The 121,896-nt window shown below is 41.5% G+C and overlaps 1 protein-coding gene and 1 long non-coding RNA gene across 10 annotated transcripts; one reads left to right on the top strand and one right to left on the bottom strand.

The window, feature by feature from the left end:
• Window positions 1-3,757: 3,757 nt before the first annotated feature.
• Window positions 3,758-102,741, bottom strand: C1qtnf7 (C1q and TNF related 7). Of its 7 annotated transcripts, XM_040747034.1 has the most exons (4): window positions 102,018-102,318; window positions 68,825-69,686; window positions 10,375-10,620; window positions 3,758-5,047 (listed from the first exon to the last, which is right to left on the bottom strand). In XM_040747034.1, the coding sequence occupies exons 3-4, from the start codon at window positions 10,610-10,612 to the stop codon at window positions 4,416-4,418; spliced, it is 870 nt and encodes a 289-aa protein (XP_040602968.1). In that variant the 5' UTR covers window positions 10,613-10,620; window positions 68,825-69,686; window positions 102,018-102,318; the 3' UTR covers window positions 3,758-4,415. The 7 variants fall into 7 exon arrangements, with proteins under 7 accessions (XP_040602968.1, XP_040602969.1, XP_005068869.1 ...); XM_040747035.1 differs by lacking the exons at window positions 68,825-69,686; window positions 102,018-102,318 and adding an exon at window positions 102,327-102,741; XM_005068812.4 differs by lacking the exon at window positions 68,825-69,686 and having other exon boundaries at window positions 102,018-102,317.
• On the top strand, window positions 18,881-73,035 carry LOC121140808. 3 transcript variants are annotated; one of them, XR_005877730.1, is made up of 4 exons: window positions 18,905-18,981; window positions 19,541-19,629; window positions 66,523-66,909; window positions 71,721-73,035. It is a non-coding gene; the product is annotated as an uncharacterized LOC121140808 (long non-coding RNA). The 3 variants fall into 3 exon arrangements; XR_005877731.1 differs by lacking the exon at window positions 19,541-19,629 and having other exon boundaries at window positions 18,881-18,981; window positions 71,721-73,034; XR_005877732.1 differs by lacking the exons at window positions 18,905-18,981; window positions 19,541-19,629 and adding an exon at window positions 59,740-60,082.
• Window positions 102,742-121,896: the final 19,155 nt, after the last annotated feature.

The following is a 121,896-nucleotide window of genomic DNA, read 5'->3' as shown; positions in this document are numbered from 1 at the left end:
GATGTGGATCTGGGTGGTGACTGAGCTGGTCACTCCAGGACACTGGGACCATCCTCTATAGGCAAGGGGCAGAACAGGAGTCATGCACATCAACTTAGACCCTGACTAGTGCTGGGCCACTGACATACACATGGCCCTAGGCATCAGCGGGGACCCAGATGACACCATGGCGTCATGTGGCAGCTGTAGGCCACCCAGATCAATATGGCCCCAGTGCGGCATGGCTCTCAGACACCTACATGACCACAGGATGCTGTCTAGATCCTGAGCATCTGTGTGGCGTTTGATGGCACCATGGGCTATGGACATCAACACAGACTCTGGCTTTGTTAGGAACACAGACCTAGATTATCGTCTTCATCAGCATCCTGGGTTCAAATGTTACCATACCCCCAGGTGGCAGAACAAGCCATTCAGATCAGCATGGCTTCAGCAACAGGGTGGCCCTCATACAGCAACATGGCCCCAGGTAATGGCCCTGGGCATCCCCATGGCCTTGGAGGCAACATGGGTTATAGATGTCAACAGAGACACAGCCTGCAGTAGAACCATGGACCCAGACTTGACCCTAAGCAGAAGCCCAGGCCCAGAGGTCACCTTGGGCCTGGGAGAAAGAGATTGATCTTAAAAATGTCTCCCTAACATTCTCTCTTTTAAAAAATCAGCATTAAAGAGAATTGTTGAATCTTCCCAGTAACTGAGGTGGGGTAAGTGTCGGAGAAGAAGGAAGCTTGTGGAGAGTAAGATCATTTCATTTTAAGTATCAGTGGAGGCCAGGACTCTGGTTGACAGTAGAACTGAGTCAGCACAGATGCCAGGGCATACTATGTGAAGGGTCCAGTCAATTCTAACTAAATGTTACAGAGTCTTGTGTTCTGGTGACACAAATTTGCATCACATAGACAAAAAGGAGGTTTGACTGAGCATTGAAACAGCTAATTGCTGATTAACCAATAATTCTTCTTTTAGACTCGATACCTTTATTTTCTATTGAGAAATTCTATTGTTCCCAGCCTGGGCCCAGGAACTTTAAGCAGGACTCCTTCCAGCTCCAAGGGTGGATGTGATGCAGTCATGACTGATGGGAAATGTGCATCTCTTTGGTCAGTTCCTGGCTGAGGGATAGACTCAGGACCAGTTGTAGTCAGGCAGCTTTCATAACTGAGCCTTCTGGAATTGCAAATTGGAACTGCGTCCCTAGTCCTACCTAACAAGAAACAAACAGATCACAAAGCAATGCTGACCTTGGCTGTTGGTGGCAATCTTTGTTACAGAATAAGAACCTGCCAAAGTTGAAGCGAATCCTTGCAGTGGGAAAAATACAATCTTGGTGCCAATGCCTGTGTAACCAGATCTGTCTCAGAATTTCTCTTTGTCTGGTTCTGTCTTTCTTGAATTAGTGTATATTGGATTCTGGAAGCTGCAGTCCACAGTTCTGGGTTAATTCACAGGGTGATTGTGGGGCTTTTTGGCTCTGATGCCCCTCTCTTTCTCTCCTTCCCTCTCTCTGCCCCCTTCTCCTTCTCTTTCTCTCCCTCTGCATGTGTGAAGACTATACTTCAGAAGAACTTTTCATTGATTAATTTAGCATGATTTTCTTGAGTGCATATTATGGCAGGTAGAATTTTTATGTACAGAGATGGACAGGGATACTTCTCTATCAGACAGACAAACGGAAACACGTGTGAAGAGTGTACCATGTCACTCTTGGAAGCCAGTGTGGAGGTGGCATTCCACAGCTGTGATTACAAAGATGAACTTTGTTCCTGATCCGTGCTAAACTGCCCAGGCCTACTTTGCACTTAGGACCTACTTCATACATATCTGATCCTTTCTGTTCCCATTTCTCCATTTGTAACATGAGGGCATAATTACTGTCAGGACTGTCTTAGTCTATGACAAAAATACTCCAAACTAAGGGTCTATAAATAACTTGGATTTATTTCTTATACTTCTGAAGGCTGGGATGTCCAAGGTCAGTTACTGGCAGATACAGTGTCTGCTGAGGGCTCATGACATTCTAGGATGAGGAAGTATATAAAAGTAGAAATATGACTTGATACATATTCATTACAAGGTAGTCCTTATGAAGAATGACAGGAATGAGACTTGGATTGTTTTTAGAAACAAGCCAGGCTTCTCCTTCTTTACAAGAATACCCACAGATGTAGAAAAATGATGCCTGAGAACTTTTTTAGGGATGAAAAGACACAAGCATTTCCTGAAAGTTTTTTATTTTATCATTTTAATATGAAACCTGCTTTTCATTTCCCACAGCAGATGTCTAACCCTCATCTTCACCCTGATATTAATTTAAAAATAAATTCATTTTGGGCATAAGACCAATGAAGGAAAAATTTATTTTAAATATCTGCTTAAAATAGATTTTGTAATCAAGAATCATTTAAAAGATAATGTTGAAACAATAACATGCTTGTTAGGATGGGGTTGTGCTCAGCGGGTAGAGAGCTTTTTGGGCACACACAAAACCCTGGGTTTCATCTCCAGCACCATGTACACTGGGCATGGTGGTTCACGCCTGGATCCATAACACTTGGGAGGTAGTGGATCAAGTGTTGAGCCTCATCTTCAGCTATTTAACTAGGCCTTGTTTAAAATTGCATCAGAAGGTTCACAGAGTAAAGTTTTAATTATATAACAACCTTGTGGGTCAACACAGTCTGCATATTTTCTGGATTTCAATTTCATCAGTAAATTCATCTGCTTTCAAGTGAGCTTTATTTTATTGCCTATTTCTGTTGACTGTCTTGTATACTATATTGCCTGGGATTCTTGCAGTGGCTGTTTTCAATAGATGGTGACTATCTCTTTTTCTTTTTTTTCTCTTTTTCTTTTTTCTGTACTTCATGCAGTTGGTCCCTGGGCCTGTGGGTTGACTTGGGAGAGCAAGAAGTAGACAGAGGCTGGGAGGTTGGTAGTGCACGTCTTTAATCCCAGCACTTGGGAGGCAGAGGCGGGCAGATAGATCTCTGTGAGTTCGAGACCAGCCTGGTCTACAGGAGCTAGTTCCAGGACAGCCTCCAAAGCCACAGAGAAACCCTGTCTCACAAAACCAAAACAAAAAACAAAACAACAACAACAACCCCCCCCACAAAAAACAAACAAACAAACCAAAAACAAGAAGTAGACAGAGTTCAGCAGGCAGAGTACAGTGGACTCAAGGTAGGAGTTGAAAACACTGACTTCGTATACACAGGCTGTGGGATCACTGCAAGTGTCACCTTTGATGAAGGTAGTGCCCCACCTTGAGACCTAGTCTCATAAATTTAGTATCCCTCCTGGAACTGACCCACCGATCCCTCTGTCTGGTCTCAGTTCTTGTTTCATCCATCCACACTGTCACGTCTGTGTGCTCTTTGCCCACTCGGACCACTCCAAATCCTTTGGCATTTAAGATCTGGTAGGCAGAAATTTCTTTGGTCTGCTTCTATCACCTCAGAATTTAGAAGTAAACATTTAACACTATGTATATTTTAGCAGGCCCCTTTTCAGAGTGTGTGTGTGCGCGTGCGCAATTTCTTATCATCTTAGGAATCTGATGCTTGGGACTAGCCTATATTCATCTTGGGATTCCCTCATTGTCACAGAATCCAGTATGGTGTTTCATGCGTAGCAGACATTAAAATCCTTAATAAGCAAACACACACACACACACACACACACACACACACACACACACACACACACAGAAGTTGTTGAGTGTACATCTAAAACTATAAAGGAATAAATAAAGAAATGTATCAGTCTTTTTTAATTCGTTAGAAAATTCTTAGTATCTTGGCTGGGCAGTGGGGAAGCACGCCTTTAATCCCAGTACTCAGGAGGCAGAGACAGGTGGATCTATGTGAGTTCAAGGCCAGCCTGGTTTACAGAGTGAGTGCCAGGGCAGGCTCCAAAGCTACACAGAGAAACCCTAAAAAAACAAAAAACAAAAAACAAAAAACAAAAAAAAAAGAAGGAAGAAAAGAAAATTTTTAGCATCTCTTACTTTTCTTTGAATCTTGAGAATTGTCAAAGAATTTGTCTATAATGTTATGATTATCCTAAATAACAGACAAAACTGGAGTTTTATGAATATTTAATGAGGCAGTGTCACTGCCAGCTGGTTGTATCACCAAGGGCATTCAAATTTGTCAACATTACTTTTAATTTGCTTAAATATTTATCATCATTACTTTTGAGGGGTTCATGTCTGGAGTTATTTTATGTCGTTCATTTTGTTGTGACTTCAACTGGTTGGTGGTTTGTCTTATTATGATAAATTCTGCCAGAGCTGTCTGTAAAGGGAGTTTCTGAATCCTTTTCTCACTTACTCCACTTTCTAGCACCCCAGATCAAATCAAAGTGTAAGCCATGTGGTATTTATGTTGCAACATTCAGGCCTCCAGTCCAGATCACAGTTCATCGTCTTCTGATATAGAATCTAGGTAATCTGTGTCAACGTAGAGGAGAAACCCAGAAAATAGGCTGTCTGCCCAGCCTGGGTCTGAGAAGAGGCCATTCTGGTCATTGAAGAAGATCTCCAGCCAGACTTCATCTTCTGGCTGCAGGTAGATGACTGTGGACCCTGAAGCCACATCATGGTTCCCTGTGTTGGCGTCAAAGGTCCTTATTCGGTACTGCCCATTGTGTACCAGCCCAATTGCTAGGTGTTTATTGGCCAATGTGATATCATAAGAAAAGTAATAGATCCCTGGGAAAGCACAAATGAACTTCCCTGTGGCGGGGTTGTAGTGTTCCCCCTCATTGAAGAGGACCTTGTTAAATATGATGGGTAGCCTTTCTTCTGGGTAGCTGGTTGTGATGCCAACTGAAAAGGCAGATTTGAGCACAATGCTTCCACATCTGCACACTCCAGGCAGCCCTGGGTCCCCTTGATCTCCTCGGTCTCCCTTTGGCCCAGGAGGCCCAGCTGGGCCGACTTCGCCTTTCTCACCCTCTGGTCCCATAGGTCCTTTCTTCCCAGTCTCTCCTTGGTCTCCTTTTTCACCAACAAGTCCCAGGGGTCCAGTCTTACCTTTTAGACCTTCAAAAACAATTAATGGCTAAGTCAATAGTTCTTCTAGAGAGTCACAAACAACATACCTCCACACTGCTAACACACCCTAATCATGTCTTTTCAGTCAACTATCAACAGCTTTGGAAATCATGATATACTAAAAATGAGAATAGAAAACTTTCATTTACATTTTCTGCAATATTTGAGACTTCAATTAGACCCCGATTAATTAAACTAATAAGCTGTTATTTTGAAGACCTATCACCCAAGTGCATATTAGTTATAACCAGGTACTTGTCACCACAGAAAGGTTTCAGAGAGCATGCTGGTCATTTTCCCAGGGTGAGTCCTGAGGGGAGACAGAACCAGGTAATTCTTTGGAGGAAGCTTAGTCTTTCTCTCATTCTATTCTTGTTAATAATAATTAATCGAAATCAAACTCCATGCTTATCGACTATTTACTCTATACCAGGACCAAGGTTAAATGTTTCATTTGCATGCATTATCTTGTTTAAATCTCACAACAACTTTAAAAGCTAAGAATTAGTATCTTCATTGCAGACGAAGAAACTGAATCAAGAGAATGGAGCTACTGAGTGATGGAGCTGCGATCTGAACACATGCCTGCACAAGTCTGGGTACCATCCTCTGAGAAATGTGTTGGGTTGATCCTGTAAACTGTAGGTAACCCTGGAATGTTGGGGGCATCATCTGCTACTTTAACTAAAAAATGATGACTGCTTTCACCATTCTACAGTCTTTCCTTTGGAGGAAAAAACTGAGTCCTGAGGAGGCAATGGGACTTGACTATATATCAGGATTAGAAGGATCCTAAGCCTTCCCAGCCTCATGGTGTCTTTCTTCCTCCATGGAAATGCCTCTTAACTTGTAGCTGGCTCTGCCACTAAATGTGTCACTTTAGACTTGTCTCCTAACCTTTCTGGGTCCCCTTACATAAAGAAAACTGGATGCTAAAGATTTTCAACCAATTTTAAGCAACTGTATAGGATCATTTTCTGTATGTCCAAATCTTTACATCTGCAGGTTAACTAGAGGCTAACTATAGAGAAAAATGTGATCTTGATTGAAAGGCATCAGCAAAATTGACTTTTTCTTTTATAAAACAACAATAATTAGTATAATAAAAGGTTTTGGTTTTGTGACCAAATCCATGTCACAAATAGTAGTTGGATAATAGTATTTCTACACAATGTATCCAGATTGCTGGTCTTCAGTTGTTTATTTTTTTTGTCATTCAGGAAAATGTATTGTTAATGCATGGTTTCTCTTGTAACCATGGTTTTCTTCTCAGGTACTCTGATTCAGCTAAGCCCTTTATCTTGTGGTGCTTTGATATCAATTTTGGAGTGCCGTACATAGTTCAGTGCATGCATGTGATAACTTGGTTCTTTTTTCCTGTTAATTGGCAAAATTAACAAGGAAGTATCTTGGCAATGTAAAGTTTAGGAGAATTAAAGCTTTACCCTCAAAATGTCAAGCATGGTGCTTTAATCCTTATGAAAGTGGCTGTTTAACAATTTATGATGCCTGGAGGTTATTTTCAATGAATGTCACCACTGTTGGTGAGACAAGATCAGCATTCTTATCAACTACAGCTGCATCCCCTTAATGCAGATAGACTGGTTAAATTGAAGCTCTACTGTTTCAAGCAGAATACACGAGACAGATGTTTCTGATATTCATCAGGGCTTGATTCTCTGGGACAGAAACATATAAACTTTCTTTTATCGTTCACAAATCAAAGACTGCAAAATCCGGAATTTGTATTTAAGTTCAACGGTAGCTTCACCTTTTCTGCCTTTGTCATTGATCTTCAGTACAATAATAAAACCATTCATGTCTCAGTAACAATTTTAATCATAGGAGTTCGTTACAAGCTCAAATCACACTGCTTATAAGATTTTCCTGCTCAAGGGTTCCATTTGCAATACAGAGACACTGCATGTAAGATTACTTCAACTTAGTGGGTGATGACACAGTCAACAATGACTCAGCCTGTTTGCCATAGAACCCACTTCCCCTGTGGATCAAGTAGTAAATATGAAGAAGGGCTAAGTCTACTGGCCTAGGCTTCCCAGTCTCTGAAATAAAAGTTAGCAGTTGGTTGCTTGAGGTCGCTCTTGAAATTTTATTGAAAACAGCTCATAAATATTGAAATGAAAATTATAAATATGAGGAACTCTTTATGATCTCAGTATTTAAATTTTCTATTGTAATATATATTTAATACCCTAAACTGTCAGATATACCTAATCATGGCGTAAATGTAATGATAATATATAGAACTTATTCTTATTTATATGGAGAATTTCCCCATGGACCAGGAGACTATATAAGGATAAAGACTATATAAGGATGATGCATTAAGGGTTAAACTGTGTATATGTACTGAAGCTTAGCCATATATTTTTCTTTCTAGTTCTCCATCAAGCGGTCTACCTAGATTTTCTCTTTAGAATCATTTTATCCTTTTTTTTTCATCCATGGATCAGCTATGTCCTCCTTCCCTCCCTCCCTCCCTCCCTCCCTGCCTGCCTGCCTGCCTGCCTTCCTTCCTTCCTTCCATCGATGGATTTATGCACCCATCCACATGTCTAGCTTGAATTTAGAACCATGTAATATTGTCTGAACACTCACCATATGTGACAGGGACTCAGTGTGATAGGCTTAATACTAAATCTTTATATTAAACTGGAATGAAGAAAGCTTCATGAGAACTTTAGAGATGGCTCAGCTGTTAGAGGCTTCATGAGATAGTTCTAGTGATATTTGTGTAAGCATGAATTCTGATTTAATTGAATTGGATTAATATATTATGGTGATTTCTACAGACCAGTGAGATATGTGTTTGCAGGTGTAATAATCTCTTCATTTCTAGTTTAGGGTAGCAAAGTAAGAAAAAGAATACAATGAGTTCTGTCTGGACTTGCTTGAGGTGAAGGCAACCTGGTACCCAAGAAGGTTGCACAAATGAAAAGGCCCTGTACTGTCATTGGAGAGGAATCATTGGCTAGCACTTCCCAGCCTTGGACCCATTTTCCAGTCACTTTGCAAATGTGGTTTTGGGGCGATGTGTGCATCTCTTCACAATTACAGTCAGCCCTCTCTTTCCTCTCTGTGTCTGTTGGATTTACATATTCTTGGAAAAGTCACTTTGTGTTTGAATCTTAACAGTTTCATTTGTAGCACTATTTTATTGCATGTTATAGTTACTGCAGATTGTAATGGTGAAAGCTAACATAAATAAGTTCCCAACACATGAGTTCTTAATAAATAGACAGTATTTGGAACTACTGCAATGATGTGCTTAGATAGTTCTTTCCCTTCTCTCCCTAACAGATGTCTGTGTTCCCATCGACTAGAACAGTTTCTCAATCAGCTGTGTCCCTGGGGACAGTTTGCAATGTCCAAATCTCCCTAATGCTCTGACCCTTTGATACAGTTCCTCATGTTATGGTGACCCTAAACCATGAAATTACTTGTTTGCAACTTTGTAATTGTAATTTTGCCACTGTTATGAATCATAATGCAAATATCTGATATGCATGATATCTGATATGTGATTCCTGTGACAGGATACTTTGTCTCTCAAAGAGATCACAATCCACAGGTTGAGAACCACTGGTCTAGATTCATATTTGGTTGCTTCGGGTGGGAGAGGTGTGCCACTGATATCTAGGCACATGCTGTCAAGCACCTCACCCTGCCATAACAATTATTCAGCACTAAATTGGTGTGGAGGCTAAAAAACATTCTCCAGAAATAGAAGTTAGTAGTTAGAGATACACAAAATATTTCTGAGTAAATAATGCATGGATACATAGAGGGATGTATACGAGGCTAAAGCTGTAGCACGTAAAGATATCAAATTCTATCTGAAATAACAATAGAACTACCTTATGGATATATTAATCATTTTTGTTTGCTCTGTGGCTTTGGGTGGCCACAGATTTATCTTGGACCTGTGGATCAAAATGTAATAATTAACAATATGTAACATTTACCAAATACTTAGTACATGGCAATTATTCTATAGGACATTCTGCATATATGACTACCCTCAAACTTCATAATTGATCTTACTATTGCCAATTTACAAATGAGGACCAAAGAGGCTATTTGCCCAATGATGCTAGGTAAAGAACTGAAAGAGTCAAGGTTTGAGTGTGTTTTCTGGTGCCAATGCTTGTGTGATTAGCCAGTACATTCTTCCTTCAAGACACAGCAAGCTGAAAGGGTTGTTCATATATAGAACTATACTCTGTGTGTTATAGAATTTTAAGGGTATTTACAATCATGGCTCAGTTATAATTTGCATTCACATGAGCTACCTTATAGACAGCTGCCTTTGAATAACTACATCTAAGTTCCAAATTCAAGGTTGGATCTGACATTGGATCTTTACATAAGGTTCTTTAATATTGAACAATGCTCACACATCTGACAGATATTGACTTGCCCCATGTGTTTTGCATGGAGTATTTGGAAATGACACATTATCCAATAATCTGGATGTATGCCTTAGCACTGTCTCATAGAACCCCAGTAAATCAGGTGCCGTGATTGGGTAGAGGCATATTTTTTCGATCTATGTATTTTTTCATTCTTTTGTCTAACTTGTACACTCAGAAGCACGTTTTCAAAGATTGATTCCAAATTCTTTGCTCTTGTAGAGTTAACACAACCTCTGGAGAATTTCAATTTGGTTTCTTCTGAAGGACTGTGGAGTCTGGCAAGCTTCCCGGGCTAACTTATCTGTAGGAGGAAAAGCCTGAAAATTATCGAAGACTTGAGGACAATTATACTAACACAGAGAGCTATGTGATAGGATGGGTGGGACAGTGCTGAGCGAGGAAAGGTCAGCTATATGACACTATTGTCCTTCTAGCTGTATACATGGAAAAATCTAGAAGACCTTGTGGAATATTTGTTTAGAACATTAGCTCTGAGCAGAGTGGTAAACAAGAGTTTCTGAATCCCAATTCTTCCCCTGCTCTGGCCCATTTGTTTGTCTATTCAAACTTCCACGCATCCAACTGCTGTCTGATCATTCCAGGCATCAGTGGTTGAAAGTCCAGCTCCAGCAGTCGCGCACAGTGTATGCCGGTCTATGCTCATCTCCTGCAGTGCCTTTCACCAGGCTCAGGCTTCCCGATGGTACCTTGTCCACCCGACAAAGTTGTCACTGTAGCCAATAAGGCTGGAAAGAGTTGAAGCAGCATTTGAAGCAAAGTAAATTGTCATGATTAATGAAGCCATTGAAGGAGCAGTTTCCACTGAGCAGAGACAACGAAGGGAGGAGGGGGTATTCATAGAACCTCATCATTCCTTACCTGCGGTGCCTTTTTCTCCTTTCTCTCCTTTCCTGCCATCTCTACCATCCCTTCCAGGAAGGCCAATGCGACCATGGGGCCCAGGGGAGCCATTTGCTCCAGGAGGACCTGGGGGACCAGGTAAGCCAGGAATGCTGCAGATGTACCTTGGAGAGTAGCTCTCTCCCTTGGCCTGATTGCCCCGAGGTTGTCCACTTGCACAGATGGCAAGACTTGTCACGTAGAGCAGGACAATCATCTTGGGCTCTAGAAGAGAGGACAGACATTAGTGCACTATCTAGAGGGGGGCTTTGGCACAATGGAGTTGGTGTGAACTGCAGAATGGGCATGTGCAGCAGCATCCTCCAGCATTTGATTTTCCTCATGTGTAGAACCCTGCTTCCTCTCATGATTTAAGAAGCTGTCAGTCCATTATTCACACAGAATCCTCAGTGCCTAATACAGGGACTGGCATGCATGAAGGATGAAAGCATTCTATGGGGCTGGAGAGATGGCTCAGAAGCAGTTAATAGCACTGACTGCTCTTCCCAGAGGACTTGGGTTCAAATCTCAGTACCCACATACAGTTCAACACTGTAATTCCAAGATCTGACACTCTCACACAAATGTGCTTGCAGGCGAAACACTAATGCATATAAAATGAAAGTAAACAAATATTAAAGAAAACATTCTAAACACACCTCTCTGCTGCATTTATTCTGCAAGAATGAGTGGATTTAGCAAAACAACCTTTCCTTTTGCATTATAAAAGGAAAATGACACATTCAAATGACTCAGATAAACACCATCACAATTGACATTACTCAGAAATAACTAATTCCTCTTTATAGTTTAGTATATATATATTTCCAGTCTTCTTGTATGTGTGTCTATGATGTGGAGAAAAGTGACTTTGTGCCAGTCCTGTGATTGAGAGCTTTTGTTTTTCACTTAACGTTGATTTAAACTCTTATAGGGCTAGTTGTCTGTAACATTAAGTTCTGTCTTTCTTTATTCTCTCTTGCATGTATAGAAGCTGTCTACAGAGCTGTGCCAATGTAACAGACACTGGGTATCATCCTACTCATCTTTGCATGCATTCATCAGCTTCTTAGAATTCATGGGAGAAAAGAAGCATTTTCAGAAAAAAAAAACCCATGTTTTTCACTTGTTAATCATGTGTAATGCCAATTAGTGTTAATTGCGGTACTGTGCATGTCCTGGGGGAGTCTGAAACTTTAATTTAAAATCTGCAGAATATAATGCCACAGTGTCCCATTAAGCCGTTAGCACTGGGGGTCAATTAACGAGCTGTGTGAACTTGAACCATGCCCAGCGCCACATGCACTGTGTGAAGTAGATGTAGGCCTCTTTAAGTAACCTAATAGGACTTGGCATCCTGCTTCACAGAGCCTGGATGCAGACTAATGGATGAGTTATTTGTATAACTTCCTGGCCTACAGGCTTAAGACAGGGGAGGGCAGCATAAGCTGGGGAGACTTGAGTTTTCAGACTTCGTCATCCTATGGATAAGCAGTCTCTTCAATGGGAGGATGACATAGGTGTTGTAGTGGGTTGTGAACATGAGTAGATTTTGAATGGCTGGGTCTATGTTTTCATATAGAATCTTCATAGTGTTTCACCTGGACAACACTCTCTGAAGGGAATAACGATAAAATGTGGGAAAAGTGATCAAATTATATTTTTGGCAGACACCCCAGAAAATTTAAAAGGCACACTACTTTTATAGTGCCCATAGAAAGACTAACATTTTGGAATTATACCCCCAAAATTCGCCTCAGTTCAGGATTAACAATCTAAGAAATGTACATGAGATTATGGAATAATCTCAAGCATTAGAGATCTTATCATCAAAAAATGCTTAGACAATGTATCCAGTGTTACCAGACCCTACTATCAAAGGATTAAAACACTTTTGTCATGTTCTATGTATTGGTCCTGCTATACAATATTATATCAGTCTATGTTCTGCTACTGTAATGAAATACGTGAGGCTGTGTTCACAAGGGAAAGAGGTTTATTTAGTTATCAGTCTGGAGGCTGAAGTCTGAAGACTGAAAATGCCACATGGCACAGGCTTTCTCAACGGTCATCATGGCTGCATCTCACTATTGCATATGGTATCAAGGTGGGAGGGATGAGAAGACAGGAAGCCAGACAATGGAGAGTGCCTATTTTATGACTTTGCTCTGGGCTTCACTACTTAGAGCTCCTATTGCCTCTCGCAACCACCATAGTGGGATCAAGCTTCTAACACCCCAAACAGGGCAAGTACCAACCTCAAACCACGGATCCTAGTGTTCCACTTTCTGACAAACTCTGTGGTTCTGATAGCAATATGAGCACTTCAGGGAACTCCATGAAGAGGTACCAGAACGATGGTAAGAATAAGAGAACCTTGAGGACTGCAAAAGAGTTTCAGTTGGACATGGCAGGGGTGTTGTTCCCACAAACTCTCAACATCTATGACTGCCTGCCAAGACCTCCATAAGAGCACACAAGTCAGCATCCTAATGGGGTAAGGCTACGGTGTTCCCCATCCCATCTCCATTTGGGGAGCTATAGGCGGTCTACAGCTGTCAAGGGAGAGAGTTATTTTTCTGAAGAGATAAGCCCTATGATGTGTTGTCTAAGCATTAATGGTCAGCCCTAAGCTCACACATGTGGACAACACTAATTTATTCATATATATGTATATATATCACATTTGTATATCTATCTATAATATGTAATTATCTCTTTCATATATATTTATAAATGGCATATATAAATATATGAGACAGAGACAGAGATATGACATGAATTGAAAAAGGAGACATGGGGGAGCATGGCAGGACTTGGAATGGCTATGGTCAAAATGCATTGTACTTGTATATGATTTTTTTTTAGAAAAGAAGATATGAGCTGTTTTTCAGAAGACTCAGATAAAAATAATGTAAGAAGAATCCTATGCTCAATCTTTGCTAGTGTTAAAACAGGATGTATTGATTGCAATCCCAGTTCTTCTTTGGAGAACACACTTACGGAGAATGCTCAGGAGGAGGCTTTTAACAATATACATACAGAGCCCTGAAGGCTGTAGACCAAGGCCAAGAGGTATTTTTAAGATTTCTAAGAAAGACTTGAGAATATTGGGAGAAAAAGGTACTTTGGGAAGCCCAGGCACCGGTGGTGGTGTGAAAGTTTTCAATGTGAACATTATGGAAGTGAAGTGAACTGGGATCTGGGTAGTGGTAGACAAGGAAGCAGGTAGTTTAGAATGTGCTTGGAAGAAAGAATACTTCATGATAGCAGCAGCATATGCTCAGAGGAAGAATTAATTAAAGCAACTGAAACAGTTTGTCATTGAACGAATGAATGGACTGCTTCTCATTGACAAAAGCACTAGAGAGCTGTCTGTTACAGGAGTCTAAATGCTTGCTTTGAGAACCTTTGACCATCACTCAATCTAATTATGTACTAATAGTCACTAGCAGGGGGAGCAAGATGCTGCGGTACTCACTGCATGACTGGGATGATTGTGAGTAATCTTGGAAATCTCAGGACTCAGTTCATGCATGAAGGGGAGAGAGCGTGGATTACTATGAGAAACTACAGTGACTTCTCAACACGACAGCTCTTAGTTCCCTCTAAGAGTCAACATTGCCATGTCTACAAGTTCTACTTGATCCTCACAGTCCTTAAATTCTGTGACTTCATCTTTGATTTTACTCCTCAGTCCTATGCTTAGTTGCAAAGGATTCCTTGGTGTTCCTTAAAGGTACCTGGTATAATACTCTTTAGGATCGTTTCTGTCTCCTTCTGAGTAAAACCCCTGCACAAAAATGTCCACATGGTTTAACTCCTCACCTCTTTCTTGAGATCTTTTTCATATGCCATGTTTTTTTTTCAGTAAAACCATTCTCATCTTACTTAATATTGCAAAGTGCTATGTTGTGTCCCCCAATCCTCCCTCTTCCTGCTCCATTATTTTTTGTTTTCCATTGCATTTATCATCTCAACCCACTAGATTATTTCTATCTTTATTTTGTGAAATTTCTTTCAGATAGGACCCATATTCCACAAGGGCAGTGATCTTTTTCTTATTGGTTGATGGGTCCTGTTGCAGAATATGAGTTGATGATGTGCTACATTTGTTTATTCTGTGGAACATTTGTTTAATGATGCAAAGATGTGTTGAGTTTTTTGATGTTGTATTTGTTTAATTGTGTGAATCTGTGTTACTTTGCTTGCCTAAAACACCTGATTGGTCTAATAAAGATCTGAAAGGTCAATTGCTGGGCAGGAGGAAGGATAGGTGGGACCGGCATGCAGAGAGAATAAATAACGAAAAAGAGAAGAGGGAGGAGCAAGCAAAGGAGGAGAGGAGAATGCTGGGGGCCAGCCATTCAGCCATCAGCTAGACACAGAATAAGGAAAGAAAAGATACAAAGAAATAGAGAAAGGTAAATGCCTATAGGCAAAAGATAGGAGGAATAATTTAAGGAAAGCTGGCTAAAAATAAGCCAAGCCAAGGCCAGGAATTCATAAATAATAATAACCCTCTGTGTATTTATTTGGGAGCTGTGTGGTAGGCCCCAAAAGAGCGAAGAGTAAAACCAATCAACTACAGGGTCCCACCACCAAAACAGCATTTAACACAATCATCCAAGTTGGGAGAAGAGACGTCTGGAGGATGAGTCATGAGTTCCGTGGGGAGAAAAACTAATGAGAAATTATGAGAATATTATAAAACAAAGAAGGTTGAAATGTTTTTCCTGAAATACTGTTATCAGTATTTAAGACTGCATGTGAAGAGCTTAAGTGATATAACCTATAGTGCTTAAACATATTAATCTATTTGCATATATAGATAATGTTTTTCGTAAAATCAAAAGGAAAGGGGTACACAATCTAATGTAATCTAATGTTGTTTTCTGTCTCCTAAATACTAGTTTCTTCCCTGGAGAAGAAACTCCTGTTTCTTACTTCTTGTGTGTCCATCCCCAAGGTAGCTTTCTGTACACAGTATTCTCATTTTGCTCTCACAGTGAAGACAGAGGATTCTGTTCTGTCTGGTCCTGCAGCCCTTTAGCCCTAAATAAACACACAGAGGCTTACATTAATTATAAACTGTTTGACTGATGGCTCAGGCTTCTTATTGACTAGCTCTCCATTATTAACCCATTTCTATTAAACTATGCATTGGCATGAAGATGTGGCTTACCCGTAATGCTCCAGCTGTTACTCCTTTAGCGACTACATGGCATGTCTCTGGCAATTCTCTGTGTTTCTCCTCCCAACATTCTCCTAGTCTGGTAACCACACCTATACCTCCTGCCTGGCTAATGGTCAATCAGCATTTATTCACCAATCAATAAGAGAAACATATATTTACAGCATTCAGAAGTACATCCCCCATCATCACATGAGTCATGTTTGTGGGAAATTTGTTCCAAGACCATCACCCCACTATAGGTACCAAGAGCCAAGGAGGCTCAAGACCCTGATATAAATTGGTGTGGGGTTTGCATATAACTCATGTACACTTTCCTATATATTTGAGTCACTTACCATTAGTTTACTTACAATATCTAACATAATGGGAATGTTTGTAAATAATTATACTGCTTATAGAATAATAAGAAAAAGTCTGCACATATGCAGCAGAAAATTAATAAACAATTATTACTTACTGTTCTGTGATTCACTGAATTCAGGCATGTGGAACATTTGGATAGAGGACCCAGTGTATCTGTGTATATTGACATTTCTTCACATAGATACACCACACTTTTTGTTTCAGAGACTCTAGGATGTCTGTCATATGCATGTTTTATATTTAATTAATGTTCTGCCAATGGACATTTGGGATAGTTTCATTATTTTGCTATTATAAATGTTAGTATAATGAACATTTATATTTCCCTATCTCATATGCATCAAGACAAATGCAGAAAATTTATTTAGAAGATTTATTTTATTTTTAATTATGTGTCTCAGTGTATTGGCACATATATGTGAATGCAAGTACCTGAACAGGTCAGAGATGTTGGATCCCCTGGAGTTGAAGTTATAGGTACTTGTAAGTTTGACATGGGTGCTATAAACCAAATCCAGGTCCTCTGGAAGAGCAGCAAGCACTCTTAAGCACTGAGCCATCTCTCCAGTTCCTGTTTTTACATACATTTAAAGTATTTCGATATTAAATTCTAAAGTATACTTTATTATGTTTAGAAGATTCCCCCCACTTCAAGATACTAAACATAATTTTATATTTATTTCAATTCTCACATTTTATTTTATCACATATAAAAATTTGGTTCACCAGGCTTTTCCTGATGAAAAACTTCAAGGCAGCAATACAATTGCACATTTCCATCACCATTTCCTGAGCAACCCATTTTCATCTACTGCCCAAAATTTAAAGCATCACAAAGAATTTGGTTGTTTTGACTGAGAATAAGCCGCATGAGTCAAAATTTTACATTATAATGATTTTGGACAGCTTGAAAAGACATAATTTGCACAGCATAAAATTAATCAAAGCATACGACTCAATACACATTACAATCCAACCTTAGAATATGTTTTAAATCCTCAGGAGAAAACATCTCCATTAGCAGTCCCCTCTCTTGCAATATGCTTTCAAGCATTGGCTTGAATTATGCAAATTTATGTAGAATATGTACTGGCATGTATTTTCCCCCCGCTTTTATGCTTCTTTGGACTTAGAAAATCAAAGCTCTGGATATAATGCTAATCTCAGACAGGCCCTGAATGCTAAATGTAAATGGCTTTCTACCCAAACTTTTTCTTTAGGAATAACAAAGAGACAGGTTTTTAGATTTTAAAACATACACTTAAAAACATATGTATACACCAGACCTTTCACATAAATATGTATTCTGAGTCTTTAAGGGAGGATGTAGTATGTAGTAGCATGAAATTTTATTTTTTTTAGTAACAGGATCATTTCTTGCCAAACTAGCCACAAGAAACATTGGGAGAGGCCTTGATTAAATCAACGTAAAGACTGAGCCTCCAGAAAAAAAAAAAAAATATATATATATATATATATTGAGATTTCTTTGTAAACAGTGTGATTTTGGTTCTAAAATAGAAGATGTTATTCAGGAGAACACAAATTTTGGAAAATACTTCAAGGACTCAAATATGGCCAAATAGTACCACTGCTGAGAATATTCCACAAAGAATTAAACACAGGGACTCAAATTGATATCTGCATACTCATATTCATGGCAGCAGCATTCACAACTGCTAAAAAGAGTAACTGAAGTGTTAACTAGCAGATAAATAAACTGTGACACAAATATGCAACAGCTTTAAAATTACAAGACATTTTGATGAACGCCACAACATGGATGGACTTTCAAGGCATTATGCTCATAAAACACTCAAGTCAGAAAAAGAAAAGATACTGTAAGATTCTTTTTATTCATCTTTCCTAAACAAAGACAAAACTTTTATAATTCACAAAATGGCACAGCTAGGATTTGAACTGATATCCTGTTGGAAACACCAAGGTTTCATCTGTTACCTCATGACAGAAGACTGGATTTGATTAATTCAAGTTCAAAATACACTTTGCCTGGAAATCATTAGGAAGAGGAGAGATTATTGAGAAGGGCCAAAACAAAACCTCTCTTTGGCCTCTGAAGTAAGCATTGCTCAATATCAGGATCTGTTCTTCTAGCTTCACTAGGAGGGGCTATGAGCTTGGGACAGGAAGGAGAGCTGAGCTTTCTAAACCTCAGTTCCTTCTCTGATGAGCCCATTAGTCCCTTGAAGTCCTCATTTTCCTGTGCAGAACCAATTTTCACATTTAAATGAGGGCTCTTCTCCTGGACCTCTGCAGGTCCCTTCAAGGCCACACAACTGGTTTTATAGGTATTTGCTTGCTCATTTCCCTATTAAAAATAAACTCCCATCCCTAACTAAGCAACAGTAGAAATTCAACAATTTGAATGAAAAAAAACCATATTCATTAGGATTTTTTTTACAACAGCTCATGATTTATAGTTTTGGCTGCTTTGTGTAAAGTACTGTGATGAAAGAACAGTGAAAAAGGAAACTTGGACATTTGCAAAAATTTTTATAGTCTACAGACTAACCCCTAGGCTGTATCACCCACTCAAGGACCCCTTTGTGATAAGCTGCAGGAGAGCCAAGGACTAAAGACCATTGTCTATGGCCAAGAGGCTAGGTCTTCATTTCCTGGATTCTTCCTAAAAAGTTACCTGCTTATTGAGCTAAAGACTCCATCAAAAAGAAGATGGGCCATGATCTCTACATTTGCCAAAGTTCTGAAGAAGAGAATAAACACCATACCGTGCTCTGGGAGGGTGGGTTGCTGCAGGATTCCCAGTGTACAAAAGTCAGGATCTCTCCTGAGAGCTCAGTGAGGAACTTGCTTTGGTACCAGACAGAATAGCGGGTCTAAGTTCTCAAAGATTTCCAAATAGTTGTGCTAAAAATAATCTTCTCGCTTAGTCCCAAAGAGCCAGAGGCCCTGGAAGTCATTCATCCAGCGAGGCTCAACTCAGGGGTCAGTTAAAATTACGGTTTTGTTTGGGACAAGCTGGAAGTGCCGGCTTTTCTTGACTGGTAAGTTTGGAAACTAACAATTCCTCTTGCTGTGGCTTCTTTTAAAGATTTGCTTATTTAATTTTTTCCTCTTTTCATTGATTTTCCAATAAGATGGTTCCGGGAAAAAAATTACTCACTGACTGGAAATCGGTTGTTTGCTTAGAGAAAAGCAGTATTTACTATGTGGAAGTTTTTAGATGGGGACCAAGAAGCATCATCCCTACTCTTGGCAAATATGACAGGAAGCAGGCCTTTTATTCTATATACTGCCAAAGAGAGGGATATGAGAACTGTGTTGATGTTTTCTTTGTTCTTTGCTGAATAGACAAAGGATTGCGTGTTTTAGGAGATGGATATAGACTCCATTGTTGCTTGAATAGACAACATTTTCTAACAAATCCAAGGGCAGAGTGTATTTCTGAAGCCTGGCTAGTTCAATGTTACTGCAATCAATGTTCTTGCTTCCATCTGATATGTATTTCTTATATCTCCTTGGCAACAGTAATCTGTAATACATGATGTCATTTGTGGAAATTATGTTATTAAAAACTCATTTTTATCTTGTTTTCCTCCTAAGTCTTCTCAACAGTAAGAATCTAATTGAAAGAGTTGCCCCACTGCCCTGAGTTTTGGAATTAAACACTGATTTCAGATTTGAACCAAAACGTGAGTGGACAATCATTCTGATGAGATTTATGCTACCTCTAAATATTCATCCTCCAAGCTGGAATGTAGGTCCTTTAAATTTGTTGACTTTCAAAACCTGAACACCATCATGGCATGTGCAAAAGAAGTCTTAAACATCAGCCAGATACATTATTTTCTAAATCAGTGTAGATTCCTAGTCACAGAGAGTCTCTAGGTTTACTTCTCAGACTCAAATAAAATTGTGCTTAATTATTTCTAAGTTTCTAGACATGTATTAATAACATACTTCAAGTTTCAGCCATAGACAAGCTTAATTTTAGTTGGTCGAGCCTTTTAATTAATTTATTATTAGCTGTTTTTGTTCATGTGATGACTTCTTTAATGGGTTTTTCTAATTGTCTGGAATAGAATAATTAATCTCTGCGGGGGAACTTGAACTAGTTTGTTGACCAGCATAGTATTCTTCTTCTTTTGTCTTTTTCTTTTCCAAGACAGGGCCTCGCCATGTCTGGCTGTCCTGGAACTCAGTCTGTAGACCAGGCTGGCCTTGAACTCACAGATATCCACTTGTCTCTGCCTCTCCAGTTCTGGGATTAAAGATGCCTGTGTGTGTGTGTTGGTATAATTTATTGATACTTATATTTGCTCTCGGTGCCATTCACCACTTGTAGTGTTGCAGTAAGATCTTATGTTTGGTTAACACATAGTAATTGTACACATTAATGATGTTCAGTGGTATTTCCAAATGTGTCTACATTATCATCTGACCAATCCCAGTCGTTGCTTTTCCATGTTCCCAATTCTATGGACCTCAGCCTCTAGTAATTGCTACTCTACACTTGTGTCTACCTTATTTTTCTTTCCTGAGTCAGGGTGTTACCATGTAACTTGTTGGTCCTGAAACTCACTCGGTAGACCAACCTGGCCTTGAACTTACAAGGACTGGCCTGTCTCTGCCTCCCAAGTGCTGGGATTAAAGGCATGTACCACTCACTGTACTTGTCTAGTGTTTACCACATTTTATGTGCAAATATTTCTCATATGTTTAAAGGACCATAGTATTTTTGTGCCATTCAATATTTGATTTTTGCCCATTCTAAGATCACTTTTCATTTTTCAGATAACAAGATCTCTAGATTCCATGAACTTTTCTCTCCAGAGAGAATGAACCTTTGAAATATCCGCTTAGTGTGTTCAGAACTCAGATGTAGACAATATTTTTAGGTCTATCTCATGCAGTTATTTTTACATTTATTTCAGAAGCACTGGTAAGAAGTTATGGGTAGGAAACAGGCTGAAGAGAGCCTTGGCTTAGAATAACACTTCAGATTCCATTTTTACTGGCTACTTGCCTCAAGGGCAACATCTTAACTCTATTTTTTTCCTAAGCATATAATTTTCTATCTAGCTCATACTACTACTTAAAGTTTTTACTTCCTTTTCAATTTAACTCAGTTTAACTCATTCAAATCCATGCAATGCTTCCAGAACAACCTACGACATTCTGATAATTCAAGCTCTCAAAAAAGAGAAAAATGAAGTCTATAACTATAGTTGCTACAATTTCCTTCATGTGCACACTTCACTATAGCCAATTAGAAGGTACCAATATGACATTCACAAAATACAAAATTAGTAGCTGTGTTTGAATTGGCCTCCAATGGTGGGTCTAAGATAATTCATTATATCACTGGACATGTTCGTGCACACATACACACACATTTTGTTAGTAACCAAACATTGCTTTAAAAAGATGGTTCCAACTGATAAGCATTATGTTCTTCAATTCTCACTACATTTTCTTGTCTTCCTCTAAGTACTATAGTTATTTCATCCATTGTTAACATGCCCCACGGTGATACATGTTTTCTTCCTAGAATGTTACTCACTATACAAGACCAAGTTTCTGCACTCAACAGTTTGCAGTCTGGTGGGCTTCACAGATTTGTCCTTTTACTCTATCCACAAGTGCACTGAGCTATCTTATAAATCATATCTTGTCATCCTAGCCTCAGAGTCTTGCTGATGATATTCCATGTGGCTTTAGGTCCTGATGACCCAACTCCTCTCCGCCCTATTTCTCCATCTGTGTATCTTCATCTTCCTCATCACTGTTACTCTAGAATCTTTCCATGATGCTTTCAAACACTTATGAGACCCTCTCTTGAACTCTCCTAACATGTTATTTAGACCATTCTATCAACCCTAGTTCTGTGGTTCTAAACCAAATCTACTAAACTAGCACACCAATGGATAAGAATAAGCTTTATATATTTTTCAAAGCTCCCTATGATTCAGATGGTAGGCTGGCTTTCACCTGTCTAGGATGATATAATTTTTTATGATAAATAAAGCTTGCAAAAATCAGTGGCTTTATTAGATCAGTAACAATATATCACCACATTTCCCCTTTTTATCTGATACAAAATGGAAGTATGCAACTAACATAAGAAAAACCATATACAATAAGTACAGTAAGTACATAAAATATATACAGGCAACAATATATACCTCAACAATATATACATCAACAATGTCTAGTCTATTAGCTTTTGACAAATTCATAGAAAATACTACATTATCTATTATATCTTGGTGAGTTCAAAGTCTTGTACCTAATTCACTTTATGTTCTAATTTGCATTATCAAATTATCTCTTAATGTCTCTCAACCTTTTACACTTTACTGGATGATACTGAGCAGTGACTGAGTCTGACAGGTGTCTGCTCAGAGACTGCAGGAGTTCGACTCCTAGCCTGGGTGTCTTCCTTGGTTCCAGACACTAAGCATTTGGAATACAAAGCATGACTTGAGAATAGAGAGCAGAGCAGGTCCAGCTATGGAGAAACAAGTATTCCAGGACATGAACGCACTGGGAAGCTAGGTGGAAGTAGGTTAGCTACACCAGGCCTTTGGCTGCAACAGGGAGTTCCCCCAGAATACAAGGTACTGAGCTGGTCTGGGGGCCTCATTGGACATCAGCTTGGAAGTGAATTGTCTGTACCAGCATGCTGTAAAGCATGGAGTTCCAAGAATATCTCTGGTGACCTGCTAATGTACTTTACTTGACTGAGTCAACATTTGAATACTTGGGGCCATGTAGCAGGCACTGACAGCCAGGAAGTGTGTGTATAAGCACGATTTCTGTAATTTGATCATTTTCTTCTAAGTCTCTTACGTTCTGAGATGACTGTAGAGATGCCAAAAGTGGAAGAGAGTTGTGGTGGCAGGAACTAGGTTGTGAAAGAGCTGAAACCATTAAAAAGGAGCAGGTTTTGTATTAGATGTGAAATAGATGTTTTTCCAATTTTGTTTTTTAGTATTTAAGATGAATCATACAGGCTGACTGAAGTGTTCATGTGTCTACTATTACCAGAAAGCTGAAGAGTTTGCTTGATAGGTCATGAAAAGGCAGAGAAGAATCAAACAACAAGTAGGAGAAAGATGAACTTGTTTCTTATTTTGCCTAAAGAACAGAACTTTAATCAACTCAATAAACATTGGAGAATGTTCTGCAAGCACAGAGAAGGGATTATTGGGTGTTTATAGGTAATGCAGTTGAGTGTATGGTCCAGAGGATATCTGTCTAAAGGAATGGTATGATCTAAACAGGAAACAGGGGTAAGTACCACCAAACAGAGGAGTGGGAAAACACTGTCAGACTGAAAGAACACTACATCAGAGAGCCTGATGCAGAAGAGGAAGAATGGAGGCCACTGGGAAGGACCAATGAGCATGGTGGTGCTCTGCTCATCATGGAAGGGTCTTATCTTTACCTTGGGTTAGGTAGAAGCTCCTGAAGGGCAATGAGCAGGCACTGGGTACAGATTGTTGACTTTCCCTCCATGCTACTGCTGAAGAAGGAAGAGTCAGTGGCTGCTGCCACTTTATGGCTTTACAAAGTGACCTAAACAGTGAAAGGTTTCAACCTGGCTTTTGACCTGGACCTACTTTCATTGTAGAGAAAAGTAGGTTCAGCCGATAAAAAAAGACTTTGAAAATGGCAATACACTTGTTCATTGACAGAACACATGTAATTGACCCCTCCTGTGTGCCAGGTGCTGCCCCAGGCCCTGGGTATATAGTCTTGAGAAGAGAAAGCAAAGACCAAGTTTGAGTCCAGTGAGGGTTTTACCTTGTTTCCCAGGAAAGGGCCTTAGAAGAGAGCTGTCTGATTTTCTCAGTTCATAGACAAGAAACAACTTAACAAAGAAGGAACTTTTATACACTTTCAAAATGTTTTTATGCAAAGCCCATACTAGAGCTTGGGTCCCTGCATGATAGTCAAGCTTCTTCCCACTAAGCACAACTTCACCAAGACCCCACTCCTAATTTCCCCTATAGAGTACACTAACATTTTAAATATATGTATATAAATATTCATTATTGTGAATATAGTATCTATCTAAGGTTATAATGTTTATCTTTGTATAGAATATTACTTTTTCATATTTAAAATATAAGGATTTTGTAAAAACAATTACAGAGAAATTCAAGCACACTCAAAGAAGGAAGAAGGGTCAAGCAGTGAGTTCATGTCCCCACTGTCCACCTTCATTGGTGACTAAGCCTGATACTGTTGGCTTGATACCCTCATGCTCTTAATTGCCTTTACCCTTCCAGTGTTTTAATTATTTTCAGGCAAATGTCTGACATTGTCTTATTTTGCCTATAATTATTCACATGATGCCCAGAAACATTCATCTTCTTGCATATTAATAGTGTGGTTGACATCAAATAGCTCTCTGGCTCTTGAGACTCTATGACCAAAACTGAGCATGTCCTAGTAAGGTTCAAAACATCTTAAAAGCACTTTTCTTATAAACCACTATTTTTGTGCACTAAAAATTCAGACGTGTGATTTTTATGTGCCTGTCAAGATTTTTTTCCACGAACGTTCCTGTGTGCTGGAAGGAAAAACTCTCTGAGGACTTATTACAGAAATTTCAGGAAAACTTGGGTTCACTGCAGGCCTAAATGTGGATCATGAATTCTGGGAGGAAACGTGGTCCCAAGCTTATCTGCAGGGCCCTGACATGCTGAGGACTGGTGAGGCTTCTAGCAAGTGTCCAAGCTTATATGTTATTGACAAAACCTGTCATACAGTTTCAAGAGAGTTTGGGAATTACTGGAGAACAGATTCCTAGAATCTTGGAATGTAAAAGCTAATAGGGCAAACAGCATCACTCTGAGGGCCGTAGGTGTGGCTAACTATAGACTTGTCAACTTTGGAGTGTCTTTGAGTGCATGCATGCACTATATATAAATATATGTGAGTGCAGGTGCATATGTGTGTACATGTGTGTGAATACCAGAGGGATAGCCTTAGCTGTTGTCCAACAGGCATCGTCAAACTTGTTTGGGCAGTCAGGACTTCTCATTGACCTTGAGTTTACAAGTAATGTGGGTTGGGTGGCAAGGCAAACCTCAGGGTGGATAAGCCAAGTGATACAATCACACAATGGAACACCATTCAGTCACAGAGTGACAGAACACACCCTCCAATGGCACTCGAGAGCAATGCCATGTGAAGGAAGGTAGTTCCAAAGACACTGGGGTGGTGTCAACCTGCCACCAATCCACTGAGGTCTGGAAGAGGACACATTATTACACCCAAATATCAATGCATTGCTCATCCCTCATCAGAGACGTTTCTTCTTGAAGTAGATGGTAATTTATACAGAAACCTATTACTACAAAATGTGCAGAAAGTGAAGCTCAGTCTTAAATCGGGTATCTTTACCAATCCCCTTCCTTCAAAGCTCCAGAAGAGGGGGCAGAAAGATCGAAAGAGCCAGAGGTGGTGGATGACCTCTAAGAAACATCATCTTCCAGACACAATAGGGCCAATGCTTATATGAATACACAGAGATTGTGACAGCATGCTTAAGACCTGCACAGATTCAAGTCAGACAAAGTCCCATCACAGGGAAAGGGAAAGAGACACAAAGTCCCACCTCTAACCAAGAAGCTATTTGCAACTGATACCTTCTAAGGAGAGAACTAGTAAGTTTTCTCCTGTGTAGTGACTCTGGGTATATCAACCACACTCCAGGGCAGGAACTACACTCAGAAGTAGAAGACCAACACAAAATTAGCTCAATGATTTTTTCTGTATTGTTGTTATTATGGTTTGGTGTGTATACATATATATATACATATATGTAACATAAATACACACACGCATATATGTATTTGAGAGATAAAAAGAAATGAAGTCAGATGATAGGGAGTTGGGAAGGATCTGGGTGGTGTTGGGGGAGGGGAAGATATGATCAAAATATATATTGCATGAAAACTTTAAAAACATAATAAACTATTAAAACAATGAATAAAGATATTTGCATAAATTAAAAAATCCGGAATTCTGACCCACAGTCTTCTCAGGATCCCACCTCCTCATCTATCCAACCTAGAATGCTAGCTTGCATTCCATCAGGTCTGCCTTTCTGACCATCACACACTCTTCACAGCTGTCCACATCAGCAGCCTTCCATCAGAAAGTCCTTGAAGCCTCTTCTTTTTATGACACCTTCCCTCTATTCTGTCTCCTTTGAGAAGACACAGGTAACACTGAGCTATCTGTGTACAGTTCCGAAGAAGGAGCCTTCACTCTTCATCATTTGGTTGTTCATTCATCTTTACATCATGATGTCAACCTGTCCTCTATTTCATCTCCTAGTTTGTGTGTAAATCTTTGGCAGGGATGTGGAAACTATTTATCGAGAGCCTCAGTACAAGTGAGAAAAACCAACCTCTACTTTGAAAGGATTTACAGGCCAGTATGGGAAGCCAGATTTTTGTGGGTAAGTTTTATCAGCTATAGATCCAGGTAAAACATCTACACCTCACAAAGGGGGAGTCTTTTGAAAAATCTCTCTCTGTCTCTCTGTCTCTGTCTCTCAGTGTGTGTGTGCGCGTGTGAGGGTGCACAAGGCGGCCAGAATACTGCATTGGATCCCCTTGAGCTGGAATTACATGTGATTAAGAGCCACCTAGACACGGGTGTTATGAATTGAACTCTGGTTTTCTGCAAGAGCGCCAAGTACTCTTAATCACTGAGCCATCTTTCCAGCCCCTTCAAGAGCACCTTTGAACAATAATCCTGATTAATTCATTCTTACATCACCCATATGCAGCCAAGGACTGGAGTTCAGAAATTCGCAATACGTATTGACTGAGTTAACAACTAATTCTAATCAAATGTGATAATAAAAGCAGAAAAACTAGTCTTTGATGCAGGTTGGGTTTTATAGGAAACCACTGATGAGCATGGATCCATAATCAAGGAAATAACTTTACTTCCTATAGCAACTACCTATTATCTCTTACCTGATACTTCTGACCTGTGTTCTCCATCTTGGCAAGAGTTTTCCTTCCAGTCTGTAGCTGAAGTGAAGTCAAATAGCAGACTTAACAACATCGCTTGCCTATTTAAAAACTGTTATAATGATTAAATATACTCCATCCTTTTTGACCCAAAGAAAATACAAATCAATGATGACAAAGAACACAGTGAACAAAGGTGTTGGGTATACAGTGTTGTAATTATAAAAAGCAGCTCAAGAGAGAAAAATACCATGTGACAGACTTCAAGTAGAGGGTTTTTTATTAAGGGAAAAGGATCGTAAAAAGGAGAAAAAGGAGGGTGGGGGAGACCAGCCTCTGGGGACAGGAGCAGTAGAAGAGAAGAAAGAGATGGGGGAGGAGAAAGAGAAGGATGGGAGGGTCATTTTAAAAGGGAACCTAATTAGTAGGCACAGGTGGTGTTCTTAGTGGCAGCAGCTGAGGGCATATCCTGTCAGAACTCCAAAAGCAGGCCAGTACAAGTGCCTAAATACTAACATACAGTATCTGGTAGACATCTACATACTTTATTAATGGGTTTAGAATTCACTAGACAGTGGCTGTGTTGAAGTGCTGGTTTAACCTAGGTACCTTGATTTGAAAACATTTTGACTGAAACCTCAGTTACATTCTAAGGGGATAAAGCCATTCAGAATGAGACTGATAGTAGTAATGGATTGGTAACAGGTTGATAATGAAGGTGATGGCTCTCTTGCATTTAGTGCTTACTGTGTGCAAGGCACTGTATCCAGGACATGATCCTTGTCTTCCTAAAAGCTGGATAGGCCGGTGTACCCCATTTCAACCTTCACAAGGACAAGGAAAGGGGATTTGTTTCCTAGCTGCACAGATGACAGGAAGCTGCTCAAGAGAAACCCACAAGTGAGTATTATTACTCCCATAGCACTTCCACGTAGGCTGCAGTTTCATTGGGGTAAGTGCTGGAGCCAAGATGAAGAATTGGGCTTCAAGTGAAACATCTTATGGTCCAAAGTTTCCATCATAATCACCTCTCCTAAATGTCCAGCTAGATGGTGGGTGGGACACAGGCAGCCAAGAAATGCTTCTGGGATTTTCATTCTGGCCATGGCTCAGTGGGCAGACTCTAAGTGAGGTAAAGAGGAGGCATGCTGGGCAAATCTAGATTCAGAATGACACCTGGAGCCAATGTCCCCAGTGTAGGAAAAGAGAGAAGCCAGAAGGGATGAGGGACCTGAGATCTCACCTCAAACTGAGCCAGGAAACTGGCAGCTTCCTGGAAGCCAGCTAACAAAAACCTTTAGCTTGTTAAGAGTAAAAATGAATTGGTTTCAGAGCTTCTCATTATGCAAACCTGGCCATGGGGCCAAGGTAAAGAGAAGGAACTAAAAGTGTTGCTTTCCAGCATGTAGGTGGTATTGGATGCAAGGTGAGACCCACCTTGCTCTCGGTCCCCCAGAATACACTGGCAGTCATAAGTCTGCTTACGCTTCGAGTTGGAGAGAGGAACAACTCCTCTACTTGTGGACAGGCATAATAAGTGCTTTGCCCATTGGTGGCTTCCAGAGAAATATGTGGCGTGGGCCGGAGTAGAATGCATCTAACAGGCTTCTACCACAACCCAGAAGAAATTTTCAATGAGATGGCTGTATACTTATTGGGATTCCCCATTTGAAGACATCTTGTAACACCCACTCATGCAGCACTTCCTTTATCTCCATCACAGTCAATCCTGACCTCTTAGAGAAGCAAGAAACAGGTTTTATTTTATTTTACTGCCAGTGTAGAAACTGAGGATTTCAAGTGAGAGAACAGCCCAAAGCCTTGCAGCTGTGCAGAGATAAACATGGCCTTGAAACCCAGACTTTTCAGACCCCTCCCTTTAGTTTAAAATGGGGGTAGTGATGACTTGAGACATTTCATAAAAAGTGAATCACATTATGCACAGCGCATAGTGGGTGCTCAGTAAACTTTAGATGGGTTACTATTGCACTACAGTTTTGGCTACTGACCTTGGCTAACTGCTATTATATGTCTGTGTTTCTTCTGTGCCCCCTTTCTGAAAATCATTCAGAGGCCCTTCCTCATTTGCAGGAGAGACACTCAATGGTCACACCTAGACACTGAGAATTTTATGACAGTATACATGAGGACAGTAACAATATTAGTGATGCTTTATATTTATTGTTTAATAATAATATTAATAAAATCTATTAAACTTATTTCTTTCCATAAATTTCAGGTCTATTCAAATGTTTTGGTATTTCTAAATGTCTGTTCCAAGAGTGGGAGACACATGGTCCCTGCTTGGCTTCTTGCTAAAAACATGTGAGGCCTCTTGGCATATGGGCCTGTGAGTGGCAGCCAAGGGTAGTGTAAAGACCCAACAAAGGCACATTTAGAAATATGTGGTATCTCTTGTATGAACAACCCTTTCAGCCAAAACAATGTCCTCACAGACTATGTCATTGTGGGGAGAGCTGGGAAACCTAGCAAGCACTCCCAGTATGCCAACGAGGATTGGGTATCACAGATAAACAGACAAAGCCAGTAGAATAGTCTCTTGGAGTCTAGGGTTAGCATACTCTCCAGGCCTTCTCTCTGCTCATGGACAATTCATTGAGGCAATGGGTAGAGTGAGATGCTTGGCTTTAGGCCAAAGTCATTATCATCAGCCTAGGGATCTTGAGCAAAGGATTCAGGTTATGGCTCTATCTTCTGGGAACAGTATGTTTTACTATAAATGGAATTTTTTAAAATGCCCAAGCCATTGTGTGTGTGTGATTTTCAGCCATACAAAAGACTAAAATTACATGGTTTGTAGGAAAATTGACACAACTGAGATAATCATATTAGTTGAATTGAGCTAGTCTCTGAAAGACAAATACATTTTCTCTCTTTTGTGACCCTGTATCTTATATAGATACATAAAATCATGTGTGTATCTGTGACATGCAAGCAGAAGTGAAACTGTCTCAGGGGACAAAGGGGACTCATATTGATAGAGAGAAAAAGGAGTTACTGGTCGCCTGTGAGCCAGAAGATGTGGATGCTGGAAACTGAACTCTAACTCTTTGAAAGAGCAGTATATGTTCCTAACCACTGAACTATTTAACCCCTATTTAAAAAATTTAATTCACAATAGGGATCTAACCCAGGCTAGGCAAGCACTCCACCACCTACCACTGAGCAACATACTGCTCAAGCTTACGTCAAAGGCATCCCTCTAGGTCCTTGCTAGGGATAGGGGATGTGTGGCTTTGGTGCACTCTGCCTGGGACCTATATGTGGGCTTTCATCTCTGTGGTCAGTAAAACTTCAAAAGAGATACTTCTCAATTTCTTGAGACCTGAAGGATTGCTGTGAGGTGTTTAAGAAGATGGGGTTTGGATGGGGTGAGACGGCCTTTCCAGGTAAAACTTGAATAAGAGCCTGGCCCTAAGAGAAGGCAGCCAGGCACTTTGGCAAGAGTGAGTGGAAACTGGAGAGCCTGGAAGAGATTAGATACATGTAGGGAGATATTGCGTGCATGGACACCATGGCTGGAGCAGAATCTGTGTGTACTGAAAGGCTGTAGTGGGTAATGAGTTTGGTCTTAGGGACAATAAGAAACCAGCAAGGGGCATTCTTGGAGGAAAGGAGACCACAGGTATATATTAGAGCCATTTCTTGGGCTGATAACTGGTGTAGGAATTGAAAGAAGCAGGGGTGAAGGCAACAGAACTCTTGGTAGGCAGCACTCCTGGGCAAGGACTGGCAACAAAACTATGAAGCTACCAGCTGTGCTTCTATAGTAACAGGATCGTCACAGGCCACTTGCAGACTTTGTTCATTTAATGTGTGTGTGTGTGTGTGTGTGTGTGTGTGTGTGTTATCTTCTATGCTTTGCAGACCCTGAATAATTGCCATAGGAAATTGATCAATTTTATTTTAATGACATTCCCCTTAAAGAAAATTTATAAAAGGGATAAGGTACAAAAATATAAATAAAACTACTTATAGTTCTATTTTTCAGATAACCACAATTGTCATTCATACTTCTTTTGTCTGTGTGTGTGTGTGTGCTTATTCAAAAACTTTTACTATTACTTATACAGTGTGTTCACTTGCTTTTGAACCTAATGGTACATCACAAGGGTTCTTTCCTGTTAGTTTTTGGAGCCAAACGATATCCATAAAGTCATCATTTTACAATTTATTTAATATTCTTTTCTATGTACAATGAAGCTGTTTCCATGTTTTTTTTCTATCCTGAATGAGATTGCAGTTAGTGTTTTTGTGCACAAGCCTTCATCCATATTTAGGATTATTTCTTTGGGATAGTTTCCCAGAAGTGGAATTACTGGGTCGAAAGGTTTGCATGTTTTATGTCTGTCTTGGTACATGCTGCCAAATGGCATTGCAAATGGCTGTGTGAATTTACACTGCCCAATTCCTGCAGAAAACAAACCCAGGGAATTGAAAGCCACTCCACATCAGGCATCCTTCACTGACAGAGCTATAGCATAATTTAGAAATCACTATCATGGTGGCACTAATCCCTACTGTGGGGACATCCAAGCTTGTTCCACAGTACTTCTGGCAATTGTACCACGTCTGGATTAGCATCTCATAAGTCATTTCTCTTGAATGTCCCAAATGCCACACAACCTCAGTAGAGGCCAGGCCCTGTTCATTTCTAACCTCACACAGCTCTCACCATCTCTGGCTCATGGCAGGTTTGTAGGCACTCTATATCCCTTGTACAGATGGATAAACATAGCATAACACAACACAACATAATATAACAAGGGCAGCTGTCTTCAGTGCACTCATGTGACTATATAATGTACAGCCGTGGCTCAGATTCATGTGTGTCAGTGATGACCTTGTGTCTGAGCATCTGTACCTCCCTCTAGGCTTGAACCCTGTGGAAGCCAGGTCCTTGCTTGTGGTCTTACAGAACTGAAACCAAATCATGAGGCAATAGGCAGCAAGTAAGTCCATAGTGAGAGAGCTGATTGACAGTTGTTTGTAGTGGAGCACAGGGTTGCTTGCTGTTCAATAGGTGAGAGTCTTGTGCTGGGAAGGTAAGCATGTGTTAATGGAGATGTTGCATAGGAATGAAGCACTCCAGCTTCAGGTTAAAGGTTTCCCAAGGGTCAGGGAAAGGGTACAATGTAGACCATTTTCAACTAAACCTGTAACTGTCAGTCTCTCCTTTCCCCTCCTCTCTTTTCCTGCCCTCTTTCCTTCCCTTCCTCTCCCTGCCTCCTCTTTCGTCTTTTCTTTTCCTCATTCCTCCCCACTACTCTCCCTTCCTATTCTCTCTCCACTTCCTGTCCCTCTTTTTTTGGCTTCTATCTTATTTGTTCCTTTTTTTTTTTGAGACAAGTTCTTTGTATGGAGTGCAGGGTAACCTTAACCTTGTGCTTTAGCTTCCTGAACAGTATAATTATAGGTATATGCCTCAATTCCTGGCTCAAAATGAACTGATTTTAGCAACCTATTACTTTGGCAAAGACCACGAGTCTGAAAATTATACAAGCCTTTTGTCTTGATATTTATACTCCTAGAGTTTCATCTTAAGAACACAATAAAAGAGACATGATAAAAGCTGTATGTACAAATGTGTTGATGGCAGTGAAACCCTTTTATTTTTTTCACTGTTGTAAATTATTTCTGCTGCAGTAAGAGATTAAGTCAATGGGAACACCAACAAAAGAACTATTTTGTAGCTATCAAAACTATATTGTTAGGACATTTAATGACAAAAGAAAGTAATTATAATAAGCAATTTAAGGGAAAACATTGGTTACCAAGGAGTTTGGAGCATTCATCCTGCTCTAAAAATAATATGTGTATGAGACATAAAGAAGAGAAAGGCCAATGACAGAATGTTAATGTGTCTCTATTGCCATCTGACGGGTGGTGTCTATTTTCCACTTTCTCTTCAATTGTGCTTTTAAAGTTTCTGCAAGGGACAATAAACACACTCTTTTTAGTCTTAGAAGCACATCCATAAATGTTACATAAAACTAGGACCAACTGTACCTACTTGGTAGACAATATCCTGAAGGAATGAAAAGAACTAAAATACCATGAAAGACCTCAGGGTATTTTATCTAGCCCTTTTCCTCTTCTTCATTTACCCATAACCTCTCTCCCTGCTTTGATTCTTAAATGCACAATTTTATTGCCTTTTCTGGTTGGTGCCAGATTTAGGCATTTGGTTCAAGTCCAAATTCCCTCCTCCTATACTTTCTCATTGAGGAATTTGAAAGCATGGAGTCTTAGATCATAGGCATCTTGGAAAAGCCAAGAGTTCAGACTTGTTTTGTGAAAAGATGTATTTGTTCAGTTGAGCAAGTGTGAAACAATGCTTTCAGCATGTCAATTCATCTTAGTGGCCTGAGTGATGTAAGGCTCCTCTTGTTCATGTTTTATTATGTTTGGTTTCATAAAAATATGTTTGGTTTCAAGGCATTGGCCTCTGCTCTCTGTCAACTAGGAATGAATCTGGAGTATGGAAAGCATGTTGAATTTTATCCCAAGCCCAGTTTGTTTTCTAATTATCAACTGGAACTCCTTGATGGCTAAGGCTAAACTATTTTGTGAGTCCATAAAAGTACTTATGTTAGAAGAAAAAATGGAACACTAGACAAAGTGGCTGACATCTTGTTTTCTTAAAGAAGTCTTGGTAGAGAAGTTTAATGGTGGCTGTAAGACTGTCACTGCCCATCACAATGGGGAGAGGCAGGGGTTCTAAATTAGGGCACAGGTACAAAATCTAAAGGAGGCAAAATGAAAGGATTTTCTAGTTGAGTTGGGGAACTTCAGGCTGATTTATAACAGCTGGGATGTGGGCAGAGCTCTCTTCTGAAGTTAATACTACACTCAGTGAAGGCACATTAGGACATTCTTGGGATTTAATCTAGCTTTGGGACTATGAGATGTTATAGGCCAAAATTTATGTTATAATGTTCAGCACAAAACTAAACACATGCACTCATACACACACACACACACACACACACACACACACACACACACACACACCAAGAACACATGCATGCAATTTTATAAGGGAAAAAACTAAAAACAAAATAGCTTTGCATACAGAAGGCAAAATGCAGGGCAGAAAGATATAATACAATATTACTTGTGTTGTTTTGTTATGATTCTGGAAGTTTGCTGTGACTCAATGCTGAAATGTTTTTGAGTGTTCTTTTTTTATTTTAAAGGATTCACTTACCCATTCAACACACAGGTGACAAATGGCTAAATTTAGAGATTGAAAATATGGCTAGACCATTTGCCTGCCTTGAAAATCTTACACCACTCTTCTAGTAGTCTTCTAGTAGAGACGAAGAGGGCAGAAGTGAATTGGTGCTGTAAGGGAGCTATATTTGAGATCCAAATGCAATGGCAATGATGATTATCCTTGTGGACTGAGAGTCAAAACTAAACACCAAGTAAATGCCCATATAGCAGTACCTGTCCATGAACATACTGTATCGTTCTGACTCTATGCCATTTTTGTTAGCTACATGTATATTTGAGAGAATAGGACCAACACAGAGACACTCACTGTGATTAATTTCAACTGTCAATTTGGCAAGATATGGAGTTACCTGGGAGATGGGTCTCTGGACTTGATTACTGGGGATTATCTTAACTGTGTAAATTGAGGAGGGTGGGCCTTCCTATCATGGCACCATGCTTTTGTTGAGGAATTTTATAACAGCAACAGGAAAGGAAACTGAGACGCCCACTTTATAGTGGCTAAGTAGAGAGCATATAATATTAGGATTGTGGCTTTGCAGCTTGTCACAATGAGAAGAGTAGCCAATCCTCTCTGCATCCTTATCTCTATCCACAGAGCATGCAACTAGGTGCATCTTTTGAATTCTGCTAAGATGATGCAGTGTTACACTATTCCACCATTTTCAATAATTTCTTCCAGTCTTTTTCTGAAGTGTTTCCATCAGATACTAGTGGAGCAGTTAAAAGCTAGCACACAGGTTAGAAACCAGCTTTAAAAAAGGGAATGCAGGCTCTAGATTAGGTCTGGTGGGATTTTCCAAAGAAATTATGCATGCACTTGGCTGTGTTGCTGTTTGTTTTGGCTGTTGATGAGTTTTTTTTCCCTGAGCATTTGTCCATTTTTAGCAACCATCCACCCCATGATGCAATGGTTGTGTTTGTTTGCATAGGTTATTTCTGGTTCAAAGGAGTGTTTCTGATTTCTTACATAAACATTTACTTAGTGTCTATTTTATGCCTCTCCTACACTCATAGTTGGTGTAGCAAGAGATGAAATCCTTTCCTTTGTAGGGAGGGCAATGACAGACAAGAGAGGTAGTCTGGAGGTGATTGACAAGCTGACACTTGCAGTATTGTAAACACTATAGACCTGTTCCCTTGACTTTGTGTATTTTCCATGAACCTCCTGTCTCCACCTTCTGAGTGCCAAGACAACAGGCTTATGCCACCCTACCCAGTTCTTTGATATTTTTGAAAAGCATTATTATTATTTTTTTATCAAATTTGGTGTCTGTTTTCCTGGCATGGTGGACAATGCCTGGGCTTTGGCATTAAAGCTGTGTGTGTCCTAGTCACAGGCCTGATGCAATCTCAGGAGAGTCACTAAATGAATCAGCGCTCAGGATTTCTCATACCTGTTTTGGGATCAAGGATGCTGCAAACTTGTTTGGGTTGTCATGACAATAACATAACAAGTTAAGGTAAATGATGCTCGTGGAACCATCAAGGGCTTAAATGCTGAGACAGTTAATTCATGGCCATGAAATGTATTCTTTGTCCCCTGCTTCTGGCTCTGGTGGAAGGGTTAGAATTCTAACTGTGGTTGTTTCCCTCACCCACAGACTCTTCAGGAAAGTGATCCTATAAGGATGCTATGTCTTCTCGGCTTGCTCTTTTTTTTTTCTTTTGGTTTTACGAGACAGGGTTTCTCTGTATTGTTTTGGAGGCTATCGGTCCAGCCCAGCCTCGAACTCACAGAGATCCGCCTGCCTCTGCCTCCCGAGTGCTGGGATTAAAGGCGTGCGCCACCACCGCCCGGCTCGGCTTGTTCTTTTAGCTATATTTGTCCCCAAACTCTGAGAAGCCAAATAACAACCCCTCAAAGCTCTCTGTGCAAAATTGTCTTCATCCTAGCACACAGCCCTTGTGAATACGTGATCTTATGGCAAAGTGGTCCTCTTCACACATGTGGCTGTGGAAAGGATCACAGGAAGGGAGGTCGTCTTGGATTGTCTGAGTGGGCTGAGTGATGTAGACATAGGGATCCTGCTAAAAGGGAGGATGGATTCAAGGAAGACAAGACAGTGCTAATGCTGCATTATCACCTTTTCAGACGTGGGGGGAGGGAGGAGCAATAAACAAAAGAGTGCAGCAGCCTCTGGAGCACAGAGCAGGTAAGACATTACCTTCTTCCCTTGAGCTTCCAGCAGGAACACAGTCCTGCGAACCCATCAAGCATTGCACAATGACTATACTGCTTTAAGCGACTACATTTGTAGATTGTTTCTGGAGATAGCTAGGGTTAAGGTTGGACTTAACCCAGAGCCCAGGGTGGCACTGAACTTGCTTATAATGATCTTTCCCCAGTCTCTCAAGTACTGGTATTACTTAACTTGTTATAGCAGTAATCAAAAACTGATACACCAGGTGAAACCTAGAAACCAGGAAACTTTGCCTGAGCTATAGGCAGCAACAGGAATATATTCTAGAGGGCTCATTAAGATTTTTTTGTGCATGTGCAGTGCTAGAGATCCAACTTAGGTCCTCAAGAGTTTTAGAACTGCACCGTTGGCGAAGGTACTCAACAAACACCAATAATCATCAGTGCAAGGGAGTTCTTATTGAAATGGAGCTGCTATTTTCCTGGAAAAATGGAAAAGGAATGAGGATAATTTTAGATGTGTGCATATGCATTGTGGAGAGTTTCTTTCAATGGGGTCCAATGACTGTGTTGTCCTTCCTGTTCACACAAGGAATGAGAGGGAGAGATGGCTTCCCAAACTCTGCTTTGTGGGTTGGTAATAATTATCCATTGGTAGAGAAGTTTTAGCAGCCAGATAAAGTGCTGACCTTTGAACCTTTGCAGTTCTGTGTGTCTGGTAGATCTGAGATTGCCTTGTGACTGCTTTATGTAACTTACTGGTCTGGTAGTTCTGAAGATCAAGGAGGAAGCACATCATTCACATGAAATATTTGCAGTGAATATTGCTCCTTAGTGTAATTTTTTTAATCTCCAAAAGACTTATCTCTTATGCAACTTTAGACTTAGGGGTTAATTCTTTTTTTTTTTTTTTTTTTGGTTTTTACAAGACAGGGTTTCTCTGTATTGTTTTGGAGGCTATCGGTCCAGCCAGGCCTCGAACTCACAGCGATCCGCCTGCCTCTGCCTCCCGAGTGCTGGGATTAAAGGCGTGCACCACCACCGCCCGGCTAGGGGGGGTTAATTCTTAATTACCTATACACACAAATGTTTATTTTAGCATTATTGAAAATAACATAAACATAAGCATCGAAATAAACACAGAACCTTTAGATAATTGGTGGTAGTTGCTTGCTGGAGTATTCTGCAACTAGTGAAAAGTGTTGGTTAAAATGACTTTGACATAATAAGGAAAATTTTGGCAATATAATGTTAAGAGGAAAGGTGGAGAGCAAGGTTGTTGGCATTGTGATTTTGATGACTGTAGCTCACACATGAACAGAAAATACAGCAAAGTACCGACATCCACTCTGTTACGGTGGCAGAATTATGAATTATTGTTTCCTCTTTTTTCATTTTCCACATATGTAGCAATCTAGTTATTTACATCTCTAAGGAGAACTTAACTAAACGAAAACACAAAGCAGCAGGTCAAAACTTCAAAGCTGTGTGGAAGGTATCCAGGAAAATTATGGATGTTCATACTTTATAACTCTAAATTAAAATGCTCCAGGCACTCTAATTTCCTTGATAGGTTGTGATGACATGAAAGCCAGGGGAGGAATCCTGCCATCGGCACTTAGCACGGCATGTGGAAACTGCTGTGGTGCAGTTTCCGCCTCTGGAGAGACTCATTTGGTTTCATGAGGCATGGAAGAGTTCAGCATCCCCAAAGGGTTCCGTTTGGATCATTTTAACAACCTCTTTCCTGGTATATGGAGGGGGAGAAATGTACTCTCCATGATTTACCAAGCATTTGCTATATGCCATGCTGTGTATCATGCCCGTGTACGTGCACATCATCCTAACTGGACTTTGTACCATTTTCAAGGTGTTGTGGTTTCAGTCTGGAATGTTCCATACCGGGTTACGTTTTGATTGTTTTGGATTGTTTTCTCCACAACTGGGGGTGCCTTTTTTTTTGAAGGTTGCAGAAACTTTTGGAGGTAAGATCATGTAAGAGAGTCTATGCCACTTGTCACTGTCCTTGGAGGTATGTCAACCCTAGCTGCTTTCTGATTGACCATCCACACCCTTTTTGGTTGCTGTGATGTGACCAACTCCTGTGATGAGAAAAGGAACTAATATAGGAATTGTGCTTCATGAACAAATACTTGCTGTGATAAAGATGACCAAGTGGTATCTAAGCTTTTCGAGCTGCGTTGTGAGAAAAATGTGTAAGACTGATGATACAGCTTAGGAAAGCATTAGTATGGGCCATTTTCATGATATGGGATGTCCTTCTGTATGGTGTGGGTATGTGTTGCTTTTATTGGTTGATGAATAAAGCTGTTTTGACCAATGGCAAGGCAAAATATAGCGAGGTGGGAAATTCAAAGAAAGTTATGGAGAGAAAGAAGGTAGAGTCGGGAAGACGCCATGTAACTGCTAAAGAAGTAACATGCCAGAGCATTACCAGTAAGCCACAGCCTCATGTCAATACATAGATTAATAGAAATGGGTTAGTTAGTAAGAAAGAGCTAGCCAGTATTATGTCTGAGCCATTGGCTAAACAATTGTATTTGATATTAAGCTTCAGAATGTTATTTCAAAAGCAGTTGCGGGGACCTGGCAGGCAGGAGAGAAACTGGTCCAGTGGGACTGGTTGAGACAGAGAAAAACTTCAAACTACACCTTAGGATACCAGAATTCCCATAGAGGAATAGGTAGGCTGCACGTACAAGGTTTCAGATAATAACAAGGACTTTATCAGTGGTTTTGGAGGCTTCCTGTTTTGCTTTCTGATTCCTGATTGGCTACCATGAGGTGACCCATAGTAACTTCATTCTTCTGCTGCCATGGATGGAGTCACTTCCATCCTCACTGTGACTGGTGGACTGTATCATTTAAAAGTGAGGCAGAATAAACCTCTGTTTCTTTAAGTTGCTTCTGTCAGCAATTTTGCCACAGGGATGCAAAAAACGAGGTGGCTATGGTGCATCTTATTTCATAGATTTTTATAGATGAGATTCCTAGGAAAGTGAACGAAGCATGCACAAGCTCATGGACAAGCTGAGAAGGCGTGGTGCCGGGTTCTGCAGCTCACTGTCTCATGTAGGAACTCTGGTTGAGCAGAACCTCCTCCAAATCCCATGTGGATTTTGTGTAATGCCCTGACCAGATTCATAGGTCCTTATCATGGCTGTGCACATACACAGTGATTTTTTTTGCGAACTCCATGCTGTAAAAGCATACACACTCACTATGCCTCTTTCCTTCACCTCATTTCTTGTTTTCCACTGTAATAGGAGTACTAAATAGATACAGATAGATATCAGGAACCTACTCATGAGATTTAAAGACTTAGACTTTCCTATGTTTTTCCAGCAAGGAGGGATTTTTTGTTGCTTGTTTGTTTGTTTGTTTGTTTTTAACAAGTTTCCCAGATAATGTAGACCCAGAGCCTGGTGCTGAAAACCACTGTGCCAGTGATGTCACAGTGACTAAAACAAATGCACAAAGAATCAAAGTCATTCCACTTCCTTGAATACTATTTTAGGTGTATGTAGTCATTTAGGGATATAGACATTTTGTTAAAGGAGAAAAAAGTTCCTTGGACTTTGCCATATTTACCAGTTTTAGGTATATTTTAACAGGAGTGACGCTGAAAGTGGTCTGAAAAGTCTACCTGGGAGGAGTACAAGAGAGGGACTGGATGTCTCAGTGGACTTGGGCTGCTGAAGTCAGGTGTAGACTGTGTGATGTAAAGAGCAGACAGATCTAAAAGTCCAAAATCAAGGTGCTGGCAAATTTTGTTTCCTGGTAAGGGTGATCCTTACCTGTTTGGCTTTCAGATAGGTAGATATGGGGTGGTGGGGGACAGGAGGCAGAAAAGGATGCAAGCAACAAGTAAATTAAATACTGTCTAGCATGCCTTATGGAGTCACTAAATCCATCACTAGGACTCCTCCCCCAGAACCCCATCTAATCCTAACATCTCTCAATCTTCATGAACGTTGGTGCTTTAGCAGAAAAGTCGGAGAAAAACACAAGCATTCGATGCATACCATTGTTCCTCCCCTTTGGGAGCTATGAAGTAAACTGAAGGGTTCAGCTCAGTGGCATTCAAAATGCCCCCAGGGGGAGCCTAAAATCTTCTTTGGTGTTGAGGTAAAGGAATGCTGGTGACCAAACAGATAGGCTTTTAACTTGATAGCTCTCCTCCCTACTCTACACTATCAGCTTTTATTTATTTATTTTTTTAAATCTGTACCTGTTTTTGTTTGAGTATGTGTGTTTTCTCCATATTTTCATGGTAATTCATCTCCAGATCCTTCAGATTTCATGTTTCTCTGCTACTGCTATTTTTCTGCAGGATCTAATTCACTTAGTGTCTCATTTGATTTTGTCTCTGGTTCAGACTTGTAATCAAACAATGGGTTGAGAACAGTACCCCAGGGAAATGTCTAGCACAGGAATTAGCTGATGACCAAGGGTCTCCCACAAGCACAGATATGATGCTGACACCGTGAAACAGACTTAACTTTGGTACAGGGAACAAGGAAGGTTTGGGTTCAAGCCTAGCAGGCTGTTTACTCCCTGCAGGGTATTGGGAGGTGCCCAACCTCTTGGAACTTAGGGCTATTATCTCTAAAAGAGAAAAATTATATCTAATTTGCCCTAACTTTGGGGGGTAAGGGTATTTGGAACTGGGTATTAAATCCAAGGGGCATCTGACTATAGTCATTATTTCCTAGGTCTGCACTGTGCTCTTGTTGTTCAAATTAGAGGCTGTTTAGGTCTCATGGTGATTGCTCTATTAGTGAATGCCCTTACAGCCTTCTTAACCCATGCCTGGCTGAGTCTCTCCAAAGTTTGTATATTCCTGGAACAATACTTACAAGCAGCCCTCTTTTTCAGGGAAATGCTCTGAGTTCTAGGATTACATTGGAGAGACAGACTTTACCATGTAAACCCTAATTCAGTAGTTTAATTTTAGGGAAATTTTGCTCAATTAAAGCATTAACCAGAGAAAACTATATAGAAAACAAGAGGAAAATCAGAAGCCAGCTATCACCAGAACACCCCTAAATGACCTGGTTATCATTTGGGGAACTGCATCTGGAAAGATGTATGTTCTCTCTGGCATGTATCATTTTTCTGTGTTCTGTCCTCCTTTACTAATCTCACTGATTTTCATGCAATAAAACATAATTTGCAACATAATTTAAAATTATATCAAATGACCATGTTGGAATTGTTCTTCACTAATTCCAGTTTTGGGATGTTCAGTTGTCTTTACTTTTTGACTTTTTACCAATAACATTGCAATGAGCATCCCTCTAGAGAAATGTACCATTTTTCAATTAGGAAGCTGGAAGCTGGCAGCTCTCATGCTCAGCCCCACCTTTTTCCCTCGAACTTCCCTTGCTCCTTAATTTGTCCTCCTAGATGGACTGCAAGCTCTTTAGAGGGCAGTAAGAACCCATAGTTTCTTTTCATTTCCTCCTCTTGAGTGCCCAGGCCTGTGGAGAACAAGCTGTGTGTTTCTACACTCTGGCATTTCTAAGCCCTTTGCTGGTTCTTCTTGGGTATTTCCCATCTCGGTTCTTAGTTCTGCTCTTTCCCTCACCCATTTAACTGAGCACCTGGCACATGAAAGCAGGGATCAGGCAGAGGGAAAGCAGTAGAAATACAACAAATAAAAGCGTTGTTTTCCAAGGGCAGTCTTCCAGAGTGGTAACAGACAGAAAGGGAGCCAGCACACTTTCAGACACCGGAAGTTCTGCAATACCTGGACAGCTGCTTTGGTACCACAGGGTGGGAAGAAGATGAACAGCTAGTGTGCATATGGTGGGGTGGGGAACAGGTGTCCTTGGATGGAAACCTATGAGGCGACATCTGAATCAGGCAAAGGTGTGCCACCTATGGACATCCAGTTTTAAGGTCTCTGCAGAAACTTGGCCCTGAAGGTCACAGGGCAGGAATGATCGCAGCAGGAAGAAGAGAAAGATGGAGGAGAGAGCCAGGGAGAGGGTGTCAGAGACAGATGGGTTGGATGGGGTCTGGGTTGTACCTGTCTTCAAGGCCCTGGGGGAAGTTTAATTTTTATTAGAAGTTTGATAAGATCATGTTAAATTAAGCAAGAGAGGATTGCATCTGGGTTTTATTTTTAAGAGATCACTCTGGCCAATTTTATCTCCAACCCTTAGCAGGTAGAGCAACTCTTCTTTGCTCTACCTACCGAGACACCTGTTAGGATATTTGTAAGCCATCATGGCTTCAAACTTACAGACATTTGTCTGCTCTGCCTCTAGATGCTGTGATTAAAGGTATGCATCACCATACTCAGCTGGTCTAGGTCTCTTTTGTGATATATCCTGATAGTAAAATAGCATTCACTTCTTCCTCTATCTTTGCTGCCTAAATCTGAGTTTGTTGAGTTTCTATGAGACTGAATGATATCCACTATTCCAAGTCTAGCCTGTAGGGTAGGATCAGACACTTCATGGGGAGTTCTAGAAGACCTTGGTTTTCCTGATGAAAAGACACAGAGCCATGTGGCAGAACTCTGTCTCCTCCTTTGCCTGCCTCTGACATAGATAGGCTGTCTGAATGGCATAGCCACTCTGCTATCACCTAATGATAAGCATGAACATGAGACATGACATGTGAAGGCACACAGTGGGAGGAGAGAGGTAACCTGGATCTCTGGTGGCATTAATGAGTATCTGAACTTAGGTGGTAACCATTCACCCTGTCTCATAAAATAATGCCAATGCCAATTAGTGTCATTCTGTGATACTCAGGTTAGCATTCCTAGCTGGTATGCATAACAATTTCCTTGGGCCATTCCATGGAATAGCACTGGAGATCTGAACAACTCAATATGTATTAAAATTGGCATGATTGATGACCTCAATTTAAAGCACTGTATGTTGTGGAATTAGGGCTCTTGATCTCAGAGGCACTGGGGATGTGTCATTAAAATGGCAGCAATGTAAGAATGTTTCCACAGACACCCTTTGCCAGAGGTGAGCCATGCTGAAGGCTTTGGTGCAGATAATTGGGGCTTCTTTTTCTCTCAGTTTGGTTTCCTATGATCTTGGTTCCCATTAAGAATCAAATAAAACTACTATAGTCAGTCCTGCTCCAACCCTGTCACTTTAAAGTTCCAAGCATACATCAAAAGTAAAAGAACACACGATTTAAGTGATCTGATCATGGGCTCATGAAAACATCTTTGGGTTTGCTCTTCTGCTTTTCCACAGTGAGCATACTGATACTACTCTTCCTGCCACACCCCATCATCTATAAACTAGCATGATCAATGCCTACTGCACTGTAGACACTTTATAAAATCTCTTATGGACATTGTCTCTACCTTGCATTTAATCTCCACCATGATTTAATCACGAGAAACTGTTTTCCTGTTGAAAATCAAGACCCAAAAAGGTTAGGTGATTTTCCCTATATATCTAATTAAGAGTTACTACCCAGTGGATTAGTTCCTTATTTTTAAATCACTGTCATCATATCCCTGATAGAAGCAGCATAAGAGATGGAATATTTATTTTGGTTCATAGTTTGAAAAGGTACAGTCCCCATAATACAGAAAAAGTAAAGCAGAGTTTGAGGGAGTGGGATAATGCAATTACTCACATTTCAGTGAGCAGGAAACAGGCAGATTAGCCAGGATTTGGAGCTGGCCCATAACCCTCAAGCCAAGTTCATACAACCCAGTATCTGCCAGTTCATATGAGCAAAAACTTGGACAGCCTTCCCAAGCAGAGCTACCCAGTGGAGCTCAAGTATTCAAACACATGATCCTGTGGAGGATGCTTCACATCCAATCCGTATCACAGGGATACCTGGTTCCACATCGATCTGTGCTTTCATGAGATCTTCGGGTACCAGGTGTTGTGTGAAACTTTCATCTAGTAGATGGTTTTCTGCTTCCACAAGCTTCTTCAAGTGAGAAGCTCACAGTTTGTGTTATACCACAGGAAGGTCCTGTAAGGCAGGAAGCTCCCGTACAGGGTCTTCCAAAAGACACACATACCCCCAAACTGGTGAACTTGACCTTATTTAGAAGCAGGGCTTGTACAGAAATTGAGATGAGATAGTCATATATTAAGGCACACACTAGATCCAAATGTGTCTTCATAACAATAGGAAAGACAGAAAGGAAGGCCAGATGGAGGAGACACCCACAATCTAAGACCACCATAACTGTTGGCAGCCTCCAGAAGCTGAAAGTATCAACTTCCTCATTCCCAATCCTTTATATAAACTCTAAATACATCCCTGCCTCCCCAAAGATACCTCTATTCCATAGGGGTAGAGGCTTCCCCTTTCTGTGTGCACTAATAAATGCATAATAAGCTAATGATTGGTGGAGGTCAGACTCTTCTCTTTCTTTCTCTTAGTCTCTTTACTCTGCATGCTGAGATCTAATAGTGGTTCTCTCTAAGAATCCAAGAGGGAACCATTGTTGCCCAAACCTTGAGTTCTGACTTCTAGAGTCTTGACTTCTGGCTTGAACGTTCCTTGTGAACATTTATTAAAGTAGGAATGGGCCACCAATAAAGCATTCCTGAACATGTAAGAGGATGAGGTAGACAGAGAACAACATTTGAAGTTTGGAATGAGAAGTATCAAACTAAATGATGGTTCACTACAGTGGGGATGGACAGGAGAGGTCAGACACATTTCTCCTGGAAAAGCAGACTGCTTGTCATGCCCAAGGTATTATGAAGCATGGACCTCAGGTAGTGGTGGGTTTTGGCACTGAATCTCATATGTGGCAATGTGTTTATGTCAGTGGGAGTGTGCTGATTATATTTGTAGAAAATGTAAATGCTTATAAAATTTCATAGTTTTAGAAAAGAACTTAGAAGAGGGAGAAAAAAGGAGCAAAACAAACTTAGAAATCCTTTGCCAACATTTGTGATTATTGCTATAGATCCTTTTTTATCAAGTATTTAGTCAGAAGCCTTGGTGGAGATGATGTTGTAAATAGGTTTATACCGTGCATACACCACTTTATAAAACGTATTCCCAAGTTTACTTGAATTTGCCAGAAGAATAAAGAGAGTAAGAATTAAATGTAAGAATTCACTAAACTTCAGGTAAGTATCTGTGTATAACAAGAGATATTAGTTTCTAAAAGGCTTTTCTTGGTTTAAAGCAGAATTTCATTAATATTTTAAAGATTTATTTTGTTTTATGTGTTTGAGTGTTTGTCTCCATGTAGTATGTCTGTGTACCATGTATGTGCCAGACACTGATCAGAAGGGGGTGTCAGATCCCTTGAAACTGGAATTAGAGACAGTTGTGAACAACATTTCTGGTGCCGGGAAATGGAACCAGAGTCTTTTGGAGGAGTAACAAGTGTTCTTTACTGTCAAGCCATTTCTCCAGCCCCCAAATTTTACTTTTAAAAATTGTATATTTCATCTTTAACTAACATTTGCTTTCCTTCATGAGAGGAGATCATGCATATTTTCTGTCCCTTATACCAGTTTCCGAGTTTGTTTGTTTGTTTTTTTTTTTTGCTAATTCCATTATTAAGTTTAAACTTCCAAGAGTTACAACATTCTAGGAACTTGTCCTGTGGACTAGTTACCATCATTGTTTAGTCTTGACTCCATGTTTAGAAGGAGCCAAAACTCACTTGGGCCTTCATATAGTGACTTCTAAGTTACTGATTGTTTAATTTTGATTCATGTTTTGTTATGTTGGGTTTTCAATATCATAAATTTTTAAGTGGGCATTCTTAATGTAGTCCTTGGGTTGTCTTGTGTTTAAGAGTGCTGACATGTTTCTTTTAACAGCATAAGTTGGCTAAACAGAAACCATGGGTCATGCTTTCATGTCTTTTAGAACATGGTGGATGTCGTTGGTTGTATTCTAGGGTTTAGTGTTGTGGATGCCATGGCTAGGACTGGCTAGTGCCCCTGTTCATGTTGCTTAAACAACCACACAGAACATTTTCTATGAATGTTGGAGTCTCGTGGACTAGATTATTATTTTTAAAGACAGAGTCTCATACAGTTCAGGCTGGCCTCAAGCTCACTGTGTCACCTGACTTTGAACTACTGAGACTCTTGCATACACTCCCTAAGCACTGAGATCACAGGTGTATACCTCTAAACCCAGTTTTATATGGTGTTAAGAGATTAACTCCAGGGCTCTGTGCATGCTGGGTAAACACTCTACCAACCGAGGTCCATCTCCAGCTCCCTGGTGAGTATCTGATATCAGTTTGGTTTATTTTTACTGGGACAACATGTGTACTTCAAATGTTGGAATATCTGTTTCTCTTAGTTTGAGAAACGTTTGATATTGAGATTTTCCTTTCTCCTTCTTTTCAGTTCAGAATGTTACTTTGAGTTTATCAGTTCCCATTGTCCTCAGTATGCATTGCCTGCTGTTTTCACTTCCTTGTTCCCTCCTGTTTCACTGTTATTTACTCAGCATGCCCTGTACTTTGGGCGGTATGTGTCTACTTTCTGTTGAGGACCATTTCTCTATTTTTCTTTCATCATCCGTTGATTTCCTGAACCTCTCCAGTCTACTTTTCAGTTTGTCTTTATCTTATTTATCTTTTAACCACTTCTGTTTCTTTTATGAATGTAGCTCTTTCTGAGAAGCTATGTTGATAGCACATTAAAGACTGCTGAAAGCTAACCTCTGTTCTGCATGGTGGTCAGTCACTTAAGATAGAATGAGTTGGGTTTTTTTTTTGGTCATTTTCTTTCTGTATTTATTTTTGCAATATCCTTGTCAGGTTCCTCCATGTGGCATCGCTCATATATGAACAAATGAATCTAGCTATTTTACCAGCAGTGTGTGTGTGTGTTGGAGGCTGGTGGTCTTCCTTTGCCATTTCTATCCAACCTGCCTGGGTAAATGTCCCTCTCAGGTTCTGTCCATTCAGGACAATAGTGTGGCTCATAAGGAATCCCTTAAGAGGTACAGCTTATGTTGCCATGCTAAGGTTCAGACTCATCACTTGTTCCTGCTTTCTATCCCAAGAATCCAATCAGAGACACTTCATAAATAACATAAGCCCACATACTTTCTTGGTTCCCCCTTAGTTATCAGCCACTCCCTTCCCCATTACTGGTCTGCAATGTGAATATGTATTTTTATAGAAACATTCTAATTGCTTCTATGTGTGCTGTGTAGTCCTGGTCATACATGCTCCATCATAGCCAGTTCTCTCCTCTCTGAGGCACACAGAAGGTCACCCTCCCTCACCCCTGAAATCCATGTCTGGCCTGGCTTGAGGAGTTGCTCAGGTAAGGGAATGTGAGCAGAAGCAGCCTGAACCATCAACACCTTCTGCTCCTTCATCAGTGAACTCTTGAAACCTTATGCCATATTGGTGACGTTGGAGGAGAGTAAAGGCAGCCAGTCCCCGATTGCCAGTGATGAACACAGAGAGAGCCCAGTTGCTTTACCCTGAGACTATGACATCAATGCACAAATGTTTTCTGTTGGAAGCCACTGGATTTTGGAATTTGTTGCTTTCTACTGTTAAGCAATGCAAGAAAAGAAAGTCGATGGTTTCCATAGGAAACCCAAGGAAGCCAGAGAATGGAGGTGGCCATGGGAGATGGCAAGGTGTGACTTAGAGGAGACCATTCATCATGCAGCTAGGATGGACCTTCTCCAATGATTTCCTTAAACGCTGGGGGGAAATGGAGAAGATCCAGAGTTAGAGTCTCAGGTTGCAGAGAGCTTGAGATTTCTTGTCTTCACCAGCAAAGAAGCCAATTCCTTCTGCTTCGCTGACTGCAAATATATCTTCCTGAGCACTGACCGAATACTGTTGACAGTGTTATTTACCACCCTGAGCAAGTGTGGCCGCTTTATGATAGATTACAGTGATCATCTACATCTCCCTGAGAGTCACGGGAACTGCTGCCATCCACTCCTGTTGCAATTTATAGTCTATAAATGTTTCTCCTTTTCTCAGTCAAGTGAAAAAAAATCTCTTTACAAGAAAAGAAATGTGACTACAATCCAAGGCATTCACGTCTTTGGGAGAATGTTGGTCCTAGTAACAATGGGAGCTGTGTTAGTGTTGGTCTCAGTTTCCTTAAACACAGCCTGCATGTTAGAGATACAGTGATGTCCCTTACAGAACCATGATAGGTGGTTTGAATCTCTGTTCTGCCATTCAATAATGGCATGGCCTTTGAAAATCATGTGAATTTTATCATCTGTAAAAATATGAAAGAGGCCATAGCAGTTTAAATTCTGTGGGGGTAATGGCACTAACAGATGAGCTAACAGGAGGGGATTGGTCTGGGGTGGTGCCAGGTACCTTGTAAATTTTGAGAGTGACCCTTGAGGTCACTCCCTTAGGCACTCAGTATCAACACAACAGGCATTCTAAGGGACAGTTCAGTTTTAGAGTTATGCAAGGTAAGAAGTGGACAGTTCAGTTAAACTATCAAAGGGAAGGATGTGTGAGTTACTTCTGAGATATAGTAGTTGGTGCTGTGGCTGACCCTGAGTTTTCACATGGGTATCCTTGGATGTGAACTGTACATGCATTGTTATTATTGTTCCCATTCTAGGCAAGGGGAAGCCAAGTCGAGGTCCAGGATGGAACTGACCCAAGGCACAGGGCCACAGAGTTGGAATAAGTACTGTCCAGTCACCTGGGGTCATTTGCCTTTTCTCATTTTCAATATTGATGATCAGAATGGAGAGGGCACCTACTCAGGGATAGACATGCATAAGAGATAACAAAAAGGCTAACCCAGGGCCATTTCCTTCTAGTGAAAACCAACCAACCCACAGCCATCTCTTCTGTTGAACTTGGGCACAGTACGTCAGTACACCTCTTGTTTCTAACCATCCCAAGGCTAGACAGAGTCTACTCAGGGAGGTTCCTGTGCTCCTGAGCCTGCTGCAATTATTCCTGTTGCTCAACTGTTTCCTTGCCTGGACTCTAAGTTCCACAAGGAAAGCTCTGCCTCATCCTTCTGTTCTTCTAGTCCCGTCCCCTCAACAATGTGTATTTCAGTGCGATGTCATGTGCCTCCTATTCCAGGGAATGAAGTACTTAAAGTGTTACATAAGCACTAAGCTGTGGGGGTGGCCATTCCACACACAAAATCATCCGAGGGTGTTTGGAGACAGCTCTGCCCCAGTCCTTCCATAAAATAGATGAGAGGTTCAACTTGCTATTAGCGACTAGACTTTTCTGGGTCATGGATGTCTAAGGCACCTAAGGCTGATGTCTTTGATTAGAAGGTGTCAGAGTCAGGATTTATAGTGTAAGATACTGTGGAATTTCATTGTCTCTACTATGATCCCAAAGTATAAACAGTGAATAGTCTAGTTTAACTTGGGTCCAACATGTATTTTATACTTTTGAAAGCAATAGAATATATTTCTCATGAATGTTCAATGTCCTTCTGTGTGGCTCTGTGTGGAAGTCACTCTGTGAACCCCATTATTTCCTCCATTGGCTATCTCATGAGCACATTCTTCCACATTCTTTCACTCTACACAAACATGTACCGTTTTTGAGAGAAATTTGCTTTTAAGATTATATCCTCTCACTCCTGCTTTCTGTACCATGCTTCTGTGCTCAGAAACACATGCTGGCTGGCTGGCTCTGCTTTGATTCTTTAGCACAAGTGGAATAGTTTATCCAGACATTCGTCCCCCTCCCTCACCCAAGGGAATAGTTAGATTGCCTTTAATTAAAAATCATTAATTCATTTTGAGCAGGAAACTGTTATGTTGCCCAGTCTAGTCTTGAGTCCCCAAGCTTCCTGCCTCAGCCTGCAGAGTGTGTGGCACTATGGACATGTCCCATAGTGCCTCGTTTGGTTGTCTGTAATGTGTCAGCTTAGTTCTTAGTCTTTGAAGCTGCATTCTGTGGTCTTGGGTTCTCCTCTGACTCAGCTGTGTAAGCTCAAGGAAATCTCTGAATTTACTTGCTTTCTTCAAACATTCCTGCCTTAGGGACTTTCCATGAGGCTTTCCCTCTGCCTTGGGAGCTTATGACCTATAGCCTGTTAGGCTAGTTTTCTCACCTCCTTCAGAGCCCTGTGGATATGCCAGCGTCCACCAGCCCTTCCCTGGCCCTCAGTGTGAAGTGAACCCTCCAGTCTTGCCCCAAGCTGTCTGTTTATCCTGCTCCACTTTTCAGCTGGCATAGTTCTTCTCCCATGTAGGGAATGGCTGCCAACCGATTGTGTCACCTCAGCAGAGGGTAAGGCCCATGTGGCAGAGTGTCTGTCTTACTCAGTGCTGTGTCCCCATGTCTCAGCACATAGTCGGCTCTCTATAAGTATGAACTGCGTGAATGAGTTATCTGTGTTGGTGACAATACTCTCATGTCCTCAACGTATCACAGCCTACCATGTAGAGGGAGTGCAGTTGCCACCTTTTAAAGTTGAATAGGACAGCACCGTTTCTTCAGATCACACAGCAAGGATGTTTCCTGGAGCGGTAGTCTCAAATCTACTTATCCTTAGAATTCCCAGAGGACCTCTTAGAGCCAGAGATGCTTAGGTCACAGGCACTGGCTACTTAAGCAGAGCAGAGCAAACTCATCTTTATGGGTGGGATCAACTGCCTTCTTATGAGTCTCTATCCGTTTCTTTTTGTTTTTTCCTAATCCCCCTTTTCAGCCCAAACTAGCATCCCACTTCATTCAAAAGTCTTTGCTTCCGTATACGTCACCATTATTGTTCAATAGTCATACTTATATGTGTGATCTCATTTGATCTTAAATAGCACTTGGGACTGTGAGACATGATAAAAAGTTATTCTACCCCCTCAGAGATGAAGAATAGACTGACAGGATAGGAGGCTCCATATAATTATCTTCTGCCATGTATTGGTCTCTGTGGCTCAAACTGTCGCTTCTGGGTGAAAGGCACTGCCTTTTGTCGGTGGTTACCTTGTACATTCTTATGAGGGAGCCTGTCCAGTTCCTTCTAATGACTTTCCCTTTCCCTTTTCTTTTTTTCCCTTTTTTTAAAAATTTAAATTAGAAACAAGCTTCTTTTACATGTCAATCCCAGTTCCTTCTCCCTCCTCTGCCCCCCACTGATACCCTATCCCATCTCCTTTCTGCTCCCCAAGGAGGGTGAGGCCTTCCATGGAGGATCTTTAAAGTCTGTAATATCATTTGGAGTAGGGCCTAGACCCTCCCCCATGTGTCTAGGCTGAGAGTATCCCTCTATGTGGAGTGGGCTCCCAAAGTCCATTCGTGTACTAGGGATAAATACTGATTCACTACCAGAGATCCCATAGATTAACTAAACCTCCAAACTGACATTCTCGTTCAGGGGGTCTTCAACAGTTCTATGCTGGTTTTTCAGCTATCAGTCTGGGATCCATGAGCTCCCGCTTGTTCAGGTCAGCTATTTCTGTGTGTTTCTCCACTACCAGAGATCCCATAGATTAACTAAACCTCCAAACTGACATTCTTGTTCAGGGGGTCTTCAACAGTTCTATGCTGGTTTTTCAGCTATCAGTCTGGGATCCATGAGCTCCCGCTTGTTCAGGTCAGCTATTTCTGTGTGTTTCTCCACTACCAGAGATCCCATAGATTAACTAAACCTCCAAACTGACATTCTTGTTCAGGGGGTCTTCAACAGTTCTATGCTGATTTTTCAGCTATCAGTCTGGGATCCATGAGGTCCCGCTTGTTCAGGTCAGCTATTTCTGTGTGTTTCTCCAACCTTTGCTCATCACTCCCCTCTCTCTCTGCAACTGGATTCCAGAATTCAGCTCAATATTTAGCTGTGAGTATTTGCTTCTGCTTCCATCAGCTACTGGATGATGGCTCATTTTTGTCTCTTTGTGACTGGGCTACCTCACTCAGGATGGTTTCTTCTAGTTCCATCCATTTGCCTGAGAATTTCAAGATTCCATTGGTTTTTTTTGTTTGTTTGTTTTTTTGGTTTTTTTTTTTTTGCCACTGAGTAGTACTCCATTGTGTAAATGTACCACATTTTCTCCATCCATTCTTCAGTTGAGGGGCATCTAGGTTGTTTCCAGGTTCTGGCTATTACAAATAATACTTTTATGAACATGGTTGAACAGATGTCCTTGTTGTATGAATGTGTATCTTTTGGTATGCCTAAGAGTGGGATTGCTGGATCTTGTGATAGATTGATTCACATTTTCCTGAGGAACTCCCGTACTGATTTCCAAAGTGGCTGTACAAGTTTGCATTCCCACCAGCAGTGGAGGGGTGTTCCCCTTTCTCCACATCCTCTCCAGCATAAATTGTCATTGGTGTTTTTGATTTTAGCCATTCTGACAGGAGTGAGATGGTATCTCAGAGTTGTTTTGATTTGCATTTCCCTGATGGCTAAGGATGTTGAGCACTTTCTTATGTGTCTCTCAGCTATTTTAGACTCCTCTATTGAGAATTCTCTATTTAGTTCTATTTAATTGGATTATTTGCTGTTTTGGTGATTAGCTTCTTGAATTCTTTAGCTTGATATTGGCAAAAAGTAGACAAGTAGACCAACAAAATCAAATTGAACACCCTGATATTAACCCACACACTTAGGAACACCTGATTTTTGACAAAGAAACTAAAATTATACAATGGGGAAAAAGCATCTTCAACAAAAGGTGCTGGAATAACTGAATGCTGGCATGGTGAAGACTGCAGATACATCCATATCTATAACCATGCATAAAACTTAAGTACAAATGGATCAAAGGCCTCAGCATACATCCAGCCACACTGAACCTCTGAGAAGAGAAGGTAGGTGGTACACTTTAACTAATTGGTACAGGAGACTGACAATTAATAAATGGGACCTTCTGAAACCAAGAAACTTTTGTAAGTAAAAGGACACAGTCAACAAAACAGCAGCCCACAGAATAGGAAAAGATATTCACCAACCCCACATCTGACAGAGGGCTGATTTCCCTTCACCTTCTCTTAGAGCATAAGTTCCATTAGGTTCCTGTCTCCAGCAGCTCCAGGCTACTCCATTCTAGAGTGACACTGACAAATTTCAGAGGTCAAGTGTGACAATCCATTGAGGTTCAGCCCTGGGCTGCTACTCAAGTTTAGGAGCTAGTGGTCTTCTCTTTTGAGGTGGCTGAACTATGATGATACAGAACTGGAGCTGTAGGCTATTCTTTCCTCTCTCCACCAAGAAAGGCCTGGGTAACAACGACGCCACCCCAGCGACAAGCAGAACCAAGCTTTATGGACCAATGGTACTCGGAGTATGTATACAGAGTGCTTGGGTTCACCAGCACCTGCAGTCAGATCCACCCCACCTTAGAGCCCTAGCACTAAAAGTCCTACTGCCCCCTTGCTCTGGGAAATATTGAGTTGGGTGTTATATCTTTTTCAATAGAAAGACATTAACTGAAGGAATTTTCTTGATACATCCCTATGAAAGGAGTCATTGATATAAGCTATTTTTTCGCCCTATTTTCCAGAGAGTGCTGGGCATTGACTATGTGGTCATAAATGCTTGCCAAGTCATAATTTCAGTGGAAGATTGGCCAGGGGATTTTGATCCATTACTTAAATATCCTGACATGCTGGAGGAACAATTGTTTTCTTGAGATGCCTAGAGAAATTTAGAGGTGCTATTTTTCTGGGATTCTTTTCAACTTGCTTTCTTTCCCACTGAGACCATCTCTAGCTCACATGTATCTGTGATGGACAAAGTTGTATTTCTACTTAGTACTTTCCTTTCCCTACCCTTTTCTAAGAATGCTCAGCATGGAAGCATGCAGATGTAATGTCTCCCACTGTAAGGTGGAATTTTTCTCCCTTCTCCCCTAATGTGTCATAGATTCTTCCCAATCCCCAGAAGAGGATATATGGGGCTTAGAGAAATCAGTGATGTCATAGTTTGTTTTATAGACTTATTTTGGTAAGTTCCAGTCCCCAGCCATTCATCAAACACTCATCTGGGTTTTACTGGGAAGATAGCTTATTCATGTGATTACATTCCATGATCTGTTGACTTTGCATAAAGTTTCAACATTCAATCAGTTGAAAGGAATAAGTATAGAGCTGTGGCCCGGAGTCCCTGATAAACGAGAAATTCTTCCACAGCACCAGACTCTGCCTGACACTTCTAGCCAGTTGTCCTTCCTGGAGGTCCCTGCTCTGAAGTTCAGACTTTTAACCAGGGCCCACATTCACAGAATCAAAGTCTCTCAATATCTGCCCCCTGCTGGCTTCAGGTTCTGCTTGAGTGGTATTGTATACAGCATAGGAGTTGTAGGCACAGGGGTTGTGGCAGAAGAGAGTCTATAATCTTTATAGTTCCAGGGGAATTATGGCACATCCCCAGCTCAGTGGTTCTAGTGTACTGGGTGACACATGGTTCGCTCCATAACTTGTCCCTGTCTCACTTACCCCTCCTCAACATCCTTCCATTTTAGGACAAGAGATTGCCAGTGTTCCTGTCAAGGTAGTAGGATAGCAGAGAATACTCTGCACATTTATGGATGCCCCACTCAAGACTCAGCATTCCCCTGCCTCTAATCCTCTGTGGATAGGTGTGAAGAGAAGTCATGGACCTACCACAGCTCTTGAGGGCATGGCCTCACTCCTTCCTCTTGTGTGCAGGCTCACTGGCAGGCTTAGCTATGAGACAACAGGGAGTTTAATCACACCTCGAACTTCCTTTGTGTCTTTCTATCCATTGCTGGTCTAGTGGACTTTCACATCTTATGGCCACTTATATACTTCCTCTTTCCTTCCTTGTCTTCCTTTTCTCTCTCTCTAACTCTCTCTCTTCCTTCTTTCCTTCCTTTTATGTGTGTAGCCTTTGTTGTCCTAGAACTAGCTTTGTAAGCCAGGCTTGACTCCAATTCACAAAGATATGCTTGCTTCTGCCTTTTGGGGGCTAGGATTAAAAGTGTGCACCACCACCACCTGGTTTATGACCACTTTCTTGATATACCTTGCACCCTTCCTGACTTTAGGTCTCTTATTATTAACTTAGGACACAACATCAATCACCAGAATCACTCCTGTATTCCCCTCTTCACTCTGAATATCCTTTGCCTCCCTATTATGTCCAAAGTCTGGCAACCTCATCTTCTGAAGCCCACTCAGGCGATGGGTTTTAAATCCACGCCACTGTTCATCGCAGGAATCAAGTAACCTCCCTTCTCTTTCTTGCCATTCTCAGATCATCCATCCTCCAGTGTTGCATTTCATTATTCACATACGTAACTCACCACTCATCCTGGTAGAAGTCATCCACAGATCCCCGCCATCCCTTACTAGAGGTAGAATGCAGTTCTTTGTCCTTTGCCCTTCTCTCTAACGTTACTGTTCTTCGTGATTTCAGTGTCTAGGTGGAAGACTTGTCCATATGTCCTGGTCTCAAATTTCTAAGTGTAATGACCCTGACTTTCATTCAGTTGTAGGCTTATAATCACACGATCATACCTTTGACGTTTTCCTTACCAACAACTAGTCTCTTTATACATTAATGCACATTTTCTTCTGTCTTCCACAAATTTCCTCATCTTGAGAGGATCACTTACATGTGTGTGTAGATATAGTTATAGAAATAGTAATATGCTATACATGTAATATATATTGTAATATATTAGTATATAAAGTAAATAATACATGCAGTAATAAATATGTACATAGTGGTATTTTTAGAAATAATGTATAAATGATACCTGTGATAATGCATTGTATACATTTCTTTTTATATATGCAGATATTATCATCAGTATTTCATTTGGTTGGCCCAGTATATAGTAAAAATTCTTTGAATAAATGACCTCTTCTCACTATTTAGTTTCATTCTTCCCATTTTCTCTGAACTCTATCTGGTTTCTGCCCCACCGTGCTGTTGACATTGCTGTTGACAAGATCACCAGTGAATGCCCTGTCTAACTCTGTGGTCAGTTCACAGTCCCTGGGACTTGACTGCAACCCTTCTTCCTCACTGTCCTCAGCTGTCCTGTTGTGGTTAATCCTTCTTAACCCCTTTCCTACTTTTTCTTTCTCTTCTCTACCCTTAGGTCTCTTCACTTCACTGTCTGCACCCCACTTGTTCTTGTAACCCCAGTTAGTCACAGGGATAGGAAGACCCATTTCTAGCCCAGCCCTCCCTTCTGAATGCCAAACTTGCATCTACTACTGGTCTCCATGAGCTTCTCTGGCAGACACACAACTCACATGTAGAGTGTGTGGACCTTGATCGTCTTCCACCTGTGACTCCTACTCCCTACCTTTTCAAATGTTTAGGTTAAGCACTTCACAATCACTTTGATTTCCTGTTTTAAAGATCTGGCAATAATCATCCTTTTCAATCTCCTTAAACATTATCTCAAGTATCTCCATTTTCCACCTTCTCTGCTGTTGCCATCTTAGTCTCTTTCAATATTGTTTCCTGCTGAAACAAGTCTCCCTGCTTCTGTCCTTGGAGAAGCAACTGGACAGATAGCAGTCTTGTAGGATCTCCAATGGCTTCTCTCAGATAATGCTGCAAGCTTAGAATGAACCAAGGTGGCTAGAATCTCTTCACCTTGAGTCTTCTCCATTTCTCTTCTCTGCTCTTTCATCTCCAACCGACCATGTTGTCTGCACTGCTCCTCAAGCATACTAGGTATCTTCCTACTGCAGGGCATCTGTGCAGTCTTCTTCCTACATAGGCTCATCTGATATATGTATCTAGTTCATTCTACGTCATATAGCTACATGTACATCAATCATTATATGCTGCCGCTTCTTTCATGAATATATATTTAAATGTCATGTTCCCAGTGAAGTCATTGTAACTGTTCCTTATTTATTGCAAACCCAGTCACTCTTCACCCTGTATTTTCTCTTTTTCCACAACTGCATGCATCATTATCCAGCATGCTTCATATTTGACTCATTTTTTGCTTCCTTTGTATTTTTCCATGAAAGGGAAACACTTCAAAGTCTGGTATTTTTGTTCTTTCTGTGGCTGAGTCCTAAGTGTCAAGGATAGGGCTGAGTGTACACCAGAGACATGCATTTCCTGATTAGAACATGAATGAAAGACTGCAAATGATGATTCCTCAACATTTGACTGTGTCCCAACACTTGACCTCACCACTAAATTTTCCCTTAGACACTTTCATGTCAGACCTTCCACATGACCTTAAGAAACCACATGCACAGGAGTTAGGTGCAGGTAGGGGAACATCACTCTTCTAAACCCTGCAGAAAATGTCTTCCCCCTCTCAGACAGAGTTCACCAATCGTCACAACTACAGATGGTTCCCTTCTGCTTTCTTCTAATCTCAGGTCTTTGCTTTAGTCACAAACTCCCAGGTATAACTCCCAAATACTGCTGAGTCAGCCTGGGATGGGACTCCCTGCCTGCTTTCTGTGAAAAGGCTTTCTTATTGGGTGGAAGGGCATGTCCAAGGAGAAGGAGGGCAAATGATGCCACACTCTGCTTTCCAGTTCTGGTTTTGAAAATGACTTTCTGGTATTTGAGCTTTCCTGCTGGTGAAATGAGATGCCACAAACAGAATGGTCCTTGGTGACATTAATTTCACTTCACTAGCATGCTATGGCACAGTATGTCACTCCTCAAGCAGAGTACTCAGGTCTAGATAACACATAAACTTAAGTCCTATGGCTTCCCTTTTTAAATGTATGATGCTTTGCTTTGGGCCTGTGAACGTTTCATCTATAATCATGCTGGTGAAGTTGCCTAGCCAGTCCCCTGAGAATAAGGGTTATGGAACTGCCTTGCTTGGCTTCAGCAGTCAGACATTCAGATCTAACAGGACCCTACTTCAAGGTCCTCTCATCTTTGTGCTTTGTTGTTGGTTTTTTTGTTTGTGTGTCTGATTGGGTTTTTGTTGTTGTTGTTTGCTTGTTCCTCTACTCCTCAGTTGGACTCTAAGGCCCAGGAGAAAAAGCTCTTGTTGTTGGTTGTTATCTCAGATCTGTCCTAGACGACCACAAGATTGCCAGGCCAGGCATGTTCTAAATACTTAATCCTGGATCCCTGCGTACATGCTAGTCTTGTGGGTCACTAGAATTTCTTAAAGGCAAGCCAAAGAGGGCCATTCTTGCTTATAAGGAAGAAGAGAGAAGGGGGAAAGAAGCAGGCAAAACACAAATTAGTTCAAGGAACCTCAAGCGCCCAAACATTGTTCACACAAGAAGACTCTTCTCTTGGGATCCTTGAAAAACTGGCTGAACTGGCCTGAACTGAACAGTCTAGCCATATTCTTGTTTCTTGCCTTCCTGGTTGGCTGGGGGGCTATGGAGTGAAGTGAAACCGACTGCTGGAGGTCACTACCTGCTGAGTTCTGTGTCAACTGCCTGGGAACATCCCCAAACAACCCAATGATTTCAAATAATCAAAGGAAGACAGTGAAAATCTGAAACATTTGAAGCCAACAACTTGATTTGGCTCACACTTATTAAAATCTTCAAAGGCTGAACATGAAAATAGCCCCTGTTTTAGATTATCTCCTTCCCACATGTCATGTCTGGAACCATTTTTATAGCACCGAGTACAAAAGCTAAAGATCTTAGTTTTCTTTCTACACATACCTCTTGCTGGAGAGGGTCCAGGACTCTCTGGGTCCGTGGGTCACAAAAGAACAGTCATGGTCAGAAGGCTTCCTTGAGGGTCTTTGCATTTGAGCCAAGTTATTTTCAAAACTAAGATGAGTTTAGAGAAGCTGTAACTAAAAGCTTAAGAAAGCTCATGCGTTTCCCTTACAAGACAAAACATGTGGGTGGTGTCCTGGGCTATTTTTATGTGAAGCATTTTGTAGATAAACACTTGTTATAAATCTCAGCCTTTCAAGGGAGGCGGGGTTGCAATTTTCTAGAGCAGACTTTGCGGCACACCCCAGTGAGTTCTCTCAGCGCATATGGAGGCAGCTCGCTTGTCTAATCGTGAGCAGTAATTGTGATTCCAGCCTCCCAAGGAAAACTCTCCGCCATGAGAGCCCCCTCCACCTGCAACTATGCTTTCTCCATAGCTGCATCTCTCATATTCAGGAGACACAGATGCCAGTCAGAATCTGAGTTTTGAATATCAAGCTCTCTGGGTGTCTGTTTTGACTCACGTTTGTGTGTGTGAGAGTGTACGGACATGAATGTACACTCATAGGTATACATGCAGAGGACAGAAATTTCACTTAGTATTTTCTTCTATTCTCTGTTGCTCTCCACTTCTGCGGGGTGGGGGTGAGAACAGGGTCTCTCGCTGAACCCAGAGCTCACCATTTAGGCCAGGCTGACGGCTCAGCTACCACAGCAATTCTCCTGTCTCTGTGCCCCAAGCCCTGGAATAACACATGCATACCAGCATTCATGCCTTTTAAGTGCATGCTAAAGATACGAACTCAGGTCCTCATGCTTGCACAAGAAGCACTCTATCCACTGGGGTGTCTCCTCAGCCCCTGGCACAGCCAGATCACCTGAAACACTCATTTTCCCTCATTCTCTGATACCTTCAAATTCTACTACTGGCTGATTGTTTTCAGCTAATACAAAAGTTGGAGTATCTTCCTACCCGAAGTAATCCTGATTTGGCTCCCTTATTCATCTACAGTCATTGCACACACCCAAAGAGACATAGACCTGAGATGTTAAAGCAGCCTCTGACATACACAGGATAAAGAAAGCAAGCCAGCTCTTTCTAAGGATGCTGCAGAACTTGCCACAAGAAAGCATCCAGATGTACCTGCTCAACAATGTCTGCCTTCAAAGTAGTACAGCTTGGAAATGATTCTCACCTTTATCTTCTGATAGTGAGTATCAGTCATTATCAATTTGAAGGCAAAAAGCTTTAAAATACCTTCTGGATTTCCTTTGTTTGTACAATGTTGTAGCTAAGGTGAACTAGAAGCTGGAGACAGACTTGAAAGTGAGAGACGTGGGTGGTGCAGGAGGCACAAGCCCTGAGTGCCATGGAGGTTCTAAGTCATTTCTGTTGTTCTCTAGTGATTGGCTCTGAGGACGGAGGGAGAAAGTTCAGTCAGGCAGTGCAAGCAATATTTTCAGGAAAACCTTTCAGTAATCGCTTGAGTCTTGGCAAACAAGGAGCCAGGCAACTCAGCATGGGAAATCAGCACTCTCTGCAGCTCTGCCCTAGAGTTCACAAGTCTTGGCTGATGAAGATGACCAGATTTGGGGAAGCAGGGACTTGCATCATTCATGTGGATGCTGTATGTCAAGAGAGGCACGAGACCATGGTTTGCCTCTGCCTAGTAGTTATTCTTGCATTGGGTTATGTTCCCAGGTGAGCTCAGCACCAACAGCAAGAGTTTGTAAGAGGAGAGCATGACGTGGGGTTGTAGGTGTTTCTTGGGAAGCCCAAGGAATGAAGCACTTCTGTCTAAAGAGCAGGTATTTTTGTCTCTTTGGTTCACTTGGGAGGTACTTACAGGTTTTTTTCTTCCAATAAACATGAGAAAAGGAATTCTCTCTATGTAGGCTTATGAGAATATCCTCAGTCTGCAGACAGTGGGCTGCTTAGTCTGCACAGAGACTCAACTACAACCCAGGAAGGATCCAGCAAAGCTAGATCAAGGAAGAGAACAGTGAAAGGTGAGAAACGTTCTCCATAAAAAGAAGATGAGAAATCAAAGTGGAGTCTGAGAGGCACATAGGATTAATTATGAGGGATGGCTTGGTGCATACTGCACTCCAGAAGATGAGAAGCACCAACATAAGTTTGGGTGAATCTTGCCTTGTTTTGTGTGTATGCATTTATGTCAACAATTATATAGAGGCATATTGTGTTAGTAATTTTCATATCAGTCAGGAGAGATGTGCAAGACCCATAATGTTCATTATTTGTTGTAGATAAGAGAGGAGACTATGTGGTCTGATAGTTGCTTACCAGAGGCAGAGCTCATAAAAACTCCTCATGACCTTGAACTGTATTTGCAAATGTTTTTACCTTGCTGTCTTGCAGAAATGAGATTTGGGCTGAAAGGCAGAACTCTGAGTATGTAAATCTGTGGGCTCTTTTTTTTTATTTATTTGTTTCTCTTTTAAACTCTGCAGTCACGACGTGAGGTGATAAGTTTCCAGCATCCATCTTTGACTGGAACCACTCGAGTGACAAGGGAGATAATTAAAATTGAGATAAAGCCAATTGAAAACCTGGCTTTGTGGGTTAGGATGAGGACAATGCATTGCAATAGCCCAGTGCCTCAGTGAAGGCTTTAGTTCACATCCCAACAACACAGGACAAATTTCACAAATGCAAGGAATTAGATCCCTTGGTAACAAACATTGAAGTCACTTGAAAAAATGTCACCAAATGGCTCTGTTGACTCTGTTTTGTAACAAGTCGCAGGCAGATGGTACTTTGAAGCGTATGATGCATCTTGGAAAAACAAAATTGCTTAGGCATTTTTGTCTGGTTTGCTAAGATAGAGTGATGATGCTGTTAATGAAAGGAGCCTGGCATGAACTCAACCAAAGTTGAGCCTGGGTACCATCAAGGGGGTTTGCTCCCTTTTCTTGTAAAGAGGAGGCTCTAACTGTTAGCTCTGAGTTAGTTTCCTGAAGGCTTACAAACTTTCAGAATGAAAGATACAAAGCGAGCAATGGGAAGAAAGTTCCCATTTCCCGAATGCTTGCTATGCTCTTCATGTGGTCTATGAAAATTATAAAGATTATTTGATTCTTTGCAAAGATTGTCCTTTCTTTAAACTTTTTACTTTATTTTATTGTTTTCAGACAGGGTCTCATATAGTCTAGGCTGGTCTCAATTACATTTGTAGCTAAGGGTGTCCCTGACTTTGTAAGACTCCTGTCTCTGCTTCTAACTGATGAAATTGCAGTGTGAACCACCACTCCTGGTTTATACATCTTGGGGGATGGATCCCAGGCCTCTTTGTCTCTACTCTACTAGATGAGCAGCAGACACAGACCTTGCATTTTAAATATAAAGAAACTGAAGTCTAGAAGTGGCTCATACCTCGTGAGTGGGAATTAAGGCATTGGCCTGACCTAGACCTTCCAGTTTTATCTACTTTAGGTAAAATTCTGACACCATCTGTCCTTATCTCTTATCCTAAAACCATCTTCATGCTTGGAAGAATTGTTAAATGTTCAAATAGACACAGAAAGTAAATATTGACATAATGTCTCATTTTTATGTCAAATTCCAGATTTGCTATTTTCAAAAGTAGGCCATTATAACATATTTTAATAAATACTCATTCAAAACCCATTTCAAAGCACATTTTGTAGCTTTTTTCTGTACCAAAGACTGTAATGCAAAACATGCAGACTTCCAAATTATTTTGTAGCTGGGAATAGCCATATTCCATACATCATTTGGCAGACAATTTGCACATTCATGTCTTGAAAGAATTTCTTTTCTTTTTAAGATTTATTTATTATGTATACAGTGCTCCACCTGCGTGTCTGGAGGCCAGAAGAGGGCACTAGATCTCATTATAGATGGTTGTGAGCCACCGTGTGGTGGCTGGGAATTAAATTTAGGACCTCTGGTAGAGCAGCCAGTTCTCTTAACCTCTGAGCCATCTCTCCAGCCTTTAAAAGAGAGTTTCTTATCCCAAATTATAAGACAAAGATGTACAAAGAAATTACTTTTACTTTCCTGAATGGACTATGAACTCAACACTGGGAGTACAGCAATGCATTGCCATTGTGAGAATGAAAACTGCATGGGGACTTAATGGGGCAAGAACTTTCAAGGGGATTAGTCTCCTGATGGCATCCTGAGCAGCTACACCCTGGACTACTTGCATTTGCTTATTGTTATAGTAAAGCCTGTAGTTGCTAAAGGAACTGGGTTTATGATAGTCACAGGCAAATACAATGCTAACTGATCCCCACAATAGAATTTTAAGAGAATTCCGGTTTTCTAACATAGCACTATGTTCATGCCAGTTTTTGTCTGGATTTAACAAGGATGACGCTTGTTTTGTTGGGCACAGACTAGAGCAGAGTGAGGTCCTCTTCCTGGTTGTGGGAGGACAATCCACAGAGTCATGGTCCAAGAGACTATCATCCTTCCAGACAATCTGGGATAGAGGGGGTGTGAGTGAGTGGGCACCGGACTCCATGTGACCCACCATTTTGCTTTGCATGGATACAGATGTGACCTTTGGAGAGTGAGAAAGGAACCCGAGGGCTCATTTTTGTCTATTTTTACCTTGGGGAAGGACCACACTGAAGTCATAGCAGACACGTATGATAACCAATGTGGTTTTAATAGACCTCCAAAGAAGACTCTTCCGCAGTCTCTTCTCTCAGGAGACCCTATCAACATTGGTCTTGCAGTAAATTCTTGTTTTACTTAAATAGACGTGTAATTCATGTGGGGGAAGAAAGCACCCTGTTTGTCTGAGGCTCAGTGAGAAGTTAGTGGGCTAGCAAGAGTGGGAGTCCTTGATTAAGCTGGAGTTCTGCTACTCACTAGTTCACGCTAGCTGGTAAACTTCTTAGGACTCCATTCAAATAAGCTTCATAGTACATTAGCTGCCTCCCACCTCCAGAGTCAAAGGAAAGAGCTAATTCAAGGATACACTGCTGGAGATATTTATAAAAATCGTGCTTCGTAGCTGTACGAAGCCCTCTCACCCACCCCACAGCAGCTTGCCATATCTCATCCGAAGCTGCCAAAGTGTCCCACTCGTACAGTTTCCTGCGCTGTGCACCAACGAACCGCAACCTCCTAGCCCTGTCCTGCTTCCTCATTCTTTGCTGCCCTTGAATTGTAGCTTTGAAACTTGTTTCTAAAACAAAAATTGGAAATAATGTTTTGCAATTTGAGAAGACGGCAGTTGTTATAAAGTAAGCCAAATTAGAAAACTCAATAAGCCCCTGAAAATCAACCCGTGCATCTCCTCGCATCTGGGCTGTGGATCCATAATTCAGATTTATATTTTGGAAGCAAAGGCAAAATGCAGCAACGAGACAATCGTCTGGACCCGTACAGCTAAGAATACTCTGGCTGCAATTGTTTGGGTAATTAAGAGACAAAGACTCCTCTGGGGCATGTTCTCTGCATGGGGACCTTTTCTTTGGGTAGGCACTGTCTCTCACCTGTGAGGAAATGTCCCAGACCAGTTGTTTTGAAAAGCTGTACATGTGACTCTTGGCCAGTAGGGATGGGTTGGCTGACTGCCCTCAATGCTGCGTGTTGGCTCCATTAACATACATATGATTTCTGACTTGAAGCCACACAGGAAGTCACCACGAAGCCACACAATTCACCCCATTCCAAAGTCTGCCATGTCCTGCCATGTCTTCTCTAACAACTTAATCCCTAGAAATGGTGATGATTAAAGTTTTTGAAAGAGAAATGTTTATTTAATCTCTATTCAGGACCTCCTAATGTATCTCTGATGAGGGAGAACATCATTTTTAAAAACCCCTGATAATAGAATAAGGAAGCAAATGGCTACAGTGGGAGATCAACTCAGGGACTGTTTTCTTCTTTTCACATACATTCTACAAGCACAATGCTAAGAAAGAAAAATAAGCTACAAAACAGGGCTCCAAGGCTAAAAGAAAGCCCCGTGGATTTATCGTAACTGTGCAGCTCATGGGTGATGCATACATCAGGTCTAAAATGTGTTTTCACTGGAGCTGGAGAGATCGTTTTGATAGTAAAGTGCTTGCCTGGAAAGAGAGAGGACCCACGTAGAATTACCTAGCATGGAGGCGCATGCTTCAAGGTCAGTACTGGAGAGGCAGGGACAGGCATGCTCCTTGGGCTCTATGGCTAGCCAGCCTAGCTAGTATGCTTGGCAAGTTCCATGCTAAAGGAATACCCAGTCATCATCATCATATCATAATCATCATCATATCATCATCATCATTATCATCATCATAGTGGACAGAGGCCGTGCAACACCTGAGATGGTCTTTTGCACTTCAGGCATGTACACACCTTAGTATGCACATGCTAATCAATAGTTTTTAAAGGGCTTCAGTGATTTGCTATCATGAGTTAGTCTGCTCCTCAACCCTGGATTTAGTTTTGTGTGTTTCCTTTTGACCTGAGTCTGTGCTAAATGCCTCTTCATCAGCAATGAGTAACTGAGCACCTTAGCCAAGATGTGTCCCTTCCCTGGATCCTACTCTTCCTTCCTTCCATTAATTTGTTTTGTTCTTCACATAGTCTGGGAAGGGACATTTGGGTCTGTGATTCTTTTGTTTGCTCTTGCCTCTGAAGCACAGAGTCCGTGGGAGCAGGCACTTCGGTCCTTGCTCCCTGTTACTTCTACAAGTAATGACTGGCACACGTTGGGTATTCAGTAAATGCTATGGGGTCAAGCAGGACCAGGACTGAAGCAGCAAGGGGGTATCATTATACACCTATCACACGGAATGCTAAGATGAGCTGTTCATGTCTGTTATGCAATCAGGAGCTAAGTGATAAGCCTGGAGTCTTGAAGTGAAAAGTGATGAAGAGAGAATTATTTCCTCTTGATCCCCAACATTGTTCCATGGTTCCTGTTCTCCTCCGCCTCCATGGCCCCTTTCTCAGGCATGAAGTTCCCAGCTTTCAAGCACGTGTTTGGCCTGGCTTCCTTTTGATGTTCACAGGCATGTGCTACAACAGTCAGCAGAGGCAACAACTCGAATACATTTTTCATCACATTCAATAGATAAAAGCTTCTGAAGTAGATCTCTCACAATATAGATACCATATATGTCTCCTCAATATCTATTAACTGATATTTTAAAAAGTTATCTGTTTTATGTGCATGGGTGTTTTGCCGCATGTGTGTCTGTGTAGCATGTGCATACAGAGCCTGCAGAATGCAGAAAGCATTAGATCTCCTAGAACTGGAGTTTGAGACAGTCATGAGCGGGCCATGTGGGTGCTGGAAATCGAACAGGGTTCTGTGGAGGAGAAGCCAGGGCTCTCTTAACCATGGAGCCTTCTCTCCAGCCCCTTGACTGATTGTTTAAAATTGCACTGATTTTTAATAAAAAAGAAATCTCGATGGAAGTAATCTTCTGCTCTGCTGCTCACTGAAGCCTGACGCAGCAATTGCAACTGGTGACCAAAGTTCAGATGGTCACATGGCTTAGAAGGTGACACACACTGAGAGAGGAGGAGCTCACTGGACATAAGTTAGACAGTAAGCAACCCTGGTTTACTGTTGGCTCTGACTACAGGGTATGACACAAATTGTGTGGGTAGAAAATGGTCAATCACTTGCCCTGAACAGAACTCTGCTTTCTTCAGGTCAAGGCCACCCTGGATATACACGGACTCACAACCTTTGTGTCCTGTCCCCACCTCTCCTGCCACCACCAACTACAGAGCTGGGTGAGCATGGTAGCTGGTGAACTCTGATGTACGACTGAATTGCCTGGGGATTTGCTAACAGGGAATCACAGGCACACGAGTGTGCAAATGAAACACAGTACCAAGTATGGCTGTGACCTTGTTGATAGTGACTGTGAGCAGCCCTGGCAGGCTTGCTCTCTCCTTTCTGGACAGACAGCACCGACTCCTCACTAGCTTGACAAAGGGCAGCAGAGGATGTGGAATCAGGGAAGCATTCACGATGTAGAATTAGAAAACCTGTTTGGCTGCTATCCCTGTGAACACAGAGCAGTGTGGTGTTGGGTAAGTTTCTTCATGTTTTTGAGCTTCAGTATGTTTGCATGAAATCAAGGTCAATAGCATTTTTTCCAGAAGGCCACGGAGAGAACTACTAAGGGAAGGCTCATGAAGGAATGCAAGCAACCAAAGGAAGAGATGAAAGTGTAGAATTTCTGTGTCCTGCTGCTCAGGTGACCCTGGCTAGCCACCTCTCTAGCTTTTGTAATCTCATATATAAACAAGAAAAAAAAACCTACCTGTAATTTGAACGCCGAGCCTTACTTGAATGCTGCTGATACGTTATGGGGAAGAAAGGGAGATGCAGGGCGTTATGTAAACACACACTTACACGGAAACCAGTTTGTTCTATGCCTCTGACCCTCCAGCTTCAGATCCTGTATTTCTTGGCAGCTGTCTACCTCTTCCACAGAACAGGTGAAATGTGGCCAGGTAATGGACCAAAACACCTTAAGTTCCCAGTAATATTTTCCCTTAAATCATCTCCTTTCACACACAGGATTTGTCTTCTGCCTTATGATACAGTGCCGCACACATGTCAGATGGTAAGCATCCAACATCTTTAGTCGATGAAATGAAAGCTAACTTGTGCTGTGTGATGGCCACAAACACACTTGTCTTAGCAGGGTGAACATTTGTTGTGCCTTTTTGTCAGTGCAGTAGGCAGATGATATTTATTTAGGTGAAGGTGCTAGGTTAGAGATCGCAAATTCAAAGTCGGTATGGTTTGTTCTCATGAACCGGGCTGTTAGGAATTCTTGATAACTTGTAGAATCTTATTAACATTTATAGTCTTTTGAGTGTAAGCTGACAATTTCTGAGTCACTAACAATGAGACATTCTCATTATCATCCTTATCATCATCATCATCATCATCATCATTGAATGTCATCGCATGAACCCAAGAAGACAGATTTTTATCAGCTAACACGAAGAATGCTTATTTTTTGTTAATCTGGGAACATTCCAGGGAGTCTGGAGCACACACTTCAGGCAAGGGTGTGGAACATTACTAATTTAAATGAAAACACATTGAGAGACACAGTAGGCCGTGACGTGTTAGGATACAAGTCCCATATAGTCATCGGACCACAATGAGGACCTTAAAAAAGGACACTGGGTTCTTGAAGAAACTGTATAATCTTATGGCAGAAGATTTGCTTAAAAATTCCCTTGAAGTTTGTTATGATCTTTCCATGATTCCAAAGTCACAAACCACAATCCAATTTAAAATACTGTTAATGAAATTGACGTACTGTGCCACTTATGAAAGCATGCAGTCTTCTTGGAATTGCTATTAACAAGAGTCCATCCTTTACCCTACTGTTATGCCATTGTCCTGTATTATGCTCACAGCCCCATGGAGTGGAACATGTGTCTAATCATAAAACAGACCATAAATAAACCATCACTCTTAACGAAAAAAGAAACCGAGCTCAGGATCTATCCCACTACAAAGACCTCTATGAGGAGAGGTGTTGGCTTGGAGATTTTCCTCTTCCCCCACTAGAATCTTACAGTAAATGGAAGGAAGCATCTTCACCCTGGGTTCACCAGGAGCAGACTCACAGACAGTCCTGTGATTCACTGGGCAGTCAGAGGCCTGCTTTTGCTTGCTCCCATTGTGTCTGTGACATGCTCTCCATGGGTACTGATCTGTAGCTGGGGAGGAATGTATGTCTGAGGCTTTTCAAAACTAACCCAGGCAAAGCTGAGTCTGACTTTCACTTTCTCTCTTTAGTTTGGCACACGTGTCCCCCAGAAATGTTTTATTGACTAAGGCCCAAGTCAGTAAACACCCCCAAGCATCAGAGCAGCACACAGAGTGTAAGACAACGGAAGCCAAGAGTCTTCTCCAGGGTGAAAATAGCCTGAAGATGTCTGCATGGATGGGGGAACCGGGAGAGGGCTGTTTACTTACAGTGCTCGCAAGAACTTCCAACAGCTGGATGCTTGGAACTCCGCACAGATGTGGACTTTAGCTCAAAGCCCCTTTCCTTTTGCCAGCAAAAAGCACATTTTTTTTTGTGTCTTCAGATTGATACTAGGTTTCCTGATTTGCTTTCAAAAGCGTATTTCCAGGCTTCAAAGGGTGATGGGTAGAGGGAGCCTGCAAGGTCAGGGCGTCCAATGGTGAGGGAGTCTCAGCAGAGCGCCTCGCTGTTACTTCACAAACAAAAAAGTAAATATCCTTTTTTATCTGCTGGCTTGTTCCCCAAATCATGTTTGGGAAAGAGTGCCGAGTCTTGATAATATCTAAAGTTCAAGTTGAATGTCTCATGTTTCATATGTGGAAAATCAAGGCTCTCCGACAGATCTTCTAAGGCCGGCTGCTATTGTTTCCTAATTGCTGCTATAGAGAATATTTGTGGCAGCCATCAATGTCATCGCCTTCAGTTGGCAGTGGATGTGAAGGCCAAGTTGCAAAACTTCCCAAGGATCTCACAGCTGGTAAAAGATCTGGAGCCAAAGACTCTCCCCGGCCCCATTAGCCTTTGGTATTATGTCCATAGTGGGAGGTGGGGGCAGATGCATGGTTTTGATGCCTGTGTTTTGGCCATTAGGAAACACATCGCTGGATAAGGTTCTTTGTGTCTCTCAGTTATGTTTCTGGCAGCTATAAAATGGTATAGCACTATTAGTGGCCTTTGCTTGGTTGCAAGTGTGGTGAGCCTTGAGAAAGTGCTTCATTGAGGACGCAAGTGCTTGTACCATGGAATGGAATTTCATCAGCACGGCTCCATTCTCATGCCTCGGTTCTTCTTTTCTTTCTCATATTCTTTCTGGAAGTGAAAGGTTCAGGCATCATGCTGCCCTGCCCCTGTTACCTGGCAGAATGCACTCAGGCAGCACTCTGGCCAGCCCAGAGTTCCATGAGAACTAGTCTGCACGCAGGTGTAAAAGCCCACTTTAAGAGACAGACCCCCGCCCACTTACTCTCTCTTACTTCCCTTCACTCTTGCTCTCTTCCTCTCTTGCCCTTCTCCCCTCCCCCTCTCTCACCATCATCCCTCTCTCTTCTCCCTCCTCACACTCTCGTCGCTGTAATAAACTATGATTAATGTATCTCTCATATCTCGTGTTCCATCTCATGCCTTTCTAATTTCTATTTTTGAAACTTTTACAAAAGAACAACATTTGATGCCGTGAAACCTGGGAGGCTTTCTCCCTGGCCTCTCCTGTTGCCTTCTGGCAGGTGCCAGACACATGGGGATCCTTCTCTCCACTCGACAACCTGGAAACTTCAACTCGGTCACTTTTCCAACTAAGGATCTCTGGAACCTTCCATCCACCACTGCCATGTCTGGTAAGCCCACCCCTACCTTGCTTCCATGAGTTAAGACTTATAGAGATTGTGGTCCCTCTCATTTTTTGGACCAGTCAAAACTCCCAATATTGGGTGACCACACGTGTCTCAGCCCCGGGAGTCCTGGCACCTGATCCATGCTTGACGAATCATGAAATCACTTGATGCCTTTTGTATTTGATCCTCCCTTAGTCTCTGGGATGCTGGAGATTATAGGCTTTGGATATTCTCTGCCTCTCTCATGGAAGCTGGGCCCTCCATATCAAACCATGTGCCTGCTTATCGGTACCCTATATTCTACCAGCGATCCTTGGTTGGGAATGTGGCATCTACTCTTTTTCACTTGTCTTGCTTTTCTCTTCCCTGTACGCTAAAACTCCTGCCAGCCGGAGACGTCCCACCGCTTCCCATCATGGTTTGGTTCGGATGCTAGCGGCTCACAGTGAGTCAGTCCAGCCTGGGTCAGCATCTGCTGGGGACGTTCTGAGAGTTTTCCCCCACGAATGAGGTTTGAGATTTTTGGGTTTTGTACTGATCGGTGCATTTGTTTCTCAGACCCAGAGGGGTCCCTCAGGTTTTGTACCCTAGCACTGTCCGTAGACTGGTGCATCTGTTTCTCAGAGCTACAGTGGCCTTTTTTGGATGTGTCATCTGTTCCTCAGACGTGGTCACACATCTTTCTACCTCACCTGTGGAGATAAAAGACCACTTCTGCCGGCAGATGGGAATGTGCTTATGGGGGCCGCCATCTTGGCCATGCGGTCTAGCTTGGGAATTTGTCTATGGAAGCAGCCATGTTGACCATGTGACCTAGCTGTAGGCATGTCCACTCAGTCTAGCCAGCTTCTGCTGCAAACCCTGCCGACAGACACAATTCATTTACTTTTTGCCCTTTTATTTTTATCTTTAATTTATTCTTTCACTGGCCTTGTTGCACATGGCTTGTTTATGGAGTACTGTGCCTTTCCAGGGTCCTCTGTTGTATCCTCAATGGATCTGGCAGTTTAAGTCTACTCTGTCTCTTTAAATATCCTGTCTGTTTGCTACAATGTATAAATCAGAAATTATACTCTGGTTCTTCCTTCTTACTTTTACCCAGTCCTGTTTAATGTATCTATATGTATGTGTACATGTAGCCACTGTTTAAGGAATGTAAAGTAACTTTATATACAATTTAAATTCAGCTATGCTAAGTCTCAAATATTTCTAAATTATTATATATCCTTAAATGATGGTAAACATTTAAGGTTAAAAGTCTAGCCACTGTTTAAAAATATGAACTAACTCTATACAACTTAAATTTAGTTGCTGTGTATCTTTAAATGATGATAAACATTTAAAGTTATAAAGGTCTATTTCAAATTAACAAAATATTTATAGCATCCAGTCCTTCATGTAAGCTGTTTACAAAGGTAAAGCTTCTATTATACACTAAACAGACCGTCCTCAACTGCTCGGAGATCTAGAGAACTAGCATTTAAATGTTTTATTAAAAAACTTTTTATAACAGAGAGACAGACCAGCTGCTGACCCCCACCCCATTTTCTCCAAGAAGACTGGTGGGCACCTGAAGAAACTCCATCCACAAAAGTGACAACGCTGGCCACTGACCAACCCTGTCTTTCACCTCAACTGCAGCAAAGGACTCTTCAGACAGCGGACAAGAGGACAGTGGAATTGACTTTCTCCACGTTGCTTGAGCCAACAGCAGGCAAGTCTTCCTAGAGTCCCTGGTCCACAGGTCCCATGCTATCAGAAGAAGATGGGTGTCCTCAAAGCCACTGCCCTCAACAACTATAGAGGACCTTGGGGGTGGCTGTACATGTAGCCAGATAGTAAGTCTCTGTTATTCTCTAATCATTAACTCAGGTGAAATTTTATCCTTCTCAAGAACTCTGATGCTTTTGATGGCTGGTAGCTTTGCTAGCTTAAAGCAACAGCCAAGGCTCTGTCACAAAACAGATTTCAGAGACAGGTATTTTAAGATCTGTCTATATAAGATGGTAATGTAAGGTCTATAAATTAAAGTTATGAAGGTCTGAAGATAAAAAAGGCTTAAGTAATGACAAATAAAGTGAGTTGAGACATTAAGAAGAATGAAATATGTTCCAGATTTCTCTCTTTCACTATGCTACTGTTCATAGTCTTAATAATAATAAAGTTCTGAAAAGCTACTAATCCAACTCCAATAAACATGAAACTATATTACTATATGATCATAACTGCAAGATCAAGATTAAGGTACTTTTTATTATGCTAAAAATATGTCAGTTTTAAAAATGTTAATGCTTTCCGCAAAGTTGCTTCTAACATAAACATGCTGCTAATGTGTCTAAAATTTATGTTTTCACAAACTCAAAGGATTCTTGTAACTTTCAGGGAGCTGAGTTGGACCTATCTAAACAGGTCAGATTCACTCTAGATATTATCCAATCTCTCCCTGGTCCTGGGACTCTCTTCCCCCCTCTTGGGATCACATCTTACAATCCTTCCCTCAAGTACCAGGACCTAAGAAAAAAATTTTTTCTAAACTTAACCTTGCCCTCCACTATGCTAACATCTTGTCAGGTCTAAGAGGCGCCAGAGAGTTCCATACAGCCTGGACTGCGATGGAACAACAAGCTACCCCAGGACATGGCAGCACCCCAGCTTTCTCAGATCCCCCAAAGATGGCCAATGCCCCCAAGGTCAACAAGAAACAGTCTTGAGGGCTCAATGTCCATATTCCCTAACCTGCCATGCCTAACACCCCACTTTTTAATAACAAGTAAAGGTGAGAATGAAAGGTTCAGGCATCATGTCCCTGTTACCTGGCAGAATGCACTCAGGCAGTACTCTGGCCAGCCCAGGGTTCCATGAGAACTAGTCTGCACGCAGGTGCAAAGGCTGCCTTTAAGAGACAGACCCCCCCCCACTTACTCTCTCTTACTTCCCTTCACTCTTGCTCTCTGCTCTCTTCCTCTCTTGCCCTTCTCCCCTACCCCCTCTCTCTCCCCTTCGTCCGTCTCTCTTCTCCCCCTCTGGCTCTCCCACCGTTGTAATAAACCATGGTCAATGTACTCTCTATGGCTTGTGATCCATCGCGCCGGTCCCAGTTCCATATCACACCTTTTCTAACTTTTAATCTTTTACAAAAGAACAACAGCAAGAAGGCTCTGAGATGCTTTTAGGTGAAAAAGTTGGGGTTTGGTCAGAGAAAGGGACAAGATGTAGAGAAAACATGCTATGCCAGACAAAAGGGAATAAATAGCCGGTCTAGACATTTTCTCAGAGAGAATACTGGGTGTGGAAAGAGAAAATTCAAGACTAAGCCACTGCCTGAAATCTTTATCAGCAAAAGGAAGCCTAAGGGGTCACTTAAATATTCCAGCCCACTGGAGATAGATGCCTCATTTTGCTGTGGTGAAGACCTTAGGAAAATAAGTCATGGGGATGGAGTCCACACTAATTACATTAGTGTCCTTATAAAAAGACCTAGAAGGTCCTTTTTGCCCTTCTTCTATGTGACTACACAATATTGGCTTCTCTGGACGATGTAGGCGATTTCATAAGCAAAGGCTGGATCCTTACCAGATGCTGAACTGCCTTTCCCTTTGATCTTGGACCTTCCAGTCTCCAAATCTGTGAGAAATAAATTGTTTTTAATTTACCTACCTGGTCTGTGACACTTTCTTTTGGCTTGACTACCAAACTAAGACAGTATTCTTTTCCAGCATCAAATATAGACAAAATCTGGTTAATGGACAAGGAGCACGTCTGCTTCCCACTTCATCCAGGGCATTGGTTCACATTCTTGGTGCCAGGACTCCTGGGTTCTGCCCTGCCTTCTCTTCCTCTAAGGAGCGAATTTTCTCCTCTCTCTGTCATCTACTTCTTTGCCTCTCTATGATTGCCACTTTGATAGGGTCAAAATTGTCTTTCCATTTCTCTTTATCCTTATAGCAACCACAGATGCCAAATAAAGAGAGATCTACTTTCCCCTTGAAAATATACGCAGCCCAGGTCTAACTCATATTTAATTATGCTGTTGACTTTCATCACTTGTTCATAAGCTCATTTTTGAAATGTCATTTCGGTTAAGACCTGCGTCTTCTCTTTGCCAAGAACAGTTTCCTAATTAAACCTTGTCTCAGTGAGCTCAACCTACACATGAATCTTGGGAGTATTTAACCCAGCCTGTGGCTGAGGCCAGAGAGAGTGAGAACAGAGGTAATATTGAGGATGCTGACTTATGTCCTTCTCACTGAATTCTTAAAACAACTTTGAGAAGTTGTTAGTGAGTCACCTACATAGTAAGTGGCAACAGCCAACTCTGATTTTTCACGTTCTCTTACACTATTCAATATTTCTCCTTCATAGCATTTCCTCTTTTTATAAAACTTCATAAATATACTTTACCATGATTGTAATTGTAAAAGCAGGTATGTATTTCCAAGATAAACTGAACAATGTCTGTCTGGCTTACTGGCTGTAATTCAGGGAAAAAGGGAAGGTTGAATAAGGGGTTGCTAACAAAGAAGATAAACAACAAAAAGGTACTACAGAGTTCATAATAGCAGTGAAATTAGCCAAATATGCCTTTCAGAACAGTCATGGGTCCCCTTTATTAAGTTCTCTCCTTACACCTCAATGTATTCTTCCCATCCTACTTTGGATAGCCTTGCTAGTTTGGCTATACAAAGATTTATTCCTTAGGGTGAAGAGAGAAGGCACCTGAGGACTTTAACCTCCTAGTGTTCTGGTCAACCTCTGGACTCCTGGAAGTGCAGTTCAGTTCAGTTCAGCTTCACTGTTGTATTAGGATACAATTTAGGTCACAAAATCTTAAGTATATCAAAAGGCAGAAACAAGAGGGAAACAGCGTGACTAAGCCCTTCCTCAATGCCTCTTGGAAACACTGTTTGATTGTGGGTTACATTATATTTCTTCCTAATTAGAGTTCAAAAAGTTTAGGATTAAAAATTAGCCCAGACCATCTGGACTCTGATAGGAATTCAGCTCAGCCTGTGTGGTTAAACATGTAGAACAGAACAATGGAGAGCAAATAGGTAGTGTAGTGATACTGAGTAAGGTCAAAAAATCACATGAAAGTTGTTGAAAACTGTGTCCTGAGGGGGCATTAGAATTTGGAGTTAATTTGCATAAGGTAATCTCATTCACATTACTATTATTATTTTAAACATTTCTCTCTCCCTCTCTTTCTCTTTGTGTGTGTGTGTGTGTGTGTGTGTGTGCGCGCGTGTGTGTGTGTGTGCGCGCGCGTGTGTGTGTGTGTGTGTGCATGTACCATGGAGTGTGTATAGATTAAGTGATAATTTGGTTAAGCCAGTTTTCTCCTTTGGCTGCATTCAGGGGATTTGAACCCAGGTCCTAGGTCTTAGCCACAAGTGTCTTTACCAGCTGAGCCATCGCACTGGCCCCATATTATTCCTAAGACTGTAATTTGGAAAGCTCTTTTCTCCATTGAGAGCTCTTCTTTTAAAGACTGCAAACTGTCTTCTCTCTAATGTTAATATTTTGATCAAAAATTTTCAAAGACAGGCTCAGCCTCAAAGCATAGTTTGGGAACAAAAAGCATTTCCTGGTTTACTTCATAAATGATGACTCAAAATAACAGGGTCCTGAGTCTCAACCATTTCCTTTATTAATAATTTGCTTCTCTGCCAACAGTAAAACTAAGAGTCCATTAACAATCTGTCTCACCACCCCAAACCATCACTATTCTCTCTTCTTTCCTCATTCTTCATCTCCAACATCATAACCACACTGTCTCAGATCCCTAGGTACTGCACATACATTTCTTGTTTTAATCAACAATTAGCTCCCACTTCACAGATTATTCAGGTTTCATATGTTTACTGAGGCCTGGCTTGTTTTATAAACAATGCAGAACAGCTACTTTGGAGAAGCCAAACAAAATTCAAATCACATGCTGTTTGAAAGGTAAATAAGACACCAAAAAGTAAAACAGAAGAAATGATCTGCCCAGGGCTGAGAGGTTCTCCAAAGCATGGATTTCATTGATAAAAAAACAGGGAACTCTTAAGCAAATCAGGCAAAGTTGGTTATTTGATTTTTGGGTCAAATAGTAAATCTAATGTATATGCTGTTTCCTTTGAGCTCTGTGCAGAAATTTCTTTAATGTGAGCCCATGTTTCATGAGGTAGGACCTCCAGGGTATTGTTCTAACTGCAGTGAATACATTTTTTTCTGTGTGGCTCAAAGAAGGCTGCCTTGTGCAGTGTCCTTTGCTCTTACAGTATCCTCCAATGTGAGTAAGTCAAACAGGTTGAGCCACGGAGAACATGTGCGATACATCTGGCAACAAAGGTCAGTGGCTAGCATGACTTGAGAAAAACAGTCCTTGGAAACACGTCAGTTCAATCATTGGTCATCTTCTCCACAATGTGAAGTCTACAGATGTAGAGGAAGGAGGACTTAGTCACACACACACACATACACACACACACACACACACACACACACACACACACATGCATACACACAGACACAGAGAGGCACACCACAACGTGCAACACAGGCACACACAGAGGCACACACATGTACGTGCACGGCACACACACACACACACACACACACACACACACACGTATGGGGGGATATCTTGCCATGCATGAAGCTAAGAATATTCAATTGTTTGAGATAAGGCGTTCCCATTTTTTGTAAGCTACTTAGAATCATATGCAACCCAGAGAGTGGAAAGTAATAGATAGACATATGTTCTTTCCCCCTGCATTCAGTCCAGGGAGAGCTATGCATGATGAATCATGTGAAAGCACCAACATCCTACTTCCTATAAGTACAGGTTTGCATTTGTTCAATGGAAGTGTTATTATTTCCCTTTTACACACCATGAAAGTGCTGGGGCATAAGTAACGAGTCCACGCTTACTCATTTATTACACAGAAGGCCTGGGGACCAAATCCAATTTTTAATTCTAGGCTCATAAGTAAATTTCTAATGTTCATACTGTTGAAAAAAAATCTCTTGAGATATCCAAGTTAGCATTAGATTTTGACACACACCCCACGTGCAAGCATAGATGATGCCAAACACCTGCTGTTTGCTTTCAAAATCCCCGTTTCACTGGATGTTTCATAGAAAGGAGACAGATATGTCAGTGTGAAGATGGAGTGTGATACCCTGATCTGCTGTGAATTTACATTCTTTCAGTGAGGAAGCTTGAGGTGATGCTGTCAGGTTGCCAGACTCACTTTGGTGTTCAGTGACAATCAGAACCAGCCCCACAAAGGAGGGGTTCTTCACCAATCCTGTTGGCAGCACAGAGACACTTTAACAGTTCCCCGTAACACAAACGTACTGTATTTACAACACCCTGGGCCAGTGCGATAAGCATTCTGGGAATTTTCTTTTATCACCGTATCCCATATGCTTGGCTGCTGATGCACCTGAAAGATGCTTGCCTGAGAAGTGTTTCTGTTCAGTGGTGATATTTCCTCCATGCTATAAAAGTCAGAGTCTAATTCTGGGAAGTTTGGGGGGGTCATTTTTTTCCCAGTATAATTTTATGTGAGGTTATTACAACTCAGGAGGGCTTGTTAAATTTAATTAAAACCAGAAAGATAACATATCTTGTTATAGTACAGATAATACTGTGGAATAGTTGCCTTTGAACCAGGCTTGGTGTCATAGGTCTACGACTTCATTTACTCAAAAGAGTGAGGTGGGAGGGTCATTCTTCAAGGCCTGCCTGGATTACTTAGTGAGAACCCATCTCAAAATAAACAGTAAAACAGAGGCCAGTGATGGAGATCAGGAGTAGGCCGTTTGCTTAGCATATGTGTGGTCCTGGGTTAAATCCCTAGTATATCACACACACGCGCGCACACACACACACACACACACACACACACACACACACACACACACACACACAAAACTTCAAGGCAAGGAATCCAGGTTCCAGTTTCTACTAAATTTCTTACTGGCTGGTGCTTTGAGACAAGGGTTCTCATGTTCCCAGATTTCAGTTTTCTACACTGTAATGTGGTAAGAGGATGATGATGATGATGGAGGTAATGATAATGATAAAACCTCCTCACACAGACAGAGCTGCTGAGTGGGAGCGGTAAGCAGAGTGTTGCACGTGAAAGCCATCTGTAAGCACTGCATTTGTGCACACTTGTTGCTATGCAGAGGCAGAAGGCAGGCCAAGTATGGACTTGGACGAGGCTTGAGCAGTTGCCATCTGGCATCCACCCACACTCTGGAGGTGTGAACTGAGCCGCTGAAGGGTATACTGGCTGTAAATGCTCTGTTAAGGGTCAGTAATGAAGACTTTTTATAGTTGTAATTGTTTCTTATAAACACAGATGCCAATTATTAATGAGGCCATCGGGTTAAGAAGGAAGAAAACGATCAGCTTTTGATTATTGTTATTATAAACAGGTTGGAATTTTTGATCTTTAAGTTAAATGGCGGTGAGATGCCGTTCCCACAAAACTTCTGAGGATAGAACATTTGTGTTTTGTTTCTGCACGCCCAGCATTTGGTAGAATGACATAGCTTAAGCACAAGAATCAGGAACACCGTCCCCAGTAAGGGAAGCCAGGGGTTGGCCAGGTTTAGAACTGCCTGTGATGAGAAGTTAGTCCATTAGGCATTCACAAAAAGAGACTCTCTGTAATCTGAAATTAAGGAGACTCAGGTCTATTTATCTGGGCTAAACGGGGAGCACGAACTTTCTCTGCCTTGGATGACCTCCCATGTCACACAATTCTTAGTAAGAAGTACAGGACTTTGCTGTGTGGCCAACACCATTGTAGGAGCACCTTGAAGTGTGCTTGCTGTGTTCATTCTCAAGTGACAAATGAGGAGATGGAGGAACTTGCTCAGAGCTGGCTATCCGGCTGCATGGAAACTCAGGCAGCCTGGCTCCCTTTCCCTGTACTTTACCATGATGCTGCTGTCCCTTGAGGGGAGGTAAATAGGCAGAGCACATGTCAGACAGCTGGGGTGAGGCTCTCTAGAGCTCAAGAGTTCATGTGTTTTCTTGGGAGAAGGCTGAAGAACTGCTGAAGATCTTTTGGGTTTTGGGGGGGAACTAAATGTAACCATTCATACTCAGCAACGTCTCTTTCTAGTCTAATGGGAAATTTAGGGATTTGGGAAGACATCTGGAATTTATTTATGCCATTTGGATTTTGTAATTCAATATTAAATTCTTATAATGAAACACAGTAGACCATATTCGTGATTCTGACTATGTGGGGCATATGTTTGCAAACTGGTCTTTTAATATCTGGCTACAGTATTGCTCTGAATAGCCAGGGTCATTCTCTCAAAGGAGAAGAGCACATGTCTGGAATCATTTTCATTGTTTGTAGACAAGACAGTGGAAGGGATTACATTTCAGAGTATTTCTCCACAGATAATGTTGTAAACAATGTTAGTGATTTACCTATGCTACGATGATAGCATAAAGATAGAAAAGTCCTGTTGTATAACCCTGGTCTTGGGGAGACACAGCCTTAGACTAGACACACAACCTTAGATTGGTATTGCCTTCTTGCTATTCACAAGAACAGTTTCTCCAAGCTACTTTGTTGTTTTTTTTGTTGTTTGCATGTATGTGCATGGTGTGCATATTAGCATGTGTGTTGTTGCACATGTGTGGTGGTATAGAAAAGTTTGTGTGTTCATGTAGAGGCAATTTGCTGACGTTGGGTGTCTTTCTGGATTGTTCTCTGCATTCATTGGATGGGGCAAGGTCTTTCACTGACCTGGAGATTACCAAGCTGTTTGGTCTAGTTTGGTAACTTATCATGGGCAACCCCTTCTCTGTTTCAAGAGCATTGAGACGACAGGTAGCTGCTATACCTACCCTCTTTTAAAATGTGGGTTTGGGGAGCAATCTGGTTCTCATGCTTTGGTGATAAAAGCAGTATTTAGAGGGCCATCTCCCCAACTTTCAAGTGAATTTCTTGACCTTGTTCTATAGGAGAAAATCATCAGGAGGTGTCAGATGGACAGCAGTGGTATAAAGTTGGGGGTTTGGGAGTCGTGTGCTGGTATAAAAGCAAAGTGTTAATGTAAGGAGGTGAAGTCACCAGTAGTCCCAAGTCTCATACCAGGGTGCTGTTCTTTACTCTGAGAGTAATAGGAAACTAACAAGTTACCTTTTATTGTTATAAATGAAGTTTCTTATTGAGGAAAACAAGAAACAAAGATAAATACTTTAGATTAAATAAACTACAGATAATGCATGGTATGAATATGAAATGTCTCCCACCAGCTGATGGACTAAAGGTGCAGTACCCACCTGGGTTGCTGCTTGGGCAGATGGCAATACAAGGAGGTGGAGCCTGGTTGGAGGAGGTAGGTCCCTGGGACAGGTGCCTGAAAGATGTCGCCAGCCTCTTCCTGTCTCCTCTGCCACACCCCATCTTTATGCTGCTCTGCTTTATCCCTTCAGATCCACAGCAATGGAACCAATCTTCCATGGACTGAATAGAAGCTCCAATACCTTGAGCCTAAATGCACCTTTACTCTTTGAACTTTTTTTTTTGTATTTGTCACAATGATAAAAGTGGTTAATATAAGCCGGGCGTTGGTGGCGCACGCCTTTAATCCCAGCACTCGGGAGGCAGAGGCAGGCGGATCTCTGTGAGTTCGAGACCAGCCTGGTCTACAGAGTGAGTTCCAGGACAGCCTCCAAAGCCACAGAGAAACCCTGTCTCGAAAAACCAAAAAAAAAAAAGTGGTTAATATAGAGAATCTATTGTTACCCTCTGGGGAATATGTTTCCCTATACATCTTGAATAGATGACTATTTTATTTAAAATGTAATCAGATTGTATTCATTCTTCTATACACTTCTCTATGATTCTACATCTATCTATCTATCTATCTATCTATCTATCTATCTATCTATCTATCTATCTACCTATCTATCAATAAAGGCTTTCTGACATTATTATCTTTAATGGCTACATAGTATATAGTGGCTGTACAGATGTGGCACAAATTTTTTAGTATAAGTTTTGATATCTTAAATGTGTCCACATGTTGGAGCAATAAGTATTTCCATAATGAACATTCTTCAAGTGAAATCACTTTTAATGCATGTATATGGTTGCTTCATCGGGCTACTTTAAATCACGTATTTGGTTTCTTTTTTAGTGTGTATGTGTGTGTTTGCACAGATGCACACATGCATGGTGTGATTGTGAAAATAAGCAGACAACCTGTGAGAATCAGTTCTCTTGCTCCACCACGTGAGACCTAAAGACTGAACTTGGAGTCAGATTTTGGAGCAGGTGCCATCTCACTAGTTCCCTTTAGGATAAATTATGAGACACTGAAAGAAAAGATCTAAAAAATAGACCCATACATGTTGAGAAATCTGTCCCCAGAAAAGTTCTGAGAACTAATTGCCTTGTCTAAAGTTGTTGTTGATTTGGGCATTGGTGGCGGATCTCTGTGAGTTCGAGACCAGCTTGGTCTACAAGAGTTAGTCCCAGGACAGCCTCCAAAGCCACAGAGAAACCCCATTTCAAAAACAAACAAACAAAAACCCAAAGTGTTTTTGATGGCTATACACTTTGACAGATTGTCCCAAAAAAGTAACCACAATGTTGAAATTGGATAGGCTGTGAGGAGCAATCAGAGTAGGATACTGAAAGTGGGAGGCTGTTGTCTTGGAAGAAGGAACTTGCAGTACCTCCAAATATTTGAAAGGCTGCTCTGTGGATGGAGGGTTACCATGTTCTGTGTCATTCCAAAGCACAGAACTAAGATCAATTTGTAGCAGTTCCAGAAAGTCTTATTTACATAGTCTGGAGGACAATATGTTAAATGAAGTAAGCCAGAAACAGAAAGACAAATTTAGCATGTTCTCACTTACATGCAGAAGATAAAATACTGATCGAATGCACTAGAGATTAAAATGGTGGCTAATGGAAGCTAAAAAGGGTAGAGAAGGGGGGTTGGGGGTGCTGGCTAATGGTTAAACATTTTCATGTTAGAGAATTAAATTCTAGTAGTCTATAGATCAGTAGGGTAATTGAAGCTACTAGTTAACCATGTTTCAAAATATCTGTAAAAGAAGTTCTGAATGTCCCCAACACAAACAAATGACAAGTGTTTGAGGTAGTATATCTGCTAGTGACTCTATGTTCAATGTGTGTTGTATACCTATTTGGAAATTACAAATTGCCACTCACCATTTCTCATTCTCCCTTGGCCATTATGCACAATTGTCAGGTTATCATGTATCAATTAAAAATAGAAAAGACAAGGTTAGGTATATGGCTCAGGTGGTAGCATTCTTACCTAGCATTAGGAAAGCCTATGTTCCACCCTGAGCATATCACTGAGCACCTGAGTGAAGGAACATGCCTGCATGCCACCACTAAGGAGGTAGAAGCAGGAGGATCCGAAGTTCAAGGTCTCCTTCAGCCACAGCTACATCCTAAGTTCTCAAAACAAAATGAACCCAGGCAAAACCAAACTAAAAATAAATTTAAAATTCAGTTAGAAAAGGAGTCTGCCGTCATTGGAAAAATATTTTCTTAATTTAATGCTGAAATATGTGGATGGATTATGTGGTATCTTAGAAAGGGTTGAAGATTTGAGCTCTTCATCTTTTCAAAGCAAAATACAACTTTACAAGAGTACTGTTTCCCTTTGACCTATGGTCCCCTTTACGATAGCTAATACTGGCAGGCCTTAGATAGAAGCCTAGCTGTCACTTCACTGCAGACCTGCTGGGCAGGGTTAAAGTAGATGACTTTGCCTAGACGACCTCTCCTCATCATTACAGATGCTGGTACTTCAAACTCACCCTTGGCTGACAAATCTGTATTTCCCACATGGATGCTCACGGTGCTTTGCTAGCCATTTTATTTGCAGTGTGCATGACTGAGGTTAAAGATGCCAACATTTTGCCTTCTGTGCTCGGCCCTAATGTTGCAAATGATTATTCTTTTTCCCCAGTAAATTTGGTGTTAATTTTATGACATTTCCTTCACTTAACAGTCCTGCTATTTAAAATGGAAGGGCAGGTGAGATTCTTAAAAGGTTAAGAACGCTGGCTGCTTTTCCAGAGGACCGGAGTTCAATTCCCAGCACCCATATGACAGTACTCACTTAGACAACAGTCTGTAACTCCAATCCCAAAGATCTGACATCATCTTCTGGTCTCCACAGGCACTGTATGCACATGGTACACAGACATTCATGCGGGCAAACTCTCATACACATAAAATAAAAATAAATAAAATCATCACAGAAATGGAAATGAATAACTTGCTATCAGTATTCTTAAGTGCAAGAAGGCTGTGTACTCGAGGAAACTATCAGATAAACTTCACTTGTGCACAAACTGCAGTGCTCTTGGCAAGAAGTTAAATATTAATGATTCAGCAGCACACTGAAAAGGTGATCTAAACATAAGCACTGCCAAGACGGGGATTAATAATGATTAATTACTACAACTGTGATGAAGGCTTTTCAGAGCAGAGCCCCAGACTTCTCAGCAGCAGAAGTTTGTCAGTGGCTCCATGCTCTAGTTCAACACCACTTACGATTTTGTATCTTTAACCACAGTGGACTCTGAGAGCTGATTGTGTCTGGTAGTGTGTGACTTGCAAATAGTCCTCATTATTCACATTCTACAATTGTGAATTCACCTGTTGGCTAACAGTTTAAAGGTGCACATTCATACAACAAGGACATCTGCTTCACCATGTTCATACATAGCAGCATTATTTGTAATAGCCAGAACCTGGAAGCAACCTAGATGCCCATCAACTGAAGAGTGGATGGAGAAAATGTGGTATATTTACACAATGGAGTAATACTCAGCGGAAAAAAAACAATGGAATCTTGAAATTTGCTTGCAAATAGATGGCAGTAGAAGAAACCATTCTGAGTGAGGTAACCCCGTCACAAAAAGACAAGCATATATGGATTTTAGACATGGATCAGGATAGTTCCAGTCTGCAATTCCACTGACAGAAAGTCTGGGAAACAGGGAGGACCCTAAGAGAGATATGCACGGTAACTCAGAGAAGGGGGACAGGACAGAATCTTCTGAGGGGATTGGGAGCACAGGGGGGGGGGTGGAGATGGGGGAAGGTGGGGAAGCTGGGAGAAAGAGAGGGGGTGAAGAGGAGGAGAGAGGAGGACATGGGGGGCGGGAAAGTTGAGTAGGGGGAAGAATAGAGGAGAGAAGGATGAGAGATACCATAATAGAAGGAGCCATTATAGGTTTGAAGAGAGATCTGGTACTAGTGAGATGTCCAGAGGCCTACAAGGATGACACCAACTGGCAATCTAATCAATAATGGAGTTGCTACCTTAAATGCCCTTCCCTATAATGTGATTTATGACTTCCTTGTGTGCCATCCTAGAGCCTTCATCCAGTGGCTGAAGGAAGCAGAGGCAGACACCCACAGTTAAACACTGAACTGAACCCCTGGAACCCAGTTGCAGACAGTGATGAGCAAAGGGTTATGACTTGGCAGGTGAAACCCACAGAAACAGCTGACCTGAACAAGGGAGAGCTCATGGACCCCAGACTAATAGCTGAGAGGCCAGCATGGGACTGATCCAGAGCCCCTGAATGTGGGTGTCAGTGAGGAGGCCTCAGTATCCTTTAGGACCTCAGGCAATACATCAGCATTTAGCCCTGTCATCCAGATGGACTTTGGGAGCCCATTCTATGTGGAGGGATGCTGTCTCTGCCTGGACACATGGGGGAGGGCCTAGGGTTACTTTTGTCCTCAGAAAGGAACTCTCAGTGCCTGATTGGCTATTGCAGCCTCAAAGCTCTGCTTACTCAGATTGTTCAAGTGGAGACTGCCACCTGGCCTTCCAGCTTTGTGCGGTGTGGCCATCCCTTTCTCTTTCGTTGCCTTCAGAGTCTGGGAGTGGGTATCACTACTTGCTTGACTTTATCAAGCACTCTGAAGATGTTCCTGGGAAAAGAGCCATTCTTTGGAAGGGATGGAAACCTGCAGTAGCTGGATCCTGGGGCCTAGAAACCAGACTCTAAGTATCCGGAATCCACTGGAGCCTCATAAGCATGTATGAATAGTCAGAGAATACGGCAGAATGTCTGCAGAGAACCTTCCTCAAGCACTAGTGGTGCTCAAGTGAGGCTTCACATATTGTTTCTGCATGGGAACCCATAATTTAAATTTATATCCTACTGCGTTGGAGGAAAGATCTCATTTTTCCTTCACTCTGCCTTCCCCCTCATCACCGTCTCTCTGCTTGCTGAAGTCCACATGTGTGTTGCGTGGGGCCTCCTGTATTGTGTGTTCTCCCCTGGAAGACTTTCTGGAATCCATTCAATGTACTGATGACATTTCCACATCAAAGGCAGAGGAGATTTAGACCCTTCAGCGTGAAGCACATTAGACTGAGCTTGGGCCACGGGCTCCTCTGCAGGGCTTTCCTGCACCCAGGACAGAGAACAGCAGAGCTGAGAGGACACCCAGAGCCTCACACAGCTCTGACCTCCAGAGAGCTGTGGAATGATGAGGGATGGCCTCCATCTGGCCTCGGACTGCAGTTCCTCCCCTCTGCACTGCAGTGGCTTAATCTTCCCAAACTCTGTTCCCCACATGTCTTTCCCTCACACCAAAGCCTTTGATGGCTTCCCGTTCCTTTCAGAAGAAAGTCAAATCACCTCTTCTCCATTTCCATCCTTTCACAGTCCAAATCCTTGTCTAATCTCTTTCTTTCATCTTACTATTTTTCTTCCAGAACATTCCTTTCTGACTAAACAGAGCTACTTGGCCCTCACAGAAGATACCACAGGCAAGTCTCTCATTCCTTGTTCTTGATGATCTATGTGGGCTTTCTCATTCTTTTACAAACCTGTCCACCCTCTTTTCCTATGACAACTATGCTTCAATTTTCCTAGTTGCAAAGTGTGTTTTGCTGGTGATTAAGTCTTCCACAATAACTTCTTTCACAACCTATTGAAACCTGATGTCCCCACTGTGACTACTGGGATGTGTCTTATGAAAGCTTTATAATCATAGGAGACATTTGCCTCCTAAGCCAGGGCTTGGAGATTCATTGCATAGTTTCTTTTGTGGTTGTTGTTACCTTCCAAGATGTGGAATGATTCATTTGAATCATTCGTGGATTCAAACACGTTTTGAACAACTAGAGAGGTTCAGTTCATGCACCCATCTCAAGCATTTATTGCCATGCTGTCTTTCTGTCTCCTTTGGCTTCTTTAGGTAAGAGACAATAACAACTGTGAGGGGCTAATTCTCCTGGATAATACTAGCCTAGCACCAGGTTTGAACCAGGGCTCTCTTCAGGCAGGATGCTTAACCAGTACCTACTTTTCCTCTCTCCTGATAACTTTTGCAAAATTCTGTGGATATTCTGGACAGCAGCCATAGGCAAATTGGTCTGAGACATGTGTTCTGCCAGAGATGGTTGTATTTATGGACATATGACATGTCTTCTTTCAGATTCCTGCTAGAACAATTTTTGAAAAAACATGGAAATATGAACTGAAAAAAGAAATAAATGCTTATCTAATCTGTGCTTTATTGGACATTTTGGCTGTTTTTTTTCTATCTGAACTGAACAGTCAAAGTTAGAGTCTTAATAAGACTTATTCTCAAAGACCCTAAATTTGTCCTGGAATGAAGTTATGAGCCAGTTTTCCCCTTTTAATGTAGCATTAATGTGGTTTTTTTTATTAAGGACATATAAAGTGCCATATACTCCTTCAAGGGATATTGCATCAGCCTTTCTTATGAGGAGGAAGTGGCATTTTGCCCATTTCCCTCCCATTGCAAAGGAGAACTCACACTAATCTGGGCATTATGCAGACCAAAGGAGAGCAGCTCACTGACACACATTATGCAGCTATGTGGAGCTGATGCTATATTTTTATTAGGTTTAATTCTCTTCTAAGTTAATAGACCAGAAATCAAAGCCCTGTGGATCACAGACACCTGGAGGCATTACGAAGAGACGGTGGCTTGCAAATGGACACTAATCAGTTTTCAGCACAATCAAAGGACATAGAGACTGGGTTTCCTCAAGAGGAGATGGCCAAATGAGCTGGCACATATGATGCTTTGGCAGGCATAAGTCAGCAAGGACTCCTTGTTCAGGGAATAGGAAGAAACAGATGGTGGAGATGGATGGTGCTTGGCACAATCCTTCCTATCAAAGCCCGACTGCCCAGAGCTGAGGGAGCAACATTTCCTGATTAGCGGCAGTTATGGGCAATTCCTATTCTGGCTGCTCCACTACCATTATCCTGGGCATCTGTGTCAAAAGAGTGAAGACCCCACTCCCTTCCACTTCTCTCTGAAATGATTTGGACCTGATATTTTGTCCTTTCATTCAGAGATTCTGGTGTTCGCCATATCCTTTGGGGCACGGTTGTCATATTATTGCAGATTATGAGAAGAATGCAGAGCTTTTCAGGAACCGAGGCTGCGCTGTACACCCAGAACATCAGGATCAAAGAAAGTGGGGCTTTAGAGGGTCACAGTGACCCAGGCTTGTGTCTTAGTTCGGCTTCTTACTAACTTTAAGTGAATTCTTGTGTTGTTTGAGTCCTGTTTACTCATCTGACAATTCTTCCTTGTGTGTAAAATGGAGGGCAGCCATTTGTGGGGTATTTGCGAGGACAAAGGAGAGGTAATGAAGTGACATGCTTGACCAGTTTCACGAACAGCAATTAAAAGTAAATATATGATGAGGTGTGAAGTAGTGACCCACTTGCTTAAGATCCTCTGATAAATCTTTTAGATGAAGGAAAACAGCCTCTCACTATTTAAAAAATAACTTGGAAACTTAATGTGATTTTGTTTGATTTATTCTGGCTCAAATATGCTCAGGTCTTGCATATTCTAAAAGTTAGGTACATTCCAAAGCTAAATTCTGTTGTTTTGTCTCAAACCTCTTTTCCTCCTGCCCACCATGTTGGTTGAAGAACTAGGCTGTATTTCCTGTGGACCTTAATTGCTATAGAAATTGGATAACCACACATGCCTTCCACAGCCTGGCTTCCCTTTCTTCAAAGTTCCTGAAAGAGTTCAGCAGAGGTTGAAAAATAATCAGTGTCCTTGGATCAAGGGGGTGACACATAGCCTTGGAACTCAGTGGCTTTCTACACTATTCATTGGCTCTCCCTTTCCGTAAAACAGTGATTCTTCACAGACTGAACTTTAAAGTCACAGGGGGATCACCAAAAAATTATACAAGCCTCAGCTCCACCCTCAGAACTCTGAGGGTTTGGGGATAGCCTGCACTTCAGGGGTTTTTTGGGGCTCCCTTGCTAATAGTTAAAGTGCAGCCAGGTTTGAGACAGCCTGGAATGCCCGCATCCTTCAGTTACATGGCGCTGTCTCATGCTTTCTCCTCTTGCTAGGCACTTCAAAACCCTTTTCAGTATCTCACACAAGTTGTTCTCAGAATGTTGCCTTATGTAGAAAGGGTGAAAATGATGTAATGAAGTTGCAATTGTCACCAGGAAGTCTACACATGTTGTATTTAGTTGGGATGCTCTTTAAATTTGTGTCTACACTGGGGCATTAGAAAGAAAGGAAAGAAGGAAGAGGAAACAAAGGAAAGGATGAAGGAAGAAAGGGAAGAGAACCCAATGCTTCATGATTCAGTCAACACCGTGCTTGCGTTTACCTTCCAGTCTGTTCCCAATGGTGGAAACAGGATTTTAACAGTAGCTATGATTTATTTACATAGCCCCTTACTATGTTATGGAAACCGTGCTACTGGAGGTCTCTGTCTTGAATGTTTGCAAGTCCTTGGCACCTTGTTAAAGTGTTGAAGAAGCACATACAATTACCTAGCACAGTACTGAGGGTTTTCATTCAGACAGGACAAATGGGAAGAGAGCATAAAGCCCAGATATTTACTCAAAGCCTCTGATTACTGCCAGGAGTGTATTTGTGTAGCTCCAGGAGGAAGAATTAGTTGCTAGGGGCAGATAATGGGTGATTTCAACTTTGATTGATAGATTTGGTTTATGTAAGCCATTGGCCATGTTTTTCCAACGATACATCTGATTTTAATCTTGTGTAATTATGCATATGTAATCATGTGCCAATTACACATAGGCATAAGATGGTAAATAGATTTTTTTCTCCCTAAAAGTTTATTTTGAGGATAGTGTTTTCCTTCCTGCTTAAGCAACCTAAACTAGTCTAGGCTGGATTGGCCCACTGCCCTTAGTTTCAAGATATGTTTTGGCCACAAAAGGAATTTTACTAAGTGTTGCTACAGGCATGACTGGATTGTTTTGGAGAAGGGATGAATGTAGCTCAAAGTAGGTGGAAACCCAGGTGGCTAGGACATTGTTGGGAGAGTGATCTGCATATGACCCAAACCAAGCTGGGGTTGGATTTCTAGTCACCCCTGTGTCACCTGCCTCAAGCATATAGCAAGTCTAATGTATGCCCTCATCTTCTTTTTTTTGCAATATGCAAAGAAAAATTAATTCACCAATGATACCAGCTGGAAATGCAAGAGCTGAACTCCACAGCAAGCCTTCACCTTGATGGCTTTTTGGATCAAATACCAAGCCACTATCATTAAAGCGTGCAAGTCCCACTGTGATGAGATATTTAACCTGAAATGGGCCTCAGAGGGAGGGTGAAGGAAGTAAGGACGAATGAAGCACAGGGTGGCTTTGGAGGGAATTGGAAAAGAGTTCAGAACTGTCCTTCCTTCCTCCCTCCTTCCCTCCCTCCCTCCTTCCCTCCCTCCCTTCTTCCCTTCCTCCCTTCTTTCCTTCTCTGAGTCTTTCCTCCTTTAGCCACCCCCTGAAGCTGGAACCTGCATCCAGGAAACTGAATAATCAAGAATTACAGGTCTCCTTTCCCAACACCATCCCAACAGCACTAACGTAAATGTCCTCATTAGAACATTTACTTGCATTTACTATGGAGAACATGATGAGTGCAACTTTAACACAGGGATGATCCGGATGTTCAGCAAGAGATTAATGGTTTGCTGAAAACAAAATGGAGACATGGAGACTAATATGTGCTCCAAAAGCAGGGCTGAGTCAAGGCAGAGGGAGAATTCATTTCCTCTCCTTTGGCTCCTTACCCTCTATGCACCAGAGAATACACGGCTGGGCTGCCAGGAAGCCAAATTTCACGCTCAATCATTCTAACTAGACTGGTCCTTTTGGTTCACATATTTTATGTCTTTCTCCTTTTCATGGCTCTGATTTTGTGTCTCCATTTCAATTGTTTATTTTGCATATTTCTTCTGCCTTTGCCTAAAATCACATACAAAAGGACCAAATGGTATTTATGGAATTTTTGCTAAAATCTGGGCACTATGCTAGGAACCTTAGTTATCTAGGGACATAATAACTGCAGGCGATAAGAGGCACAAATAAAAATGAAGAGAAAGACTTTGGACTGGAAGAGGTGTTTAGAGAAGGTGTCTGGAGGAAATGCAGAAGGAGTGGACTTGGAGAGAAAGGAGTAGGAGCAACAAGAGAATGAGTGATCCCAAGAGGGGCAAGCAGAAACCCCAGAATGGCATGGTTCAGAGAAGACAGCAGAGAGAAAACAATGGCTGAAGCAGACAAGGACGTCTTTAAAAAGCAGAACAGAGGGAGATGAAGGTGGGACTGAGTCTCGGCAGAGGAACTAAGAGGCATGGAGACTGAAGTCGCCAAGAGCAGACGACACAATCATTGTTTGCTCCACCGTCTACCTCCGTGGGAAATGGCAGTGAGATACATTTTACATATATCCTGCTGAGTCTCATGACAAAAGATGGGAAGATACAGCCCCATTGACCAACAGATTATGTATTCATTTATATAATTGTGGCTTCTGACTGATGTAAGGCTTTGGGTCTTGCAGGGGCAGAGGCATAGTGTGAACCTTATAATGAATGGTGTTTTGGAATACAAAGGGGGTTTACAGACTAGAGGCACTTTCTGTCAGATGAGTATACGCTGCAACATACGGGGCAGCTGGGAACATCTGCCTGTGTGTACATGCTAAATCAGGACATGATGCTAAATGCGCCTGGAATTTCTCACATAGCAAGAAAACAGGGTTTTTAAATATTTCTATATGCTAGCCAACTGTACCATGTGAAAGCGCTGTTTCTGTAAGTCAAACACATCATGAGTATTTGTGTGTGTGTGCATTTGTGTGTATTTGTTTGCATGTGTGTCTTTGTGTGCATTTGTGGGGGGGCAGGCAGAAGACAACCACGGGTGCTGTTTCTCAGGAACTAACCATCTTGCTTTTTGGAACAACTTGTCACACTGGTCTGAAATTCACTCACCTATGAGACTAGGCTGGCAGGCCAGCGTTCCCTATGGATCTTTAGTTACCTTCTTAGGACTGGGTTTACAAGCATATGCCACCATGTCTGTTTTTTCCTGTCAGTTGTAGAGTTGGACTCAGGTCCTCATGGTTGCTCATCAAGCACTTTGCTGAATAAGCCATCTCCCCTGCTCAGGAAAAATTTCATTAAGAAATCTAGACATACTATAAAGGTTTTCTTAAGCCTTAATGCAAGGTGAGGGGGTGAGGGATGGTTAGTCTTACTGCACCTTGATATGTCATGCTTTATTGACACCCATGGGAGGCCTGCCCCTTTCTGAACAGAAACAGAGGAGGAGTGGATTGAAGGAGGGGCGGTAAAGGGGAGGTGAGAGAGGGGATAGGTGAGGAGGGAAGGAAACTGTGGTTGGGATGTAAAATACTTTTTTAAAAATTAAAAAAATAAAAGAACTGAAGATCTGGCACTGCTGGGCCTTGTTTTCCTTGGACACCATTCCTAAAACATATGGAACCTTCCTGCTTCAGCTACAGCATGTAGTCCCCAGTCTCTGGGTTGTTCCCATTTGTGTGTGGTACCTGCTTACTCCTGTAGATACAGGACTGTGACTGCTGACTCAACCTGTTTCCCAGAAATATGTTGGTGTCATAGTGATAGTGTATTTTTTGAGGAATGGTTATCTTTTCTTTTATGGACAGAAGCATCAGGGAAGAAGTGTTGAATTGTATATGCAAATAGCAAGCAGGAATCATCCCAAACCAGACATACATATGCCCCACTCTTTATGGAGATTAACAGTCTAAAACACAGTCAAAAACCTCACATAATACTGATCTCTGTAGATTTTGGGTTTTAAAACCTTTTAAATAATGTTTAATATATATATTATTTATGGTAAGAGGTTAGCAGCACTAATAATATCAACAACGCACTTCAATTAAATCAGTATTAAGTAAAATAAGGTTACTTGAAGGTGTACACTGTGAGGTTAGAACACTCAATTTGATGACTGGGAAGGCTACTGAATGATTAGTCCATGGGTAGTATATACAGAATGGATACTCTGAACAGAGGAATAATACATGTTCCAGGAAGGAGAGTGAAGGACTCTGTGAAGTTTTACATGCTATTCTGAATGTGCATAACTTACAAATTACGAATTATTCGTTTATGGGATTTTCTATTTAATCTTTTCAGGCCATGATGACTGCTAAATGGGACAGATCTACAATGAAACTGTAGAAAGTGAGACTGTGGATAAAAGGGACATGGCATGATAAAAGTAAGCCAAGGCGAGCCAGCCTAGAATGTACTTGTCACTTTGCCCTCACAGCATCATGGAAATACGTTCAGCTTGGCTGAAATTATCTTCCTTGACATGTTTACACTCTCGCACAAGTCTCTTCTGACTCCCTCGCATGTTTGCATTCCTCTTGCTTGTAGCCCCAGAAGATATCCACTGTAGCAAAGGGGCGAGGAGAGATGATAAAGCTTGCCTAAAGGCTGGGGCTCCTCCAATAACTCATATGTCTCCACACTTTTTCTTACATAGTATGTCAACATATGCAGTGAGCTGGGGGATAGGTATACATCGGTCCCGTTTTCAAGGAGGAACAGTGGCTCAGACAGGTCAAAAGACTTACACACTATCACAGAGCAGGGGAAAGTCAGGGTTGAGGCCGACATACAAAAAGATCATAATTCCAGATTCTTAATTTATGATGAATTTTAGTTAATGAAGGAAAATAAAAGCCAGTTCTAATATGGGTAAAAGCAAGCATTGTTAGAACCATTTTAAGAAAGAGAATGTTTTAGTTGATTTTTTTCACGTACAGACTTATTGGTACAAATTTAGCATTAATAGGAGGAGGCTTTGCATCACAGAGCCTAACAACTCCTCTGGACTGTGGGTGCTAGACAATAACCTAAGTGGTAGTTAGGGTCAGGTCACCCCGGGAGACACCTGACCGTCCACATAAGCCACTAATTGACTCCTTTTTTCCCCAGTGCAAGTTTTAGGCAGTACTTCAGGGCTTAGAGATAGATTTGGTTTGTTTACTGATTATCAATCTGTTGGGATCTGAAATCACCTCAGGATATACCTACAGGAACGCCTGTGAGAGATGATCTTGGTTAGGATAATTGAAGTCGGAAGACACCCCCCTAAAGTGGGTGCCATTCTCTGCACTTGGGGCCTGGACTGCACAAAAGGAATTTGTGGCCCTCTCCTTCTGCCCTGCAACATGAGCTGTCTCTGCAAGCAATAGCCTTCTTGGCTTCCCGACCATGACTGCCTATACTCTTGAACTGTAAGATAAAATAAAGCCCTCCTTCCTGAAGTTGCTTTTTTTCAGGACACTGTGTCATAGTAACAGGAAGAGTAGAAATCATGACAGGAGATGGGGAGGTCATTTGGAACCTGGGGCCAGCCCTGGATTCTGTGTCAAGGGAGAACACACACATCCATAGTAAGCTACAAAGTACAGGGAAACATTCTTCCCATAAACAAAAACCTCAGAGAGGTGGGAGAAGGCAGGCAGAGGAGCGAGGACTTTCCCTTGTTGTGTAAGAAGGCAGAATAAGGACAATCATAAGCCCTCAGTAATGGCCAGATTCTGATATAATGAAGAAGTTTCTAATGGTTTATGGTGTTTCACAGGATGGGTTGTTTTTATTAGGCATCAGCATTTTGTTCCTGCTGGTATTAAAGCTGAAAGTAAAGTCTGTATCTTGGATGGAGTTTAAAAGTCCATTTGGATAGCATTCACTCTTGACCACAGAGGCACTGTGTATTCAAGGACCTAGTATGTAATTGTTTTCAAGAAATGAGAGTTTTACATTCTATCTCCAGATTACACTGGTATCATATGACGTTGCAATTCTTAAATGGGTTGATAGAATTCGTTAATGGAAATGGACTCAGAGTCTTCAGACCTCTGTTCGTAGAGTGAAGGGCTGCTTTAGGAACCAAGGACTGGATTTATACAAGAGAGTGGCAGATGTGACGGGGACAAGGGGACTGCTTAAGAGATAGATGCTCTAAGTTCCCACTTCAATAGCCTTTGTACTGCTATGACAGAATACTGGAGACTGGATAGTTTACAAGTAACAAATATTAACTTCTGGAGGCTGGGAGTCTCAGTTCAAAGACCCCTTATCTGTTAAGGATACTGATGCTATGTTATCTTATTTGAGAAAGCAACATGAGCGCATACATGCAATGGAACTCTCCACAAGGAAGTCCTGTTCAGGGAGCATCAATCCACTTAAGACAGGGAATCCACATGACCTAAATCCTCCATTAAGCTCTGCCTCCCAACACTTGCATGGTATTTCAGCTTTCAATACCTATGCTTGGAGAACACACTGAAAACATAGCATTCCCTAAATCCACACCCGGAAACATGCTCTTTATTGTAGAGGGTACAAAGAAACAGCAGTGATTGTGGATGATGGTATAATGTCTTGGTAAACAAGTTAATGCCAAACCAGGTTAACATCGAACTAGAGCTCATAATGGAATAAAATAGAAATTACTTCATAAAGTCTTGTATAAATAAATTAATGTAGAAAAAACCCCCACAACACTCTTAAAAAAAAGGGCCCTAATTTAAGAGGCTAAGCTGTTTGGAGGATGTTGGCCATTAGCAAGTAAATAGTGTTTTAATGATTGCTCTTGAGTTTTGTCTGAGACCATCTGGTAGCAATGTGTTTCAGGGCAACTGGATCAGCTCTGGTTTTGCATTATTGGTCGAATGTGGAGGCTCAAAAGCTGCATCAGTTTGATGCTGCTCTGTAGTTAGCTGCTGGCTAGTTAGAAGTCGCTTTCCTCTCCTGAGTTAGAGGCAGAAGACAGAAGAATGGAAAGAATTTGATCACTTTACTAACTCTGCACTGGATAACATCTTTTACCTTGTTGCCCTCTCTTCAGTAGGACTAGGTCATCCATCTGCCACAGATGAAATATGAGGCTGGGTAGTAAGACACTTTGGGTGTGTCTTACTATATAAAGTATAAACTCGGTAGTGACAGAAGGTCTCCAGTGAAAATGCGTTTTATGGACTGAGGAGATGGCTCAGTGGTAAAGAAGACTGATTGTTCTTCTAGAGTATCAGGGTTCCATTCCTAGCACCCACATAGCAGCTTACAACTGTTTGCAACTCCAATACCAGGGGACCCAATGCCCTCTTTTGACTCTTGAGGCACTAGGCATGCACTTGTTGCACAGATGTACATCTAGGTAAAACATCTATACACATAAAACAAAATGATAACATATTTTGTCTTAATTGGAGGTAGTTACTGAAAGATTAGCAAAGAACAGAGTTCTTCATTGCTAAACAAAAATGTGAGGAATTTCTTTTGGAATTCTGTGTGGCAGAACAGAAAATCTGCAATATTTTTTGAGACACACATGAGTGCAAATACCTACTGCATGGACTGGAGAGAGGGATGAGTTAGTAATGTGCCTGCCATGAAAACATGAGGATCTGAGTTCAATTTCTAGTACCCAGCTGTGTTTTAGAGTCTGGAAATGGTGCTGAGTGAGCATGGTGGCATGTTCTTGTAATCACAAAGCCAAGGAGGGCGAGGTAGTTATTGGGGCTTAGTAGTCAGTCTAGCCTACTTAGACCAATGAGAGACCCTTTCTCAAAATAAATAATAAAATAAAATAATAAAAGGTGGGTGTCTCTTGAACAATATCCACATTGTCCTCTGGCTTCTATATGTACATACACACGAGCATGCATGTGCATATAAATACACACACATACACAGACATACAATCACACATACACACTCACACATGCATATGCACCCATATACTATGTTAGGCAAATTTCTCACCTCCTCTTGCCTAAAAACAAGGGTGATGTGGCCATAGTATATATGCAGGCACTTAACTAAAGGATGCCATTGATGTGAACATAATAAATACTTCATTTGACATAAGCTTGTAATTTTGAAGAATTTGCTTTGTTAACTAGTGCAGAGAACATTTCCTGGATGTTTATTTAGTTCCCAGCAGTTGAACAACGGATCCACTTCCTGAGATGAGATGTTACTGTTTGTTCTGCTCTCCTTCTCCACCTCAGTGTTTCAAGGTTGTTGACAGACCCTGTGTGCTTCCTTGTGTGTGGCAAGGAAAGAGAAAACTCCGCCTTTATTTTAGAGAGCTCCAGTTTCACAAGGACAATACCAAGCAGCATTAGTAACTGCAAAGGGAAAGGTCATGAGGCCCCAAACCCATACAGAGAACTACAGATAACTGAGAGAAATTGGAAGCAGGAGAGTTGGTTTTCCCCAGGGAAGGACACACCAATTGGTTGTTCGGTGTCAAATGGTCATCCTTGAAAACACGTGTCCAAGTAACACTGTATGGACACATCAGGTTATATCTAGGCGTATGTCTGTGCATACAAATCCATATGTGCATACAATAACAGTTAATGAAAAAAGAGGCCATGAATTAGGGAGAGTGGGGAGGAGCAGATGGGGGGACTTGGAGGCAGGGATGGAAAAGGAAAAATGTAATTCACAACCTCAAAACAAAAAAATTAAAAAAATCATTTAAAAGATGTTTGTAGCTTCAATGTATAGGTGCAGGAGGGGATTTTCCCAGACCTGGCAGACCTGGGCTGAAGAATCTATAGGAAGTCAATGTGTCTATCCAGCACAGCTTGTCATATTTCAGAGGCCAGGGCTGCCTTGCAATGCTCAGATATGCGGCTCTGCCATCTTTTCAGTGATCCCTGGTACCATAGCCAGCGGTCGGAAGTATAATCCAAAGCCCCCAAGGGTCTTGCAGTCGATAGGAGCTGGTGTAACCGGTGTGAACACGTTTCTCCTGAGATGGCTGTCTGATCCTGGTACGGCAGGTGGTGGAGCTGGCAGCACCAATAATTTCTGAAGCTCATGCCCTGCTGGTGCGGTTCCTTGGAATCACACTTCAGGTGAATTAAAGAGAGTACAGGAATGTGAAATTTCTGGCAGCCCTCTGCTTGTAGTAAATTAAGATCCAGGCCTGCTCCAATTGTAAGGCATTGGGGGAATCAAGGGGAATTAACTCCTGATCTCTGAATGCTATCACCTGGGGTGTTGCAGAGGCTTATAAAGCACCCCCATGAGGGATACCATTCAAACTCTGAGAATGTGGTCCAAGCTGCGGTCAGAGTTCTCAGACACAGGGGAGTTTATTTTTACAAAAGGCAGACAGCCAGGAAGAGAGACTTAAGTCCCTCCGGAAGAGATATATTAAAACACGCCCACCACCACCACCATTGCATGCCAATACCATGATTATGTAATTGCTTTAGCTGTAAACTCATAAAACTTTTGTAGATCCAAAGGTTGTTTTGGAAATGTGCCTGCTTGATATGAGCTAAAAATCTGGAACCCAGTGATGGAACAGGGAACAGTATAGTTAATGATTTCCATAAAAGTGCTTAGACTGCTATCTTTCTGAGTGTGAACTGGGAGGCCTCTCCTGGCTCAGCCAGCCCCTCCCACATTCCTCAGTTTACCCTGGTCCATTGCACTGGCAATGAGAAGGAGCCTACATGGAATGTAGACCTGGTGAGGCCTGAGGGCGTCTATCTCAAAGACCAGGGTGATGGTCAGGACTCTGTAGACGGGGCCATGTGTAGCCCTTCTCCGCATAACTTCTGCTGGAGTTTCAGTGCCTTATGTCTCTCGCCTGGACACATCCAGCTTTCTAACATGATTTTCTCTCTGTTCCCATCATGTTACATCCTTGCATACAAACATTTAGCCATTATTCCATGAAAGACATCAAACCTCGTGTTCTGGCATTCAAGGCTTTTAGGGGTTGCAGTGGAGTGTCTCATCTTCCTCTGTTCTCGTTCTGTCAGGGCTGCCCTCTGGCCACTCCCCAATTCTCTCCTCTACTCCTTAGGCCTGTCCTCTCTCCCTGGAATTCCCCACCCACCAGTCCTCATCCTTTAAGGATCATGTTACATTTTCTCTAATTTGAGGAATCTTTCCTGGCCAGGGCCAAGGCATCAGATGTACTTCAGTTTGAGGCTCTGAAAGATTAGGGAGTTTTCTGAGTTCCTCTGGCTCAGTTTTCTCATGTGTGGGATGAGTCAAATGCTTCCACCTGAGGGGTATAAGTTAGGAATGGGATAGCCATATTGTGAATGATGGAGCAGGATTCTTTGTGCATATCTGTCATTAAGTAATGTGGCTGGCTATTCTGATTATCAGGTCTTCTTGAAGTTTCACTTACTTGGAGTCTCTCTTACATGCCGTATTACAATTATTGAAATTTGTATTTCAGATCTGTAGTACACATTTTACTCTTTCTCTTTAGAAGTTCCTGGAAGTAAGATAGTTTCTGCTGACTTAGCATGGACACTCTGCTCAGTTGGGTCCTCGGCCAGTAGGTGGAAACTGTCTTTTCCAATGTTTATATTCACTAACAACACTTTTAGTTTTCTACCCCTTTTCCATCTAAAAGGTGAAAATGGATTTTACAACTCAATTCTCTTGGACATGAGAAATCTCATTTGGCCTTCCAGAGACAGGGCAGGCTGTGAAGTGGCCAGCGAGAATTGGTACATTTCTATTAAGTCTTGGGAAACCTCATGCAACTTAAGGACACTTGTTCTCAGTTCACTTGTTTTTCAACATGCATTCTTTTTTTTCACAAAAAAAAAAGGCTTTTTGGTCTAATGACTTTGGAAAACATTATGTCCCAATGATCCCACTTTGGAGAGCCAGAGGACACGTTCACCAGCTAAAATGGGAAGAGGTCTTGCAGTCAAACCAGCTCTGGATTGTTGATGATTGCTGACATTATCACGCATCACACCAGGCACTCTGAGATGGGCCCTCACACAAACTGTCTAACGTAACCCTCAACATACCCTCAGAAGATGGATAGACTTACTAGTTGGAGCCAAGTACCCTGCTTCACTGTGGTATATCTTTCTACATTCCCAAAGTTGCCTGACCAGGCAATACATTGAATTCTCCTCTGACTAATAGCCATGAAGCCAGTTGCCCTGGAGTTCACTTTGGAAAACAGATTCACCACCCAGATATTTTCCTGCTGGAGAGCTGAGGTGATTTTTATGCCTGTATGCCAGGGTGCCCATCCTTTGGCTTTCTCCTGGTAAACGGCTCAGCCTCCAGAGTCTAGTTCAAAGGTTACTCTCTAGGAATGTCTCTCAGACTGTAGCAGACTGTGGTACAGGCATTACTTGGTATTCTTGCATTGTCTTCCATGCTGTTAATGTTAGCATTGCTTTTAAAACACGTTGCTAAAGTGCCTGGCACACGGCAGACCTTCTGGAAAGACTTGTTGAACAAGATGGAGTTCCTTCTCCAGCCCTTGGACCTTTGGCCCCTAAGCCTAGCTTGTCAAGTCTGGACTTGTGACCGATTCTATATCCCACAAACTAGTCCAAGCCTGTTTCACACAAAAGCAGGTCAGATAGGTAGCCACTGTCCTACTGGCAGTTCAGTAGTTAACATTTTCCTTTCATAATTTCTGGAAGAGGCGGCGTCTATCTCTCAGATTCTGTAGCAAGCTCAGTTACTTCACCTTGGGTCTCTCTCATCCAGACCCTTTTGGAGACAGTCCTTACTGGTTGCTTTCAAGGCACTGTCCACGTTTCATTACAAACCCCACGTGACTGAATCTCGGATGAGTCAGCTGGCTTGGGGATTTTGGTTAGCAACCCTTATTGCCTTTGTTTTCATCTTCATAGGGTGTGTGGGGGGGGTACAGGGAAGTGGTGTGTGTGTGTGTGTGTGTGTGTGTGTGTGTGTGCTTCTTGGGCTCTGGGGTGGGGCCTGGCAAGTTTGGCGTCCAGAGATGCTGCCAGCCTCTGTTGGAGCCCGTGATGGGAAGCCACGTCATGCCATACTGCGCATTTTTAGGCCGCACCCATCCCCAGGGCCCACTCAGGCGCCATGTAAGCGCTGGCCATCCAGCTCTCTAGCTGTCTGCGATGAGGTCATGGGTGGGGTACTGGGGACCCCCTCCAGATAGGGTGGGGGCTTCCTCTGCTATCCAGGGGTAGGCTGGAAGGACTGGGAAAGAGGCGGAGGTGAGATATTCGCCTGCCTGATCTCCTGCTCCCTGGTAGTTAGTGGTCTATAGGCTGGTGTAGGTAGCATAGAGGAAGAAAAAGAAAGCCGGGGATGTACAGAATGGAGAAGTCTATAGTCTATGGCTTGGCAGTCGTGGTCTACTTGCCCCATTAGCAGTTATGGGTAAAGAGAGGTAGCTAACAAATGGTGTTCTTTGACCACCTTGCCAAGAGCTAATAGAGTCACCTCCTTGCTTTTATACAGTAATGACTTTACTCTGACCTTAATCAACAAGACCCCGAGGCAAGGGAAGCCAGAGTAATCCTCATTGTGTAACTAGACTTTGACACAGAAGGAAAAAATAACAAGAAAGGTAGAGGCTTTCTTAGCCGAAGACAGTGACTGTGGCAATAGCTCCCATTCCCTCCCAGGCCTAACTGCCTTGGTTGCTAATATTTCTACACTAGTGAGTCTTCCAGACTGAGGTTACCTCTGTGTTCCAACCACCTCAGCTCAATCAAACCCACATACATGTGGAGCTATGAATTCGGGACTCTGCTAAAACTTTTAGCAGGCGGATTCCATCTTCTGATCTCAGTGGATATCTGGGGTGGGGCTGGGGGGGAAGGGGCTGCACCTGGAATTCTGCCTTGGAAAAACAGGAACTCTCTGATAACAGAGTGTTTCTCCAGGAAATAGAAGAATTCACAGAATATTCACAACCCTCCACCCCAAGATGCCTCTCAGAAAAGCAATGCATAGAAAAACAAACCCAATGAGAGCTATCCAAAGGCAGCAATTGACAAGTCAGTCACCCTATGCAGACAATGACACCCTCAGCCGACTTTGACTTAAGCTAAAAATGTCATGTCATGTTCAACTTTTGTTTTGTTTATTTTTCCACTCCAGGGAGATAAAGTTAATATTAGTAATATATTTCTAGGTTCTTACAAGAAACAGTCACATGATTTATTTAACTATAGAAAACATATTCCATAAAACAGTAAGTCACAGTAACCATGACTGAGAGACATTTTACAGTGTTACCACGATCTATGAGAAGGTTTCCCGAGTGCTAAGACTCTCGCTCTGGGAGGTGAGTAGCATACAGATACTGAGATCTTGACCGTACATTAACCCACCGCCCACTAGACAGTCTGGGCTCAAAGTCTGGGGGTTTCAGAGAGAAGTCTCCCACCTTTTCTAAGAGACAAAGCATTTCTATACAAAGACGCTTGCCACACCAAGCGGAATAGAAAGCAGGGGAGACACCGCTGCTGAGGTTTTCCAACCTCTGATTTATCATTTGTTGACACTCTATCCACACATTCCCACCATCTCCTTACAAGTAGCTGTCTGTGGTTCTTCCTGCAAATATTTTGATAAAGTCCAAACAGAAGAGGAAAAGAGAAAGACTGTAGTAAAAACCATAGCTTACCTTTCCTGGGCATTGCTGGGTTCAGACTTCTCCCCCAAACATGAGACTTCTTTGCTTTGGTTCTCCCATGAATTTAGAGATCATTCAAAAGTAATCAGAGCAGAAATGTGTTTACTGCTGAAGCTGCCCCACAACAATGCAGAGAAGTACGTTGGTGAAAAGTAGAGGATGTGTGAAGCTCGGAGCTCATGCTGTCGGAAGAAGTTCTGCAACCGTCTTTCTCAGTTTAAGCAGCCTCCCACTCCTTCTCCCAGGCACTTGCCAACTTCTATAATTTAAAGCAACTGCGATCCTTCCCATAATACTCACATTTCAAAGAGTTTACTATATACACTCGTTAGTCATGAGGAGGAGTGGGCAAGGTTCTTCTGCAAACCCCAGATGGAGGCAGATGCAAAGCGAGGGTCTCAGGTATCCGGAGGATTTTTCCATCCCTCTGCAGCCATTGCTGTTTGCACCATGTGGATTCGTATCGTTGTAACCTTTAAAGTGGTATCTAGAGACCGACTGGCATCATTTCCCTGAAGCAACGAAAGCACTCAGAAAAGTTTATGCAGCAAACTTAGGAAAGGGGGCTAAAGCAGTGGAATCATACCCACACATCCCTTTTGTTAACAGGAGTGTTTCTCTGTGACTCGTCCTTAATTGTTGCATCCGATGTTTTCATGAAACAGGGAAATACTTAAGATGATGTTGCTTGCACTGGTCTTGTTTAAGCATTATTCCATATGTGTATCATAAATCTAGGAAGGACACATACTTTGCAAATTATGTCTATGTAATTGAATAAATCTGATATTTTAGCCTGTAATCAGAATAAATCTTCTGGCACTTTAACTGGTGAATGTGTTGTACATTTCATTGTCCATTCTTCCCACTGTCAACACACACCACACACACACACACACACACACACACACACACACACACACACACTCGTGAATGAAAACTACAGCCAACTTTTAAAGCAGTTTTTAAAGGTTTATTTAAAATATTTTAGATATATATCAAAATAAGTCTTGTTTAGTGCCTGCTAAGTAACTTGTGCTTGGCAAATACTATCAATCAATAGTTTGTGTCAGTTTTGATTTGCATGAACAATCTCCTTCAAAATGATCAGTAGGTCACGGGTTTGTGTAGAAATCAAAATAGGTCAATGTACGGCTTTGATGAGCAATGAATAGCTATGCAATAAAATCCCCCCAGTGAATAGAAAGCATCACTGAGACAAATAAACCATTCAAGAATGATCAGAAACATCAACATGGACACATTCCATTATGTATGCTCACTGCACAGAATTAGTCAAAAGAGTTCTGGGATAGGACTTCATTATTTCAAAGGCTATCAATCCCTCTCTTGGATTTTAGAGTTCATTTGAGTAACTATTACACAACAGATATCATTTAAATATTTTATAGCATATAAATAATAAGTATAAAGAGAAATGACCTAAGTCTACAAAGGCTGTAAGTTTTCTATGCTGACAATCAGAGGAATGATGGGGCCACCTTTGCTTGGGTTTCTGCTGAGGAGTGGTCTCCAGGCATGGTGCACAGTGTGGAGGAACTGAACTCACATGCTGGAGCCACATTCCCTGTAATCCTGAATAGATTGCCAATTTTTTTAAAAGTGTGAATATGAAAATGTAAATACAACTGTTTCCAAACAGTGCATTTGCATACATGCTTACCATAAAGCATTTATTTGATAAATACTAATCAGATGCCTTTCTATGCATGAGGAATTTAGTAAGCCCTCTTATGATGTTTACCACTGAAGCTAGCATGACCATCCTGACCAATACCAAAGGTGATGACAGAGATGGATGCTGCTCTATCATTCAATGGCCATAGATTAGTGTGAGGGACAGGATGCAGGGCTGGAAAAGCAACAATCCAGGTCCTGCAGTGGCTAAACCTTTGGTGCTCTTGATAACAAGACAACTTACAAGGCGATGTGTGGTAAACAACCTCACAGCTCTAGAGGAAAGGGATGTCTTTCAAGGGTGAGAATAACTTCTACGGGCAAGAAGTGAAATGCAGGCAATTGTGAAGGCACACTCCCCAACACTCACCACTCTGGCCAAGAGACAAACTGGAGTTGGGCGGCTATCAGGAGAAGTGATGATAGCAGCAGAGAGCAAAGAATGTAAGAATTTCCCAGTGGGTAGATCCAAGACTCTCTTTTGTCTGTGAAGGGGCAGGGTCCACACTTGCTTCCTGGATAGACTAAGTATCAGTAATTGCTGCCCCTGATTTCACCCTTTTGTGAATGAGAATCTTTATGGTGGTTATCCTATTGCTACTGTATCTTTTGTAGTGTGTGTGTGTGTGTGTGGAGATACACAAAGGGACAGAGATGGGGAGAGGGAGATAGGAAAAAAAGAGAGAGGTAGGGAAAAAGAGAGAGAGGTAAGGAAGGATTTGCCAATTTTGTTTATAGACTTCTGTTTAAGTGTCTAGATTGCTAGATTAAGATATAGCCCAACTAAAATGTATGGAGAGAATTTGATGTGCAGGAAGTAAGGCCTCTGATCTGAATGTAGTTATCAGAATTCTAAAGATATTTAAAATATACATCTTGATGATGTTGGAGGAAGACACATAACTATAAAACCATCACCATAATCTACACAACAAACATCTTTTCCAAAAGTTTTGTCTTGTCTAATCTATCATCTAGTGTATATCAGTCTATTGTCTATTATGTTCATTTATTTATACCTATTCATTTATTATGTCTATCACCAATCTATCTTTTCATTAATTCATTTTATCCTTTCAACAGTCCTGTGAGGCAAATACTAATACAACCCTTTTATGGTTGGACAGCTTGAAGCACAGAGAGGCTAAGTGAGTAGCTCATGGTCACAGAGCTAGGGATTTGCACCTAGAGCGGACTGGTTTGACCAATTCGTCCAAACTCTTGTATGTTGCTGGAAAGTTGTTCTCAGGGTAGGTGAAAAGAACCTTCCTAGGCCATCCATTCCCTTGGCCTGATTGCTGGGCAGACATTTGCGATAAGTTCTGGTTTCTTCCCAAAGCTTTTTTAAAACATGGAAGGTTGTTTTTACTCAGAAAGGACGCCTACCCCTGTAATTAGGACCTTCAGACTTTTTTCATGTATTAGGCTTTGCTCTGTTACGGTTAACTTTGATTATCCCAGCCTTGCTTGCTGCAGCCAGCCAAGTTTCGAATTATATCTTGAAACCCAGTGGCGTCACCTGAATTTCCTGATAAAGCTCTGCCCAGTCCTATTAAATACACATGACATGAAGGAAGAGGCTGCGAGGAGGGACATACAGATCTTGTCAGGGAGCGCCATCTTCTCTTGGAAATGCGTTGTTATTTGGAAATCGGAGATGAACTATGCCATCTGTGTTTCGCGTGGTAGAGAAAGACCAGTCCGAGTGTCAAGGCAAAGATGTTCAGGAGGTGTGGCCCCTCCCCCATATCAGAGACTGACGACATAAAGCTCTCTACTCCTTGACGACAGAATACTTTCTGCTCTTCGGCACTGAGTCCACAGAAGGGGCCACAGTTATTTCTGGGTTTACAGTCTCTCCCTCTCCCTTCTTGGATTTGACCTTGGTGAGTGAGTGCTATGTTTTAAATCTGGAATGACCCCGAAAGACTCATTTGCTACATTTGTCTTCAAAATAGCTTTGCAGGGTTGTGGGAGGACCTTTACGGGGTGGAGCCCCGTGGGAGAGTTTTAGGGTCTTGATGGCATGTCCCTCTGCCTCTTTCCCCCAGGGAACTGTGGGATCCAGACCTTTATCTCCCACTTCACTTCTTAGCTATGAAGTGCACAGGTTTGCTGAGCTACATGCCTCCTATTTCGCCAAACGCCTCCCCTGGATTGTGCCAATCAGACATAGAGGGAAACTTCCAAAACTGTGACCCAAGATAACTATTCTTTTTATAAGTTTATTAACTTAGGTATTTTGTAACAGTAACAGAAACTCGACTGTCAGAGAGAAGTAATATGAAGGCACGTTTTCACTGTCTTGGGGACTAAGGGTAACAGATCAGCTTATTGTAGAGTCAAAACTATAGAGCAAGAATAGAAAAAAAATGATCTGTAGGTTGTAAGACCACATGTTTGGAAGAAAGCATGAGGCTATTCTAATTAATCCCTTCACTCAACTCAGGGTCATCAGCACAGTCTTGGCAGGTGTTCACGCTATTTCTATTTAACTTTTCTCAGAGAAAGGGGCCACAATGTCGAGAACATCAGTGCATTTCTCTGAGTAGCATCCAGTATGCTGGCCCTCTTTCCCACATAGAAACAGCTCTCAAATGTACAAAAGTAACCCTTGGCCTTCTCTCCACACCAACTACATCTTTCCTCAAGTTCACTAAATCTAGCCTTTGCATCTGCTCTTCCAGAAATATGGTTTCATTTAGGCTGCCAGTTTGGTTGGCTACCTTCCAGTGAGTCAATGTCCAATGAATGGCTGAGCGTCTCTTGAGGAGTATGGTAAGGTGAGCAGAGAATCAACATTTGAGGCACAGTTCAACTCTGCTCTCAGCTTTGAGAAGGGCCCTCTCATCCCTGGCCTCCGAGCATGTGCTCACACAGATTCGTTACTCTGAGACTTCCCTATGCAGACTCACGTTCTCTAGTCACTCCTGTGTAGGAAGGACAGTACCATCCCACCTTCTGTGTGGCAGGGTCCTTTTCTATTGTCTGTCTACTGGCTCCCACTTCCTGGAAATAGTTCAATACTTCAATAGTTCATTAGTTTTAGTGTTCCAAGCTAAACTATCTTCCCTTAAATTGATACATCATTAACAGCATTGTCCTCCCAAGCGCTTGGGATTTGAAACATACACTCCTGGTTTCATTTCCTCTTTTTCAAAACACTCTTTTCTTTGGTGTATCTCTGAAACCAGTGTCCTTGGGGGACTTGAATTATTATAATTTTTATTATCCTGGTGTTTCCTTGTGGTATGATCTGTGAAGCCAAACTTTGAAATGTTCTATGATAAGGAACATATAGTAAAATAAATATGGAAGTCTCCAAGGGGGTTACATCAGTCAACTATTCCCAACATTAACTTCTTCAAAAACCTTAGTCACTGAAAGTGCTGACCATGGATTATTCATAAATCTGCAGACTGTCTGGGCTGTTTTGCTCATCTTGTCCATCACAGCTTAGGCAGTTCTGGAATCTGCTGAGATTGATTTATACCCAGTAGCTTTCTGGCTGGTACTGAATTTACAGTGTCATTCGTTGTGGCAACTGGCTCTGCCCCTCTGTCTCCTCCATCAGACAATTACATATCCCTTTAGGCAATTATATAAGTGTAAGAGGATTTCAAGGTAGAAATAACAAATGTCTCTTCAAGACTGTTTATATAAGTTGCTGGTGATTGATTCAGGTTAGTCTCATGCCCAGAGTCGGTGTGAAAAATCTACAAAGACATGGCCTATGAGTCTGGTTTTTGTTGCTGTAACACAGTGAATAAGTTTGGGCACTCTATAAATAGATTCATCTGTTTTGTGATTCTGGTGGCTAGAAGGCACATTCAGTACAACATTGGTATCCTCTCCTTTCTACAGCATAGCAGAGAAACAAAATGGACAGGTACATGATAAAGGAATCAGTTACATGAGATAGACTTGCTTTCTAATAACTCATTCTTAGGGCTTCCCTCGGATCCCATGGGAACTACGTACTTCTCCCCAGATGGTGATATCCTCAGATAGTGAGCTATCTTTAATCTGGCCCCACATCTTTATTTTTTTACCAAAAATAAAAAAATTATTTAAATGAGTGGTTAAATCTTGTAATATATCAAGAACTATGTTATAGCTCTCCATTCTAATTGTTTATCTCAAATTAATGGTTAAAATTTCTCCTGAATAATTTACATTTCTAGTGGAAATGCAGCTTTTACTTAATGGACTTAAATTATAATTAGAAACCAGTTTTATATACAGAAAATTCATAAATATAGAATTTTGTTCCCATTTTGTCCTTCAGATATGCAAAAAATGACTAAAAACTTCATCTGGGCCTTTGTAATAAACATGTAAACACATATTTACAGTAGAGATGCTTTCTGATAGGAAGTAAATCTGGCCCTGCATCCTAAGGATTCCAGCACCTCAGCATGCTCACACTGCCAGCAAGTTTCCAGCGCATAATCCTTTGGGGGACACACTCAGACCACAGGACACAGATGCAGAAGGGATATGTTCAATCTACTCATAGGCAAAACTCGCTGAGCTTTTCAGCAAACATTTGCTTGACAGAATGCAGGTTCTGAGAAGCTCTTCTGATGCAAAGACCATGAGAAGACCATTCAAGAAAAAGGGAAGGCAGTTCTGCCCTCTTCTCACAGCTTATTTGCAGCCCGCTGAAAGGAAGCTATCCTGCCGTCTCCTCTGAATTATTCTCTAACAGAGAAGGGTTGTGAGTGGGGATCCATAGCTCATCCAGATGAATTCTCTTTCTCTATGTGCACACCAGGGAGTTGTGTATCTTCTGGGGGATGAGACAGTCCTCTTGCCATTTTCATTCCAGATGCAGTGAGCTTTTAACTTTCTGCTTTCTTATAGGTTCAAGAAAGCCATCTTTTCACAGGGTGACCCCACCTTTATTTCATTCTGCTTTAGGGCTTTTGTGTTCCTAGTTCATCAAGGAACTAGGCTTGATGTCTTTACACATTTTGGAATGAGCAATAGGGACAGACAATGTTTCTTTGAAGTCAAAGCACAAACCTTGTGATTCAACACTATTTTCAGAGCTGCTGTACTCCCCAGCACAAAGGTGGTATTAATGGTCACCAACTCAGCTATTAATAAAAGCCTGGCTTTATTTCATACTTGGATACTAACTCTTGCTTGCATTGCTTTCTTGGCAGAATAAGCAATTGCTTACAAGGACACTCAATTCTTTCAAGCCGTGGTCATTTATCTCACTCAGAGGGTACTTACCGCTTTCTACTTCATGTCATAGCTCTGTGCTTTTTCTTGTACCAAAGCATATGATTTTCAAGGACTAGGATCATATTTTAAGTTTTCTTGAAACTTTCTGATATCCATGATGCCTCACATAGTATCTGGGATTTGTTTACTATATATAGTAAACAAGAACACTGTTTGGAAGGTGTTGCTGCAAAAATGTGGTCATATTTAGGAGGCAAATTTTAGGTATGCATGCCTGCTCTTACACATTTTCAAACAATTGTTAAATGCTACCAGATATGATGTTAGGGACAGGATGTGAGTGGGTTATGAATACTGACAAGACAAAAGATAGATGATGAGAAAATGAAATGATTGCATTCTGATGGCAGTCTGTTGCCAGAATGAAAGGGGAAATGGGAAGAAAGTCAAGAAAATATTTTTTCTTGGATTTAGTTTTAGGGATGGACAGAATCTTTGGCTCAACTCTTATTTTGTCTTCATGATCAAAATTATTCCTGGTTATGAAGTGTGAATCTTTTAGTTCATGAAGGGCCAAGACATAAGGTTATACAAACCTGTGAGAGGATAAATGTTCAAATTGGTTTTTGAATAAGCCAAAGCCTGACATAATATATTTTCATTGATAACAGTGGCTCTTTAAGTTTACATCATATTTTGTGGTGTAAGCTTGATTCTTCAAACCAAAACACTAGACTGCACTTGGAAGAAATACTAACAGTTCAAAAACATGAGTTATATAATAGTGTGTAATTTTCAGTTTCATCAAACTTATAATAATGGTAGCATGAATGTGTTGAAGCCTTCTCGGATAACTTTTCTTGGGATTTTTCAACATAAATTCAACTTCAAACACTGAACTTTCTGAAAAGTTCTGTGAGGCAATGGCGATGATAAACAACACATACAGTTATGGGCAGGATATGGATTGTGTGTCATTTATGAGTCTAATGAAAAAGAGCCTTTGTCCCCAGGCTTATGGCATTTGAAGGTGGTAGAAATTTAAGAGACCGAGTCTCTCAGAGCTCCTTGGCTCGACAGTGGCTGCTCCTGGAAAGGGATTATAGGAGTTTTATGAAACACCTTGGTGTTTTTCCAGAAAGGAGTTTTTATTCATAAACTACCTTGCAATATATAGTGCAATTTGCTATTAAGAGGCTAATATGAACTGAATTATATGTTCTCTCAAACTTTGATGTTGAAGCCTTAATTCTCAGTGGGATAGAATTTAGAGATAGAATCTTAGTGAGATAATTAGGTTTAGATGAGGCTCTAAGTATGGGCCCCATGTAGGGTTAGTGCCCCCTAAGGAAATAGTACCTCATATCCAAACCATAACATTGCCCCAAACAATTGAAAGAATACATCTGTAAGCACTTAATTAAAGGCAATAATAGCAGCCAAGTTAATGATTTAAAAATCTTGAAATAAATATATCCAACTACAACATACTTTATTATGCCCATCTATGTTATAACTATTCAGCTAGAATACCATCAACTGCCCAGATTTTCAGTAATGGATAAATGAATAAAGAGATTGTGTCAAATCTCTACAACCAATACTTTTCATAATAAAAATCAGATAATTGCCATATGTTGCACAGATAAATTAAAATGCTAAGAAGTCGGATACCATAGAGAATGTGCTGGAATGACTCAATGATATGAAATTTTAGGAAAGGAAACCAATCAGACATAATGAGTTGATTGGACTTGGGGTAGGAGAGAGGCTTGAGGGTGGGGCCCTCCAGGAAAAGTGTGGAGTCATGGAAACATTTTATATCTTGATGGTTGTTAGAGTCATGATGGTAGACAGTTGTTACAACTCTCAACTGTACATGTGACAGATTTTTTTGTTACATGTGAAAGAAAGCTGATTTGGAATGAGTAAGTTCTCAAAAATAATTTCTGCAATTATTTTGAGAATTTGGACTCTCTTTTTCAACTTACGTATGCTCTTCAAAACAGTGAATGCTGCAATATTTGGCAAATACCAAGATTTGATTGAGTTTGAAGCATCAATTGGGATGAATTCAGTTCATTGCACACAAACATGTTTCTGATAAATGTTAAAAGTCTTGAAATGGACTGCAATTTAGTAGTTTTAAATTATTACTTGTAAGATGGTCTTATTTTATGTACTTATTTTATTTACTCTAGAAACAATGTTTTAAATGAAAAACCATAGGAGTTTAGTTGGCTGTGATCATTTTGTTTCCAGGACAGTTTTCTGGTCTCTCCTTTATCTTCTTTCCCTTAGGGCTTCCGTTGTCCTAGATTTAAATGCCACAGTACCTAGAAGTTGCAGAGCACCAGCTTTGGTGAGGATTGGTCATTAAATTACCCCCAGGCTAAACTGCCAATGTAATTCAGAGAGTGGAGACTGGCATCTGGTGGCCAGATGCTCAGACTAATTTAAAAAAAAAAAAAGACGAAAAGCTTTCCAGATGAAACAAAGTACGTAGGTGGCATCACTTAACTCAGTGATTTATCTTGCCATGCTTCAAGAAACTGGGTCCCCAAGAGTTTTTATTTGAGCTGTTCAAATATCCGAGAGAAAGTGGTCACCAGAGACACAAATCTGGCTCAGTGTCTAACTCCTGTAGCTTGGATGGGGCCACATCATTACCAAACACTGGCTTCCAGGCATGAGATGGCACACTGCAAAATGTTGTAGGAACATGGTGTTCCTACAACCACCTCTTCTTGGCCCACTCTGAGGCCACCTGCTTTCCCAGCTTTAGCTCAGTGATTGACAGCAGAGCTTGGGGCTATTAGAGAGTATTTAAGATTGTTTCTATATAATGGTTTGCAGGTCTCTGGTGTTTCCTTTCCTGAGGTCATCCTCAGAACTTCTTGATGTTTCTAGGATAAGACCCCTGAGCAGAAGCATCCCAAAGGTACCTAACACCAACTGAGGCTTCTCTAGGCCAAGTTCAAGGGTATAGTGTGTGATATTCCCTGGGATGGTGGTAGCTGTGTCTAGCATTTGAGTTTCCTGCTGTTGAGAATGTCCTTATAGCTCCCAGGGTGGGGTTGATACATTTCAGAGTAAAGTACATTCATCTAAGACTATGTCCCTAAAAGTGATTTAAATGCCACTTGGCCATATTTATGCTGCAAATTGCAAAGATCTCTTCAGAGATTTCCCAAAGCTGCAAACCAGTGACCGTCACCCTGTGCTACCAGCTCCTGGAGTGCCTGTCTGCCACTGCCATCTGACTGCTGACATGTCACTCCAGCAAAGCTAGAGCAGTTTCACTGGTCTCAGCCACCAAAGAGCAAGTCTGTCTTTATTGAACAAGGTAATGAATCATTCTGTTAGCCTCCTGCACTTCAGTAAGATGGACTTACTGAAAGAATTGCTTCTCTAATAACCTAGCAAGACTGGTCTCTCAGAAATACTTAGACACGTCATTCGACAGAAAGAGAGGGAGGAAGTATGTTTGCTTTTCATCAGAGGTTTGGGTTCAAAACTGGAGTGTGTGTGTGTGTGTGTGTGTGTGTGTGTGTGTGTGTGTGCATTTTCTGTTTAGCCTCATGGTCAGGGCAGAGACCCCATCTTCTCCATGCTCAGATAAATGCATCCCCACCAAAACTAAGCAATTTGGAGAATTTAATGACACAAGGCACACAGAAGTGCAATATAAATAAACTACATTAACAAAATTTCAAGGACTTCTTGTGTCACTTGTTTTAAGAACTGACTGTGTGCAAATCCATGACTCTAGACACAGTAGTTAATGGGAACCATTGGTATGGTGCATAGGATTTACAGTGGGTAATGAAAGTTAATTTTCATTGTTAACTTCATAGAATTTAAAATTGCCAGAGAAACAAGCCCTTGGGCACATCTGTGAGGGATTTTCTAGATTGGGTTATTTAAGGTGGCACAATCCACCTTCATTATAGGCAACACCATTCTATGGCTTGAGTCCAGAACTGAATAAAAGGTGAAAGCTAGCTGGGTACCAGCATCTATACCTCTCTCCACACTTCCTGACTACACCCACTTCAAGGTCCTGCAATCTCCACTTCCCTGATGAACAGTACCATCAACATATAAACCAAAGGAAATCCCTCTCTTTTATAAGTTGCCTTTTAAACATATTTTGTCATAACAATGAGTAAATTATATTATACGACTTTGTGGAACTCCTAATGTGTTGTCTAGCCTTAATCACAGGAGCCCATGAGGGTAATATGTGTCTTACAATAAGACACAGTCAACTTCTGAAGATAAATGATCTATGGCATGTCCTTATCATATAGGTCCTTAAATGTAGAGCACTTCCTCCAGGTGCTGGCAGCACACAGAAGAGACTTGAGAGCAGGTGAAGGTTTAAAGTTTGCTAAATATGGGTTGTGATTTTGAGAATGGGGAAGCATCTTGAGATACCATGTGGGCAGCCTCCAGGAGCAAAGAGCAAGCCTTCTCACCATTGCTGAAGAAAGATCTCATTTCAACAATGGCAATGAAAAGAAGCTCAGGAGACAGCCACATTGGTGAGCTTGAAACACCATCTTCTCCCAAGCCTTCAAGCAAGAACCCCACCTTGGGGTTAGACTCTGAGCACAGAATGCAACAGTCTCCCACCCAATCCTGCCTCCATTTCTGACCCACAGAGCTGTGAGCTCATGACTTGGTTTGGTTTTTGTGTTTATGACAATTTGTTCAACAGATTTAGAAAATGAATTCATTGGAAGTTCCTACTTGGATGGTTCCAACTTAGCAGTTGTGGGTAGAATCTGGGGCCTGATTCTCCAATAAAACCTCAAATGATGCCAGTATTGCTAGCCAAGAGATTGTGTTTTCTGTAATAACCAAACATGTGCATTGCAAGGAAATCAGTTGCTCTGATTGAAGGCCCCTGTGTTAAAGGCTTGGTCCAAGGGTGGGGATCCTGGGAAGTGATGGGACCTCTAAGAGGTGGAATCTAGGACGTGTGTGTGAATGGAGACAATCCAAGTCATGAGCTAACTGCTCTGCAGGTCAGAATTGGAGGCAGGATGGGGTGGAGACAGCTGGATTCTATACTCAGAGCATAACCAGGGCGGGGTTCTTGTTTGAAGGCTTGGTAGAAGAAGGTGTTTCAAGCTCACCAATGTGGCTGTCTCCTGAGCTTCTTTTCATTGAGATCACTGGAGGCATATCTTCAACAGGAACTGTGGACCCCTGCTCTCTTTCTTCTTATTTCTCTCTTGCCTTCTGGGTCATAAGATGAGTTTTGTTTTGTTCTTGTAGCTGTCTCCACATGGTGTCCTGTCTTGCCATGGTTGCAAAATAATGGAACCATTGCATCCTGGAATGGAACCTCCAAGGCCATGAGCCAAAAGAGACATTTCATTTTATAAATTAGTCATCTCAAGCATTTTGTTATTGTGATGAAAGCCAATTATTACATCAAGTACTTCCCTTCCCCCACCAATAGTATTCCATTTAGGAAACAAGGGAACTCTCTTTAGCTAGGCTTGCCCTGAGACCTGTTTTCCTAGGAAATTTTTTGTGCATAGTTTTACTATCTTAAGAAAAGATACTGCCTTTCCAGAGCTTACTGGGAAGGAATGCTGAAAGCAAGGACATTAGTGCACTTCATCAGGGCAAGAGACTCGACTTCCACATGGTAGATCTGGGAAGACTTTACACACAGGACTTAGCAATCTTTATACATCAGTATGTCTAGCCTGTGATGCCGCTTTCTTGATCATCTAGGTGATGGGAAGTTGTTTTATAGATAGAATCAACATTTATATGAGACGATTAAACCAGTGAACCTTAACCTTGTGAGTAGTCTCCACTCCATTAGTTGAAGACCTTAGTGGAGAAACAGATCTCCTTAGTAAAGAAGGAATTCTGTACCAGGTATTACTATAGATGTCTTTCTCTAGCTTCTAGCCCACAGGCCTGATCAACAAAATTTGAAATCATTTGCCTAAAATTATGTGAGCTATTTATTTTCTCAAAAGAAGTTTTGACTGTCTCTTCCTCCTGACCACTTCCATTTATTTGGTTGTTTCTTATGAGAACTCTGACTGGTACACAATGGTTAAAAGGAAGCGTAGGCAGAGTGTCCTGAAATGATTAAGACCAGAAGTATCTTGGATTTGAGAATATTTGCATATCTATAATGAGGTAACTTGGAATGAAATCCACATGTAGACCAAAAATTCATTGTGTCAACTATCTTATGTAAACACATCTGAATGTAATTTCATATAACACTGTGTGTGTGTGTGTGTGTGTGTGTGTGCATGTGTGCGCTCATGCACCTGCTTCGTGTAGAGGCCTGAGGAGGAGGGTGCCATGTGTCCTGACCCATTATTCTCCACTTTATTTACTCAAAACAGGGCCCTTTCCTGAACAGAAAGCTTGATATTTTGTCTAGACTGGCTGGCCATCAGGGTCTAGCTAGCTTACTGTCTCTAACTGCTCTAGTCCACAGCATACAGGTTAAAGTTATGCACAGGTCCCATCTTGGCGTTTTTTGTTTTGTTTTGTTTAGTTTTTGTTTTTGTTTTTATGAGACAGGGTTTCTCTGTATTGTTTTGGAGGCTATCGGTCCAGCCCAGCCTTGAACTCAGAGATCCACCTGCCTCTGCCTCCCGAGTGCTGCGATTAAAGACATGCACCACCACCGCCCTGCCCCATCTTGGCTTTTTACATAGGTACCTGGAAATTAAACTCAGGTTTTATCCCTGCACAGCAAGTCCTCTTACCCACAGAACCATCTTTCCAACATCTATTCTACATTTTAACTTTCATTAGAGTATGGCTTATCACATGAGGTCAAGTATGGAATTTTCCACTTGTAACATCATGACTGTCTCATAAAGTTTCCAGCTTTTGGGCATCTTGGTTTTTGAATATTTGGATTAGGGATACTCATCTTGTGTCAATAAATATTCATTATTGTTTTAGTTGGTGTTGCTCTGTGTCACAGTAAAATGGATCAAGGAAAACATGGCAGGAAGATTTCCTTCATTCTCCTGTGTGATCGTATCTGGTGGCAACTTGTTTAATTCTTTCATGTGTGTTGTATGTCTAAATTTGTGTGGGTGCATGCACACGCACATGTGTGTGTGTGTGTGTGTGTGTGTGTCTGGCCATGAGGACATGGTTGAAGATGCATGCAGAGTCCAGAGGTTGACACCAGGTGGCCTCCTTTATCACTCTCCACCTTATTTATTTGGACAGGGTCTATCATTGATCCTGGAATGAACAATAGACTAGATTTCCTGGCCAGCAAGCTCTGAGGATCAACTGATTCCTCCCCTACTGCGCTGGAGTTCTAGGTGAACTCTTCCATGCCCAGCTCTTCCTTGGGTTCTGGGTGCCTGAGGGTTCTCATTTTTTCACAGCCAGCACTTAACCACTGAACCATCTGCCTACCCAATGTGCTCTATTTCTTTTCTTTCTTTGAAGATTTATTCATTTTTTATGTGTATGAACATTTGCTTGCATGGATATATGAGCACCATGTTCATATCCAATGCCTTAGGAGTGCAAAAAGAATGTTAGATCCTTTGGAACCAGAGTTACGGATAGTTGTGAGCCACCATGTGAATTTTGGAAACTGAACCCAGTTCCTCTACAAGAAGAGCAAGTGTTCCTAACTGCTGAACTATTCCTCAAGCTTCTCACATTCAAAGAGTGTGTGGTAAAAACAAACAAACAAACAAACAACAATAATAACAAAAAAACCCAACAAAGTGTGGTAGTAGTAGAATTTTATCAGGCTTCAATAGTTACAGATAGCAGAGATGATTACCTTTGACACAAGCAGCCAAATAAGGGATCATTCTGTACTGGAACTGGAAGGAGATTGCTGGAGGGAATAGACATGAAGGACGTGCTCTTCCTGAAATAATGCCATTCAGCATTATGGTGACAGTGCTACTCAGCTTTTGAAGTCATTGTTTCTCATAGTCCACAGCTGCCTTCCAGTGTGCTTTTCAACAGCTTACAAACCAAAGAGACCAAGGATTGTTTGGCAGTTCTGGATGAAGATGGAATAATCATTTCATTGTGCAAGTGTCCAGATTGGAGAACAGCAACAATTTATGCATTTTATAGGTTTTGCAAAATAAGAACAATTTCATTTCATCATTTCATATAACTTGTGTGAGTAAAACACAGCTGTCTTCATTCGCACATGACTATATGGAAGTGCTGAAACTTTGGGCTTCTCAGGCAAATTTACTCATTAAGACAGACACAGACCCTAGACTGAACTTCATCTTGTCTAGTTTTAGGAATAGCCTCTTTTCCTTTGCTACATCCATTTGGCTGCACTATCCGTGTGTTCTAGTACTTTTCCATAATCACTAGCACCTGTGGGTATCAGAAATTTTTCTTTGATCTTCCTTTCTGAGACAGTGGAGAGGTATAGAGATTAGACAGAAACTTGTGGGAAAGTGGGTGCCTTCAGATGCTTCTGAAGAGAACACCAAAGGGGTAGTGGACTGGAGGAGACCAGTAAGTACGCATTCTAAGAGAGACATGCATGTGTTAAAAATTAGGCCAATTATATTGAGAGGAAGATTATGCATTTTAATACAGATCAGAGAATTTTTATGGTGAAATGCGTTCTCTTGATGGTGAGGTACATTAACACATCTAGCAGAAGATCAAACCCTAATGTTTGGGGCGGGAGAAAGGACAGTAAGGTAGCTGAGCTCTTGCTTCCGGTGTACAGCTCAGTGGCAAGTGAATGCCAGGCTAGAGAAATGGTGGCCAAACAAAGCATCTGCAAGTAGGAGAGTGGTCTTTTGTCCTAACTTTAAGACAAAGGAGTCCTCCTCTGTCTGAAGGCAGGAATTTATGTTCCCTGTACATAGGGAAGTTGTAAGCTAGAGCTTGGTAGAAGGAAACTGGTGGTTCCCAAAGGGAGTGGCACTAGTAGGAGAGTGGCCTTATTGGAGTAAGTGTGGTCTCTTTAGAAGTGTATCACTGTGGAGGCAGGCTTTGAGGTCTCATATATGCTTAAGGAACCACCCAGTCTTAGACCACTTCGTGTTGTCTGCAAGCCAAGATGACAGATGTTCAGCTACCTCTCCAGCACCACGTCAGCCTGCATGCCACCATGCTGCACCATGATGATAATGGACTAAACCTCTGAAAATTTAAGTCACCCCAATTAAATGTCTTTCACTTAAAGGGTTTGCTGTAGTCACGGTGTCTCTCCACAGCAATCGAAACCCTAACTAGGACAGAAACTAAGCTCAGAATACTCTATAAATGCCCATTGTTGTGAAAGTTTGCCCAATGCAAGATGGGATGGAAGGACCCAAGTGGACTGAGTTTTTGTTCCAAAGAGAATTGGAAAGCTTTGCTCTTAATAAAACATATCTCCCCCCCCCACCTAAAATGTTATTGACTGGGTTTTTGTAACTGGGTTCTCAACTTGTTTTATTTTTTCTCTGAAAATAATGTTCTTCCATTTGCCTGAAGTCACATGGATGACGATTAAGGGAGGATGACTGTGTACAAATGTTGATGAGTGGAGTAGGATGCTGATCCAAGAGGGAAGAAGGCTCCATTTCTGTATTTGCCAGGAGAAATCCCATCTTCATTAATCAAGAGGCCACTGTATGCCAGACAGTGCTCTAGGAGCTGGAGATTTGGCAGGGTTCATAAGCTCTCTGGACTTGCCTTCCTAGGGTGGCGGAGAGGGAAGTTGTGAGAAAGCAGCCTGTGTGTTGAACAGTTGAGCACACACAGAGTTCTGTTTACACATTGGAGAGAGCACTCTGCTAAACTTGGGTTTCACCAGAAGTTTGGAATTCATTGCTTGACTCATTCAAACATAATTGATAAACCAAGAACCCCTTTGAACGGTTCAACCAGGGGGGTTAGTGGACAAGTTGCTCCCCAGGCACTTTAAAGAAGACTCCTTTCTAGGTACTAGATAAAGTGAGACATAAAATAATAAAATCTGTGCCTCCTCCTCCCCAGCCTAGAGAATGTTCCAGAGGACAGAACAGACAAGCCAAAGAGAGAAGTGAACCAAGACCAGACCCTACCAATTCTTTAAGGCATTCCATTTGAGCAGCCTAGTCATTGCCTAAGTCCACTGATAGGAAGCCAGGAGCTCCTTGAGGTCTTTGAGAGCCCCAGCTTCCATATCTAGAAGATGAAATTGTAGTTGCAGGGTTAGGGGAGGATGTGAATGCAGCAGACAGCGTTCCTGAGCTTGAAGGTTCTGTGCTTTACTGTCCTTTGCCTGCTACAAGTTAATCTTCAATAAGGTGTGGTGTAAAGGCAAATCCTTGCAACTCAGAGTTCCACATAGGAATATTCTTACTTGTGGTTTGCTGACTGTGGATGTTAGAGCTGTCCAAAAAATATAGAGCACGAGCTAAAGAGTAACAGCAACAGATAGCTGACTTGCTTTTTTTTTTTTTTTTGGTACGGGTATATCTAAAATACTGTATACGGCATGTCTATATGGAAATGGTAGTTCCCCCCTCTCTTTCTGTGTGTGTGTGTGTGTGTGAGAGAGAGAGAAGAAAGTTGGAAGACAAAAATAGAATAATAACGCTAGTGCCGGAAATCAACCCAGACACACTTTCTAACTTTCTGTTATGAAATACAGACATGTGTGGTCATGTACACTCAGAATATTACTCCATCTAAAAAAGAGTGACAATCTGACACATATTAGAGAGTGCTTGAAGAGAAGCTAAATGAGTAAGCTTAAAGCAAAAGCATGGATATTGGACGAGTTCTTTTCCATTTTTTGCTTAAAATATTCACATTTATAGAGACAAAAAGTAGAATTGTGGTTTCTGGAAGATGTGGGGGAATTGGCACTTATGTTTGAGCAGATATGGAGTCTGGTAGGGATGACGAGAATTCCTGCAGATGGATGGTGGTGAATAGCGACACGGTGGTGTGATCCACCTAACAATACCGTCCCTTAGTCTAAGAATTGTTGAAACAGTGACATCCTATGGTACTTATTTACAATAAAAATTCAAAGGTCTAGCTTGAATCCTACTCGTTCCCTTTGTTTCAGTTTTTCACATCTGAAAGTGAGATGGGCTTTGACTGAGGGGGCAGGCCAGCAAGCAAAGGTGCACTTATGGCATCTAGCCAGCTTAAGAGTTTCTGGGGTCTATTTGAAAACCCAAGCTTTCCTCCAATCCCCACCTTTACCTGGGCTTCTAATTCAGTAGGAACCTAAGATGGTGAAATGTCTCAAGTTGTATAAACTTCCTGAGTACACTCCCAAGTGCAGTAAAGATTCACGAGAAGAATCTAGAGACTTGAAGCAGGGTAGGAACTGAAATAAGTAATGAATCTTCTGCAATCCCTCACCATTCTCACCCCACTTCCTCCTCCTGTAAGAAACAGCTTTAGAAGTTGTAAAGACAAAAAGTTCAAAGCCATTGAAATTCAACTCAAACAGGAGAGTCAAGAGGCTTAAGAAAAATATGCCGAGGTTGATTTCCTGCCTTGGTATATAGACTTTATTAATCCATTTTTTTCCTCTTTGCAATCTTTGGGATTTCTTCTTGTATGCTTTGCATATTTTCAGCCCTCACTTTGAACTTAGCTCTTGGAGAAATTCTGCCACACATAGTATTGATCTTTGTATTGCTTGTCCCTTTTATTGGGGGGGAAAGAATGCAATTTCCCACTAGGTGTTAATCTGTAGATTAAAAGGGATTTCAAATAGTCTTTAGGGAGATGGTTTAGAGCATTCATTACTGGCAGAAAGTATGCAAACCAAACTTGTAGACTTTTAAAAGTCATTTTAAAGAAACAAGTCAAAACTATGCCTGCTTGCATTTCAGAACATCACAATGTCTCATTGTTTGGTATTAAAACATACAGTGAAACTTAGTGCTAAGGACTCCCATCCCAAATGGGTAATCAAAGTACTCTTTCTACCCTTGAAGACCTTCCTTTGTTTTATTCAGTGTTGTCCTGGGCTCTATGTAAGGCTTATGAGGTCATTCTGGGAGTAAAAATTCCAGAAGTACTGCTAATTCGACCATTCATCACTGTAGATCTAAAAAAGCCCATTTATTAAGAGCTTCAATGACTCTGGGAGAACAAGCCTATCATATAACTGTTGATGCTAGTCAGTGCCTGAAAAATATATTTTTCTCTAGGGTATGCAGTAAGGGATCCAGGGGAACACGTAGAGAGAGTTAGAGTGTCAATTTAGGCACAAATTTTCTTTAAATTCTGCTCTGCCTTTATTAAGTTTAAAGGCGCTCTCTTGAGTGATTTTAATAGAACTCTTGAGCCATAATCTTTATAAAAGACTGAGGTTCTTTCCAGTGTGCTGCATAGCTGGGTCCACAAGGACAGAAGGTTGGCCATGCCCTGTAATGACATTAATAGTAACAGAATCATCAATAATAGTAATGACTCATCTATTTTTAACAAATCCTATGTATTCCATGCTCTGTGTTGGATAGTGTTTGAAATGCTTCTTAGTCACAGGAGTAGCCAGTGAGACACAGAGAGGAAACAGGAGGTGCAATATGAAAGAGAGGTGGCATCACCTGACAGAATGTAGATTAATAGAAATGGATGAAGTTGTAAGAGCTACTTAGTAATAATCTTGAGCTATTGACTAAGATTCCTGGTATAGTTCTCATCACTGTTTTACAGGTGGATTGAGGCACACTATGAGAATTAAATATTATCTTTAGAATGGAAATTCCCTGAGAGCAGAGATTTTTGTTCATATTCTGTTTTGTTCAATGCCTGAATTTTTAATACACTCTGTCTTCTTCACCATGACCAGGACAGGTATCAGTCCCCACAGCAGTGTAGGTTACTAACAAAAGTTTGAAAAAGGTCATTGAATGAATGCATTCCTCAGGATCCAATAAAACACATGTCTCAAATAAGAAGGCAAATCATTGGTTAGCTTCCTTAATACTTCCAATGTTAAGTTTATCTCATTGGGTAATGA

Source organism: Mesocricetus auratus, unplaced genomic scaffold (genome assembly GCF_017639785.1).
Source record: "Mesocricetus auratus isolate SY011 unplaced genomic scaffold, BCM_Maur_2.0 Super-Scaffold_100006, whole genome shotgun sequence".
Taxonomy (NCBI): Eukaryota; Metazoa; Chordata; class Mammalia; order Rodentia; family Cricetidae; genus Mesocricetus; species Mesocricetus auratus.
The sequence above is the reverse complement of the archived record's forward strand: the minus strand, read 5'-3'. Positions and strand labels throughout refer to the sequence as shown.

What these genes read in the sequence shown, in the direction of transcription:
- C1qtnf7 (XM_005068812.4), bottom strand. An exon ending in AGGAGAAAAAGGCACCGCAG is followed by an intron (nt 5,048 to 10,374) that starts GTAAGGAATGAT and finishes TTGTTTTTGAAG; the next exon opens with GTCTAAAAGGTAAGACTGGA.